The following is a 144,179-nucleotide window of genomic DNA, read 5'->3' on the forward strand; positions in this document are numbered from 1 at the left end:
CAGGCGCCACGGGCGCCTAGCAGGCCCGAAGCTCAGCGTTTCCGCCCTACAGGGGGCACAAACGCTGCGGCCGACCCCTCGCCCCGCCTCTCCCCGCGGCCTCGAGCGCCCGCGCCTCGCAGGCTCTGCCCCACGGCTTGCTCTACGCCAACTGCGTAAGCGGGCGGGCGGAGGGAGCGCACGGCGCCGCCGCGCTTCGCTGGGCTCCGCCAGCAGCGCACAGACTAACGGCGCTCCGAGAATAGCCCGAGGGTGGTGGTGGTGGTGGTGGGGGAGTTGTAACCGCCTCGCTCAGCCCTTTGAATCCGGCGGCCATCTTTGGCTCGGGCAAGCCCCGCGGCGGCGTCAGTAGTGCTTCCCCGTTGCTGAGTGTGCCCGGTTCCAAAATGGCCGCGGCGCGGCCTCTCCTCCTGTGACACGACACGACACGACGCGGGGCGGGAGGGGAGGGAACAAGGCGCCCGAGCGCGCGCGGGGCGCGGCGGGGGGAGGGGCAGAGACGTGGGGCGAAGCAGCGGGCGCCCCGCGAGCGCCGCGCAGCGCGCAGGGGCCGAGCCGGAAGCTGCCGCTGCGCGCTAGGGAGGCGAGGCGAGACGGGCAGGGCCGCGGGAGCGTGTGTGGCGCGGGGAAGAGGAGGAGGCGGCGGCGGCGGAGCGGCGCGGAGCCGTTAAATCCGTCCGGCAGGGCGGGCGCGCGCGCGTGGGAGGCCGGCGGCCGCTGGGCGGAATCGGCGCAGAGGGCGTTGGAGAGGCGGCGGCGGGAGGGAGGCGCCGAGGGGGCAGCGCGGGCCGGGCCGGGCCGGCGCGGCTGAGGCAGGGAGGGCAGCGAGACGGAGCGGAGCGTCGGCGGCCGCCAGAGCAGCACCGGCGCCATGGGTGAGTCTCCAGCCCGGGGCCGAGGAGCGGGGGCTGTGACAGTTGGCGAGGGAGGGGGGTGGCGGATCCGGCGCTTCCAGCCGCGGCGCGGGGTCTCCATGATGGGCGGCGCGGAGCCCCCTCGGCGACAGCGGCCGCGACCCGGCTGCCGGGCGGAGCCGCCGCCCCGCCGTGGGGCCCCCCCATCCCCACCGCCCGCACTGCCGCCGCCGCCCCCCGCCTTCCTCCTCCTCCTCGGAGCGGGCTCCTCTCTCTCTGCCCCCCCCCCCCCCACTTCCTGCCTCACCGAAATTGTATAATGTATTAATTTAGCCGGGGAGAGAGAAAGCGAAAATGCCAGAGATATTTCTTCTCCCTCTTTTTCTCCCCTTCCCAGCACCCGCCATCCCTCCTCCCCTTTTCTCATTTTGCGCCCAAATTTGGGAGGGAGGAATTTGCTGCAGGAATTAAAGCAGCCTTAAAATATGCAGGAGAGGGGCGGGTGGGATTGAAATCACAGCCCTGGGAGGAGGAGGAGGAGGAAAGGCGGTGTGTGTGTGTGTACGGCGGGGGGGGGGTGTGCTGCGTGTGGGGATGGATGCGCGTTTGGCAGCGTGAGATGCCTGATGAAACGGCGGCGGGTTTTCCCGCCGCGCTGCGAGCCACGAAGCCCATTATTATTATTATTATTAATTTTTATTATTAATTTTTTGCGGCAGCGTTGCGGCGCAGCCGGTGGGTTTGTGCGCTGCGCGGGCGGCGGGCGGAGAGCGGCGCCAGGGCCGCGCCCGCGCACCGCCCCCCCCCCCCCCCCCTCCGCTCCGCGCCGCGCCGCCACGCTCGGAAAGAAAGAAAGGAAAGGCTCAGAAGTGCATGTGTCCTCGTCCTTCTCCCCCCGGAAATCTTTCTGAAATGCTTTTATGACCAGTTTCTATACAACTCCCTCATTTAACAAATCTATTCCCGCCACCCCCCCCCAAAAAAAAAAAAAGAAAAGAGATAGGAAGGCTGTTTAATGTTTGGGGCTAGCGGTTGAGGAAAGGTATGCCCATATGAGGACGATTTTAGCCGGCAACTTTAGGAAAAGCGGCTAAAAGTTATCTTGCTACGAGGCTGAGATCGCACTAAGCCTGTTACATACGAATGTGATTTCTGTAAAATGCATCATTCAAGAATCTTCTGCGTTCCACTTCCTGCCCATGAACAAGAAGCAAGCAGTAGGCTGTCAGAAGTATCCATTCTGTGAACATTTCTTTCTTGGCTGTTAAAATCTCCCTCTGATGCTGATTTTGGGTTAAGAAGAAATGCTTCCATATGTAGAAATGCTTAAGATCTGTATTGATACAGAAACCAAAAATATGTCAGCGTCTATGTGTGCGTGCAGGCTGAGCTCCCCTGAAAGTTAGATGGGCCACTTCTGTATATCTAAACTAAAAGGTAGACCATATCTTCTGTGCAACTTTTTTGTAGTGGTGACTCTTCAGTACTAAGTGCTAACTTGTTTGCTGATTGCGGCTTTCACTGCGATATCAAACTAATATTATTGTAAAATATTTCTTCTCTATAGATGCTGTCTGCATATATCTTAAAGTTCTTACCTGCTCAAGCATTAGGGAAGCAGGGGGAAAAGCGTGGTTTTGTGTAGTGTTAAACATCTTTAACTTGATACCCACTTAGTTTATAATGTTTTGTGTTGTTTGTCTCTATGAGATTACTTGCATCTTTGACTTTTGAGCATAAGAGCATTATTTCCTTCTGGCTTTAGATGCCTTTTTTTTTTCCTGACACATGAACAGCAAAACCCAATAAATGTAAATTCTACTTAGGAAAGCAGGTTTCAAGAAGACTTTGTTTTAAATGTCATTTACTGCCTCCTTACTGAAATCTGAACTGAAATGGAAGAACATCACCTGTTCCTGGTTTGCTACTGTGGAAGAAAGGGTTGCAACTTAGTCCTTTCGAAATGAAGCAAATGTACCCAGAGGCATGCATATCAGTCTGTGCTCTGATAACGCCTCAAAGCATTTCCTTCAGTTTACCCACAAGGACAAGGAACCTGTCTCAGTTAAAATTGTGCTTTAGATATATACTCAATATGACAAGTAAGCCTATTTGTATGTCTGTGTGTGCATTTATATGTATAAAATCTTAACCAGAAATAAAGGATCAGATTTGTGATCTTCATGAGCTGAAATTCAGTAGGGTTTGCTTTTTTATACACGAGATGTATGTTGACTATGCACAGACGAACAGTTTATTTTTCTGTAACTGACTGGCAACCTGGTAATACTTTGTTTAATCTGCTCTGTTTTTTTTAATATCTTAAAGTAATGGTTTTGAATCTGTAGCCATTGCGTTTTATAGCTAAGTCAGCGAAGGAAATTTTCCCTTGGAGAAGTGTGTAGGAGAGTGTTCTACTCAGAACTATATTCTAACATATATTTTTAGCTTTAATTTATTGCCAGACTATTCACTTAACCTGTCTAGACCAGAGATGTGTATGTATGAGCGATGTTCTGTTTTCTGTGACTTGGTTCTCTAGCTCCTGAAATAAGCTGCATTAATTGCAAATGTGTTCTCTGTAATTAGAACGGCATTTAGTCACCATTTAAGTAGTTTAGTTAAGTCTTGTTTAAATTAGTAATTGAAATTCTGGGTAGCGTTCAACTGTAGGCGAACATAAACTATTCTTAAAGAGGGTTTGAGAATCATGGAGCTAATGTTTACAGAACAGATGTATTATAGAGGTGGGGATGGTGACATAAGTGAAGTAAAGATATTTCTCAATTGCAAGGGCTAGAAACTTGATTCATAGAAACTAAAACTTCCTGCTCACCTTGTGAGAGAATTTCACATGTATCAGTGGGGAGTCGAGCTGGATTAGTTCAGAGTTATCTTGACATTATGATTAGTGTAAGCTATCAAATAGCCTTTTATAGGTAAAATCTTTTTATTATTATTTTCCTTTAAAAGGAAGCAACTCATTAGTTACTTCTGTAACTTGTAGTTTTACTTTGTGCTTTAGCTTAATGCAGCTGCCCCTGTGTTTGCTGCATGTGTTTGCGTGGTTGTGAGGCTACTGTAAGTTATGACACTTTGAGTTACGTTACAATAGAAAAGTAATGAGTAAGCTTTTAAGCATGTTAGCAAACAACATGTATCCTCTTTTCTCTTGACAGTTTGAGCTAGAGGTATGTGAAACGTGTATCTGACTAAACCTTGTTCTGATGTATGTCCTACACTTCCTTTCTGAAAAAGCTACTTAATCTTACTTCTGCTTTTTGTACATCACCCCTTTTCCACGCTTCTTCCAAAAATCCACAGAACTCAGGCTGATTTCAGTATCCAGATCCCAGGCCAGATGCTGTTGCACAGATCAGTACATTGCATTGCAGCCATTTTTAAAAGCCATCTAAGGAGAAGTTGTTCTTCACTGGCTCTAATGCTATATCGTACTTCAAATCGCTCTTTATATCGCTGTTGTTATGGCAGATGACCAGCATTTAAAGCGATGATGGTTCAGAATGGGTTTGCTGTTAGTTTTGGAAACAATATTACAGAACAGTAAGATTGTGGATGTTAGAGGATATATTTTATCTTCAGATGCTAATAATTTTAAGCAACCAAAACATAATTTGAGTTGTTTCTCAGTAGCGTAGAAGATAAAAAAAACAAAACAAAACAAAACACTTTTTTTGTCAACATTGAGAATCACATTTCAAGATTTAGATATTTTAATTGACTTTCTGTTTTACACTAAAAAATGTTTTTTATCTGAATAACAAAGATGAATAGGTAATGAAGTACTAGGACTTATAAGCAGGGGGAGGAAAGATCAATGCATTAGGGAGATTTCTGCCTTCCCCGAACCCCCACAGCTTTAGGAGGATTGATATTAAAATGCAGCACCTGGCTTTAGTGTCAGCATTTTTGAAGTTTGTAAATGGAAAGATGGCATCACAATCGCAAGAGATGAGACCTGGAAGAGGGAGGAGAAAAAAAAAAAAAAGAATGGATTCTGACTGCAGGCTCTTCTGTCATTTGATTGCGTCCCCCCCCCCCCCCCCCAAAAAAAAAAAAAAAAAAAACAACAGGGGGTGATAGCCATCTAAAAGCATGTTCCTGAGAGAGAGAAAATGTCACATACTAAGCTGTTTTCAGTGTTTTTGGTTAAAGCATAACAAGAACAGTGACCTGAAAAGAGAAATGCAAACTAGGTATAACGCATGCTCTTTAACGTTGTTGATTAGCAGGGTGTTGAGCTACAAAGTAGTAGTTTATCAAATTCCAATCAAGATAGTCTTACTGTATGTAGAAATCAGTCTGTCATACAGTAATATAATTGCAACAGAGCTTTCAGAAAGGCAAGCGAAGTTACTGATGGCAGAATTTCTGTGGTGACATTTGAAGAAGCGTTGTAGGTCGCTGCAGTTGGCAGTGAGAAAAATGTAAGCTGGCATGAACGTTGGTACTGGTTCCAGTGGTTTTCACTGGATTATGGGCAAGCAGTTTATTAGAAGATGAATGTATTAAATATTATCTCTTTTTATATTTCCTGCATTAAAATAATATGTATATAATTTTAGTTAAACTGAAAAAAAAAAGATCTAGTGAGATGGTCAGAATTATCAAGAATACTTAAGGTAATGTTAATATAGAGTTTAAACCTTTTCCAGAGTTGGCCGATTACAACATACTGGGTTGGTTCTTCTATGTGGAATAATTATCTTTTGAGGTTTAAAGGAAGCTTTAGCATGCCCACTAATACTTTCAAATAAAATCCTCTACCTTTTATTTTGTCCCCCTTTCTTCAGCACCTTTACGTGATTTCACAGCTTACACTAGTACAGCTGTGGACTGTAGGTGAAAAATACTGTCCTGGTTGAATGTTCTTCTCTTTATGTTACCTCTAGTGCTCATGTACCTGGAATGAATTGGATGAATTTGCTCATCCAGTGAGTTGGGGTAGGGTATTTTCAGCTGGATCTGTGAGCTAATCTGGCTTGTTCCCTGGCTGTACAGTCACCAGAACCAATGTGAGGGAAATCCAAGCTTACCCCCATGGCACAGTTTCTTTCTTGTTCATGGAGCTCAGCTGGCAGGAATTGCCTGTTTGGGTTTTCAGGTTTTTTTCTTTTTTTTCCTCCCTATCATTTGCGCTCCCTGCACCTTTCTTATTGTGGGGTCACAGAAGTGTTGGCATAAAAAAGGAAATGAACTGTAGGCAACAAATGGAACATGGACAGGCTGTTTTGGCAGTAGACAGCTAAGTGGATCCTTAGTTTAGTGCCTGTTTTAGAGTGGTATAAGCTAGTGCTGCTGCTAAGAGAAGCGAGCTTAACTTTCTGTTCCCACCCGAACGCTTTCCCCTGTTTTTTCTCTGCTGAATCCTAGCATAGGCTGAAAGCTGTGGATGTGTGCCCCAGGCGGCAGAAATATGTGGTAGTTGATCTGATCGTATAACTTGTTTGTTTATTTCCACCCTACCAGAGGTTAAGACAAGGAAAGAGGAAAACCCTCTCCGGTTGGAGGAATTGATGCTCGTGGTTAGGAAGGTAGTACTCTTCCCTGAGTACTGAATGGGTGACATAGTTGAGAATAATCAAGTGGGAGCAAAGCTTACCAGCTTTTGTTTTGGGCCCTGTATCATTTGCTCCTCAAGCACTATGTGGTTGAGGTGACTCACTTCTTATTCTCTGTTGGTCTATCATTATCTAACAGATTTGTAGTAATACTAATATTAGTATTAGGGCTTTGAGTGATGTGCAGAACTAATGCCCTCAATGGCTGCAACCCTAATGGCATCAGAAATCTTGCTGTGAAGAGAGCCTTATAGTCAACACCAGATTTTAATTGTGATGAACTCAATTAATATATTTGCTGACTTCTTGTGGGGAAAAAAAGCAATTCTTTAAACAGTTTTGTTAAACAGTTAAACAGCTGTTGCTACAGAAATTATAATTCTCCTAGAAGCTTTCTGACAGCGAAGTTTGTGATTTGTTTTTTTTTTTTCCTCCTGGATGTACAGTCTTTTCAATGTTCACTGTAGCTTTTAAAAACAATAATGTAAAATCTTGAATATAATGCTCAAGATTTGAGTTCCAGATGCTGGCGGAAATGTAATTGAACGGTTTTAAGTGTGGGACATTAAAAATACCCAAAGCAGAACAAGGCCAAGAAACTCATCTTGATTTATGTACTACCCCCTGCCCCCCGAAAGCAAACAGCACTTCCTAATTAGAGTTACTAAAGGTATGCTACCAAACTAAGGAATTCAAGATTAAATTAGTTTCCTGTTTGGGGAGTTTGGCAGATGATGTGAAATCAAAGTCTGAGAAATCTCTTGATCTCAAGTAAAAGGGAGACAAGCTGTTGCCTTATTTAATGTTTTTAATTTTTTAGCCCTTAGTTGCGGGAGAGCTTCCAAAGGAGAATGGTCTGTGAACTGCTGCTGTGCTATTTACTGAAGTTCATGGACATCTACAGTTCAGCTGTGCCAAGTATTGACCTTTGGGGCAGCTATTTGGGATTCTGTGGGCATCTGCAACCTATGAGTTTTCAGAGCAGTGAGAGGAACCTGCAGTTTGTAAGTAACAGACAGAAGCAATGGGGAGCAAGACCTTAAAGGGACGAGGGCAAAAACTGGAGGAAGTGGTTGCTCAGTCCTCTTCCAGATGTTGTAAAATTGTATGTTGAGACCATATAGAAATCTCCTGTAATCATTTAAAGGAAAAATGTTTTGAACTTGCAATGTTTTAAGGCAGCACTGAAGACTAGATGGCCTGAAAGAGGAAAAGGGGGGGATGGTGAACCTCCATCCTATAAAAATTTGGCAAGGTAACCTGGGAATTTCAGCAGGGAGTTGTTTCTTACTAGTGTTTTTAATTTAGATAATTTTTGAGCTGGTTTGTGTTTGTTCCTTTGTAGGTGTTTTAAAGCCCTTTCATTGATGTCCTGTTAGACTTGTGTTCTGAATTCTTTTAACAGTTTAAATTTTCAGCAAGTGAATTCAAAATTATACTAAATAATTAATATTCAGTAATCTACACAAATCAAGTTATTTGAGTCTTTATATCTTAGTAATGAAAGGACACTGACATCTTGTTTGCCCACGTGTATGGCAGGAGTTGATTTTGGAGAAGACTTTGAAAGTGATTGAGGTCCAGCTTCTCCAAAGAAATGTTTAGGGACTGCCAACCTGGTTGTTGAATGAATTTCACTTGGCCCTAGCTTTGTGTCTCTGGCTTCTTGGCCAGCAGTATGCCTGCAAGTCGTCCAATATTCCCTTAGGTAATGATGACTCTCTCTTCCCCCCTCCTCCCCCCCCCCCCCAATAGTCTGTTCAATTCTTTGTCACTGTGGTAACAAGAGTGACCTGGTTTTCTTGTTCTTACTGTGTTCCTGGTTGTGAATCTTGGCCATCAAGTACTCCTGCATGGCAGCCAAAAGGGAGTTAACCCAAAATCATTTGGCATGGTTAATCATGAAGAGCACCTGATATACTGGTATACGTATTTGACCATATAATGCAGCCCAGCCTCCAGAGTGAGATCTGGCCTTAGATCTTGCCTTTTGAGCCTGCTTTTCACAGCCAGTTTTGTTCTTAATGCCAAAAATAAAAATACTTGGAAAGTGTGTGGAGGAGGAAGCAAGTTGAGAAATGTACAAATTTGGTACACTTTTGGTCACCAGCATGGTTCCTTTTAGAGCTGTGGCTTTAGTTCTCACAGTGTTCAGCTTTGCCATCTAAAGCAGCGAGACTGCTGGTGTTTTGTATGCGGTCAAATGGATTGTCTTCCTTCTTGAAAAAATGTGTGCAAGAATTGCCAAATTAAAAATGGATTCTTGCACACAAAATAAATGATGTAAAAGCTTAGGATTTCTAACTGCCAATCTATCTTACAGATGAATGATAATTATACCAATCATATATTGCAGTTGTCTGATATTAAACCTGGATGATAAATTTTATTATTGGTTTGGACCATTTTTTTGTATAAGATTGTTTCCCTTATGGTTATAATAGTATGAGATCTTGATGGCAACTACGTTTTACTTACTGTCTTTCCTACACGGTAATTATAACAGGAACTATCTTTCTGTGGTCTCTTCAGCTTAAAAATAAAGACAGTGTAAGAGTAGTGCAGATAACCAGCTCTGCTTCAGAACTTGGTAGCATCTAAGTTTAATACATTGAGAGTTTTTATTGACATCATTCTTGAAACTAGCAGCTGAGTCATGTTTTTCATCCTTCTGGTCTCTTTACTGTTTTTTATATTGTAAATATAGAACTCAGGCAGTGTGGAAGTAGTTATGGAAAAGTCTTTGCACCTGACTGTTGTAATATATGTAAAATCCTCTAAATATTACTGATTTAATAATATCCCTAAGTATTCATAATGGAGCTTGATGCCCCTGAAGAAGTACTGAAGCATAAACGTGATTTCAGAGTATCCTGAAATTTCGGTTTATAGGTGTGACTTCTGTTTTTTAGTGTCATTAAAGTATGCTCTTGTGGGGAGAAATGAATGCTCTTGAAAAATGTTTAACCTGCTTCCAGTGATTGAAAAGACAGTAGTTTAACTTTAAACTACAGACTTTTATTACTATGCCCTTTTCAAAAAAAATGGATTTTGTATGATTGGCTAGTAATATCTTCTTAATTGTAAGATGTTCTTGTGGTATATGTTCGGTTGCCAAAGAAGTTGCTTGTCTGAGATAAAAGGATCAGCACATTCACAAAAAAAAAAAAAAAAAAAAAAAAGAAATCAGGTTCTCACCTTTCCGAGGTGCTATTTTACCACAGTGCAAAAATATAATAAACCTGAAAGGAAAAGTGACAGGGACACATGTCTCTTGGAAAGTTTTAGCTCAGAGTGTCTTCCTTGGTGAAACCTGAAGTGCTGACAGTGGCTTCTGTAAGTCTGAGCTTAAGGTATTCAGTATAGAAACTAGTATAGGAAAATAAGAGAAAATACAGAAAAACAGATGGCTTCCATATGGGAACAAGTTGCATTCACCATACAGAAATATGAAGTAGACTTTTGTGTGAATGTGAAACCTGGTCTTCCAAGCTATTTTAAATGAGAATTTTTCATGTTAACAGAAACACTAGAGGTGAACTATTGTAACTTCTCCTGGTTTTGAGGGGACATACTTCAGAGAGTATTTTGCAGAGAATGGAGTACTTCTACATGAGTAATTGAGTTCTCATTAGCTTTTCTGCAGCTACATGTCCACGAATTTCTAATAGCTCTGATAGTAGTCCATTAGGATAAAGAATGCAGCAATGCTATTTCTTATATTGTTTCAACCTTATAGCTTCTTGATTAGGAGAATGGGGTATGCTACTAGTAAGTTTACTTCTGTGCATGTACAAGGCTTAGAACAGAGGTGAGCACCGAGTGCACATCTTGAAAATGCCCCCTTCTAAATACCTCAGTCCAGAGACTAGCAGTTGGATTGCAAGAATCTGTTACTCTTGAAAAAGTCATGCCTTTGTTGAGGCCACTGTAACACACCCTTGCTGTTGCTGCTACTCTACCCAGCGATCTGGAGTGGGGGAGGGAGGGAATTGATATTTAAAAAAAAAAAAAAAAGTCTAAGCCTATAAGCCAAACTTAGCACCGTCTTCTGAGTCTTTGTTACCTGATCAATTGGTATGCAAATTTTGAAGTAAATGTGGTATTACTTGGCATACCTGAGGAACTGAAAAATGTTCAGTGGTGACTTACATTAAAAGTAAATGGTGAAGGAACAGAACTGATACCTTATGGTACCATGATGTATACAAAATTGTATTCCTAAGAGCAACATTATTATGATTTGTTGCATCTTTCTCTATGTTTCTAGTGCCAAACAAGACTTTTGAAATGTTCCTCAGGTTGAGGTACTAGCTTTGTGGAGAATTTCTATTTTCTTAAAAAAGCGTTCCTCTATGAAATCAGAAGGATTTGAGGAGTTGAAAGAGGTGTGAGAAAGTTTCCACCAGTTTTTGGATTTTTTTCAATTTTTATTTGCATCTCCTCTTTGAGAAACTTGCACAAACTAAATAAACAAGGGAAATGTCAAAGAAGCTGAATACAGATTTCTTTTTTTGATGGAGTTTTTATGCAGAGGCATCATTCATAGATCTTTTTCAAAATATTTTTCCGTTGCATCTTTCATCTTCAACCCTTAGATCAGTGTTTGCATCAGAGTAACTATTCAGTGATAGGATAGCTGAGGAGGAGGAGAAGCGAAGAAGGATAAAATAGTAGTGGTGATAGATATGCCATATGATGTGTGATTGATGCTTGGTTTGCTGCTGCTGTTGCTGCTGGCTCCCCGGGTTTCCCTTTTGATGGTCCCTTTCTGTAGACTTCCCTGTCTTCCGTGTCCTTTTCTTGCTGTATTGTTTTTGACTCTGCTGTATGGAGCAGAAGATAACCAGTCGCTTTATTGTCAAATTTAATTTAGAATTGTCATTTTAGTTGTTCTTAATTCTAGGTTGCTCATCTGCAGTGTTTTGTGTGTCAATACTCTCTCTCAAAAAAAAAAAAAAAAGCACCATAGTCTGCTTCTAGGAAAAAGTAGAAAAATGCACATCAAGAGCAAGAAGCTTAAAATTGTATTGGCATCTGTGTACTATCTAAATCTGTTGTGCACTGGAGCATTGAAAAATCATTGGTACAAGCATTGATACAAGCATGGCCTACTAGTATCTGCCAACTAGTAGGCAAATGCCTGAGTTTCTCAGTTTCTTTATACTTTTAGATTCTTAAGTTAATGGTTCTCAAGGTAATGGTGATGATGAAGTATTACTAAAAACATGCGCAGAAAAAGCTTGCTTTTCTTCAAGGAACTAGTTCTGTCCAGGTAATCCTAGTGAAGGGTGAAGTATTGCTTGAAAACTGTCAGTATGGGTGGCTGGCCTGAATATTGTGTAGAATCATCAGGTGTAGCAGAACTTGATTTTGTACTGTACTGTACTGTAGTTTTACAGGCTGGTTTTGTGTGGTTTGGCAACGTTCTTTCTTTCACCAATCTATAATTAGTTTTGTTTTTCTGAATAGTTACATGGCTTCATTTTTCTGTAGTTGTCTGCTTTCTTTCAATTGTTTGGCAGTTCCAAGAATTGCAGCACGGTTTATATTCACTCTAGCTACCACAATGTGTTTATAGTTTGCTCATGCATGTGCTTACATATTGTACGTGGGCTCCTAAGGTTGACAGGGATTTTTTTGTTTGTTTGAACAGGCAAACTAAAGTTTACTGATGTGCCTGCTACATTCCCTTAGTTTTTCTTCGGACTTCTCTATTTTCCTTATGGACAGACTGCCCGAAAGCTCACCAGATGGATTATGCTGTCTGCTTTCTCTGATCTTTTGCAGTGTAGAATCCTTCTAGCAGAATCCTTTTGCTCTTAGAAATTACAGGTGTTTCAGCACTATCTGTTAATAAACTGTAGATGATAGTGTCTGGCACAGGAAAAAAGAGAGAGAGAGGGCCGAGAGCCTAGAGCTAACTCTGGACTGATACCTGCTCACAATACCTAGTGAGATTTTGATGAAGAGTAAGGCTGAATCTCTATTCATTGGATCAAAGTTATTGATTATTGACTTAATCGGCTTACTCCTAGACGCTGAAAGAGAACCTAATTTCTTAAGAGTGGTGACACATTGAAAGGATTTTGTTGGGGGGATCAATTTTGAGGATTGCTTTAATTTTTTCAAATGTAAGTAAGACGTTAAGTTCTCACTTGCAAGAAAAATTATCTTGCTACAAAAGAAGGCTTTTAATGAGCTTCTGCTGTCTGCAGTTGACGCCTGTTTGTGAGAATAAAGTGTTGATTTCCTTTCCAGCAGTGCTAGACCTCTGCTATGCAGATTTTAATGGAACTTATTGACTCAACAGATGTTTGCACTTTACTTTGAATAGTGAAAGGAAAAAGATGTTTGTAGATGTTTGACATGAGCTTAATTGTAAGAGCTAGAACTGATGGGTTTCCTTCTTGTACTGTTATTTCCATGCTTTACTTTTTTAATGTGAATGTTTGTAAAAATAAGATTGAGGAGCTATATTATGTTAGAAAGATCTCGGGGCTTGTAGCAGTGTTGTTACACTAGATAGGGCAATGTGAGGCTCCTATTTTAAGAACATAGTAACAAAAACTGTCAACCGCAAAACATGCGGTTGCTGTCCCCTTCTGGGATGTGATAGGACAAGAGGGAGATATGTATTAACTGTATGTTTTATGTGTTACCTTCATATTGAAAACTAGAAAAAAGGCAAACTTTGTCAACCATAAAAAGCTTGTAGGAATTTTGAAGATGTTGATAGGGCAAGTCCCAGGCCTTCCCACAGGTGTCAGAGCCTTCTAGGAACTGTTGTGGAGACATGAAACAACTAACACCTCTAAGAGGGGGAAAACGTTTTCTTAAGGAAATACAAATACTTTACTGTGTTTATAGAGTAGTCTTTCAGTAAAATTTCTAGTTTTACACAGAATGATCTTATTCATGACGTGATGGTAGGAAATTGAATAGAATGTGACTAAAGAGTGTGCAGAAGTTGGTTAAAAGTTCTAAAAAGAAGCTGTTAGGCGCTTTATTGAAAGCAGTATTACAGCAGATGCAAAATCTTTTGTTTTGGAAGCTCTGAGATCTTTTCAAAGTAAACTATGTATAAAGGAAACTTGCCCTATATCTAGATATCTTAAAAGAACAAATTGACTGTGTGGCAATGTAAGCTTTGGAAGAAGCCTCATGTTCAGAATGTGCTGCCTATTGCCAAATATGTGTAAGATAAGCTAAAATGATGAGCTTTTGTTTACAGTGTTGATGACAAGTACCATTGCTGTCATATGCCTAACAGAGTAACTGTGCTGTTTCTAAGACTATTTTATGTTGCTTATAGTGTGATCAGTTGTTAACAATCTTAGTTAATCTCTAATGCTTCTTGAGAATTTTTAAAATAATGGAACCTAGAATGAGACTAGGGAAAAATGTATTGCATTCCTTATTTTTAGGATAAATTTGAATAGGAAGCTCCAAAACCTCGATTTAAAGGAGAAACTTGGTTTGGAATGGACAGTGACTCACTCGGTGTCAGAGGGATTTTTTGTTGTGTCTTTTTTTCTCTCCAGTGGTCTTCGTGAATACTTACCACTAATTTGTCTAGGCCATAAATCCTTGAAAAGTTTCCATAACATCTTCTAACAAACTACCAGTTAGTACCAATGTCGGCTGTGAGCTGAGCTCTCAGGTTGCGTGCAGGAGAGCCATAAAATGGTTTTAGGGTTTGCTGCTGGGAGACTGTCTTGTAGTTGCATCTCCTGTTGTTAAGAGGATAGGGTCTGTTGGTTTCTCAGGTAGTGGACCTGATGTCAGAAACAGTCATCTTTGGCCCTGATGATTTAGATTTGATTCAAATTTATTGTTCCTGGGCACAGCGTAGATGAATGAGAGCTGTAAATTACAGTGACTGGACAGCAGCAAAGGTGGCGAGCAGACTTGATGGAACACTAGGAAATGAGGATTTCTGAGTGTCAGTATTCCTCCTAAAGATTTCTTAGAAAGCCATTGATAGTGCCTTCTTTCTTTTATTTCACTCATTTGCGTGGGTATAACAGCTTGCTGTTGGCTTTTATTCATCAGTTCAGATGATGGATCTGAAAGTACCAGCTCTGCTGCTGGTTTATGTGGGATTTGACATTTTGCTTGGGGGATACCTATATTAAAATAGCATTGAGTGCCCAAAGTGAATGCAACAGAAGTCAGCTAATGCCAAAATTGTAATTGCTTGTATGAATTCCAGTCATTTGTGCCAAGTTAGTGTAGTAGAGATGATGGACAACTGTGAGGACTTGTGGGAAAAAGGTTAGAAGACTGATACAAAATGATAGTTCAAAAGCAGCGTAGGTGAATGTAAAGTGATATGTACGTGATAGTAGAAGGGGCTGCTCTAATTCTGTACGCTAATAAGCTGTGAAATTCTCTTACAGCTCAGGAACAAGATCTTGGGTCTGTGGTACAGTTCCATGGAGACTCAGTAGTCACCGGAAAAACAAATTGTATTTTGGAAATTGCTAAGAAAGGAGCTGAGGACAAGAAATAACAATGTGACGCTACGATATAGATCATGACTTGTTTGCCTCTTGAATGCTGTATATAGTTCTTATTCTCACATCTCCAGAAGATTATAGAACTAGAAAAAGTTTACAGAGGAGCAAAAGGGTGGTCAGAGGCAGGAAATGGCTTCCTGGTGATGAAGTACGCTATCCTCTTAAGCCTCTTATCCAACACAGGTCGTACCATACACCAATTAAGAAAACAGGTGGTGATTTTGAAATGCGAAACTCCTCCTTTTAACAACCGTGTAGTTAATCAGAGGGAGCCCTTGCCAAAGGGTTTTTGTGGATACTGAGTTTACATGGTGCTAAGAAGAGAGTGTACAGGTGCATGGAAAAGGAATTAATCAAATGCTGTTTAAGTGCAAAAATATTCCCATCTTAGGAGATGCCTGAAAGGTAAATTTTTGGTGGCTGGTAGAGTACTACTGTCTGTTTACTCAATATTATACACTCCCTTAGACATATGCTTTTGTTTCCTGCTGAAGGCAGGAGCTCTGATCTGAGTATATGGCTGTTCTTACTGGATAATGGCTGTTCGATCACACTGGTTTCCTTAGGGGATCCAGGCCCTCCTCTCTACTAGGTGAACTGATGCAGAAGTTTTCTTTGCTTGACAGCACTATCTTGTTTCTGCAGTGTGCTAAATGACAGTAAATATCCTAATGCAAAAGGTACTTGATAACAAGACCTTTGGGCTTTCGTACTTCTGTGGTATCTGCAGTAAGAGTTTGTATCCCAGCCTGTCAGCTTGCTCCTGTTCTGCTGCATATACATCCAGCCTCCTTCCAACAGCTATACGGAGCATTTTGTGCCGCCTCTTTGCTTCAGCAGGGCAGGGAAGGGGGGGCTGGAACTGATCAGCAATGCTTTGCTTTTTCATCTCCTCAGAGGAATGCAGCAGTAAAGTACCAAATGTGCTGAATTGTTACGACTCTGGGTACTAATATGAAATAAGAAGGGTTGTGCAAAGAGAAAACTAATATCCTGCTAGTTAATAAAGGAGAAGAGGATCTCAGTGCCACTTTGAACTGTAGTCTTCCTTTTTGTATCAGTATAGTGAAATCCTTGTGTTGGACAATTTGTAGTGAGAAACAAGTTTAAAGGGTCTTTGTGATATAGTTTTGTGGTTAAAGTATGTAAGTGCCATGTTGGAAAGCTAGTTGTCATCCGCAGACTTAGGTGATGCTGAACAGACACTTACCTTGCGTCCCCTAATTTGTTCTTTACCTTCTGGCTGTTTAACTGATGATTAATAGTCAGTTTTGCAAATGAAATGAATTGACACTGTTCATTGAATGTATAAAGTGATATAGAAACGTAAAATCCTCTAGGAGACGTTTAGAGTGATGAGCTCTTTCATTTTTGTGCCTTTTCCACTGTAAAATAAGAATAGTATGCAATAGCATGGTGGAATGAACACCTCAGAAGAAAATAAATACCTTTAAACATATTGCAGGTTTGGGTGGTAAACAAATGGTAAACAAAAGCTTACTGAACAAGTAGAATGAAAAGAAATATTGGATAACTGTTTATATTGGTCACTAAATGGCATGAAGGTCATACTGTGTATCATCATGAAATGAAGCTGTCACGTACAAGACAGAATGAATCAATGTTGCATTAAACACTGTATACTAAGCATACCAGATTAAAAATATTGTGGGCAACTTTGTTGATCAATGTAAGTAACTTTTCCTGTCCTTCTCTTTCTCTCCTCACTTCCACTCCTTTCTTCCTGGATTGCTGTTGTACCTGCGTGGATTCATTGCTGCAATGGTTCATATTCATCATCTTTACTGGACTACTTTTGGATATGTTCTACCCATGTCTTCAACACTGGAAATGATGGAAATACGTTGTTTACAAAGTAGCTGTAAGTATTATTTCCATATAGTGGTACTACAATTATTGTGGGACTAAACGAAACATTAAGGTTTTATAACTGAACTGCAGCTGAGCTTAGGTAGCAGCCAGGTGAGAATCAGGCAGGGGTAAAAGTCAAGGAGAAGCTATTGTTAATTTTTAGAAACATGATATCTCACCTGGCACGATGATCCGTAGAGAAGTCAACACTTCAAAGAAAAGTAATAAGTAACTTTTAAAGGCTATTGTAGGTTTTTAAGACACTTAATTCCTAATTCACGTCAGTCTATTCAGAAGTAGGAAGTTTGTGAACAAATTCGACCTTTTAAAAATCAGTACATTGGAAGTTTCACTTTCAGTCAGTATTGACATACCAGAAATATGCATCTAGTAACTTACTTCATTTTTTTTTTTAAAAGACTGTTTCCTGTTGGTAGTGCATAAATTCTAACATGAACTACAGCGCTGATGCCAAGCAAGACACTTTATACATCTTTCTGATTAGTAACATTTGTATTTCATTAACTAAAATAAATCAAAGTATAGATGTAAAGAGGTTGTAGACCTGCTTAACAAAGGAAAAAGTTATTGTCTTGTCTTATGTAACATTTCATACTGAACATTTTTTAAAGTTCTTAGCAGTAAACTATCCTAAATGTGAAGTATATGTAAAGGGGAGAGGAAGAGAAAGAAAAATAGCTTAATCAAAACAACTATTACATTTAAAACCAATCTTTTAAGCAAAAGTGTTACCTAGAAATAATGAGGGGGGAGTGAGCTGTTTCTGGTAAACCTGACATACTTTAAAAGGCATCTAGGTATTAAATGATGCAATTGATTAACGGGTAAAACTCTAAGGAAGTTCTGAATATGATTAGCTATCTTATATCTGGTGAAATGAATAGCAGTTGCATAGCCTTAATACATAGGAAATACTTGCCCTGCTGAGGAGGTCTTTAAGATATTAAAGAGCGCTCACCCGCATGTCAGGTAGTCTCCCTGAAGCATCGGCTCCTGTTCGGGGTTTTAGAACGTGACTGATTGTATTTCTCATATGTAGTGGTAGTAATAGATTGGAAATGTGAAACAGACTTTTTGGACTTGCTAAATCTTTTCAAGCCTTTCAGATGAGACTGTCGCTGTACCTAAGCCTGAACTGAAACAAAAAGCATTTTTAAAATAAGAGAGTTTCTTGATGACACAAGGCATTCATACTTCTGGAAAAGGATTAACGTTTGTTCCATTGTGTATTTGAATTTGAAGCTATAAAGTATAACTTTAGCTGTCTATCACTAGATGTTCCTCTTTTACTGTCTATATGAGTTAATGAATTAAGTGATACTGTCTTTTTTTTTTTTAAACTTGAAGGACAATTAATGCAGAGTATTATTTTTAAATGAAAGGTGAATTTGCAGTAGGATTAAATCTTTCTTTTCAAAGCAGTCTTGATATATTTGGACTGTTCAAATTTGTTTAAATCCAGTGATGACACCAGTTTAACACTTACGGTGGTGTAGCTTTGCTTGAGAATAATGACTGACTTGCTAAATGGAGAAATCAGTTATGTGATGTAGAGCACAGGGTCAATTGACTGGGTTTGTAAAGAAGCTAACTGCTCATGTATTCAGCACTTTCAAAGGGCTAATGTTTTTATATCCTTGCAAGGATTGTTTGCTTCAAATTCTACGTTTTTAAGAAAAAAAGATTTCTTAAAAGTCTAGGAGTCATTACTGTAATAAGTTTATTCTGTTGATTCAGTATTTAGGGAAAAAAAATCTGATGTCACATATCAAATTTAAAGCAGTCATACTTTATCCCATACACAGAAATTCTGACACAATAGTGCTTGTAGCATAACTTGACAGGAACAAATTCCTTTCCCTTTTTATGAAAGGAGATGGATCCAGAAATGAGGATCACTAACTGAAAAAGCGTTGAGAGATTATTCCCTTTCAAATCTCTAAACTGGACTTCTCTTAAGTACTGCAAATGCCTTAAATTAGTAGCTCTCAACATTGCCAGCCCTGAAGACGAACCTCTTGTGTTTCAGAATAATCGGGAGTAGCCCAGGATGTTTTTCATCTGTTAACCAATCCTAGCTGAAAAACTCCTCCCCCCCCGCTCCCTAAATCCCTCTGTCCTCTTGAAGATAATTTTAGAGAGGGGAGTTCAAACTTTATGCTCCAGTTCTGTGGAAATGTGTAGCGCTCAGCTCTGAAATTGGGATGGTGTCGAAAAACATCCTCTCAACTTCGGAGGGACATAAAACCTACTGTTTTGTAAGCTGAAGTCATTGCTTCATGTACCTTGTGCTGATTTCAGTATACAAACACTTGTCTCAAAAGTGTTCTCAGCTTCTGTAAAAGATGGTACTAAACTGCCCTATCTCATAGGAAGGTCCTCAGACCTGCTGTGACATGAAATGCGTTTTTGGGATTTTACTAGGAAATAGTTAAAAAGTAGCATGACTGATCTCTGGAGGATTGCAAGAGATAGTACAGAGAGGAGGAGGCGTTTCAAGCACTGTCAATATTTTTGTTAATGTGGGGAGAAGGAGAAATGGAAGGTGGCAATTATGGCTAATATCCAAACTTCTCAGTTTTTTCCGCAGTAGGAAATTTTTGAATAGCTACTACAAAGTAACTGAAATTTTGTCTTTGTGAGGGTTTGTTGAAATGCATACTGCATTAGCAAAAGTCTAGGTATAGATTTACCATGAAGGGCTTAGTAAAGGCCTCTGATTGTGTGTCCCAGGAGGAAAAAGGTGTCAAAGTTAGTCCCCATAATATTGGGGTGGTACTGCTGTGACTCTCGGGAGTGCAGGAAGGCTACACTGATACTACTTCACTGAGTTTCAAATGGGAGTTGGAACAAAGTTCATTATGTTTTAATCTGTTTGCATTTGTACCCTGTTGCAGTTGTACAGATATAGTGTTGTGATTGTACTTGCTCAAAATACTGTTAGCAGAGCTAATCATCTGTGCGAGGCTTTTGTCTAGCCAGTCAAAAAATCTTTTTTTTTTCCTATTAATTGCTGCAGTCCATTGCATTGGCTTTGATGTAGGCAAGTTAGGGTGTTGGGGGTGGGGGGCAGATAGCACCTTTCTGTTAAATGTGAGAATGAAGTTAACAAATAGCTAAAACAAAAAGGAATACAAGCAGTAAAAAGTTCAAGCCTTTATTTTAATTTTTTTCCAAATGTTTTTTAACTTAGCAACAGAAGAACCTTGAAGGATATGTGGGGTTTGCAAATCTTCCAAATCAAGTATACAGGAAGTCTGTGAAGAGGGGATTTGAATTCACACTCATGGTAGTAGGTAAGTGACTTTGTTTATTTTGAGTAGTTATCATGGGAAGTATTTTGAAATAGTTTTTAGAATTTACAGTGACGATGTAAATATTCACTGTGCATGATCTTATTAGCAGAGAAAGACCCATATTTTCTAGACTGTTAAGTCCTGAGCATTTAAAAATAGCATGTCGTCTGTTATGCAAGTGGATAAGGAGAAGGAGGAGAATAACGATAACTGTAGCTCCTACAGCCTGAGGGGAAAAAGGTTGATGTAGATCTAGTCTTAAAAAGTAACTGCTAGTAGTACATAATAGAAGTAATTTCAACTCAGATTTTCATTAAAATAAAAAAAAAAAAACTGAATTACTTTTACTATTGTAAGCACAACATGGCAGTCCAGGATCCAAAAGTAAAGTTAGCCTTTCCTTGCACATCACCAGTCATCATGATCCTGCGTATTTCTGTGGCCACGAAACTGTGCTACAAAGGCAAAGCTTTAATTTAAACAAACCTTTCTAGTTTGTATGGTTGCAGAGAAAACCAAATGTAAACATTGAGTTTCATATGGACTTACAGAGAATTTGAAACTACAGCTAGTATGGATGAATAATGGTGCTCATAACAGTTCGTTTAGGCTTCCTTGATGACCTGAAATGAGTATTTCCACACTACGCATGCTTTGTAATCCCAATTTGTTCTCTCTCCTACTCGAGCATCAGATTTCCCTTTTTTGCTTCTCTTGAGTACTTTTGTGATATACATATGTGATGGTCAAACAGTTCAAGCATCTTAAACTCTGAGGATAGTGAGTTTAAAATAAAAAAATTACAAATTACTGGATCGGTATATACGTGGTTTGGATAGATTGATAATACTTTGATGTTTTATCATCAATAGAATTGATGTTCTGTGCAGTCATTATGTCCATGTAATAGGTTACACAATTGTACTGCTGGTTAAGTTAAAAAATCTATGCCAAAACGGTGAATATGTCAAAACGGTGAATATTCTTTATAGATCATTATCATTTTCCTTTGATTGCAAAGTGCGTTAGTATTTTAGTTTGAGGGTTTTTGGAAGTTCCTTTATATTAAAGCATTCAACTCTATAATTTATTATTTGTTACAAAACTCTATTTAGTCTTAAAAATAAAACTTCGATTTATCCACAGGGGGAAGAAAGGGGAGGAGGAAGAGAGGGAACTGTCTTTGATAACTGAAAACAATGAAAATAGATTAAGTATTGTACTGAAATGGGGTATAATTTGTACTTCTAAGTTTCATTCTCCTGACAAGCAAATCAGTTAAGGCACAAAGAGTAGATGTAGTGTATGCATTAGAACTGTAGAAAGTGTGTGAAGTTACCATAGTGTTCTTACTCATCTATAATACAGTCTGATGCAATTGCACTTAGAGGAACTGTAGAAAATAGTAGCACTTAAGAGAAGTTGGTGTAAAATTAGATGGAAAATAAGATGCTGATCAGAAAATTTTGGTGCTAGTCCTATTTTTCATATCTCTTTTTCTACTTACTACTAAGATTTCATTCATTTATTCTGTAAGCATATTTGTACCCTTGTCATGAAGAATACAGAGGGAATTGTCAGTAATATGTTCTATAGAAAACGTTTCTGAACTAAAAATGCTTCCACACTCCACCTATCTCCCCTGCTTCTTGAAGTGCAGAAGTATCAGGTATTTGTCTTTGACAGTGTGAACATGTCTAGGTATAAAAATCAATTACGGCAATTACAGGGCACATGCTCATGCAGGTCTCAGTGCATTTTTCACTTTTATTTTCTATTTTATTTTAGTTGAGTTAATAGAAAACAGTACACCTTTTCAGAGTGCTTGAAGGTGAGCGTTGAACATCTTGAGGAAAGACTAATTTTGTTCTGGGACTTCAAAGTTATACATCTGTCAATAGTCTGCCCTGAGACAACTATTTTAAATATGAAGATAAAATAGTGTGTATTACTGAACACTTGTTTTATGCTCTGCATTGAACTGTAATATGCAGTTAGATTTTTAGGATTGTACTTACCAGTTGCTGCATTCATGCTTTGTGGTAGTGTGCTCTGACTTGAGTTGAGGTCTTTTAGCAGATATTACAGTATGGTTCTGTAATTGTAAAAGGAGTTATCCATAATCTACCAATTAAGAATTACATGTATTAGATTGTAGTGCTAATTGGCATATGCTGGCTGAATAAAAATACTGTATGTATCATAAAATCATCTAAAATATTCTCCTCTTTCAACTACTGGAAATCATGTTTCCATGGCTTCCTTTTTACTGTAGACTGCACAATTACTGGTCTGCTGGCTGTGCTTTATTTATAGATACTTCAATGTCACTGTGTTATCCATTTGTTCTGAAATGAAAAATGAGAAGAAATGCTTGTGGTTGCCAAACAGATAAAAGGAAGAAAACAGATCATGTTTGGAATCCGATTTCTGTGTCTGACTGTTTTCAGATGTTTGAGGATGATGTTACAGCTAATGTATTACTTTTAAAATCGTTTTCCAGTTGTTCAGTTAGCCTAGAATTATCATTTAAACTGTACTGGATTTGCATAGTAAGATAACTGGCCTCTCTGTCTTAAAACGTGTAGTATACTAAGTCGCTGAATCAGTGTTTTGGGTGACTTGCCAGTGTAGTTGTACTGACTTGTAGAAACAATTTATTTTACAGTGTAACTATGTACGATATTTCACCTTTTGTCACTTAAGTAAGTACAGCATCCAACAAAATCTAAAATTCTCTTTTATCCAGTGAGAGTTTTTACAGGGAAATCACTTTTACAGAATCTTTATCTAAAATTTTCCTATGTGCATGAATACATGAATGTATTCTGTAAGATGCGTGTTCCTCAAGCTGCCAAGTTACTGTCATTGTCCTGCAGATGATGGGACTGTCCATAGCAGTATGTAGTGAAATCACTCCGCTTGCTGCGCTTCTATTGTGTAGAAGTTGGAGAGTGCTTTCAAAATTAGGTGTCCATAAAGCCTAGTAATTTTTGAATAGCCTAGAATATGGTTTCTGGGACCGCGTGCAGGAACTAGATGCTCTGTAGTGGATCTGATCTAAGTTGGTTGATGACACAGCTTTGGGAGTCAATGTATTTCAGCCATGCGGGCAAATTACTGTCCTGTAACTTGATCTTTGGGTTACAGACGACCCAGTAAGATTAGTTTATTCAAGGCTTATAACGGTAATGAAACTTTTTTGGGAAATAGTTACTAATTACCAGGTGTTCTGGTATTTACATTAATTCTAACTAAAGGGTGAAGTATTTGTAAAATATACATGTATATAAAAATATAAATGGTAGATGTAAAAATAGATCCTTTTCATATTTAATGTTTTATGAATCATTAAAAACTTAACCTCAACAGAAGCTGGGATTACGCTACAATATTTGGCCATAGTAAACATTTCAAACCACTCATTAGCTACCTATACTTGGTTTTTTTTCTAAATTGTATTGTTTCCTTTTGTAGTCTTTCTCAGCTTTTTTTAAGAAAATGAAGACTTAGAAGCTCTTTGTTTTCCTACTTGATCAGTTGTAATTTGGACACTGCTTTGCGTTTAAATTTTCATGGGACCGTGAATTCAACATTAGTCCTATTCTGAAAGTCTAATCAGTGATTAAAATTAAATTGTGTTGTTTTTGAAATTCCTTGATTTTTGTAGAATAAAAACTAGCAAGTGGCTCCTCTGAGGATAAGGTGTAAATCACAGTAGACTCGGCATTAAGTTGAGTTTGATTCTTGATACTTTAAAAAGAAGAGGTTTAAGTAGCATTCTAAAACAGCTAATTCTGCAGCTCAAATATTTAAAGTTCACCAGTGGGGGAAAAAGGTCAACTCTGTCTCTGCAAGCTATTTTCTTCACAATCTTATGTAGTCTCTGCAAATGTAAGATACTTGTTAAGGTAGTTGAGAATCCAATGTAAATATTTGGTTTGTTTAAAATCAAAATCACAGTGTCTGTATTCCTTTTTTGGAGGAAAGTGCCTGCCTAAGTCAAAAAACTTCCAAAAGTACTACTGTCATTATTAGTAGCTCATGGTTAGAGGAAAATCTAATTGTGAAATAGTGGTTATGTCTGTTTATTAATATGGTTACATTACTATAAGTAGTAGATGTGGTTTTCTCCTTTTTATTTTAGTGTAATGAGAGATGGAAAAAAACGCTACCGTTGCTTTTCACTGGGTTCTTTTTCTGAACCCTGAATCAGGAAATCCCTCTTTTGTTTTTGTCGTATTGAAATTAATATTGGTAGCATTTGATTTTAACAAAAGCCAAAGTAGATACAAAGTCGTAACTCATTCTTTTCCCCTGTAGCGTCTACCTGCTTAGGAGTAGTTATCTGGGGTAGCTTTGCATAGAGCTATATACTTAAGAAGTTCAAGCTTCACGAACCTTACAGGAAGCTGGACTGTTAATTTTTTTTAACATATTCTGACTTGAAATGCAACATCCTTACAGTCAAGTGACTTTCCAGAGGTCCTTTCTGTGTGGTTCTGATTTCTTGAACAACTTCTTGGTAGCTCACTTTGACTCTGAAAACTGTTTTGAAATATCTAGTGTAGTAAATTGTCTGTTTTGTTTTCTAAGTGTTGCTTTAGCCTTGTAGGTCACCTGTAGATTACAGCTTAAAGGAAAATGTCATACAGAACTGTGATACTGCGTTTCATTTGTAATTATATGCACACACTAAAACGTTTTGGTTTAAGCATGACTTTTTGGCCTGGACACAAAGGAAAGGGCTGTATCTTGCAAGACTCGGAGTGAAAGTTACTTTAAAGAGAAAGAACATCTGATTTTAAAATGGCTTTACTGGTCACAGAGGAACGTTTAGATTGGTTTAATGTTAGTACCTCCTGGTGATTGATCATGTTCTTATTAGCTTTACCCTCTTAATTTGTTCACTTTCTGGTGCACAACTGCATTTTAAACAAAAACAAAACCATTAAGCATATGAGGCAAGATAGGGTTATAATTATGTGTAAAATAACCTGTAGACAGGCAATACAATTAATGGATAGCATTTTGGGATGTTCCCAGTCCTTGCTGACCTGCTGTGGTTTGAAAAGTCAGTAGTTCCTATACTGCCCCTACCATCACAGTATCTGAGTATATGTTTGTCCTTTGGTTTGTCCTTTATATTTGGCTTATTAGGATTAGAGGAGAAACTACTGCTGAATATTCAGTGCCTAACTCAGCCCTTATCTTCAAGGCCTCTAGGCTCTGCTGCAGTGCAAATAAAGCTTAAATTAAAACATACTTTAAACCTTGTGGAGAAAAAATGAGTTCTGACCTTTACAGTCATTTCTTAGCTTCTCGAGACTGTGTTATTTCATTATTCAGATATTCAGCTTTTCCTTGTCTATGCAGTCAGGGGTATACATACACTGGCATTCATGTTTTAGAAACAAAAGCTTCCTAAGGAGAACAACTAGCAAAGCTTTTGTTTTCTTCACTCTGTCCTTTTTCCTTGCTCCCCTTTTACTTGTAACTTCACTTCCTCAAAGTACCTCCGTTCCTCTAATTTCCTCGTACTGTCTAAAAATGGTGTCATATTTTCCTCCATCACCTTGACTGTAGCTCATTTTGAGCTACTTGCATGATAGCTGACTGGCTGTCCAGTACTGCTGTGCCTCTTGGCCCATGCCAGGTCAGACCGCAGCCTTTCAGCTCCCAGGGTATCCTTTCTGTGAAGGAAAGTACTTGTTTGGGTTCACATATTGTATAGACTTTTTTTTAAATGGTGGCTGTAGAAACTTGCAGATATGACTCCCTTAGGAAACTAGATTTTAAAAAAAAAATTAAGATTTGAAGTTACAGGTATTCTGCTCACAGGATTATGTGGTGTCAGCAAAGTACAGAAATAAGAAAGGTTCTCTGAAGAACTTTGCAACCTAAAAAAAATTGTTACATTTCAGGCACTGGATCGCTACAGTGTTCTAGTGACAGTCTCCAAAGAATGTTAAAATTGATAGCTTAATAAGTATTAACTTCTGTATAGCTGATGAGACACAGAAGCAAAATATGTTGAATGCAGGAGAATTGGCAGAGATAACGAATGTGTGTGTATGTGTGTAAAAATCAACATGGAAGGACAATTTTACTTAGAATTAAAATGAAAATTGGTGAACTAGCTTAGGAGAAACAGATTAGAGAAAAATACTTACGTGGAACATAAGTATTGTAACATGGTATAAGTTACAGCTGGCATGAAGATGGCTAATGCCATTAAAATGTTAATTATACAGATAAATATTGCAAAACTCCACAGTGCTTAAAAAAGGACGGTGAAGATGACACCTACGCAATGCAGGGTATTAATAGCTCATTAGATACTTTTCTTGAAATTCTTGTAATCCAGGTATCCATTAGAAACCCAGTTTTAAATACGGATAGCTGTGAAGCAATTCATACCATTTGTAATAAGTCTGACGAGGAGACAATACATGAAATTGACGAGCAGTGTTTCTAACAGGCTCCTCACTTGCTTAAGGAAACAAAAGCCAGAAGGGTTATAAGAAGCTTTTTGCCAACTTATGAGTTCGCATGCACACAATTAGGTGGAAGTCTCTCCCTCAAAACCATTGCCAAGAAACAAACAAAAAACCCTGAAAAAATGGTAATTGTACTTTGACTGAAAGGCTGCCACATCAAGAAATAGTTCAGGTTAAGTACAACTGCTGAAGCTTTTAAAAATCGTTCCTTAACCCCTTCCTTAATTCTCAAAACAATATTTTTATGTGCTAATATTTTGTACTTGAAGTTGGTTGTTGGAACTCGAATTTCATGCAACTGTGTATTTTATTCCTGGAAGCAAAGTACCGAATGTGCTTACCTTTAAGTGAGGTATCAGGAAGAGATATCATACTGAAATTTGCCTTCATATAATCTGCTTATCAACTGCTCGGATGCCAGGCTTGTTAAAGAGAACAACAAAACAAACAAACAAAAAAAGGCTATTTAAAAGCTGCTCAGTGAGCCCTGCAAGTCCACGTACTGTTGTAAATTGCTGACAAGGAAAAACTGAGAATTAAAGAGCAGCCATTTCAATAGCAATGTAAATTGATTTTGATATTTTCTCTTTGATATCAGAGTCTCTAATCGTCCTTGGGTGTAAATTTGAGCTACCGTACAGTAAGCAAGCGAGATTCTTAAAAGCCACTTAACAAAAATAAGATGGAAAAAAATGCTTTTTCATCTTAAGTGATTAAGAATCTCTAAGCTGGAAGCAACTTGAGAGAGCATTTGAAGAGCTTTGGTTTCTAGATAAACTCAAATGGTAAATTAACCAGTGACACTGTTTCAATAGTAATGTCAATGTAAAAAAGTTTGTCTTCCTCAATCAGCTTTTGGGCTTTGTACGTTTTTCTTTCCCCAAAACTAGGAAGTGTCAAAGGAAAATACCATAAAGGGAACAAGAGGAGGAGATATGCTGTGAACCTCTATTTTGCTGCATTTAAAAAAAAAAAAAAGACTTTTTATTTAAAGCCCAGTTAACAAAGGAATCTATACTGTAAAATTTTACCTAGAAATATCTCAGTGGAAAAGTGTGCAATGCCTGCTAGTATTTCACAGTTTAGATTATTGACTTCTCAAATCTTGAAGAGATATTCAACTTTTCCACAGATAGGTCATCCGAGTTTGTTTTGCCTTTTCAAAATCCATTAATCCATATCCTTGCCTGAAAAGGAGTGATATGCTATTGGTCAGAAGTTACTCCATCAATAAAGATTATTCCAGAGGAGCACTGTGAACACTCTGGCTTCATTTTGAGTTCCACCGATTTCGTAGTTGGACTATATAAACATGCGCATGCACATAGTTACTGTCTTGGTAGTTCATATGTTACCTTACTTTTGTTAATTATGGTCATCAGAATTTGAATCTGGTCTTTGTTTCCAGTTACAAGTTTGTAGATAACAATTTAACTGAAATAAAGTTTTTTTTTTTGATAGTAGAGTAAGAATCACTGCATGAAGTTCCAGTCAGGTTATTGCAGATCCTGAGATATAATGGTGTTTAATATATAAACACCTCTTAAAGGAGGTACTTAACCAATGTTTGCTTCTTACGTTGGTTATCAGTTGGTGGACAGTTGTTTGATTCCATCCCCAAAAGTTAACGGGTTGTCCTTGGCTTTGGTGGTGCATCGATATGGTGTGTCCTAATGTTATACATCTTGTAAGTAATGATGTGCAAGGAAGTCATACAGTTAGTATCACTTTGGCTGTCTCTCGTTCCTTAGCCTGGACATTCAGGTGCTAGCTTACTGCTTGATTGCTTCTGAGGCTGCCTTTGTCTCAGCTCTGGAGGGAGGTTCAAAGTTGTATTGATTTATTCTTAACCAATGCTGTGCACTTCAGTAGCTTTGCTTCTCTCCCTACTGTGCAGGTGTTTCTTCTTTGGTTACATTTTGCTGAATTTCAGGATGTGACTTACCCATTTTTCAGCAATAAACATTGAGGAGTCAGAAGTTAGTTTTTGCATAGATGAAGGTATTGTATGAGTTGAAAGTAGTGTGTCTTACTGTTGGCTGAAAACGTTACTCCTGCTTGTTGTAACAGGAAATGCCAACAATTTCATGAATGAAGAGGTTAATCTTGTAACCGAAGTGATACTCTCGCACAGAGTGTTTGTGGGGCTTAGCTTCCCATCGTAGTAAAGCCACAGTGACCCACCAACTGTGACTTTTCTGATTCGGTGTACGTGTTTTCCCTCTATCTGACTTGGCAATAGCCGATATAGGTCCTTCACCATGCATCCGTTTGAAGCTGTTAGAGCTTGTTTGTTTCTTCCAGCGTGTGTCTGAATGTAGTGTGACTTCCATGCAACTGTTTCATTTATGTTTTTGGATGCTTTTCTGTTGAATTTTTGAGCATGGTTGCTGACAAGTTAGATGTTGTACCTTATCCTGCCATGTATTTTTTTTATTAAAGAGAACGAGCATGTTGTTTGAACCTTTTTGTTTAACTTTTGTTTCCTTTTATAATAATAAGCCCGTTAGAAATCTTTGTCCTCATCTGCATTCGACATTCTGCGATGTTAGAGTCTAATGTTTTTTCCAGTCATTTACCATAATATAATACTTAAGGCAGAGTACTTAGATTGATCTAAATTGATGGGGAGTGGAAGGAGATGCAGGAAGGCAGGCTGCTGAAGTTGACTGTTTCATCAAATTTGTTTTTCTGTTTGGATCATTGTCATCCCATACTTTGCATCCCAGCTTTTCACTATATGTAGCTGTGTTACAAATATCCAGAATACGAATATAAGAACTCTTAAACTCTGTCTTGAAATGCTGCTACCTTTCTGGCAAGATGTGCATATAAGCTGTATTAATATGTAATGATGTCATTCAACATAGTTCCTTCTTTCTAGTAAGCTAAGAGTGTGGTTTTTTTTTTTTTTTTTTAAGAGGGTCCTGACTTCACAAGCAATTTTGGTTTTGTATCATTGAAGTTTGACTTTCCTCTTTGAGGCTTTGAGCCAGAAATTGTGCTGACAACTTGTAACAAAACTGCAAGTGTGTCAAAGTTAATGCAGTGTGTATCGTTCAGATACTTCTGGTAATGAAACTTCTGCTGTGAAGACTGAACGAGTGCTTTTCATAGGCCTTCTCCAGAAGGGTGGGAATAGTCTGTGGTTTAAGTGAATTAAGCTCCTGGCCTTCCTCAGAATGAGAAGCAGCACAACTGAAGGATAGAAATAAACAAAACGAGGGCAGGGGCAGCGAGTCAGTTATAAAGAGAATCTGATTGTAGTATTTTACTTTTAGGGATGTGTGGAACAGTGCTACTTTCTGTATTTTGATTATTTGAAAAGAATCTGAAGCATTCCCACATGACCTCTCTAGTTATGAATGGCAATGCTTTTTCAAATTATAATTTTACAATCTAAAGTCATTGTGTGTTAAATTTTGAATTTATAGGCTGTTTTACTTTGCCCTGAATTTTGGGCATTCTTTCTATTACTAGTCTTATTCAGTTAAAAAGTAGTAAATCTGTGGTCTGAAGGCAGTTCTTGGAATGCCTGTGGAGCAATTTCCAGAAGAGGCTAACAAGTATTGTCTTAAAATGAAAAACTGTAAAACGAACCACTGCTGAGGAATTAATTATCACATGAGCAGTTGGTGACACTTGATAACCTGGAATGGCATGGAGTTAAGGGACAAATAAGTGAATGGGAAACAATTATACACAAGCATTGATAGTATTGCTGCCTTGATCTACGTTGCCTGTGTTTTCAAGATAGGAATAATATGCTTTGTATTTCAAACCTTGCTGGGGAATTGTGTGTGTTAGAAATAAGTGAAATAGATGTTTTGGAACTTTATCGAGAATAGATAAATAGAGTAAGACTTGTTTCGATCTTGAATATTGCTTGCCTGTGATATAACAAAATGTTACGTTTTTCTACTGTGATTGAAATGCCTGTTATCATCTAGTGTCCGTTTCTTTTCCAGTGTGTCTTAATAGTTCAGTAAGTTAAAGCATTTGGACTTGGACTCCCAGGTGTCATTGGGCTTGCATTCTCTTGGAGCAGTCTATGATTTCTGTCATAAATAAGATAATCTCAGGACTATTCTGAAGTTGCCTCACGAAAGATTTGAATGGTTGACCTGTGATACAGTATTCTGGTAAAGAGGCGGTTGAGCTCTCACCTATAAGTATCTCCTCAAAGTCTGTGGTATGAATCTGTAATCCATTTCATTTGCGTCTGTATTAAACTGTGATCCATTAATTTGCCTTCACATCTGTATGATCGTCTACTGAGGAGATGTTGTTAAGAGTTTGTCCTGCACTGGAGGGTTTTGTCCTTTTTACCTAATACTGTTAAACTGTGTAATAGTTGAGTCACAGTATGATCAAATATTTTTAGTGACTGAATGCAAAGAAACGAGTTGAGACTGGATAATCAGACCAGATTTTAGCTGTAAATATCCCAGGCTTGAATTTTCACAGCTACTTCAACCTCTATAATGTAGAAAGAGGTGGTCTTTTTATATCATATATGCTGGTTTGAACTGTGAAGAGCGCACATTCAAATTTTTGTATGACTGAATTTATTTGAATGCTTGTTGTATGATATAAATCAACCAAAACAGATAACTGAATAAAGTTGTCTTAGAGGATGTATTTTACAAACTTTCCAGATGCCTGGAGTGTTTGAAGTTCTACTCTTAAAAAAAATCAGCTCCTGCTTCAAGTGACAGTGAAAGCTTTGCTTTCCGGAGTAAGGCTTCTTCTATGCCAATTATAAGACCTTTTTATAAATCTATTTAATTGGAAGGAAAATGAGACCTACAAGTGCGAAACGTACTGTTCTGTGTAGTCAACTGACATACTCCTAGGCAGTACATGTAATTTCTCTCTCAGTTTTGTCACTCTTAAAGATTTCTATCTGTTTCCTTTTTTGCTAAATCAAACTTAACTCTTTAGTAGGAGTGATTTGTTTTTAGGTAACTGTCTAAAATGTTGTAATTGTATTTTCAAATGCCTGTTAAGTTGTTTTGAGGGACTGACGGAGACCAAGTAAGCCTATAGGCAGGATGCTGTATAGAAAATACAGAAAATCAAAGAGAGGATCAACATAATGCCACTAGTTGAGATCATGACATGGTGCTAATTTGGAGAAAGCAGGTATCTGGAAAGATGTGCGAAGAGGTCTCCTCTTTCGTGCCTACTTAAATTTCTTGACTGTGCCTTTAGAGAGCTGTTTTACAGAGGCTTCAGAATAGGCCTCCTTCTAGTGAATGTTAACGAGCCGTTTCTTGTTCAGAGATTGACTGATTGTGAAGTCAGTGCCTGTGATTTTTGAAATATAAATTCAAAAGTACCGAGGCCTGACTGTAGCTGACTTTCCCTTTGTCGTCTGCTTGTATCTTCTCACAAGCGCATGTCATTAAGATGTCAAAATAAAGATCTCTGGTAACTAAAATTGCAAAGTTTGAGAGAGAAATGGCATTTGAGGGAAGTATCACTGCTTGCTTGCATTTTAGCAGAATCATAGAATAGCTCAGATTGAATGGAATCTCTTAAAGTCGCCTGGTCCAACCCCTGTTCAAAGCATTTTCTTGCACTTTTTCTTAGGTACCTGCTTTTGGCCTCTGTCAGGAGGAGAACTCTAGGTTAGATAAAACCTTTATTCTGACCCGGTCCCTCCCTACTAGTGCTTTTCTGAAACACTGATTTTTTTTTTTTTTTTAAGCTATCATCAGGTGAAACTTCAAAATGGGATCTGGTTTATATGTTCTAAACATTTTAAAAGAATTCAATAAACCTTTTGAAGTTAAAGGTGTGTAAGTGAGCAATTGTCTTGTGTTCATCTAAAAGAGCAATTGTGTTTAGGGCTAGTGATTTTTTTCCTTGTAGTTGGGATCACACTTGATACTGAAGTTTTCTCAAAGGTCTTTCGTGTGTTACCTCTGCTTATGTAATATCTGTGGGAACTATATAGGTTTTAAGTGGTGGAAATAGGGAAAGAGCAAAATCTGGAGTTTGTGCACTATGTCAGTTCATTTTTCTGTAGGTTATTTTAATGCTATATGCCACTGTTTAGAAAGCCAAGGTTCAAATCCATTAATTGTCCTACCGATGTTCACTGGATGGTCGTATTTTAGTGCTTACATAAATATGGTATAGGGTGTATTTTGTCCAGTGCATGCACATGTTTTACTGAATGTGTTAATGTATACTGCCATCTGGTATGTGTTACATTCTTGAACTTCTGATGAAATGTAGTTTCTCCAGTCTAGTTAGAAGCATTTGTCAAATAATTTTAATGTCAGATTAGTTTATTATGTTTACTTTGTAGTCCAACCAGTTCCAGAGACAGACGGATATAACCTAGGTGTTCATCCTATGCATAAGATACTGCATAGGATTCTTTACCATTCAGCTTTTACAGTTTACCATTTAGGCTTTTTTTAATATTGTCTCAAAAAATAATGAACTGAAAAATGTTTTTATACCATTTGAACCAAAAATAGATTTCAGGAAAATAGTGGTGGTTGTTCATTGTTGGAAAGGACTCTGAAATCTGGAATCTAAAACCCTTTAGAGTTTTCTCTGGCTAAATTTGTCTCCTGACATGCTTTGAGGTAGCTAATGGGGTGATGTTAGGCCATTTTTTTGAAAGATTGATTTTATTTTATTTCCTGGTTGCAGTTCTTTGGTTCAGCTTCTCATTAAGCATTTTACTAGAATTATTATTATTATTTTTTTTACTAAAGATTAAAGAGGATTGTTTCAGATGGAAGCCAGAGTTCAATTAATTGCACCTAACGGCAATTCTTATTTCAATGGCACTAATTTGGGTATGTTAAATGAGGAGAACTTTGTCAACACGTGACTTTTTAAATGCACTATTAAAGATCTTATAGTTAATGAGTAAAATTGTGGATTATCTTGTTCCTTTAGCATTTTTGAACTGATATGTTATTGAATCTATTTTTATGCCATTGGAAAGCAGGGCAAGAAAGGTTTTCTTGTAAGTAATAAGTAAAATGAGCTGATGGTAGATACAGAGAAACCCTTCCCGGTATTCAAGTAATGTTGTTTGTCAACACTGTTTATTTAGCAGTGCCTTAAATGGTAGCTGCTGTCTGCTTAAAAAAAAATTAAAATCAGTTTCATGAATGTTGAGTAGGATTCATATTTAAAACAAATGGCTTATCACAATGAAATTAAAAATAAAAAGCCACACTTCGCTAAAGTCTTGGTAGTGGTGTTCTTTCCTTGACCGCTTGTTTGTAAGTGGTCTGGTCTGGGTATATCTTTCTACAGTTAGATTATGGTTAACTTGCTGACTTGAAAAATGAGCACTAAGATTAGACCTGTGACCTTTAAGTGATGCATCTTTACTGACTACAGTTTTTGCATTCCCTTGTAGTATATTATCTTCCACTCTTTAACGTTTTTGGGGTAGGCATTTCATAGTTGGTTCTATGTGCTGTTCATTCTTTGTGCTTCATGCAGTGCTTTCGCTGAAGAAATCGCTCATCTTCCCAGGGAAGTGACTGAAGACTTAAGTTGCGTTTCTCATCCACATCCTTGACTGTAAAACTTTAGTTCTCTAGAATCACCTTCATTATCCAATCGATAAGTATGGTGTCAGTTTTTTGTTGTTGTTCTTCTTTGTAGACATTTTCTTTCTTTCTTTTTTTTTAAAGAAAGAGAAAGCTACTTGCTAACTGTCCATTACTGACAGCTAGACCTTTGCAGGTATACTAGAAGAGAGCCTGTAGGTTCTAGGAAAAATGTTACATGTTCTGAAATGCTCTTTTTAGTTTTCTTCATATAGACATATGCACAACACCAACTATCAACCTATTTTTGATCACGTTTGAGACTAGCTGTTACCAAATGTTAAGAGCTTGAGAGCCTCTAGCACTTTAAACTCTACAGAAAAGATAGAAAATTAACTCTGACACAGTTAGAAATACTGTAGACTGTGGTGTCTTTTATAGGACTGGATGTACATGCTAAATTTAGATTGGCCACGATTGCTGTATATTTTCTCTTATGTGAATTTTGCAATGAAATTTCTAATTTTGAAAAAAAAAATTCATGTAAGATATTTTTGGTGTATTTGTTAGCATTTACAGCATTGTTCATGTGACCTAAGCGCTTCAATAAGGGTTCCCAATTTATTCTTTCTTATATTTATTATGAAGATACTTGAATGCACAGCTTCTCCTGCTTCCAGTGACCTGCAAGCTCAATTTTCTGTGTGAGATTTTTATTTTTGGCTTTTTGTATGAATCTGGGTATTGTCACGACTGAAGCTTTATGTTAGTCTTTGTTACTTATGGAACAAAAGGATTTCAAAAATTCAGCTGACTTTTCTTGATAAAATTTGAAGCTCTTAAATGAGATTGCTTAAAAAATAGCATAAATAAGCAATTGCGAAATGTTTTTATTGTCCAGTTAAGAAAACAGTACTATAACTAGAAGAACTATCTTAGTTTTTGTATATGTTTATGGAGGTTTTTTTTTCTTAGCTTATGCCTTAACTATGTTAATAATGCCCCTGAGAATGGAAGTGCGAGGGCCCTATCCTCATGTGCATTTCTGCCTGTTTTATTCAAGATGCTGTGTGATAGACTAGTATTGATTATATTTAGCATCATTTTTTGCCCTGTAAATTGTAGAGATCTTGTTTCTGTTGTCTCTTGCTTTTGTGTTGAGATACTTTGGACCCTTTCCGGAAGACTTGCTATTACTCATTGTTCAGAAACAACTTTAGCTCTTTCCACACATCCTAGCAAAGTGACTGCATATGTCAGAACATATGTATAGCTTTGAATTTATCTGCCTCTAGAAGCAGGCGTTCTGGGTGAAAGTAAGGACCTCGTATGCTTGGTGTTAAGGTGAGAACTTATTGAAAGGGAAGGTGACACCAGAGGACAAAGGTAACTTATTTGTTTTGCTACTTAGTTTTGAAATAATATGGTCAGTTTGGGTTTGTAAAGATAGTTAGTAATTGACTTCACATGGATAAGAAGGTTTAAAAAAAAGAATAGACTACTAGGACAGGTATCCCTGGCTTGTGCTGCCCTCTGAGTTAAAAATGCACAGTTTGATTGATTTAGCGCTGAGCACAGCTGAGGAAGTGGAAGCTTTTGGCTGGCTGATGATATGGTAAATAGGGACAGAAAGGAGCTGTGGCTCGTGAGAAAGAAACTCTTAGCTGGATCTGCTAACAAAGGACAATTTCTGTTCAGCCTCTTGCAGTCTGCCACATGAGGTGCTCAGACAGCACCCCGATTACTCCCAGGATTTATTTACTTTCAGATTTCCTGAATAGCAGAGTTTTTCGTGACCATTCTTTGAGTGGACGGAAGCCCTTGCAAATAAGGGGCAAGAGACGGTGGAATCATGCAGTTGAGTGAAGTGGGAGGTGACATACAATATTTCCTTAGAAGATCAGGATAAATCAATTGCTACTTAGATTTATTACAAGGCAGATCTGTTATGGGAGGATTGTTGTCTGACTGTCCTGAGTCTGTAAGAAGTACTGTGCCTGGGAGATTGTGCATAGACGTCTTTTTGAGGATAAGTTCAATTGCTGATGTTCTACTTGAGCTTTTGAAATTGGTCTGAATATTGTATTGTAGATGCCTTTTTGTAAGCCTATATTCTTGTCCTTAACTGTTTGATTAGAGGTTTTTCCTTTTCTGTCCTACATGTTAGCTCATAGGGTGTTTCCTCTTGAAGGCTTAAATGTTTTTTTGGTCCCACCCTTTCTTTAGTCAAAGTATTGCTATATAAATTCTGTAATCTTATGGGTAGCTCTTTTTTCTGACTGTTTTATGTGACTCATATCTAACAGAGACTGGCACCTTAAAGGATAAGTATAAAATTAGTACTTGCAGAGGCATGATGCTCCACGCACTCTAAATCATGCCGTGGATGAACTGAATATTGTCATTATGAAGATTTTTCTTTTTCTTTTTCTTTTTTTTTTTTTTTTTTTGCCTTGTGGCTTGTTGAAAATCCGGGACAGTTTTCTGACTTGAAAAAAAGGAGCTTGACATAAACAGACTACAGGTTTATCTGTTAAAATGATAAATCATAACAAATCGGCCATGTCCAGAACCACCAGCACATACCATTTTTCTTTTCAGAGCCCAATATTGCTGAGAAGGATACTGGGAGGTGATATTGAAGTGATTCCCAAGCTCTTTGCCTTGTTCAGCTACTTTGAGAGACTTAACGTCACTCTGGAGTTATGGAGGCCTTTAGTATATGAAAATGGAGTTCGTACTCTTTCATAAACAAAATGCGGATATGGCAATTATCGTTGTGTATTTTGGCCATTTTTTGTAAGTATCTTGCAAAGTAGCTCGCAAGGAAAGCTTTGAATACTAGGGACAGGGGGAGAGTTCCCAACAAAGTACAAGGCTCACTAAAATGCAGTGAAGTATTACCTTTTTTACTTGCATTTAACCTTTGTTGCATTATACTGCTTTTGAAAGGTTGTATGTGTTTGAGGGTGTGTAGTTTTTTGGGGGTTTTGGGTTGGTTGTTTTTTTTTTTTTTTTTTTTACTGTCTCTGTATTGTTTTGGCAGCATGTGATTTTATGCATTGTAACTGTCACTTAACTATTCAAGCTTGTTGAAACTACTCTGGCTTGCCTTTCAAAGCAGATTTCCTAATATCTCAGTTCTAAGCCTGCTAATTAGTAGTTAGCATTGGTCATAAATCAGAACTAAATACTATTTGTGTATGCTGTGAATAGTATGGATTAGTAGAGCTTTCTCACTTGCTACATGAATATTTTTCTTGGCACTTTTTGTTTAAGGATTTATGAAATGTATTTAACATTGATACTGCTCTGTTAAATTCACTGAAGTTCTAAAATAGAATTTGGTCTATGCTTTGGGCTGAATAGTGATTTTAGAAGCAAGTAGAAGAAAAAGATAAGGACAATTTTAAAGCTACATTAGTGACTCTTTTAATACTATTGATTTATTTATAATTTTACATAAAACTTACATAAAGCATACAAAAAGATTCATAAGAAGTCAACATATTTGAGAAGTCTTATAATATGACATCTCCTGATGCATAATAATGTGCAACAGATATGAGTATGTTTGCTACTTACTGGGCTGTCCTTCCTGTTCAGAATTGTGAGGACAGAGACTGCATTAAGTTTCCTCCCCTATGATCCAAAAGTGCTAAATGCATTTTCTTGGCAAGTATAAGCCTATGTCTTACAAAATAGTACTCAGAATAGTCTTGCCATTTTCTGCAGCTTGTTGCTGTCTGGTTTAATGGACTAATGTTAGAATTGTAAATAAAATGGATTCAGTGGATTATACTATCTTTAAGATTTAAGAGTAGGGGTGTGGTTACAGACTTGTATAGTTTTACATAGACTATTTCAGGTTTGTTTTCTTGGTCAGGGTTCATGAATAGAAGCTTAAGAGAACTAATTTCTTGTCCCTATTTGATAGTGGACTCAAATGGTTGCTCCTGGTAATACTTTTTTCAACTTAAAAGCACCAGCATCATTGGAATCGTTCATCTTTGACTCTGTATGGGGGAGCATCTCCACTCTTCTGTGTGAATCTTACTGCCTTCGCTGGCTGACCACCACCTGGTTTGAATGGGATGGCTCTCAACTCATGAGTGCTGCCTCAGTTAGCTGAGGGCAATAAGGACCGGGAAGCACTGCTCTGCTGTAGCTGGAACAACGCTGCTGCGCTTGAAGGGAGAAGGAGTAAACAGAACAACAGAGAAGCCCTGCGTAAGGAAAATGGAGTCCAGAAGCAATTAATACAAATGCATATGAAATATGATGTAAGAAAAAAATGTTATGATGTGTTCCTCTTTTGGTTGATTTAGTGCTTACTAATGCAGAAACTTACTACTTCACTCCTATCCCTGGGTGTGGGAAGAGAGACCCTTATGTTTAAAGGAGAAGGGAAATGTATGGTTCAATCCACAAGGGAAACAAAGACCTACCCATATGCTTGGGTCTCCTACCTAGGAAAAGTCTTCTAGATAATTAAGGCCAGCAGTGATCATGCAAAAGAGAGGATGGAGAGGTATTCTGTGTTCAAATTTTGAAATCAGTGCTTTTATATCTTAACTCAGGATTACAGATGTCTGTAAAGTATCAGTGCTGTTTTGCCCCATGCCTTTTGTCTGGCATGAGAAAACTTGTTCTTCCCCCTTGTGGGTGGAAGACTGTGATCATGCTGCCTGTTCTCAATCACCTTTTGAAACCTCTTGACCAATTTCAAACCGTGCCAAAGATTAGAAATCTCATGTAATTAGGCAGACACTGTTTTTATAGAACTTAGGTAGGGTTATTTGACTTTCTCTCACTGGAGACAAATAAGCTTTTATGTTTTACAATTGGTGCCGGTTGGCTGATTAGTTAGCGCAAGTATTACTGGCTAGCAAGTCACGCTTGTGGTTCTGGCCTGGTCAAATCACATGCTGTATGGTTACATCTACAGTGGGGTTTTAGCTCAGATCTTAACTTCATTTTTGAAGTGAATCTCCATATTGTTCCCATTTACTGTGCTTTCATTCACATCACGGAGCAGTCTTGCAGCATGTAGACCAGATTTCTTTCAGATAAAACTAAACCAGAAGATGCTGTCTGTGAATGCATCTAGTAGATTCCAACTGCCAATGGACGTTTAGTCCTTGTGGTCCGAAGCTTACACAGAAGACCATTTTTTGAGGAAGGGAAGAGAATGAGGCAAGAGAGATGAAAGAGGAACTGAGGTAATTGCCTGGGAGGAAGTGACAGACACTGATATTTAGAAAACCAAACGCAGTTTTGCTGGTTATGGAACAAACGATACAATAACAATATACAAGATTTCTAAGCATTTTTATAAGTACATACTTGCAGTAAAGGCTATTTTACAAACACAGACAAATTTCTGAGCATAGCCATTGTTCCAATAAAAGCATAAACTTGACCTTAGGTGTTTTCTAATCTTGTTTGCTTCCTTGTAGTACAGCTTTTTATTCAAATTTTGCAGTGTTTGGCTTTTCTTGCACATAAGCAGTTCTTTTTCTGTTAAGTGATGCTGCATTCTTTAAAAAGAGAATAGGAAGTAAATTTCTACTAGGAAATTGTAAAGTCTGTGTGTTTTGTGTAGAAACTCTGAAAATCCATAAAAGCACATTACAAATTTGACTGCAGGCTGTAAGCTATAACTTAACCATTTAAATTAAAGTCATATTAACATTATGGAATAGCACTAAAGTCTTATCCTTCATTTTCCAAAACAGGCATTTGCAAGGTAGAGATGAGGAGAATTAGAGGCATAAGGAAGCATTCTTAAAAAGCTATTCTGAATAATTTTTTATCTACTGAATTGTAGTTGGCTGTTTGAGCCTCTCTGTACTACTGGCATCAAGATGAGGGTTATTGGTTCACTGCTCTTTCAGAGAGTGTTGTCGGTTGATGCTCTTCTGGAGCATTTAGCTCTCTAGCACTGGTAAGTGCGCAGACCTGGCTTGATGCCACTTAATGTTGGGTGCTGAAGACGGAGCAGTAAAATGTGGTATGGTTGCAGGTGCGGGGGAGGAGTTGTTTGGGGTTTGGTGGGTTTTGGGCCCTTCCCCCTGCCCCAGTGCAATTAACTGAAGGAAAAAATACTCTATGGCCAGAGTAGGCTGTCTCCTGTCATTTCATGTAATTTTGCATAAGCTCCCTTAAACTGAACTAGCCAGAATAGTTCTGAGCACTTTTACTGATAGATTGCTTTGTCTGCTGATGCAAATGTGGCCACTGGTAAGAGCTTCAAACTTGCTGCTCTGAACCCTGTAAAAAAAACCCTTGGTCTTTAGCATAGAAGGATAACAAGCCTTCAGCAGATCCCCAAGGGCTAGGTTTGCTTTTCCTATTGAAGAAGTTGGCAAGTAATTGTCTTCTCTCTCATGGATTGTGGGTTTTTAATGGTTTTCTTCCCTGATGATTCCTATTCATGACATTTGAAGACAGTCAGTTAAGCATAAAGTAGTGTGCAGGAAGATACAGTATATCTGTAGTGGACTTGGAATCGCTCAGAATGCATGCTGAGCAAAGGCCATGAGAGAGATGCACAGTTGTAACTGATCTTTAAGCAAAGGTCCTAATAGAAAAATGAAAGGGGTGAAAAATCTCTTTAAAATTTGGTCAGCAGGAAAGTTGTGACCAAATTTTTTGTGCTGTTATACAAATGCTGTGAAACTGATGTGGCTTTGAACAAATTTGGCCTGATTTGAAATATCACGTTTAATGATAAAGAGTATCTTGCATCTGCTATTGGAGGCGCACTGCGGCTGAAAAGGTCCTTTGTATTTCTTCCTGTGCTGCAGCTATTACTGTTGTCTAACTACCTTAAAGATCTGAATGTAGCTCCTTATGGACTATTTATACTTCTGAACGTTTCTAGGTAAAACTTCAAATTAAAAAAAAAAATCTATCTTTACTTTGGGACTGGAAGAAGCCATCCAGGTCACTTCCCTCCCTTGTAGGCAGTTTCAGGGTAACTAGTGCCCTCCCTCCCTTTTTTAATTGTTGCAATGAAGTCTTCAAATTAGAAGAAACACAGAGTTTTTGGGGGCAGATTTTTTTCTTTATCTGCTCTTTACTGAAATATCTTCAGTAGAACTGGTAGGAGAACTTCAGGAATGACAGGTTAAAATTGATTATTTTTAAAGAGATGATTTAACTGAAATCTTTAATTGACTACTCTTTAAATGGGTTCCCTTTCAGAAGTATAGATGAGTAGGTTTTTGGAAACGTTTTGACCCAGAAATGTGTCAACTTTTAGACTTTCAGGCTTATATCAAGCAGTGGAAATGAAACAGTTTAGGATCATGATGGGAGGATGGAGAAATCTAAGAGACAAGAGACTATCTTCCACTCTTCAGGCAGGAGAGCGCTGCTTTTCCAATAACTAGAATGTTAGCTAACAGAGAAGGATCCCCCTGCCCCCAAACTTTCCTAAGTAGTCAAGCGAAAAAGAAGAGCGCTCTGGTAGGGACTGCAGTGCTGCCTAGCAGATTGAGAGGAAGTAGGCTATTGCGGAGTATAAGCCTGGTAGGAAAAGTTGCAAGATATTTCCAGTTATGGCCAAATCTGTTGCCATCTCAATACCTGAACTATCTCTGGAGCAATTTAGGCTCGTAACTTAAGTATTAGGATGAGTTTAAAAAAAAAAAAAGAAACTTTCATAGAAATTTTGACGGAAGGGTTATGTTTTAGAGAGTGATAGTGTTAACTTTGAGGTTCTTATTTTCCAGTATGGGTCGGTTTAGATCAAACTCTAAAAAATAGTTTAGCCTGAAGTACATAATGTAAAGAGGATGTATGTTGCAATTGCTTATGGTGAGTTTGTTTTTGGGAGGAATATTCTAGGGAGGGCAGGGGGCTTGTTGGTGTATTTTATAATGCAGCTCAGTGCAGCTGAGAGATACTTTTGCTGAAATCTGAATCTTGCCTAAAACCATTTTCCACAGCATTCTGATTGATTTTTCTGTGGGACTATTTAACTTCAATATACTGATGTGACTAGTACTGCTTTCCCTGTATGTCCTTGTTTTCCCTCTTACTGGTCTGTTTGTGTTTTCAGTGTTGAGACGTTCCATTCAGAAGCGGTATAGATTGGGGCTGTCCCACATATATCTGTTATTTTCAAATAAAGCTTTTTTGTTGTTGTATTCAAACTTCCTTGTACTTAAGAAGTTTTTCCAGTTGTCCCTTGTCCCAATCTTCCTCCCTATCCCCCACCCCAAACCCAGTTATTTTTTGTTGATTGTGGTGTATGCCTGCATGCTGATTTACCTTTTGATGAGTATTCGTGTTTGAGATATCTCAAAGTGCAACATGACTGCTGTCTCTGGTTTCTTGCTTTTCATTCTCTTTCTCTTATCTTACTTCATGGGGGCCTTCATTTTGGTGATCTTGACTTGGCTGTTATCTTGCCCTTAGTACTTTTGAGAACTGAGTTCTAGATAACAGTACAGACTTTCAGATACAAAAATTTGCCTTAATTTTTTTTTCATTGTGATAAATTAAAACAATAGCTCACTTTACTAAAATTGTAAAAGCTTTCATTTTACAAGGATGTTGTACTACAGTGTCTTGTTTTAGCCATAACATTTGAATATAGCTAGGAAGAATCCAGAATTGCATCTTTCTTTTCAGATTTATTAGAATTTATTAGAATTGCAGTTCCTTACCTCATCTGGTAAGGATGAGGTATTTTTCGTATTGATACTAGTCGATTTTTTTGGCATGGCTCTTCTTCTGCTAACCAATCTAATGTAGCAAACTGTCTTTTTCTAGTCCTCCCTTGATCATTTTAATGTTGATAGGTCTCTAGCGTTACTAGCATGAAGTCCACTGAAAAACAACTTGAGCTACTGTCTCAAAGATCACTGATTAATTTGAGAGATTTTGCACTGGAACGTGGCAAGGACAATTAGCATTGCCAACCTTAATGGATAAAACACTGTATAGAAAACCACTTTTTAATGTGGTATATGAGTTGGTGTTAGACTTGTTTATTCCAAGATTTCTGTTTTCTTTTTTTTTGTAGCTCTTCAGTAATACACATCTTCAAAAACTGTGAATTTTAAATAAATATTTTCATTTTGGTACTGCACACTTGTTGCCTTTTTTCCAAAGCAAGTTACTGTGACTTTCTGGACAATGAAACTTGAGTACTTTTCATTGCAAAAACTTTGAAGAGTTTTTTTTACTTAATGAAAAACAGAACAAAGAGAAGGGGAGAAAATTAAATTATGCATTCTGTATGTTTTACATATATTATATATGTAAAACATATATATTAGCATATAAATATTATTATGTTTAATATTAACATATTAAACCTTTTAATTGGTTTCTCTGTAGATCTTTTTTCACTGTTTCATTGTTTTTTATAGATACTGGGATTTCCTTTCACACTATTTCTTAAAACAGTGGGCAACCTTTTGAAGATGCTTGGATGAGAAAGCTCAGTTGACACAGAGGGTGTCAGTTGCATAAATAAGTACAGAAATGATTATCCATAAATGTAAAGTATTTAAAGAGGTGAATTGGCATGAGGGGCATTTGTGAAGTGTTGCTGTGGTTTAATTAGGGGGAAAAAACGTGATCTAACAATAGTAGCTGCTCCCTTAGGCTGTAGCTCAGACTTTAACCTGCTGCCTGTGCTGTTGCTGAAAGAACTAATGGTGTTAGGCACAAATTGGATTAGTGTATGAATCTAGCTGAAGAGTTTTCTGGGAGCAACAAGAAAGGTTAGTCTTCAGTCAGGTTGCAGCATGACAAAAGAAAAAACTTTTGTCGACCCAAAGGGTGGCACGGAGGCTGAGAGTTCTTTTTTTTTTTTTTTAGTGGCAATACTGACTGATGTGATTTAAGTTTTCAGTCAGTTGTTACAGACGCTTGTCAGAATGAAGTTCAGTTCTATTGGATTTACATGCTTGGTTTTGGATAAAAATCTTTTGCATGTGAGTTAGCAACTGTGTTATGGGGGTTGTAATGAAGAATCTATGCTTGTTTTCGAGAGACTTTCCTCCTTACAGGAGTTTAAGCCCTCTGTAATTGGAAGAGCAGCCTACCCTATGGGAAACTTTATATTAAAAATATTAAATGAAGCTATATGTGAGTCAATTCTGTAGGATGTCATTGAAAAATATTCCTAGGTAAACGTTTAAAAATTGTATTTTGGGGACTCGGTGGCTAGCTGCCTGAAATTTTTGAGAGCTCGAGGGAGGAAGGCAAACTAGCACTGTTCAGCTGAAGTCACGCATCAGATTAGTTGCTGCTAATGAATGCATAACACTTACATTTAGATAACATGCCTTTGAGGCTAACCTCATGAAGTTCAACAAAAGGAAGTGCAAAGACCTGCACCCATGCGGCAGTACAGGCTGTGGGCCAACCAGCTTGAGAGCAGCTTTTCGGAGAAGGACCTGAGGTCCTGGTGGACAACAAGGTGAACGTGAGCCAGCAATGCACTCTTGTGGCAAAGGTGACCAGCGATGTCCTGGGCTGCACTAGGAAGAGCGTTGCCAGCCGGTTGAGACATGACCCTTCCTTTCTGCTGAGCACTCATGAGGCCACGTCTGAAGTGTTGGGTCCAGATCTGGGCTCCCAGTACAGGAAAGACGTGGACCTGCTTGCTGCAGCAAGCCCAGCAAAGGGCCACAAAGCTGATGAAGCAATGGGAGCGCCTTTCCTGTGAGACAAGGCTAAGAGAGCTGGGAGCGTTCAGCCTGGAGAAGAGAAGACTTGGGGGAATCTTATCAATGTATATAAAATATCTGATATTGGAGGGTGTCAAAATAATGGGGCCAAACTCTTCTCAGTGGTGCCCAGTGACAGGGTGAGAGGCACTAGGCACAGACAGAAACACAGGAAGGTCGATCTCAACACAAGAAAACCCTTCTTCACTGAGAGGATGATTAACGCTGGACCAGGTTGCTCAGAGAGTTGGTGGAGTCTCCATCCTTGGGGTTGGTCAGAATCTGACTGGACGTGGTACTGGAAACTGTTGTAGGTGACCATACTTGCGTGAGGGGGGTTGGACCAGATGATCTCCAGAGGTCCCTTGCAGCCCCAGCTGTTCTGTGAAATAATACTTTCAGATGAAGCACTGATTGGTGCTGTTGCCTAGTCCAGTGTAGGATGAAGACAAGTCTTTGTTCCTCATTTTATAAGTAAACTATCAATTTTATAAATAACATGTCATTTGGCATAGGCACAGTCTTGGGTTTAAATCGGTTGTTTAGGATGTGCATTTCAAGCTGGAGACATTCGTTGGGTTTGGAAATCTTGTATAAATTTTCAAGTGACTTTCCAAGTCTTCATTAAATGAGGGACTTTCACATGTTTTAAATTGTAAATAACTGTGTTAATCAAATTGGTCTTTCTTTGGACTTGCCACACATCATTAAAGCTTGGTTTTTTTTTTCTTTTTTTAATTATTATTTTTATTTTGGAGGGGCCCGGGGGAAAGACTCAAAGGCAAGTTCTTGAAGATGGCGCATGGGGAGTGGGAAGCTCTTTGCTGTGGAAGAGCAAGATAAGACTTTAACTTTCAACTCAGATTTTACAGTTCAAATGAACTGAAAATCTATACTGCTGCAAAGCTGGTATCCTAGTGTTCTGGCTGCTGGAACATAGAAATTACTGGAATATTTTATGTACTCCTAGCCCTACAAAAGCAAACAGCTTCAAAATCCCCAGTGAAACCCAGGGCCTTAGAATAGTATAAACATTGAAATAGGAGATTCATCGAGATTTTTGTTACATTTTATATTACCAAAACTAATTTAAAGGGATACCGTTACACTGTAGTAGAGGAGAAATAGCAAGACCGTTACACTGTAGTAGAGGAGAAATAGCAAGATTTTTTCTTTTTTTAGGTCTTGGAAACATACATTGCTGACAAAAATGCGGAACTTTTCCAAAGTTGCTAATTTAGAGGAAACTGACTATTGGCAAGTATTTACTCACCACTTTTGTGTTGCATCAGTGCCAGGCATAGTAGAAACCGATAGCTGACCACTCAGCAGACATTGAGAGAGAAGAGAGGATGTCAAACTTTCACTAACTTATCAAGTCAGTATTTTTTTTATGTTGCATTTGATTAACTGATGTAAGAACTTACATGAGAACACACTTTAAAACATGTGTTTTATTTTCCATTTGTCTAAACTTGTTGTATTACATCCTCACCTATGGCAAAGTACAAGCCCATGGACTACTTTGATTCTGCTTTCTTGGCTCTGGGCTGCGTCCTCCCTCATTGTCAGGAGTTGCAGAAGGAGTCCTGGTCGACTAATATACCTTTAGCAGTTAGCAGATGTTAGAAATTACTGGAAGGCATTTGCAGTCCGTGCAATTAGTCAATAGCAATGTACAGATAAAAATTTCATATCTCCCTCATCTTTTTTTTTTTTAATTCCTATTATTAGGGAATTTGATTGTACTCATTAGTGTATGTCTTTCCAGAGAACAAGCCTAATGCTGCAGCTTTATCGTTAGACGCATAATTCTTCCAACCCAAGAAACAATGTTCTCAGGTGTATACTTTCTTAGCCTAAGAGAGCTATTCTACTTCAGTGTCTTCCACATTTCCTTCCTATTCCCTCACTCTGTTTTTTTTTTTTTCATTTTGAACCAATATTTTTCTTCTTTTGTGAAGGCTCTTTATTTTGCTGTCTTTAAAGTCTGTGAAAATCCAAGGTACATGGTGGTTATGGGGTTTATCCAGAGAAGATTGTTATCCTGGCACTCTGCATTTTCAGTTGAATCCCTCAGCCCAGTTATTTCCCAAATCAGTTGTGTGTGCGGGTTTTCCATGTAGGTCAGTTTTGACAATGTTTTGTTGTTTGCAGTACCTTTGCAACTGCATTGCAGTGTGACTGTGGCTTGCTCAGCCATAGGAATTAGTTTTCCTTCAGCTAGCATAGAAGACAAAGCCAGGGTAAGGTTTGGCAGGCCTGGACTGTAACCACTAATTGTGTGCCTGCAATTGCTTGTGAGCTTGGATACTGAAGCCCCGGTTGTAGCATCTTAGCTATTGCTGGTACTGGATTTGGGTGTGGACCAAAGGTGGTGGTGGGGGGGGGTTCTCTGCAGTCAATGTTGAAGAACTCAGTGAAAAGAAAGATGTGATTTCACTTCCTTGATTTTAGTAGACTAGAACTTTTCTGTGCTGAAAACTCACTTCCTTTGCCTCATGTTCAATTAAATATCGTACCCTAGTTAAACGGCTACTTTGCAGACATACTGTTTATCAGGATCAAAGCTTATATAGGTATTAGAGCAAAAGTGACTTTTTTTTTTTTTAAGTGAAATGCCACAGACTTTCTTACTTTATGAACTCTCAATGCTTGTTTTGTTGCAGAAAGGAGATCTAGTGTGTTACATTTACATTTTACGTTTAATCCATCCTTTCTTTGGAAGCCTGTAGATTAGATTTACCTCATCTGTCTGGTGTTGACTTTCCTTCCTTATCCCACCCTCAAAGCCTTAGTGCCATAGTTAGCTGCGTTGCTTCTTGCCTCGCCATGATGCGTTATGAATCCTGGCGCAAGTAGCGGGTTGGGAGCAGGGGACCGTTTTGTTTGGCAGCAGCCAAATCCTAACCTGTAAAACTGCTGTTTTAATCCATCTCTTACAGAGAGCTAGAATTGCTTCTGCTTTAGTTGAAAATAATACTGTTTTTAAAACACTGCTTTGAATCTGTCAGAATATTCTTCTGAAGTCCTTCCCTTCCCTTCTTTTAATAGGTTTTCTGAATTATTTAAATGGCATCTGTGACCAAAATTACATGCTAACCGTCTGTCTCTAGTTGATGCCCTTAAATTTTAGATTGTGCTCAAGGACAGTTGATGAAACTGTGTTATTGTCTTGAATGTCAACGTTTTGTTGTTGTTGATGTTGTTGCTGATAGGCAAAAGCAAGTTTAGCTCCAGGATACCTCCCTACTATTTTGTCCCACTAGGATCAGCTTTGAGGATCTAACAGATGTTACTTCCATAACTTGAACTTGGAGCAGAAATTATGAAATGGTGGAGCTTCAGCTTTTTTCCCTGTATAAACATCTCTAAAACACAGTTAAATATGTTGCAAGATGTCACACAACACCGTCCTGTTTGAGACTGTAGATGTGTGGGAGGAGCTATGGAACATGGTGCTGTTTCCCCTTCCTCATTCCAATATTTTTTACTGTATGTCCTTGTACGTTTATCAAAATGTTAGTTCATATCTTGCAGAGTGCTGGAGACAAGAACTAGCTGTTATGAAAGGTTCTAAAATGAGACATGAGCTTCTTGTAGTCTCTGTTTTGTGGTCATCATCTGTAGTGACATTGCAGAGCACCTCTTCCCCTTTGAGAGCACTGTTCCATCCCACCATTCTGTATGTTTCAGTATTCTGTGTATTTCTCTTGCGCTTTCTGATTTGCTGTTGGCCTTTATGTTAATCCAGGGTCTCATATGCAACTTTGATTATTCATGTAGCTTCGCTTCTGTGTAAAAAGTGTGTGCTGCAGTGGCATCAAAGTCATTGGGCATTTGCATAAAGCTGCAGGTGCTGAAATGCATGTGTACTATGAATTGTATGGGATGAAAGAAGATGAAATGCATTATTCTTATGCCTCCTGACAAGCTCCCCCACCCCGTAAATACCGATATGAAACTGATGAGGTTATATTTTAAGTAAAGACTGTCAAAATAATTAGAACCTGCAAAATGGGGAAAAAAACACCCCAAAACTAGGTCATCTGTTAGAACTAAAATACATATACAGGAAGTTTACACCAACATGTATTCAAGTTAGAGAGGAAAAACACCGTTTTTTTTTTTTACTGGATTTGATTTCTTCATAATAACTTTGCCATGATATGTCTGTTTATGAGGTCATCAGATGTACTAAAAGTCTCTGCCTTCTTGAGTCTGAAAAGAAATGTGGTGTTGGATATCTTCCTTACGATAACCAAATAAAGTATCTTGAGTTTATATTTTAGCTATTAATATTTTAAGTAGCTCTAAATACTGACTTCTGTTCTGCAGTGGAAGCTTTGAAAAAATAGTGCAGTTTGTAGGAAGTGTATTTACTGTTGGATGTCAGATTTTGATGGCTTGTCTCCAGTAAGCTACTAGCTACAGTAGGATCAGGTTTTTCTCTTGGCCACCACAGCTGTTAGCAATTAACACATCTTCTGACTCTAAAGTTCAAACCATTCTAAATTAATAGATATGGTGAATGAGACTGGTTCCTGTTCTTGGTGACAATACATGAAGCACACTTAGAGCAATTTAACTGAAGTCTTTGTTTACGATACTGTGATTGCCAAAAGTCTTTGCTTTGCAAGTAGGTGGTTCCTAGGCATTCTCTTAGTCCCACTTGGAAAAGCAACTTTAAATTCTTACGTACAAATAGCGTATGTGGTCATGTTCCCAACTATGTAATTGTCACAGGGCATGAACATTGAGTACTATTTCACTGGTAGAGAGCCGAGTAATTGTTGATGAAGAGTCTGCAAATAAACTTCTGGCGAGATTGACAGGAGTAAATTTTTTTTTTTTTTTTAATAAAGAGGTAGAAAATGCTAATAGCTTGCAGATAGCACACTGAGATAACTAACAACTTTTTGGCTATCTAGAGCGTGATATGTTTAAGGAACTCTCAGATGAGCTCATAAATCTAAGAACGTAAGTCATGTTTACAAGTTCAGTGGTTAGATTTTAGAAAACAAGATCCTAAAAATACTAAATTGGAAACGATGGAAAACTGGTCCTGGATTTTAAAGAGCAGCGTGGTAGCCAGAAAATGCCATGTGTTGCTTTATCAGGAAATGTAATATATGAATGAGAAGGTGGTGCTCTCCAACAGGAGTTATGTGTGAAAGTGGAAATCAGGTTGGACTGTTTATGCAGTTCTCTTGTAGAAATGTGAATAAATATAATGCAGAAATGGAGGAGATTGGGAACGTGGCACATTCCTAAAGTGACAAAACAATAAATGGTGAAAAAAATCATTAAGTTTTAAAGATAACTTGATTCCTGTTATCAGAGCAAGGACATGCTGACATGCTTCATGTTGAAACTTCTTTGTAATGGTGAGATCATAACCTGTTTGGATAGAAGTTGAACTGGGGGGAAAAAAAAACCTGAGCACTTCCAACTCAGGTGTGGATAGATTCTGTAACTAGTTATCCCAGAATAGGGTTTTATTCACTTACAGGGAGTGACTTGGAAATGAAAGTAAAAGTTTGTAGGTTGATTTATGTAGATGAGTTGAGAACCTGGTTTTAAAAAATTAAATAAAAACACCTTTGGAGCACTTCCACACGTCTCCCTCCATCTCCATGACCTGCAATTAATTACTCCTGTCAATTCTGTATGCTTAACTGTTTTAATGTTATGCTGGACACTATTTACTGGGGTTTGTAGACCACTCCAGTGGTTCCCAGTGATCTTTTCTAACCTAAAAATGTGTGCAAGTATATAAGTTTAATATGAATCTCTCCCCACCCTCCTCTCCTGGCAATGTTACATCTAGTCTCCTTTCCATTTAGGAAAAGGAAAGTACTTGATCAGTGTTTCCTTCACTGAAGGAGAAGAAATTTAGCTCTCCAGGGTTAAGTTTGTGATGTACAGTGTGCCATCTGTATAAAAATGTTATTTGTCAACAAATAGTTGTTAACTACAGTATGAGAAAGGCTTCAGTGTTTGTACAGCCATTTAGAAATTCATAGTCTTGAAAAGTTGGAGCTTTTGATTCCAATGCTAGTTGTTACAGTCTCACAAAAGGTCTTATCTTTCCTGAAACTAATAGGAGCATATTAATAAAAGCATGTGCTTATTTCTACGAACAGGTGTGCCTAACTGTGTATCTGGACATGACTACAGAGAAAAATAGCTTGAGAATGTTGAAATTTTGAACCATTAATTTGCTGTTAGACGTGAGACCCAAAGTAATGAAGAACTTTCTGTTTATTCGGGAGGACTTGAAGCATACATGAAACATAATGGGAGAGGACGTGGTAAAAGCAGTCAACACTAGTCAGGCACCACAAATAATAGTAAAGTTCTTGGATTCAATAATAAAGTTCTTGGATTCAGGATTACCCTGCAAAGAGAAACTACTGTATTTTTTTTTTTCCTGAAACAAATGCATTTTATGCTGAAACCAGAAAACTCAGGGTAGCTCTGAAAATCAGTCACTCTAAATTAGGCAACTAGAGCTAACTGTGCCTTATGATGCACATGTGTGTTTGCAAGCTACTACTGCTTAAGTGGTTTTGTCATCTTGCAGTCTTAGGCAGTCTTGTAAAATGATGAAGGTGCAAAATCTCATTGGAAATGGTTACTAAGACTGGGAGGATGCATTTTATTGTGGATCTAGCTTTTTGTCGTGTTAAGACAAAGTAAATTCAATTTGTTTTCTTTATATTCCTGTGTTTTGCTGTAGAATTCATAGCCCAGCCGCTCTTGTGAAGCTGCATTCCAAACTCTTTCAGGAAGGAGAATTTGGGTTCAGCAAGCTTCTACATTGGAAAAACAATATGTATCTATTTTTTAACATATTTCTTCTAAAATTAGAATATTTTAAATATTTTATGTGCAAAAAGGTGACTAGATTTGGTCAAATACGCTTACAGTTTGTCTTAATTCTGTTTCCACTGTAGTCAGCAGAGAAAACTCTCTTTTGATTACAGTGGAAGCAGAGTGACAACTACTTGTGCAATATTGAAAGGTTCAGTTATGTTTTCTTTTTCCTGTGGTTTCAATATAAATGTTTTATTTGATATTCTAGCTATAGCTAGAATATCATCGGAGGTGTCAACTATAATACCATCTAATGCACAACTACAGCCTGGATTGGCTAACTCTTCCATGTAATGCTTCAACTGGTAGCAGTTAACACTGTAACAGTTTAAAGTTGGTATGGGCACATGTATCTAGGAGGCTGAGCACCTTTGAGAACAAGGTTGTACGTGAATGAAGTTGGCATACTTGACTTTTCAGTGACATCAGCTCAAAACTGCCTTCTCATCCTTACTGCAGTAAGGCAGGGGGGGAAAAAGCAGATACGCCAGGGCTTTGCTGCTTCAGTAATTCAGGAGTAAATCTGTATGGAAGGCTACAGCTAGCTGCCATCACCATTTAGGCTGAGCTGCTGATTTTTCATCAGATGCTTTTGAAAGTTCAAAAATCTTGTTTCCATATGTTGAATTTCAGTGGCAACTTGGCAAGCAGTGTAATCTTTGGGAAGAGTGGTTGTTCTGTGTGTGTTCCGCTTTAAAGTTTGTAAAGTATCATGACCAGCATAAGCCCAGTAGGTGGGAGGAGGAGAAGGGCCAACTTTTTGTATATTGAATCGCTCCTAGAATCTAATACACAAATGTTTTGCTGCAGCCCATAAATCTTTCTTTATTAATGCAGTAGAAAACCTTTTGAGAAGTTACGATCAACTAAAAAGTAATCTTCACTGAAAGAATATGAGCTACAGCTCATACAGTACATTGCAAAGCTAGAGCCCTCCTATCGATGGGGTTTGGTAGAGTGGACTAAGTAACTCTTCAGTTTAACTTGAATGATATGATATGTGTATCTTGAGCATAGTTGTGAGCTGATGATTTAGCTTCAAAGTGACTGCAGCTATGAGTTTGGAAATCTGAGCTTTTTAGGAGCTTCTCTCTGTTGCAAATTTAATAGAGAAGCATTTGAACTGCAGCTGACCCTGCTCTGAAGACCTTACAAGTTCAGAGTAGAATACCTGCATCTTTTACAGTCTGCTACTTGCAGGCACTGTGTTTACCAAATAGTTCTGAAATGTGCAATGCATCTGGCCACAGAAAAAGGCAAAATCTGTCCTGGTCACAATGAAATGCTTATCAGCAAACCTGTCCCTTCTAGCTCACATATGGCTGTCATTTTCGGGTTGGTGTTCCCAGCAGTGCTAGCTTGAGGTTATAATTTAGAGTAAAAGTCTCCTTGTTCCTTGACTGATGTGGCCTGTCTCTCCACCGTAGCCAGTATGTGCTTGATGGGAGATTAGCTCATCTGTCAGGCGGGGTGGGGTTTGAAGTGCTACTAATCCTGTAGGCAGCCTACAAGAGCTCTAGTTGCAACATTTCATCAGCTGCTAATCCACTTACTGTACTGCTAATCAGATTGCACCGTTCAATACAGCGGAGACTTTGAGCTCCAAAATTGTAATTGAGATGGCTGATGCGCATGAACTAGCTCGTATATGAAATCAAGCCAACTATTACAGTGGAGATAAGGTCTTGTCCACTAAGATTCCTAACTAACAAGCGCTAATACGAGCATTTTGTTTCATAACTCTTATTTACTCGTGTTTCCCCAGTACGTTTATCTTGAGACAAATCTTGGAGCTTTTTTAGTTTAGCTTTTAAATTAACCAGTAGCTATCTGAGGGTGGGGGAAGTAGTATGTTTTTTTCCTAAAGGAGTAGGGGCAGTGCAGCTTGCTTTCTTCCCTTAGAAAAAGCTTGCCAACAGTAGTTTGCATCCAAATTCATTTGCTTATGAGCAAATTTCTCTCGCACTGTCTCTGTTTAGGTCTAAATAGCACAGCATATAAAACTTTAAGAACAGGAAGCATGATTATTATATACCTTTTTTTTTATGCCAATGTGAATTGTGATGTTGAAGTAGTTTCTTTACAATAGAAAAACAGCTAAAAGACTTGGCTTTTTAGATACTGCAATAAGTGGTTAATCTGAAATTCTTCTTGTTCCTGTCTTTGTAGAGCTATAAATGGGGAATACTTTTTGCTGTGGGATTCATAACTGTGTTGACTGGATTGTCATGGAAATAATCTCTCTAGGTCTTTTAGCAAGGCTACTGTATTGTTGCTCACGAACAAATTGCCAAAAAACAAACAAAAAATCCAGCCCCTTCCACTGCCCCAACAAAAAAATGATTTCCATGCAAATTACATAGTTTTGAAATTTCATTTTAGCTCTTGTGGCTTTGGTAATTGGACCAAAATAATCTTGATCTTTCTCCCCCCTGTCCTTTACAATGAGATCCTCAAATAATACTTGAAATAAAAGAGTGTGTCATGATGGAGAGTAGTACCAGGAAAGTAGCTAGTTTATAAAGTTTCATGTGAATAATATTGTCTTGGTGTATCTTGGCAGAAGGAAGAGAAACCCTAAATGCGTTCCATACTTAACAGCTTCCTAAATTCTGATCTGAAAAATAAATGTCTTTAGAATCCCTCAGTGACAGTTTTTTCTGTATAAAATATTCATGTTTTTCCTTGAAATTGAAAAATATTATAGATTCTGGAAACCTCAGAAGGCGGAGAAAGTTTTCAAGTGCTACATTTTAAGAGTATTTGAAGTATAGATTTAAAATATTTATGCTGTGTGTGATACTTCTGGTTTTACTGCAACTATTTTGTTTTCTTCTAGGTGAATCTGGACTGGGAAAATCAACATTAATCAACTCATTATTCTTAACAGAATTGTATTCCCCAGAGTATCCAGGTCCTTCACACAGAATTAAAAAGACTGTACAGGTATGTGGTGGGGGGGGACCTGCAGCTTTAGCAATATAACTTGTAATTTAGTGACCCGGGCAATACAGTTGCAACACAAGTACCTTTGTTTAACAAAGTTCAGTCATAATTTGAAACTCTTAAGAAATATTCAGTAAATGTTGATTGGTGTTGTGGAACTTGTAGCCTGTGGAAGTGTGGGATCCCTGCGGTAAGGTGCTTTGTTTGCTGCCTGTAGATGTCTAGAAGCATCACGTGGATGCCGTCCCGTTAGCAAATGGACTGTTTTAGTATCCGTTAAACGGTTAAGAATTTTTGTAGAAATACTTGAATGTGCATTAAAAGCTCTGACTGTTCAAGGCAAGTTTCCTTTTAAAGACGTTGACACAAGTGCAAAGACCTATTGTATAAAGGTGTATGACAGTCCTCTGCGACCTGGATCCATTTTTACCTATTATAAATTGTTATTCTGAAGTGTATCTGGGGCTAGGGTGAAACTGGCTGACTTTAAGTGCTAGACTTGCATAGGCAAAGAAAATGTTACCACAAATGCATGACAAACTGAAATATTAAAGTCAAAGGCTGAAAAAATTAACTTGCTCTCTTACTTTGTAGAATATTTTGCTACCAATCAATTTTATTTTCTCAAGAAAAGAAAATAAAATATTCCAAAATATAATATTTTGTAAATATTTATATTACAAAAAGGTTATTTAAAAAAATACTCAGAAATGGTTCAATACCCTCTTCTCAGTGTTGTGGATGGTATAGGAAATAGCTGTTTTTTAGTGGGGTATTTTTCTGCCTCAGCAGTTGAGCAACTGAATAAGATATTGTGAGCTCTGTTCATCTCTCTTGATGTGAGTCAGATGCTTTTCTTTAAGGTCCTGTGAAAGTAGCCTGTGGTAATCTGATTTTGCACTGATGTGAACCGGGGCTGCTCACAACTGCTGCCCTTGTCTGGCAGGTTTCCTCCATCTGTGAAACATGGTAGAGTCCCAGATCATCTCAACTGTTGGCAGTAATTGTGTAGTGTTAGAGTTGTTAGAAAGTGATTAAGCAGCGTTATGTTGGGTTAGTAAGTACTCAAGTTAGTAAGTTAGTCCAGACATTAAGCAGGAACTTTAAAACTTGATGCTTTTTTTTTTTATTATTATTATTATTCAATAGAATTGAACAACTGTTCTTCAGTGCTATGATCTACTGAGTTCAGTGTTTTGGAGAGGGGGGCCTGGTTTGTTTCTGTTTTTTTTATTTGTTTGCTTGGTGGTGTGGGGAGGGGTGGGTTATTTTTAATGCAATCTTAGCACCTTGGATAATTACAAAGAGCCAAGAAGTTAGTTATGCTGTTATTTAAGACTGTTAAAATAAATTGCTTGTCAGTTCAACATCAGTCTTGAGACTATTAATGCAAAATGCGTTTGTTGCAGAACATCACATTTTGTATTTTGAAGAAAACTTTTGGAAATCCTGAATTTGACAATATATTTAAATTTGTCTAAGGTTTGACCATGTGTGTTAGGCTAGTTTATCAGTTTGATACTAAACCACAGTGACTCCTGCAAAATGGGTTTAAAAATTTGTTAATGGAGGCTTAGACTTATTTGAATTAAGAGGGTTGCATTTATGTATCTTTTCCAAAGAGATATGAAGTGGGATGGAAAAGGCATATGCAAATAGTTAAGCTCTGGTCTAAGACACTTTCTAATGCAAGACAGGAAGCTCTGTGAACCTTGGAAAAACTCTGTAAAAGAGTAACTTGTTTTTTAGTGGAAGAGAGATTTACTGTGACTTCATTTTTGTTGATGAATCACTGGTAGTTGAAGCTGAACCAATGTGGGTTATGTTCACTTATCTAAACTCTGGTTTAAGTAACTTAAGGATGTGTTGGATTCCCTGTCACTGGAAGACTTTTAATTGGGAAAAATCTTAGGAAGAAATTGAATGCAAACTTTAAAAAAAAAAAAAAAAAAAAAAAAAAAGGTTACAGGACTCCTTTTAAAGATAATTCCATCCATCCCTGGCTACAGGTGGTTTGATGAGAGGGAAACTAAAATTGTGTATGTGGTGGTTTTGGAATCTGAATTAAGTTCTTTCATCTGGTAGGCAGCAAAATTAAATGATCTAATCATCCTGACCTTTTGAGCTCTTCAGAGAAGATGCTTGATTTTTATTAGTTTACTGGTTGAAGTAGGGGGGGACTGCACACTTTCCAGGAAGATTCATTCTGGAAACCTCAGAAGGCAGAGAAAGTTTTCAAGTGCTACATTTTAAGAGTATTTGAAGTATAGATTTGAAATATTTATGCTGTGTGTGATACTTCTGGTTTTAAAGCTGAAACAAAAATATGAACTTGGACAGGGACGTGACTGAAAAGCCTTTAAATTTTTCTCCCCTTCCCCTATGTGGACCAAAGCTTGGAGGGTCATGGAGAGTTAGCTGAAGTTATTTTCATTAGTGAGTTAGGGTCTTTTATGACTTAGCAAATAATGTGACTGGAATAAAGCACGTTTAGAGTCTACTTCTCCCTTAGGGAGCCTTGCTTACTTTATCTAGCAAGGCTTTTTCTTTTTTTGTTCAAATAAACTTGTAGCGCAACTTTATTTTGCTTTATTTTCAAAAACTACTTGTAAGGACCAAAAAAGTCAGTAAGCGTGGTGTTTTATATTAGAAACTAAAGCTGTCTTTCAGCCTCAATGTCTAAATGAGGATAAAACTGTTTCTTACCTCAACCTTGAGAACTGCATGTGCTAGCAACTGTGGCTGATGCACATGTGATTCCAGTCAAATATTAAATCAAAGAATTAATAGTGGGAAACACTGTTTGGATCCATGGGATTTGTACTCTCTGCTAGTGTAAACCTTTCCAAGTTGAAATTCAGGACGTTAAGGGTTTTCCACAGTTGTATGTCCTCAGCTACTATGTAGCTAAGTTGTTCGTTGTTTACATGGATTGGAACAGTCCTTGAGAGAAGAGGACAAATTTTTGGTGTGCTATCAGTGACCTATATTCCAGCAGACCTTTGGTAAAACTATAGCGATATTAAAAGATAGAATGGTGACCTGTCCCTTTGTTTTGTAGCACACAAACGAGTAAGACCACCACAGCATCCTAAAGTATTGGTGGTAAGAATTCCCTGTTCTTAATATAATGGGAACTATTTATTGATCAGTAATTGTGTAATAAAGATGGATAAATACATCCACCCCACTTGGATAAATACAAACTGTGATTTGGGGAATGCTTGAAAGCAACAGAAGTTGAATGTTGTTTTATGATCCTTTGTATTCATTTCATGGGAAAAATAGAAAAACAGTTGATAGTAAATAACTTGATGTCGGGTGAGTTCAAGAGAAGCTTCTTCAGAAATGATAGGGTATGAAATATGTTTTCTCTGATCATTATTTAACTATCTGAAATGGAGTAGGGTGAAGGATTGTTTAATCCATTAAAAGTGGTCAAGCTACAATGTGTGTAACTTCACAGAATTCTATGTAGTGCTGCAAAATAAGCCAATGTGACCCAGTTAACTGGAGTGCATGGGAAAATGTCCATTTGGAATAGGTTTTTTTTAATAAAGTTTTAAATTCCAAGACTTGAACTTATGTTTTCCATGTATCTCTTGGGAATACTTGTAAAAGCAGACGATAGGATGCAGTTGGAGACTTAAGTATGAATGACACTAGTTTACAGTGATTTTTCTGGATCTTTTCCAGAGATTGCTGCTTTCTGTGTCTTTGACCATGTATGGACACATTCATTTTAAGTCACAACAGAAAAATAACTTTACAGAGGCTTTGTGGCAGGTTCTGCATCTAGTGTCTCTTACCAGCTCTCTCTCTCTTGCAGTATATAGTGGATATGGTCTGACTATCCACAACCCAGGTACAGGGCATTGAATTTGACCCACTAATGTTTCCTATTCTATAGGTAATGAAAAACCCCACTCTGGTAGCAATATACCTACATGAATTTATGACAAGCATTTTTTTGTAAAAATAATAATAATAAAAAAATTAATTCTCACCTAGATGCACTGAGTAAGATATTGGCACTGTCTGCAGAGATACAGTTCCTGTAGCCCATTTGTCAGAAGCTGACTTCACAAATTTAATCACACTTACATGTTACAGGCATACAGAGTCGGGAAGAATGTTTGGCATGGCATTTCTAAGAATCTCCTGACCTTTCTTTGTCTTTGTTATAAATATACCTTCAAAATAAACTTTTATTAATTTATTCTTTTGTAAAAGCATTCCACAGTGAATGCCTAGTTACTTAATGGTTCTTGGAGGGAATTTTTGTGCTGGTGAATAAAGCTGATTCCTTGTAGCACTTGGCAAAAGTAGAAACATTAACGTTATCTGTAGTATTTTGAAGATGTTATGGCTTCTTACGCTGTAAGAGAACTTGGTAATAGGAGGGCTCTGTGTTCACTATATACAAGATAGCAAAAAGAATTCAAGGAATCAGAAGTTAATCTCCTTTAGGCTAGAGCTTGTGAGTAGTAAACTCTTGGCTGTGTTGACTGTGTGGCTGGGGATTACTGTCCTGAGTTCTGGCATCAACTATGTACAATAAATTTTTTCTGTAGAACTTTTGAGGAAGAAAATACATTCACCATGTAAAGACAACTTAAGTTTAAAAAATGTTTCATATATGTCCTCGTTCTCACTGCTTTGGGCTGAACATTTGTGGAAGGTTAGACATTGTACAGTTAGTGAAAGGATAATTTGGAGTTGTCTTAGCCTATTGGTTTTTTAAAAAGGGCTTTTTAACTTTGCAGTTAGGCCTGCTTGAGTAGGAGGTTGGACTAACTGACCTTGAAGTCCGTTCCAGCCTAGGTTCTTCTATGACTGTCATCCCAATAGCCCAATGTTGAGGACTCTTGTTTTATCAAGATGTCTTACTGATGCTTTCTCACCTTTTTGTTTGGCTGAGGAACCCGTTCATGAAAACTGCATGCTGTAGACAGCTATGGTATTGGTTAATTCATTTGCTGAGACTCACGAGCAAAATGGATTGATCTGACTTGGCATATAGGGACACTAGGGTCCCAACTGATGAGTCAGGAAAAATAGCAGATTGGCTCTGTGTCTTCAGAGGTCAAATATGGACCTTTCTCAGCAGTTATTTCTACTTTCTGTGTTTCTCTTTGTCCTCTTTTGAATTATAATCAGTGTTTTACTTGTGCAGAAGGTGATTAATTCGACTTTCTACAGTGTTCGTTTGTCTTGTAGATTTAAGTTGCATTATATAACCAGTGATTGCAATGTGCTCGCAACGTATTTTCAGGTGTGGTTGTGAGATGATCTGTTTCAGCTATATAATTAGGTATGCGCAAGCAGTTGGGCAGCATGGATGCAATCTCTGTGAAATCTCTAAGAGCCAGTCAAGAGAACATCCAGATAGGACTCACAGGCCAAGTTTCTACTCTCTCTGAAAGTTCATTACTGAATGCTCTTACAGATGTTCAGTCAAAGTTATATTTGAATGTCTTTTTCTCTCCCTAGTTGGGCGTCAGGAAGCTTAAGGTTGGCGATTTGACATGAAAGTCTGCATACTCATTCTTGTGTGGCTGCTTGCTGTCATGAATAAGTGGCTTGCCTGGTTCATGTTGGTATTCACACCCTCTTAATTCTTGGGCGGGTTTCTTGAATACATTTCTAGAAAACAGTGTCACTAGTAATTTAATAGAAATTGTCTTAGTAGTCTTAGTGTCAGAAAGACTGTGGTTAAATATGTGAGCAATTTGGAAGGACTCAAAATGCTGACTTAAATTTATCATTTCCTATGGTTGTGGATCATACTGACTGATAAGGTTGCAATTATAGTTGTGTGGTGTGTGTGGTTTTTTATTTGTTTTTGTTTTTTACACCGAGAGTGATATTTTCTTGGGCAGATATACCTGTCATTGGTGGCATTCATAATTATTGAAATATTGTTGCCTTATGTGGGGGAAAGAAGTCCACCTGCTGTTTATCCTAAATTTGTAGGATCTGTTTCATGATATGCGTAATGCAAACTGACTCTGAGCTGTAATGCAGATGAGCGGTCACAACCTGAGGCATGCCATTCCCACAGCTGTATCCTGCATCATACCTTGTGCTGGCATAGTTGCGTTGCGAGTAAGTTTTCCATCAGGGACCGGAGCTAACAGGAAACCAGTCTGTCCTGGTCACAGGAGATCTAGCCCTAGCACAAAAGGGAGGAGGAGTGAGTGGCAGGGAGAACTGCTTTGTTTGGGAGCAGATTGCAGTGAGATTATATTACCTTTCCACCTTAACGTGTTTATAACCGGAAGACATCACTTTCTAGGATTCCCTTTCCCAAGCATTATACTAACTGAGGAGAAATAAATATGTATGCTTAAAAAAAAACAAAAACAAACTAGAAACGTGATGCTTAAAGTGGTGATGTTGTTTAAAAACGATCATTTTCTTTATTGTGACCCAAAATAGTAATTTGGGCAAGTATAATGCCTGGCCTGTCAGAATATCTGGATATTTCAGAATGTTTGTTTTTTATATTAGCATCAATTTTGTTGATTAGGATTTTCCTGTTTCAACAAGAGTTAAAATATTATATACCTAGACAGGTTCTTTTATCACTGATTTTTATTTAAAGAGTGACCCATTTTTAGCGTAAAACATTTGATTAATATCAAAATAATTGAGTTTTCACGTGTGAAGGAAGCAGCCAGAACCCCTGTGAAGCAGAACTGTTAGCTCTCCTGTGGAAGATTTCTTGTCCATTGAATGCTTTTCCCAGTGTTAGAAATAAATGACTAAATTGCTAAACACTTTATCTTATTCATTTTACAGGTTGAGCAGTCGAAAGTTTTAATCAAAGAAGGTGGTGTGCAGTTACTACTTACAATAGTTGACACACCAGGGTTTGGCGATGCTGTGGATAATAGTAATTGGTAAGAAATGTTTATATATTTTTCTCAAAAAAATATATATATATTTTGATTTAACGCCTTGTGATGTTTTTTTAAATGCACACTTGGCTCTTCGGTATAAGACTTCATGCCTTTAAACTTGTGTTTTTCTGTTAGCCTAAAACTTTGAGTACTGTAGTTCTGATTGCTTTTTAATCAAATTATAATGGCAATTGGCTTCTCTCTAGCTACCTTTACAGTGAACAGAACATTTGGCTCTTTGTTATCAGTGCTCCCAATATACTGAGCCTACTTACGCGCTTCACAAGATTTGACCAGTAAAGCGTGTATTCCTCTCGTTACTGTTCTTAAGTGTTCTATTTAATGCTATTACAATGAAGGTAATTGTGTTTGAAAGGTTTTCTTCAGTGAACTCATAGATAGTAGCTCAGAGCTATGTAACTTGATTGTATGTTGAGGAGTTCATCACTTAAAATATGCCTACTTGAATATTAGTAATTTAAAGAAAAAGTCATAGGGAAATGGTGTACACTATTTCTTAGCGAAGTCAGACTTTTTTTTTACATAAGTGATGTAACATACAGGTTTTTGTTCATGTAACCTCTGCAGTTGGCAGCCTGTTATCGACTACATTGACAGTAAATTTGAGGACTACCTGAATGCAGAATCTCGAGTGAACAGACGTCAGATGCCAGATAATAGAGTGCAGTGTTGTTTATACTTCATTGCTCCATCAGGACACGGGTTAGTATTAGTGTGTTTAATGTTCCCTTTCTCTGCCTTTATCTCAGATGAACATCCAAACATTCTTAATTACATAAAGTTCCAGATAGGATTTTCTTAATGGCCTGCAGACTGTGTTTAATTTTGAAAACGAGCTTACTTTGGCTGTCAAACATCAGCAAGCCAGACTAGTAATAAGTTAGAATACCAGTGAACATGTTCACACGTAAATTACATAGCAAGAAAAATGGTCTTGGTGCTTGTGTATTTTTAAATGCTCCATTACTATTTGTATGGTGTATTTGTCTTTGTTCAAACATTTGTGTTTAAAATTGAAGTGTAGAAGTTGGTTCACAGTTCAAGCAATGGACTTTTTTCTTTTTGTTCTTCTCTCCCTTGCTCTAAGTTTAATGATAAATTGAAGATGGGAAGTTTCATGCATCTTCAGTATTAAAGCATACTTTGATTCACCTGGGGCTTAATCCTTTGTCCAGTGAGTTGAAAATTCCAATATAGATGTTCTGCGTTTTTTTCCAGCTATTATGCAATCTTCCACCCACGTCTCGGTTTTTAACTTGATCAGACTTCTATCTAGTGGTAGAGCGAGAGAACTGCATTTCCAGTATATGTTAGGTTGTATTATATCTGAAATTGACTGCTTAGTGTTTTATCATGATACTTTAATTAAATTTGTCAGAGGCGCTTTAGTATATACCTTGATAAGCAGGAAGAGAAGATAAGTAGCCTTATACAATCTATTCTGTTGTGTAGATCGAAAGCTGTAAAAACTACTTGAAATAATGAAGGAATTCTAAGGAACATTCCTCAGATAGTGGAAAATGTCAGTTATTGCGTTCAGTTTCTGTAGCTGGCATCGTAATGCTTCTAATAATCATTCTGAACTAGCCAGTGACGTCTAAAATTTGGAAAGAAATCAACTTTTTGAAGGAGATGGAGAAAACTTTTTCTTATGTGAACTTGTCTTAATTACTTGACAATTATGTCACAAGTAATAAATGGTGTGTTTGGTTGTTTTTGTTTGTTTTTTTTTTTGTCAGCCTACAGGTTTATAGGATAGTCAGTTTTAAATGCAAACATTTGAATCCTTGGCAGATTACTGTTTTATTAGTTGTGTCAAATCATAATAATGTTTAAGTAGAGGGTGAAGCATTCCTTTTTGCTCTCCAAACATTTTTTGAGTATAGCTTTTGGATTTTTCAAAAACATCTGTCTTTTTTTCTCCTTTTATCTGTTAAAACTTTTTAACTAGTGGGAGATGCAAATTGTTTAAAAGGAAAAATAAAAGTAATGCTTCAGATACAAATGTAGTGGCCAAAACCTGATTTGTGTGAGTTTAAGAGCTAGAAGAGTATGCTCTTTACAGTGGTGTTTCATGTTCTTTTTGGAAAAAAGCTGAGATAGGTTTGAGTAATGTCTTTCAATTAGTGGATTAAATGATTGGAATTGTCATCTAATTAAGGAAACAAACTGAGCGCTGAGAAAACTGGTGCTTCTGTTCTCATTCATTTCCTCGTTTGGATGTTGCCTCCTCTGAAAGAACATTACTCACTTCCGACCTGTTTTTTGTGGTGGTGCCTGTCTCCCAGCCTGTTTCCTGTGCAGACAGTGGCTGCCATAACCCCTTGAGTAGGTTACTCTTCCTTTTTAACAGGGCATGATTGTGTTTACTGTGAGCCTGCTTTTATTTGTCTATATGACTTAATATGTATGTGGAAAAACAGCTTGTTAAAATTTGTGAAGAATAAAAGTTGCGGGTTAAGTCCTTCCACCTGAAAGCATCCTACTTGTTTTTAGGTGGCATCCTCGCAAGATCCTCACAAAGCTCCGAACTAATGGCTTAGGTGTGTGGCTTTGGGGGGCGGGGGAAGGAGGACTGTGGCCTAGAAGAAGAAGGAAAAAGGAGGGGAGAGCCTCTAGGTGACTAAATGGGATGATATGAATTGCTGGTTCTTCCTACAATTCCAGGATCTTGCGTAAGAGCTTCCTGCTTCAGTCTCTCCCCTTCAAACTTAGGTGCTTGGCTCGAGCGCCTGGCTGCTGTAGTGCTGAACTGTGCTGCTCCGGCACTTGCCCCTCAAACTGATGCTTTTTGAAGTGAGGACAGAGAAAGCACGTTAAGATAAATGGATAGCCAAACCAACACTTTTAAACTAGATGTGCGTTAATGTTAGCAATTTAATGGAAACATTTTGTGAAGCTGAAAAATTCAGTGGCCAGCAGAATATTAAAGTGCAGCTAAATGCATTTTCCTTACCAGGAAAAAGAGGTTAGGCTTTTTGTGTATTTATAAATCTTTGAGAAGTTCCAATTCCTGTTAGGACTTCAGAATGCTGTGGTCATCGTTAGCACATCTGGATTTCATAGCACTGGAAAATTCAGTATTTGTTTGTGGAAACAAACAACTTTTTCACAGACACACATTACAAAGTGCCTTGGAATGTGTAATCTTTGTGATGTAAGAATCAAGCTTGTTACTTGTGTGAAGTAAATCCCACAAATTTAGTCTTGGAGCAGCTACTTGTGTAGTTGCCAGTCTTGTTTTATTAGTCTTTAAAAACCTTAGCATGAAGCTGAACGTGCTGAAATCGGCTGGATTTATCTTCCTGGAACATGGAAGCTTGCATTGCCCTTGCCAGCATATCCACCTCATGTCCTGAGATTCTCCGAAACTGGTCTACCTAAACCTATTTTCGATAGATTTCTCTTTAACAGTACGAGAGTTGAAGGGGATTTATTTGTTTTCTGATAGGGGCCTGAAAAATACAGTAGGAAAATGAGTGTCACTCTTTTAGTGATACTAATATTACTATGGAACTTGTTCCAAGAGGATTGTCTTGTCTTGAAAAATATTTTGTTCGGAAGCACTTCTACTTTGCAGCATCTCCTTAATGCTATTTGCAGTCACATGTTGTGTGTGTATATATTTAAGAGGAGAAGCTAACATTGAGTAATAAACGAATCTGTTTTTAATGTTCCATGTTAACATACCATTAACTTGCTTGGTTACTTGTCAATCTTAGTTTTGTTTTTTTTTATGGGAAATAATCTTAATTAAAATTTTTTAAGTGAATCCTTTAGGGCCAACAAAACATGCTATAATCCTGGAGCATTAATGTATCAAAATCTGTGGCTTTACTTTAGCAAGCAGAGGAAGCCAGCCGCTTGGCATACATTGGTGGTTGTGTACCCGGAAGGTGGGTTTTTTGTTTAAGTAATATGTTACCCACTTTCCTAATGGTCTTTTTGTTATGCACAGTAACTTAGAGATGAGATACTTCATTTATATGCAAGCCGCAGAGTTAACTGTCTTCAACAGTTTAATGTGTTAAAAAAAAAAAACCAAAAACTTGCAACGCCCTTTCAGAAAAGAGCATAGAAATGAAAAAACATGACTTTCAGAAAGTGAAACCCATATATGTGAACAGAGCATGGATCAAAATCATAAACGGTTACCAGCCAGATTTTAAATGAGAACATCTTCCAGTTGGTGACATAAGAACACTCCTATGAAGGTAGTAAACTTACCACTTGCTTAAAAGAGTATAATTTCAGCTAGCAGAAATATCTTGACCATTAGTAACTTTAACTTATTACGCTAATGTTATGTAACGCTAGAGGATTTCCTGTAGCAATTGCAGGTAGTCTTTTGAATTTCATTCAGCCATTTATTACTCACAAATCAGTGTCTTAAGACTAGCTGTCAAGACAAATCTTGACTCATTTGTATGTTCGTGATGAATAAATATAAATTGCAAGACTTTAATACTGTCTTTCAGACTTAAGCCTTTGGATATAGAGTTTATGAAACGCCTGCATGAAAAAGTGAATATCATTCCACTTATTGCCAAAGCAGACACACTTACACCTGAGGAATGCCAACAGTTTAAAAAACAGGTGAGCTGAAAGGTTAATATTTGCAACATGGGCTAGTTCAGTAAGTTGGTCTTTATGGAAATGGTGAGATTTAACTTCTCATATGCTAAATGTAAACCCTGAAGCAACAACTTGAGAGAGCAAAGCTAAGTAATTTATATCTCTAGATTTAGTTACATTTCTTGGTGAAATAATCTTGCTTCTCTTCCTCAGGGGAAAAGGTTTTAAGTGTAGTATGATTCTTGGCAAATCAGATATTTCATTGCTGAAGATAAAAATCAGTAAGGGAGAAGGGAACATTGAACATCTAGGTGAATTACAAAAGTGTTAAAAGTATTTAACGGTACTATTCATTGTATTAAGGCATTCACTTTCATGCTGGCATGCTACATTGAAGGTGCATCAGGCATTACATGAGTAACAGTATTCCTGCCATTTGGTATTGTGCTGTAAAACAACTCTAACAATGTATTTTAAAGATAGTGGGAGAATTGTAACATTGATGCAACTGGAATGGTTTATTCTCTGTATTTGTAGAATAAAGTTGATATTAATTTCTCCCAGCAGCCTATGTTTTATTTCAGCGACGTGATCAGGGTAAAACCTTTAGTCCTTTCCTATATTTTAAGGTGAGGAGAAGGAGGGCACACAGCAAGACAAGAATGGCATTCGCTTTATTGAACTGTGCCCAGTAGTAGTTTAAAAGCACACAGATTCTGAAAAGAAATTGGCATTAAGAGATGCTCTGTGCAAAGCTATTGGTTTAAGACTGAAAATGAAATGGTATTTTCTACCTTGGAGAAATCTAGGCAAGATGCTCTGGACCTGAAGTCCCCTTTGGTTGCATTCCATGTATTTTTTTGATGTAAAACTTAATGTGGAGGAAAAAGAGGGCAGGAGGCAGAATATTTATTAATAGGTACGCAGCTTTATCAACAAGTTGGCATTACATAGGGCAGACTTTCCCAAATCAAACTTTTAAAATAAATCATTGTATGAATTACAAACTTATTTTCTTTCCAAGTTTGCAAACCCATGAACCAAAAATAATCCCCAAGGCACTGCAGTGTAGCTGTCAGCTAAATTGTCCCATATTTTTTTCCATTCTAAAATTCTGGAAAACTAATCAGGCTTATTTTAAAAATAACCTTCAGACAAGTCAGAAATGAAAACAGTAACAGGCTTATTTTTGATGGCACTGTCAGTTATTCTTACATTTTCATTGGTGTTCGCAAATACTTTTCAACTAAAACTTGCAGCTAGAGTCAGTTCATCTGTCAGAAGTTCTACTGAAATAGGCAGGTGATCCTGCTTCAAGGGATTGATGCTCAGGTGAGCCAGAAACAGAAAAGAACAGGAGTGACAGCAGTAGCTATTGCAGGTATTCAAAGAGCTGAAGTATGCCTGCAGTTATGTATTCAAATCCTTTTTCTTTTAAAAGAAGAAAAGTAGTATTCCATTGCTAAACTAGTTTGGAGATCTAAGTTGTGTTGTATTAGTTTTTTACATGTGCAGATGGAATATGTCATGAGTATAAAACTCCCTATTTGCCTAGCTGTAGAAAAATGATTTGGTTTTGCTGCCTTATGTAGGTGGATAGTCCTTTAAGTGTAGATCAGCTTGAAGTATTGTGTTAGCTGTGAGGTGCCTGCCTCTGATCCTGTTGTGCTGGCTAAGGAGTGATGGTCATGTTAATAGTCCTTTGAAGTAGCCAGATGGTGTTAACCATGTGTGTACGTTTATGATACAACTTAGTCACCTTAAAATGCAGAGTTTACAAGTGGAACAGAAGAAGTATCAGGTTGCAGCAAAAATAAACTTGAGTTACTACAAAGTATGAATTCCTCAAACAATTGAATGATATGTTTTTGGTTTTAGATAATGAAAGAAATCCAAGAACACAAAATTAAAATATATGAATTTCCAGAAACAGATGATGAAGAAGAAAATAAGATCGTTAAAAAGATAAAGGTAAAGCATTTTCTTTTGAAAAACTGTTTCCTCCAGGATGATTTTCCTTGAACTTGGGGCACAGGAGAAGGGAAAAGTATTGTCTTTATTGAAGAGTCTACTAAAATTTTATGAAGATCAAATCAGATGTAAGGTTGTTCTAAACGTCACTGTTTCTCAGCTGAGGGAACGAATGACTGTCTTCTCAGACAGATTACTTCAGTATATTAACGGCTAAAATTCAGGATGAAAGCACTAATCACATACCCATTAATAAACTCTTAAATAATCACTTACTCTTGTTTTTTTTATTCCATCCCTATTTTACTTCTACCCACCTACCACATTTTGATTGTGAACTTTGAAGGAGGCTAGGGTTGCCTTTCAGACAAAGGTACATAGTGGCACAAGATACATACGTTAGAGCTTTTGGAAGTGCTCTCTGGCTAATTGATACACTGAAAGGAGAGGAATGACTACAGAAAATCAAATGGGCTATCAGGCTATTGAAAGACTTTTGTTTACTCTTATTTTTGGTTTATTCTTTTGCATGCTTTTCTTGAACCTTGCTTCTTCTCTGTAGTTTTAATAGCCTGTAAAAGCTTTTATGTTTTTGTTACTGTGAGAATCACCTAGGATAGATAAAATACAAATAGCACAAATAGAAGATATACTGAAACTATGGCTTGCTAGCCTGAAGGAGAGGAGCAGAATAAAAACAAGGACAAAAGTGCAAATATTGAACTTTGTAAGCTGTTCCTTTTCACCTGTTTAAAGACCTTCTTGGCGACTTTGTTACTTCAGCTGAAAACAAGAACTTATAGTAGTTCTTTGGCAAATCCCTGAAAACTTGGATACGAGATCCAGTCAAAATAATAATCCTTGTAGCCAATATGAATTGATAAATCATTACTGTGCAAGTTAATTAAATAGGAAAGGGTTTGCTTGTTGTATAGTTTACTAAGTAGCAAAAATGTCTATTTCTTAATCAGATTTACGGGATACATCAGTGTAGGGAATTTCAGTGGCGTGTTTGTGTGTGTGTGTATATATATATGTGTGTGTATATATATATATATTTATATGTATAATTAAGCTGGTTAAATGATCAGTAAATATGTATATGTTCTTGGACTTTGGGCAAGCTGCATTGCAGTGTTATAGCACCTAACTCTCCTAGCTCAAGTTCATACTTGGGCATGGTTTCATTATTCTTTAGCGGTAGAAATGTTTGATTTTTAAAGTAATACTTTACGTTGTAGGACCGTTTGCCTCTTGCTGTGGTAGGTAGCAATACGATCATTGAAGTCAATGGCAAGAGAGTTAGAGGAAGGCAGTACCCATGGGGTGTTGCAGAAGGTAAGGCTTTCTCATTATTTGTATCCATTTTAAATGTATTAGGGCATTAATCTCTATTTGAAATGTTTAAAATGCTTAATTTAAATGTACTTTGATCTGGAGTTTTATTACACAACATTTTTGTTACTCTGACAGCCTTCGAACAGCGTAAAGGTTTAGGCAACATGTAATTTTACATGCGGATTCCTGTTGAAACTTCACTGAGGAATTGTAAAACCTGTAGTAACTTACTGCAGTTGTTATGTAAAAAGATAAGACTAAAATTACAACTGTTGGCTGGTGTTCTTATTTTAATTTCCTTTGTATAAAAATTATTCATTTCCTAAATTCTTCTTTCCCAGGGTATTCACGTTAGGAATGTTGATTTGATCAGCTTGGCTAGCATAAATCAATTCAAAATTTCTGGAAGAATTTATTTTTTCCCAGAACATACTGATCTTAATTGCTGGGGTATAACAGCAGGAAGATACCTTGTATTGAATTGAGTATTTTGATCTTTCCCTTTTTGTGTTCTTTTAAAAACTTGTTTACTCCTGTTGAAGAGATTCTAAGGTAATTGGATATTCTTCTGGCAACCATTGTTTGTGGTTGCATGTTTATGTTTATGCTTTAACCCTCTTCATCTATTGCAAATGCCCTGTGAAGGATAAAGCTTGCACCATACCATGTATTGAAACAATCACTCTAAACTTGCATTGTTTTTTCAATTGCCCTTTTTCCCTTGTGGTGTATGTATATGGAATAAGGAGAAGATTTTCGCCTGCTTCTCCCTGACAAGGGCAACTATCTATAAGTTCAGTTCGTTGCAAAACAGAGTGTGTGCGTTGGGGAGGGGAGCACAGTATGGATAAATACTTTAAAGAGAAATGCTGTAGCCCTTTGAAGTGCATGTCTGGCAGGAAATGAGGTTTGGCACAAAGTGAAAACCAGCTGCACTAGAGGATCAAACTTTATTTTAAAGCTCTTACGTTAGCATTTTGAAACGTACAAAATGGTGCTGTTCTTTATTTTAGAACAAACCTTATAAATGTTTCACAGTTGTGTGATTGTATAGCTTTTATAAGAGAACTACTACAGCCTAACTAAAAGGGATCTCTTAAGTGCTTTGTGAGTTTGTCACCTAGGGGTAGAGAAATACAGAAGACTTGGAAATAATGCTTTTTTGGGGGTATGATTTCATACGCTCTGTGAGTGGAACTTACCCAGTTCCCATAAAACTGTGGAAGAAAATAACTGCAGGAGTGTAGATAACATCTATGCGTTCATGTTGTATGTGCTTCCCCTTTTTTTTTTTTTTTTTTTTGGTAGGGTTCATTGAGGTTACTTTTAATTCCTTCTCATTCTCCTTCTCCCACCCCCTCATCCCCATTGTCCATCTCCCTTTCAGGGGCGCTTTGGAATCTGCCTCTTGCCTTCCTTTTGTATGCTAGGAGCTTTGTGCTTTCCCTCATCTGTCTGCACACCAGAGGATTCAGTGTGGCATGTGTTTTCCTTTCGTGTTACTTCGTTATCTGTCGGTGAAATACCGTTTGCAGCACCAGCTTCTAAGACAATAATGAGATGACAGGCACAGCTGAAATAGGTGGAAATCTTATGGCAATTGCCACCTATCCCTTTTGATCTGTAGACAACTGCATCAAATTGAATATACAGCCTTCTTTTGTTTAGTTAATGAATATTAAATCCACGCTAAAATAAGGACTTTTTTGACTTTCATTGAGGTGATGGGAGAAAGGCTGGAACAAGCATGAGTCTGTCTTCTGAAGAACTTGAACAGAGCTAGATCTAGACTGAGGTCTTCAATTAGTGTCTGAACCTTAATTATACAACCGTGCTGGCAAGGCCTCCCAAGGAGTGCCTAGTTAAACTGGCAAAGCTGTGTTTCTGCTGCTGCAACTTAGTCTGCTATTCTAGCTCAGAGTACAGTTTGCCATTATGGCTTGTGGAAGCATAAGAACTTGGCTGGTAAGATTCACCAATACAGTTATATCGTTAATGCTCTTCTGCTGTAAATGCACATACTCTTTGAGTAAAGACGGATTGGAAAGAGCGTGTTGTTGGAATGAACCTAATAGACGGATGATGTCTAAAAGCCTTACCTTTTGTGTAAGATACATATTTTCATTCATGTCTCAACATGAATTGATCTCCTTTTGCAGTTGAAAATGGTGAACACTGTGACTTCACGATTCTGAGGAACATGTTGATAAGGTAAGTACCTTACAGGTAACGTTAGACTTGCTAGTACGACTCGCAGGTTGGAAGGTCTCGTACTGGAGGAAGTGGGACTTGACTAGTAAGTTCATATTAATCCCCATATTTTTTAATTGTAAACAACATCTTACTCCATATGATAAAATCTTGTTTAAGCGTATATCTAGCAAGTCATGGTGATGATGGTGATTTTGTAATAGTTCTCTGATCTTTGTTTACTTCTCCTTGAAAATTGTGAAAACCGTAGGAACCCGAGTTGACTGTTTGTATTGTATGCACTTACTTGTAGGGCATGTTCTAATTTTCCATGCCAGCAGTTCGTTCAAGTGAGACTGCCTGTGCTTCCCTTTGTTAGGTGCTGAGAGGTTGTTCTTTCTGTATTCCTGGCAGGTTAGAAAGTTACATCTGCTGCAAAAGTTTGACTTTTAAGGTTTGATTTTCTTCAAGCTGATAGTGAAAGATTACTGGAGAAGGCTAATGTTTGTATGTTAATCTTGAACTTTACATTTACTTTTGGCAGACTTGAAACACAGACCCTAGGAAGTGTTGGCTTATGTTTGTTGTTCCTTGCCTGACAAACTTCAGCACATCTGATACAGTTTAATATGCAGCTTTTATATCTGTTCTCCAAATAGTTACAAGTTTATCCATAAAACTCAGAATTTTTCTGAATGTTGATCCTCTACATTAATGTTAGGAATACTGCAAACTTGAAATAGTTCAGCGCAAAATAGCCAGATATTTCTGTTGTCTCTTGACGTTGACTTGTCCATTTAAATGGACAAGTGACAGCTTTGTGGGCAATGAAACATTAATGGAGAGATAGAATGAAGTCAGTCTGCAAAATGAACCTGGGCTAACTTTTTCAGGTAGTATTTCATACTCATGCATGCGCTAAGCTTATAAATTGCACTTATTGACAGAACTCACATGCAGGACCTGAAGGATGTCACTAACAACGTACATTATGAGAACTACAGAAGCAGAAAACTGGCAGCTGTTACGTACAATGGTGTTGACAACAACAAAAATAAAGGGCAGCTAACAAAGTAAGTTCTCGTTAAGGTTGTATTGCTCTCTAACTTTTTTTTTTGGTTGTTTGTTTGGCTGGGGAAGTTTGTTTTGGTGCGTTGGATGTTTTTGGGGGGTTTTTTTGTTTGTTTTCTTGTTCCCTCCACCCCCACTCCCTTCTCCCACGCCCTTGGTCCATTGCCTGAGTCCTGTTCTGAATATTGTGTGTGGCTTACTTATGATTTGTTTGACCTTTTTTTTTTTTTTTTTTGCTTTACTAAGGTTTGCACTAGCTTAACTGAATAGGTTAAGTAATTGGTTTTCGTTAGATTTAATTCTGAAGAGAACCTGTAAGTTTACTGTTTCCTTTTATAAGTTTTGTTTCAAGGGTATTTTTTGAGAAGTTTATCTGTGTTAGCTTTTCTGTTTTGGCATATATGTTTCTCCTGATGTTATTGTCTCCTTTGGTATGAATTCTCAATACTCAGTAGTGTGGGGGGCATTTTTGAGAGGGAGGATAGATTTGTTTAGAAACTTGAAACTTGAGAAATAAAAATCCGGATATGCTATTGTAATCTTTGAAAGGCTGCCCTGACAACTTCTAAGGCTGCTTTTCATGTCAGGGAAATTATTGTAAAATATGATCATCTTTCCCTCTGTCTTTTGTGACTGGAAAGTTGCAATGCAGGGTTATTTTAAGCTTGATATGATGTTTTGGTTACCTTTGACAACGAGTTGTCTGCCAACTTGATGAAATTGGAAAATTTAAAAGTAGGCTCCACTGTATCTCCACTGTACAATGATGTTTGAAAATACTATATCTAAGTGTACTCATACTGAATCTAAATACAGTTTTCTCAACCAAAACATATGATGGTTTTTGGAGAGTTATTGATGTGCCAAATTACAGCTGTTTTTCCAGAAGTGTCTCTGAAATTAGACAGAAATAACTACTATTCACATTTGAGAGTTACAAAGCTATTTTCTTCCACGAAGCAAGTGTCTGTTCTGCAATGTCTTATTGCTTTGAAAGTGCCTGTGACAGAATGACTTAAGTGAGCATGATTTAGTCTCAGCTAGCATGAGACTATGTGAGGCTTCCCTGCTCAGCACTGACAAAAAATATAATAGTGTAAGTCAGTTCAATCAACTCTTCGAACAGGCACTCAGATTTAGGTTAAGTTTGAAGCGAGGTCAAGTCCTAGAGAGAGCAGTCCTCAAATGTGTGCATCTCTAACGCAGTGGTTTCTTCTTCTCACTGGCACGTTTCTTGCCACCACGTTGTCCTTCCCCTACATGTCAAGATTCATGAATGCATAGAGCAAGTATGTTAGAAGCATTTCTTAAGCTACCCTTACCCTCATAACAGTATGATGCTCTTGGTTGAGAGGGTAGGAGTTTTAAGAACTAAAATCACTACATGAGGTAGAAATTGTCGGGGGGGGCGGGGAGGAAAGAGGGGTATGTAAGATGCACGTTTGAGAACAAAATGGGTTGGAAAGGGAGAGCAGGTGGGCAGATGAGAGAAGAAAACGTACTTAAGCAAAAAGGCTTGAGTCTGCTTTCCCTTTGCCAAGGTAATAGGGTAGGAAATGCTGCATTTCCTCCGGGGATTCATCTAACTTGCTGTCGTTGTCCTCATAAAAATGAAACTATTTTCATTGCTGCTTTGGATATCAGAGGAAGTTATGTTGTTTTTGTTTTGTGGTGTTTAATAACAATTTTTTTCTCCCTTTCCAAGTCCTACTATGTTTTGCTTAGATTTGGAAAAATTTTATTTTTGGTGATAACATTTTCATAATTTTGTGTGTGTTGTGCCTGCTTAGATTTGTGTTGATCTGTATCTACAAACTTAGTCTGTTACCTAATCTGAGGACTGTATGCTGTTAAAAAGAATAATGCAGTGATTTTTTTTTTTTATTTACATATTGCAAACAGGAGCTCTTTCCTTGTAAATACCTGTTATCAGAAGGTTCCAAAACTGAGCGTGTCCTCCCTGCAGCCATCAGTTGCTGCTGCTGTCGTTGCTGAGATTTACTTTTTCAGCAAAACTTATGCTCTGAGTGTCTAGGATTACTCCGCTTTTAGAAGCGTGCTTGCTTGTTTTACCTCCTGCCGTCTCAGGTCACTCTGCTGTCCCACCTGAATATTTGAAATTAAAAGTATTAAAAGTTTAAAAGCAATTTTTGGAACAATTTTCTCTATCTGAAATTTGTCATTCAGAACATTGTAGTAGTGAGTCTCGGAGCTGAACAAATAGTATGACTGGAACTCTTAGCTGTCAGTTTTCTTCAAGAGAAGAAATGAACTATCACAGTTTGTAATTCAGCCTTTTGAAAGATAGGGAGGTCTGTTGCAAACTTGTAAAGAATATTTTGAGCCTTTCTTTAGAGTTTGTTCCTTTTAACTTTGTGACTTAAAATAATCAATATTGAGTTAGTATATTGGTTATGAAGCAGCCGATGCTATTCTCATGTTACCTTATCTATATGTTGAGTTGCAGCATGTTATTAAACTTTAATATGCTTTCTTTTTACTTTATTGTGTTCTTTTAGTTTTGAATTTAGCATAGTTGAAGCAGCGCAGAGAAAATTTTCCTAATCATGTGTTTCTTTCTGGAAATTAGTTGGAAGGCAGATGAGAATAAATATGAACACTTTTATCTGTGCATCCCCTTAGGAATTTTATGCTTGCCTGCTTACTGCTGGTCTCTCACAATGCTGCAGTATTTGAGCTGACCTCTGGAATTCACATTCTTTAGTGGGAGGCAGGTCTTGGATGTTCGTGAGAGGACAGAGACGTGCTCTGATGCTCTCTGGTAGCATTACAAGCCTATTGGTAAACAGATGCAACCTCTGGCTCTGGGAACTCCTTAGCTGCTGGGGTTTTATAAGCTGGGAGGCTATACCAAGAGGCGATAGATGTGCTGTGGTTCTGGTACTTTTCCAAAAGTGTATCGTGGTGGCTGCTGTTGGAGACTGGATTGACCTTTTGTACCTTTGAAACGGCTATATTTTTATGATCTTAGCAGATCTTTATTTCTCATGCAGCTGTTAACTTTTTCCTTTGAACAAAAAACAAGGATGAAAACAGATAGAAACACATGCCACAAGTTTTAATAATACTGTGCAGATGAACTGAAGCAATTCCTTCTGTTCACCAGTTAATTTCGTGTGATTTCTCCCTTGCTTTGAAACTGTAATCAACTATTCAACAGATAACAAGTTAGCCTATAAGAAATACAAAACGTATTTTTCATGGTTATGTAGCCTTTTTGTATTTCAGGTTTAATGTCAGAGTTCTTCAGATTTTCAACATCATCCCATTTATTTAAAAAATAATAATCAAAGGATAACCAGCCTTCAAGTATATGGATCATTTGTCTCTTCACACTGTGGAATGAGTGTAATTGTACATGAGCACTGGGCGGCATATACTGAAAACAGCATTTGCTCTGAAATTTAAAATTCTTAGAGAAATACAGTTTGCATTTTGCTATTTGAAATTGATTTTTTAGTGAGTTTTAAAATAAAGCTTAAAAAAAGGCGAATCTTGAACATGGCAAAGATGAGCCCTGGCTCTCTGATATGTTCAATAAACTGTTACACAGGCTAACGAAATACCGAGCGTGTAGGTCCTTTTCACTACTAAGCTTTGACTGTTTCTCACTCCTCTTGACTGTATTCTTAGTATTTCAATAGCTTTATCACAAAGCCGAGATTCTCCACTTCCTTTTCACCAGAGAAGAAACTCATGTGAAATGGTTTTAAGGGTATTAAGCCCTTCAAGCTGTATTGTGAGGCTTAATATCGGAGTCTTGTTATCGGACTTTTTTCCTCTTAGGTTATTAGTGAAAAGCTAATACAGCATATGCTCAGATTAAAGTATCATGCTCTGGGGTAAACAACGATTGCCATAAAGCCTTCTTCAGAGCTGAGCACAGCCTCCTGTGAGACCTCTGCTGGCCAGTGAAATAAAGTGCTCTTTTTGTGGCACGGGAACGCTCTTAACTTTGGAATATAATGTCCTTTATTAGGTGACAATTGTTACTAATTTTTTAAATGAGCAGATAAGCCTCGAGATGGCTTTGGTTTCAGAAAACTTGTTTCTGAAGAAAAGTTTAGAGCAAGTGGTTGTTCATGTCACTAAAATATCTAAAATCACTTTAAAAGCAGGCATATTTTAAGAACGCTGTAGGTAAACTGTTCCTGGAAATATATTTGCACATCAAATCTGCATTAATATTTACATGGTGTAGTGATTTACTAACTGGATTTGAAATAAATATAACCAGCTTTAACTAACAGTCTTTCATTCTACTGTGAAAATTTTGCTTTTGGGAGCATATAATTAGCTTTAGGAATCTATTTATAATAATGAATTTGCTTTCTTAATTATTGCTTTTCGGTTTTGTGGTTTTATTTAAGCATGCTAAGCTAAGCCTCTGTATTTTTTGTTTTTTAGATTTGACACAGTTGAAGGCATGTAAGTGGTCATTTAAATTTTTCCAAAAACTTAAGACAAAAATTCTTTAAACACAGAAAGGCTTTTACTGTTTAATGTTTCAAATTTAACAGTTTCCTGTTATCCAGCTCTTGGCATTGTTTTTTTCCCCCCAGTGTTTTTTTTTCCTAAAGCTGTGCTGACATAAACTTTAAAAAGCTGCAAATATTTTCAGTGACAAATATCTTTGTAAAAACCCTCCCTCTTCAAAAACTTTTTGGTCAAACCTCAAGACAAATTTGGTCAAATTTCAACAATGAGAAGACCGTTTCAGTACATAAATTATGAAATCTCCCTGGTTTGGATCTGCAGCCTCTCAGTAGTTCCATGGTATTTATACAGATGCTTAAAAAGAATTAGTGGAATTATACTTATCTGTAAATTTGAAACTCTTCACTGAATTGGAAAACTAGTTATTTTAATCTTTTCTGGCCATGGTTTTATGCTATTGACTTGCAGAGGTTCCACTTTGTGCATATCTAGAACAATTTAACTTTTGCAAATCTTAGGGGGCTGTTTTAACATACATCTTATTAAATGTTTTACAGTCTTGTTTAGTGTTTTTTCTTGAGTTTTTGTTTTGTTCAAGTCCCCTGTATTATTTTATCCTGGAGTAAAGGGTGTAATGTGTTCTTACCAATGTCGAATACTTAAGACCTGTCTAACAATAACAGTTGTGGCTTGTGTTGTAAAGCACTGAGCTGTAAATGTTCATTTGTCAGCTTATTAGACTTTCTAGGCAAACTGATTTTTACCATTTTCTCAAAGATGACTTGCATGACAATAGCTACTAGATCATCCATAGAAGGACGGTTCTGTTCCCCTTTGAAGTCTGTAGAAATTGTAGCAATGGTTCATTAGTATTGAGATCTATTCCCTAGGTTAAATTTTGAAGAGCAGACACGTTTGAGAACTTTACACCTCCAAAAGGTACTTTGGTAATGAAAAACAGGTTTTGACAGATGATTTGCTTACACAAATACTGCTATTCAAATCCTCTCTCTTTTTGTTACGTGAATTGGTTGTGTGTATTATGGTACTTGACCTATGCTCAACCAATTCTTTTCCTGGACAAAAGTTGCTAGCGGTTGACCTTTTGAATACTTAAAGTAAACATTAGACTAATGAGCGGTTCCATAACTAATACTGAAGCATTTTACTAGCCAATCCAAGCTTTGCAACTATTAGTTCAGGTTCAGTTAAAATTTTTTTGTAGAAATGCCATCCTCTTCCCCCACCACCCCCAATTGTCACCTTTAAAGCACATTTAAAAATACTAATACTTGAAAAATTGTTCACGTGGCCTTGAGTTCATGCAACTTTGTTTACTTTCACTGTTTGGTTAACTCTTGTAAATGGACAAGCAAGAGGATAAAACAAGCTATTAATAGTCAAAAGAGTTCTTAACTATGTTTGACGTATGAACTCTGTTTCCTCAAGAATGAGTTGCAATTTCTGAATCGAAGTGGGCATTTTTGACTATTAATGACGTTTTAATCTTCTCTGAACGCTAGTCAGTTCATTCTCCTTCTAGAATGCTTCTTCTGCATAAATTTAATCAGAACAGTTTGCTTATTTTCTGAAGAATAAATAAGTATTTTTTGATCGGACTTGGACGTGCCACCTCTAATTTTAGTTAGATCTGGTTGAGTTTTGGATACGTTACAGTAGATATACTCTGCTTGTTGATTTTTAGGGTTTTCTGTATATTCAATTCTTTTTTCAGTCTTACCAATAAGGTAGTTGAATCTTAGTCATTTCTAAAAAAAACATATTCGCACTGAAACAAGAGGACAGTAATTCCTTTTTGAGTGCTCTTTGAACAGCAGAAAAGTGTTACAGTAGACTGCGCAGAAATCATCACTAGATTAAAATCATCCTAATTTGCTGGATATTTAATGTGAAACTTGTTATTTAAAACCAATATCACTTTTAATGTGGCTAGCAGGCTTACAGAATTTTCCAAATTCAGTAGGATTTAGCAAATCAGTTAAAATGTATGGAAAAATTAAAAATCATAGAGATTTTTTTAAAAAAATTATTAATACTTTTCTAAAGCTCAATCTTCCAACTAATGCTTTCATGAATGACTGACATTCAGCTGCCCAATTTTTTTTCCAAAATTATCTGTTCAGAAGAATGACCACGGTATTCAACAGACTCGTAATGTTATTTTATACTTAGCATCACCTTGAACCATGAAGATGTAGAGAGAAAGTGGGACTTTTGCCTGCAACACTGTGATTAATCTTTTCTAGATAAAGATTCTGTCTGTTAGCTTTTTTCTTATATATTGGAACGGGAATGAGAATGATGCCTGAAGATCACTTGGAAGATACTGATTTTTTTTTTGTTATATATTTTTTTAATTACTTGTAACTTTGATTTCCTCTCTTCCCATGACCAGGTTCTGCTAAAGATAGGAAGTCAAGAGTTTCTATTATAACCTTAAATATAATATAAATCAAACGGGGGGAGGGGAGGGAAGGCTATTATATGAATGCTTATACTAAGCTGTTATCGAAGTAGCAGTACGTACAGCTATATTATTCATTTTAATGCTTAAGTGCTTTTATCCTGTTTTCTACAGAAGTCCTAATGCAACAACAACGAAAAATCCTTATTAGCTAATTCTTTGTTCTGGATTTATGGCAGGAGCCCATTGGCACAGATGGAGGAGGAAAGGAGAGAGCATGTAGCCAAAATGAAAAAAATGGAAATGGAAATGGAACAGGTGTTTGAGATGAAAGTCAAAGAAAAAGTTCAGAAACTGAAGGACTCTGAAGCTGAGGTGATCGAAATGTCTCAGATGTCAATATGGTTGATACTGAACAAGTGTAGAGATGGTTCTTTTGGCAAGATTTTGCAACATGACATCCGTCTAGAAATTGGTTCCATAGTCAGATCTTACATTTAAAGAAAAGTCACAGTTATCCTTTGCCAAATCACTGTCTTTGAAATGGTATAAACACAAACTTAACATGTAATTTGTATGTTCACATGCATGCTTTTGGTGGTGGTTTTTTTGTTTTTTCCATCAATCACAGTAAGTTAAAATACTCCTTAACTTTCTTAGTCATCATCTTTTTCACCTGCTTCCTTGGAGTATTTCCTTCCTTTTTTTATTCTACGTGCTTTAAAAATTTCTTGAAACTTTAGTGCTTTACCTAAGCAAATTTAATAATAATAACGTGCTTACTGAAGAACCAGTTCAAATATTTCTTACACAATGGCTATAAGAAACCATCTAAATAAGAATTACTAGACTAAAGGAGAAGCAGGATCGTGTTCCTGGCAGTGTTTTTATATAAATATTATGGATAATTAATTTCTCTCATTTCCTGGTGTTAAATTGAGCTCACAGTGAAACTTTTTTTTATGGGCTTAGAGCAACCCTTGAAGTCTTCTTTTTAACAGACTAGTATAAAATTATATTTAAATAGGAATATGAATTTAAAGCTTTAAAAAGGCAACTTCTCTCAGGAAGCTTCATGGAGAAGTTCAACACTGTCAAAATTCCTAACAACAGCTTGGCCCCAAATCTGAGGGAAGCACGACTTGGAAAGGCAGTAAACATGCTTGCCGGTGTAGGCATTATGAGGAGGCAAGGAGCAGGTAATAAAGGAGAACCGATGTCCTGGATCAGAGGAAAAAATAAATCTACCTAATTTTCTCTTTCACAGTAGTCAATAATAGATAGATATGGAAAAGGATATAAATGCTAGGGTCTACCAGTCAGTAATTTTGGGTAATATTTAAACTAGAGGTTGTATCTGGATCATAGTGTTTAATTAGTCACGAATGGATTTATCCTTTCTGGATTTCTGTCTCATGTCTTTTTGAACCCATGTATACTTCTGGCCTCCACCACGTCCTGTGGCAGTAAGTCTGTAGTTAAACGATTATATGCAAACAAACAAAGAAAAGCCTTCCTTCTTGTTTTATATGTGCTATCTCATGATTATTTCATTGAGTGCGTTCCTCTACTTCAATTTTTAATTGTTTGCAATTCGTTCTCTGTTTTTTGTTCCATTTTGATTTTTTTCTTCACTATTCATGACTTCAAAAGCTTCTCTTTTATTTCTCCAGCTGTGGAAGAGTAGAGAGCAGTGCTGAGTATAAAGCAGTTAAAAAATCTGTAAAGGGAAGTATATTTTGAAGGGATTTCATAAGACAAGAGGGAGGAAGAAAAGGAAGAGAAGAGAGAGAGAGAAGAGGAAGAGAATTTTCTAACTCGGATTTTTAAAACCCTGTTACACAGCACAAATGAAATTACTTTTCCTGACAGTGTCTCCATTCCCATATCCAGCATGTTCATTGTCTTTCATTGTGTCCCATCAACAAAAGCTCGCAAGAGAGACTCCTTATACTGACAGTTTAGGCAATTCATTTCCATAATATTCTTTTAATAAGTGAATAAATTAATCCATTTAATAATAATACTTTCCCCAACAGATCTGTGATATGGTTAATAGAACAGGCTGAAATCTGTTTTTTTCCGTTTTTTCCAAAATCTGTGTTTTGTCAAAGACAAAGACAGTTTATGCATTACTGATACTCACACTTTTTACAATTTGCTTAAAACTTGCATCAAATTTCAAAGTATTCTTGAATTTCCTTTTGTTTGCCACATGTAGTTGCTTACAGCAACAAGCTTACAGTTGCTACAGCTTACAGCTCCTGTTTGTCACCTAGGCTGCATTTTGGTAGGTTTTTATTAACTCTAAAGTGGGATTTTGAGATTAATAAGCTTTTTGTTTCTGTTAAATAAAGATATCTGTAACCTTAGAACTTTTGATCTAACTAGCTTTCTCGTACTGGTGAAGCTGCTGAGGAGATGCTTGTTGTTACAACTGCTGAAGTTGCCGTGTTTTGGGCACTTACTAACTCTGTTCTTAACTTCTTATAGCTGCAGCGACGCCACGAGCAAATGAAAAAGAATTTGGAGGCACAGCACAAAGAGTTGGAGGAAAAGCGTCGCCAGTTTGAGGATGAGAAAGCCAACTGGGAAGCTCAACAACGTATTTTGGAACAACAGAATTCTTCCAGGTAAATTGAATTTCTGCTGCAATTATTGGTAATGTTCTGTAGCTTTCTGTTAAAGGGAAATTCCTGTGATAATAGGATTCGGTAGTGTCTGGCCATTGAAGAGGTCTCATTTAAAATTAAGAAAAATCTTGAACTGCATGAAGCAGCAGATGAGCATAAATCAGAAATCCTGGGCATGTTACCAGCTTCTTAAGCAAGCTGTAATCTGGAGAACTCTATATCCATACATAACTAGATCTATCTAGAAAAATTTGATTTTGAATTGAATTTGAAAGCTAGATAGCATCGGATTCTGAAGGATAAATGTTAAAAGTTTCCAAAATGAAAGCCTTTCCAAAGGAAAGAAGTTTCCCAGTCCTTGAAAAGGTACATGCCAGTAAAAGCATTGATTGACTTTGCATAGTAGTACTGCATACATAATAAGTTTTTTATACATTGTATTGCATCCAGTAAGGCTTTCTAAATGCATATTTAGAAGATGTACATAAGTGATTTTTTCTTTTAATCGGAACATGTATTCATTTATTATTTAACAGAACTTTTTTTTATATCATTTTAGAACCTTGGAAAAGAATAAGAAGAAAGGGAAGATATTTTAAATGCATCATTTTGACCACCAGTTATGTATTAGTTGCCAATATGCCAGCCTGGACATCAGTGTGTGTTGGATCCGTTTGACCAATTTTGCACCAGTTGTATCCATTGCAATGGATTTAACAGCATGACAAATTTTTGTTAATTTTGATGGAGAATGAGATGCCTTGAATTGTCTAGGGTGTTGTGTACTTGGAAAAATAACAGCTCTGAGTACCTTTTTTCCTTTTTTTTTTTTTTTTAAAACAGATGTCATTTTAATGCAAAAGAAAACATTTTACTATTGTACAATCATGTTCTGGTGGTTTGACGGTTTACAGGATATTCAAGAATGCAAGGACTCTAGACGGTTTTAGTAAGGATAAATTGCCATAATATGATGCAAACGATGCTTCTCTATTATTATAATACAAGAATTCCATTCAGTGCAGCATATACAAAAATGTAATTTAGTCTAACACAGTTGACCCTATTTTTGACACTTCCATTGTTTAAAAGTACACATGGAAAAACAAAACTTGTAGGCTTACAGTGCACCTAAGCTTTTTATAACAACCCTTTTATGTTTTGGATTCTTTAAATATATGCTATTCTCATTTAGTAACTTCTTTAGCCAGAAGGATCTCATTACTGCTTCATTTTTGTAATAACGTTTAATTTAGATATTTTTCCATATATTGGCCCTTCTAAATAGAATATAGCTTCTTTCATATGGTAGGAATCAGTGAGTAAAACTTTCCTTTAACTCCCTTTTTACATTTTATGGTAAGTAGCAGGAAAATGCATTTATAGGTCATTTCTAGGCAAAATTGTGGAGTTAACTACCAACCTGTTTCTACCTGTGTGCAGTCTCTTTTATTTTACTAGAAATGGGAATATGGCCTCAAGAAAAACACCACCGTTTCGCATTTAGCTGTATTCATATACTGCATTTCTGTATTTTTGTTTGTATTGTAAAAAGTCACATAATAAACAATGTTGTGATGTAACATGCTGCTGTGTGAGAAATCTTAAAGGAGTTATGTAGCCAAGTACTTTGGGAAATATTTGAAGTTTTGTGTCTCTTCCATCTGGACCTTATTAACCTGCTGCTTTGCTTTGTCTAGGAATTAGTTTAAGGGAATGAAAATGTCTTTATTGAATTGTTAGAAAAACTACCGTGAGTAGCTGAAAGCAGGCATCGAGTGTGCTCTGAATTGCCGAAACAAGACCCTGTCTTGCCCAGAAGAGGGCACCAACTCTCCACGTGCTGTGTTATCTCCGAATAGCTCCAGGGGGATCAGGCCCCTCTTTCGCAGGGCATTTTTTTTATGCCTTTGGAAAATTTTATGTTTATCTAGAGAGGCTGCTGTGAAACACGTTTACTCTCTCTTTCGGTACTGCTGTTAAGCTCACTGTAAAGGGGTGTGGGAGGGGTTGTTTCTTGGCGGGGGAGAGTGGTTTCTTATTTGTGAATTGCGTCAGTTATAATAAACAGAGTAGTCAGGAACCTGAGACTGAAAGAACAGTCTGTAACTTGGTAAAAATCTGATGGGGACTTTTTAGATCTTTGTGAAACGATGAAGAATGACTTGGTTTTTGCAGTCACTTCTGTTACCCTTGCTATCATTATGTTTCTGTTCGTTTAATATTTTAAATGAGTTATGCTTATCAGAAATGTCACTTATTCAGGTAGCTTCCCCTTGAGGAAGGTTTCAGTAGTCTATATAATAAACCCTAAGCTCATTTAAAATGCAGTGTATGTTTCTTCTCGGAGAAGATGCTGATCATCAACAAATGGTCATAGCTTTCCCCTTTCAAGTAAAAGGAATTCCAGAAATCTCTGCTCTTATAATACATCACAGAATGTGTGCCTAGTGGGCCCACTCTTCCAGCACAGGTTTTTATTTAATTCAAGAAATGGAGTAGTCTAAAGAACAAACAAAAGTTTTGCGCTGGAATAGAAGTTCCAGACTCTGAATTGTTTTTAGGGCTGGTCAAAACTCAGGATATCCTTTCTATGGAAAATGCCAGCGCTTTAGTATTTCCATTTGCTCTGAAATAGGAATTTTGTTTTTCAGGAAACTGTTTCAACCAACCTTGTCCCCTTTCTGCCCATATCTGTTTTTTCTTCCACCCCTCTACATCTGGGGAAATAAAAGACTAGGATATGTTGTGATTAGGTCTTTTGCAACATAGCTTTTGTGTTTGAATGAAAATTTTGAGCATATAGAAATGAAGAGCTCTTAGTTCCTTTCTGAAATTGAACGTTCCCTTTAAGAAGACTTTTGTCACGTTTTAACTCACTACTTAAATGCTTTGGCTTAACTCCAAAAGTAAGTTTGGGCTATCCCAAAAGAGTATATTTTTTGCCAAAAAAATCAGACTTTTTTTTTACAGAAGCAATCTCCAATCATAAAGGAGGTGAGTAGGAGGCTGGAACCCATGCAGCTTGACATAGTAGCTGTGTACCCTTCAGAAATTTTCCCATGTTCACGAATGCATATGAGGTTTCTTCATGTAGTCAATAGAAAGCCAATAACCTTAAGAGGTACTAAGAAATAGTCCAAGGGTGGGTTTTTTTTTCCTTTGGCTGAATACATTCGAATTTAAATAAGTTTTATTTTCATAAATTCAAAGTAATTTAACTTGCTAATAGCCACTTCAGTTTACATGTACTCATGTCGCAACTCAAAGCCGCAAAGCTTTTGCAGTTTGATATATACCAGTTGGTCAGAAACCTGTTGCACCCAGATATCACTGGATAATTTTAGACTTGTCTCATCTCCCTCACTGGTATGCTCTTAAACTTTGTGCACTGTACTAAGGCACAAAATAAGAGGTATTAAAGAGCAACTTGGTACATCAGCTACATTTTTTAATAACAATAACTGTTACAGAGAAATAAAGTCTTCAGGCAGTCATGACACTGGAGATTTTGCTGCTCAGTTTTTTTTTGTTGTTTGTTTTTTTTTTGAAATGAAAATCCAAATTTTCATTTCTACCAAATGCTTTTCAGCTTTAGTGAGTATGTTCTGTTAAAACAGGGTGTCAGGAAGGGAAAATAATTGCAAATCCTGGCACTGCAAACAGTCCTGCAGAATGTGTACCTACGCTAGCCCATACATTTATGGGGGGTGTATTTTATTTACATGTGTGTTTGTTTATATATATATATATATACAAACACATATACACACACACACACACACACATATATATATATACACACACACATATATAAAAGAATAAAAACTGCTAATTTGAGACTTCCTTTTAATGCAAAATATATTCCGATATTTGGATTGCTTTCTGACTGCTCAAGGTTCTGCATCGTAAGTATCTGGAAGTTAATGTTCCTGTTTCCAACATGAAATATTGGTGTCAAGTTTTGATAGAGCGATTCTGTGGTTCTTTTACCTTTCACATCCCAGTCAGTTGTCACTGACCAGCTGATTCCCTTTTTGACTTCTCAGAAGACCAGATATTGGACCTCTCAAGTGATCCCCTATCACCCGAGTGCTACTCATGGTTATGCTGCTCAAGCAATACCAAAAACAGGCTTCAATTTGACATCCCAGGCAGTGAGGCCATGTATACTTCACTTCATAGTTTCCAGAGTAAGCATTAGGAGAGATCTTTATTTGTGTGAGAAAATGATTGTTTCTGTGTTGAATCAAGAAGCACCTCAGCCTGTTGATTTAAGTGCAAACAAATTGAAACCTTTAAAAGCATTGATGTTTTAATATAAATAAAATCAATATAGAAATCAGGAATTGGACTGGATTAACTGCTTATGCTTAGGAAATGAACAGAACCAGTAGCTGAACCTATATTGAGGGTTCATCTTCGTAGTTCATGTAGTATTGGCCTGCTTCATTTGTTTTCAAGGGCAGGCTGTGTTATGTGCCCAAATGAGGATAATCTCTTCCCTGAGGGTAGTTAGTGAGGTTGCTTCTATAGGCATTGTTAGGTTTTTTGCAAGCTTAGCCTTAATGCGTTCAAGCATCTCTTAATGCACTTTACTCTTCTCCATTGCCAACATCTCCATTTTAACCTTTTATGCTGTTGAAGTTCAGCACAGATGATAACTCCTTCTCCAGAATTTGTGCATGCTTCATCACATGTCCTGTTCTCTTGAATATCTTGTTTCTACCAGGTGGCTGGTAGATTTGGTGGTCAGTTTAGCCAGCCACTGACACCATGATCTGCTGCTCATACTAACATCTTTAGGAAGTGAGTGCTTTTGAAATTTTGCCTTGTACTGTTGTGCTGTAGTTTTTCCCACCTCCTGCCTTCCTATTGCCACATAGTTATTTCTCCAAGGAAATACTCAGCTGATGCTCTTGGCAGCTTCCTCTGATGCTTCTAACTAGTCACAAGTGTTCCTCTCTAAGAAACGTGGACCGTATCGCAGTGAAAATGGCAGTGGTTCCCATCCTTTTATTTTATCCATATAGGTTATTGGCGCTCTTTAGCTGAGGAGGCTGCAGGGTGCTGCTCCAGCAGGGCTGTCCTGCTTTTTTAAATTCAAGTGCTAATCTTCTCTCTGTCCTGCACCATACTTTCTCCCAATGGGCTTTTAAAAGAAGATGGCTGAAGGTACAGATTTTTGAGCAATATCATGAGAACATACTTTGCTGGCGACCACAGGACAACAAGTAGAAAGGTTAATCGGCATTCCCTTTGTGACGGAGAATGCGACTCTAGTTCTGTTACCTTCATGTAAAGTATCATCCCCGTGCTGTCATCCGGAGAGGTCTCTGAGGCAGCCAAGACACTTGTTTTGCTCCAGCCAGAGCAATTTTTTTAATGAAGGCAATTATCTTTCAGCCTGTGCTGGGATAGCTAGACCACATATGCCAAGACAAAATGTGAGGTTTTGCCTTAAGAGAATATTGTTTCTATGGCTTCTCTCATTCCACCCCCCAGTCTGTTAGCAATAGTCTTCATGGATGCTAGTGAAATGGAAAAAACAGCTGAGTAGCAATGGCAAAGGCAGACTTTTATAGTTTATCGAGTTCGGTAATAAGCTATATCAAGAGGAAGCTGATTTCTGCTCTTGAGCTTTTCATTAAAAATACCTTGGAAATTGTTTACTCTCTTCTCTTGGAAGCTGTTGGATCACTTCTTCCCAGGCTGACTCATCCCTACAGCTCTTACTAAATTTTCACGTCAGGTAAGCAGCGGGTAGGAGAAACTGTAACGAACCTCGCCCAGTGCCATTGCTGCAGCTTCAGGTTTTATAGAACCCTCTTGGTGATACTTTGTTTTTCAAGATACAAGCTTTTCTCGGCAGGGCAAGATGGGGGGGTTTTCACAGCGAGTACTGCATTTGAAAGTGAGAGCTGCCTTTCTTCAGTCGCCCTCTTGCCCCACTGTAGCACAGAGCTGCTTCACGACAGTTTCGACCACTACACGCACCATGCCTTGCTTCTGCCTGAAGTTGTCCTCCAGGCTTGATCAAAAATTAGCCAAGAAGATTAAAATGCTAGCATATCAGAATTAGATCAATATCACTGATCCTTTGCTGAGAGGATGGCTACACTTCTTAAATGACAAGTCTGAAAATTGCACTAGCAGTGTTCAGGCCTTCCCTTTGCCACTAAAGGCCTCTGAGAACCCCCCCTAAATTGTAATTTTCTTCAGCTTTCCACCTGGAAAAGAGAACCGGGAATTTCTATCTCTATGCAGAATCACATTAAGGATATAGAGCAAAGATATCATAATAAATGGGCTACTGCAGAGTATTCCTTATTGCCACTGTGAAATTAAATAGACAATACTGAATGTGTGTATTATGTATATATATATACACAAATATAAAGTGTTTTTCTTACATTTTGGTTTCTGCAGAGGGGGTCTGCACTGGTTACCGCTAGGCCGTGTGAAAACGTCGGGGCTGGCTGGAGGCCCCTGTGAAGTTCTGCTGCACCTGCGCCTGGCTGCAGAGGGGTTCACTGAGGTGCTCTCTGGTTGTTTCACTGAAAAAAAGCCTTGGGTGGGGAAAGGTTTGGGTTTTTTTTTTTTCCTTCCTTCTTTTTTGACTTGCCTGCTTCAAGAGAGCGTACGATACAGTAAACCCTAAACTTACTTTAGGTTAGGAGCTCAAAAGCACACCTGGAGAATGAAAGTTGGCTTGGTATGTATTAAATCTTTCTCACAAGGGATGAAAGCAGGAGCATGACTATTAGGCAGCAAAACTGATGGAGCAGCCATCAGGTATGGCCACTGTCAGCGGTGGAGGGTCCCGTCCCCCATTGCGGTGGGAGCCAATTCAGCTGCTGGCTCCTTTCCTTTGCCGCTGCCTGCTGCTGCTTCAGAAACCTAAGCAAGACACAAAGCGAGTGGTTGTGTAACCTCATCCTGCCCTGAGACCTAAGAAAAAGTAACCAGAAGGTAGGCGCTGCACTGGCTGCCCACGGCCGAGCGCACCCAGGCCTCTCCCCCGTCCCCTCCCTGGCAGCACAGTGGCATCTGCCTCCCCCCAAAAGGAAAGGAAATTTAGACTCTTTCCAAGATCTTTCCCCAGAGAGATTTCACCAGGGAATTCGACACGGTACGTTTTATTAGTTCTGCCTGCAGAGCCACCCGGGGAGATTTCGCTTTGACCGAACGGGCTCCGGGGGAGGAGTGATACTGAGCAGGTACCCGGGCTCTTCTGCTGGTGACGCTGCCTTTGCAGGTGACGCTTGCTTGCTGCAGTAGCCCCCCTGAATTGCAGTCCTGGTTACAGGGGCAATCCTCCGCAGAGAGGCAGTGTTTCGTGGACTGATGTATTTGCTAGCAACGCGATGGAAGAGAAGTCGCTAATAGGCACTAAGTTACAAGCGCAGAAAATCAGATGTTAGTCACTGAGGTGTGAAGTACTTCCCTTCCCCCTCCTTGTCTCATCCCACCCCCCAAAACCAGGCTTATCGGTCTGCAAAATAGTTCAAAAAACAACAGAAATGACCCAAACCCTCAAAGCCTGATGGGACTAACGTCTGCCTGTTTTAAAACAGCAGGTGGCAACATCCTCTACCTTGTGAAGTTCTGCTTGCGTTAGTCTTTTCCTCGAGCAGAAGAAACTTCAGGCTCCATTTGCAACCCCTGTGCTTCTCAGGAGCGCCTCATCACTGACTCCGAAGGAAACTCTTTAGAAGTGCAGTGGGGAAATATTTTGGGCTACAGCTACAGCTCCTGGTTAGAAAGGTGTTTTGTTCAGGTGGGCACATGGATTTCACAGACCACAACCTTAAATGCATCAGTGGCGTGAGGACAGGTAGCGAGAGGTCTCTGCATCTACTGACAGCAGTTTTCTCCATATGGCAGCTTTCATAGGTTTGAGGAAAGAAAAGCAGGAAAAAGCTGTAATTTAGATACAAGGATGTGTTTGTGTCCCTTAATGGTTTCCCAAGAAAGCCATTTGGAGAAATATCTGCATTTTCCACCCCTTTTCCCCAGCCTCCTGCTCTCTTACCAGCCCGCTCTTCCTCCGCACCGCTGTGCCGGGCTCTCCAGGCCTGGCTGTCGCCTTCTCCGGTGCACTCGGAGACATGCCGAGCGTGGGCAGCCATCCAGATCAGGGCCAGCTGTGGCAGGAGCCCCCAAAAAACCATTCCTTCCCCATCTCCTTCCCTCCCAAGCATGTTTCACGGTTTGACCTCTTCCCAAAATTCAATGTGAAAATGAGGCAAATTCGGGGATGAGGGCTTCCCTAATAATGAAGCAGTGGGGTTTTCTGTCTGGTAGCCGGGGACAGATGTTTCTTCTCCGTGGCCAGCAACCCAGCGTGCAGCAAGCTGGGGAGCATGATGTTCCCACGCGGGGAATGCCACCTGCAGAAGCTCCTTGTATTTAGCTCCTTATTACTGCAAAGCACGAGAGGATAAGGAGGCAAAGCACCTCGGTCGTTGCACGTGCTGGGTGAATGGTGTTGTGCACTAATGCATTGGTGTTCAGGGCTATTTCCCCTGGGGCTCAGTTCTCCGTGTGCTTTTCCAGTGGTTGGGCACCGGGACAGCTCAAACGAGACTGACTCTGCCCTACTGGGAGGCAATTCCTAATGCTGAGGTGGGGTGTAACAGAAGTGTAGTGGCCTGGGTTTGGGATGGATGAGATTACAGGCTAGACATTCATCTGGAATGAATTTTAAAAATATGACACTGTGCCTGGCTTGTATTGTCTCTGCTAGCATATCAGTAGTTTCTTGTTTCAGTGGTGTACCTATTACTGTTCTTCTTACTAGCTCCCACGCTAAAATTCAGCTTCCTTCTGAAGTGCGGGCCTTAGGTGAATCACAAGCAATTCACTTAAAATAGGAATTTAACCACTTAATTGAAATGTCCTGTCACTATGTTGACATCAGAGTGGTTAGACCAGTGATACAGTGACTTTGCCAGGGATGGCTGTGTCAGGCTTATCTTTCATCACCATCCTTGGGACCATCAACTCATAATTAAGCCCGAGCTAATAATTCAGGCATGATTTAACTCCTACATCTGGAAAAGCTGCTGCATACCAGCAGAGCAGTCTCATTGTCTATTTACACATGCTTTATCCACCACAGATATGAGTGGCAGAAATCTTTTCTGGACATTACTCAGCCTTGCATTGTTGTGACTGGGAAGAACATTTGGCCTACACCCAAAAAGAGGAAGCGAGTTATTAATTTTTATATGGGAGCTGTTTGAGGATGCCCGGACTTACGGCACTCCTGGCAAAGAAGGATACGGGCAAAGGGTTCAACATCCAGATAGAGTGGTTTAATAGTGTTTAATCAAAGAGAATAAGAATTAAATTCTTCCCTGTGCTACCTTCATGAAACATCTGTTGTTTTTCTGGAGCATATTCAGTTTCTACTGTCCAGCTCTTCCATGACTCCAGCTAGAAACAGCAGCATGTTTGTGGGTATGAAGGACAAGGAATCTGATGATATCCAAAAATGTGGTGATTTAAGGAAAAAAGATCAATGAAAAAAACCACATCTCTATCTGAATTTAGTGTAATTTGGTGCAGCATTTTTAGATTTCACATCTGTTGGTACCTGCTTATGGTGAAAAAGATAAATTGCTGAGCAGAATGGTGCAAAACCTATAGAGTGAGGCTGAACTCTTAAATAGATGGGAAGTAGTGCTCTTGAAAAATAGTCTGTAAAAGTCTTCTCTTTGGGGCTTTGACAGATTCTCTTGAGGTAATGTCACATCTTGTTTTAACAGAGAGGAACTAACAAAGCAAGTGAGCCTATTAGGGAAAAATGAAGTCAGGATACAAGATTTTGGTACAGTAGATCTTCTCTGTAGCTGTGCAAAGAATAAATGCTAGCCCAGAAATTCCTGGAAATTACAGAAGAGACTCACCAAGCACTGATTTAAAAGTCACCAATACACTTCCCTCCAAAAAGGTGAGGAGTTAACAGATACCTGAAAGCCTACAGATTTCATTTGATATAGGTGAGGAGGCCAGTTTAATAAGTTGAAAAGTGATTATAAGTAGTAGAGTTCAGCACAGGCATCAGAAATAAAAATGCTTCTACTTTTTATTTAATCTTGTACTCTTTTATGGTCATAGTTTTGGGATATGATTCGTGTTACTCTTTGATTGGTTTTCCATTTGCCTCAAACTCTTCCTTTTAAAACCCGCTCTTAACATTAACATTGTTTTTCCTGAATAGCAGGTTTACATGTCTTCCTGTCTTTTGATCTGCAAGGACAATCCCCAGCCATGGAAAGCTATGGAAATATGATTGCATGGAGAAAGCATGCAAACAAATTGTTCTATTTACTTAGACATCTCATTTTCCACAACAAGAAAAGACACATGCTTAACACCTGCTCCTTCCTACTTGACGATTTCAGTTCCTCTTTCACATGCTCTTCCTGCACCAGAATACATAATCAATAGTCCTAGCAATACCGCAGTTCAGTCTGGACTGATGCGGTAGTCCCATTTTGTAAGAGTCCAGAAGAGCTATATTTGTTGTTTTTTCACTAAGAAGGAAGAATTGACTGGGGATGTGGGAATCAATAGCAGCCTTGGCTGGAGTGACCATGAAACAGTGGAGTCCAAGATCCTGAGGGGAGCGAGGAGGGAGAGTGTGAGAGTAACAGAACAGGAGAGCAGACTTCAGCTTATTCAGGAAACTGGTAGGTGGGACCCCGCAAGAGGCAGCTCAGAAAGGCAAAGGAGAGCTGTCTCAGGAAAGCTGGCAAGTCTTTAAGGACAAACTCTTCTAAGCACAAGAATTGTCCACCTCAGTACTCACCCCAGAAAACAAATAGAGGTATTAGGAAACTGCCTTGGCTAAGCAGGGAACTCATGACCAGTCCAAAAAAAAAAAGGCAGTATGCAGAAGGTGGAAGCAAGGATGGGCCACAAAGGAGAAATTTAGAAGTATTGCTCAAGCATGTAAGGATGGCTTCAGGAAAGCCAGTGCTCAGATGGAGTCGAGACTTGAAAGGGATGTCAAGGGCAACAAGAAGAGTTTCTGCCACTACGGTAGTAACGAAAGGCTCAACAAGGTAAACGTGCTGCTGAGTGTGGCAGATGATTTAGTGACAGTGGGCACAGACAAGGCTGAGGTACTCTATGCCTTCTTTTCTCTCTTCACCAGCAAGGTCTCCCAGCCCTCTGTGCTTAGTAAAAGGGCTCAAGGAGGAGGAAAAAGAGCAGCAGTGGGTGAGGATCAAGTCTGGGAGAAAACCAGACCCATGCAAGTCTGCATGGCCAGATGGACTGATCCAGTGGTGCTGAGAAAGCTGGCTGATGTCTGTGCAAGACACTCTCTATCACCTTTGAAAGGACACAGAGGTCAGGGAGGTCTCAGTGACTGGAGAAAGGCACATGACACACCCATCTTCAAAAAAAGCCAAAAGGACAACCCTGGAAACTACAAGCTGGTCCGCCTCAGTTTAGCCCCTGGGAAAACCATAGAGAAAGTCCTCTTATAACATGTTTCTGGGCACATGAGGGAAGAGAAGGTGACTGGGAATAATCATCATGGATTTACCAAGAGTAAGCCATCCCTGACCAACCTGATTGACTTTTGTGACAGTGAAGGTGTCTATGGATGAGGGGACAGCAGTAGATGCCATTTGCCTCAAATTTAGCAGGGCTTATTGATTCTAGTTTCCCACAATACCCTTGTATCTAAGTTACAGCCTGGATGGACGGACAAGCTACATGGGTAGAAATTTGGTTGAAGGGCCGAGCTCAGGAAGGCACTGGTTAATGGGTCATACTCTACCTGGAAGCTGGTGACAAGCTGGGTGTTGTGGGGATCTCTCCTGGGACCTGCCCTGTTTGACACCTTTATCGATGAGCTGGGGGAGGCGATGGAGTGCACACCCATCAGGTTTGCACATGACATGAAATTGGGATGACCCGTTGTTACGCTCAAGGTCAGAGCTGCCAACTGGAGGGACCTGCGCAGGCTGGAAGAATGGGCCAACAAGAGCCTAACGTAATTCAGCGAGGACAGATGCAAAGCCCTGCGCCTGGGAAGGATTAACCCCTTACAGTAGTGCTGGGGAGAGACTGGCTACAGAGCACCTCTGCAGAAAAGGCCCTGGGGGTCCTGGCAGGCGGTGAGCCGAGCACGAGCCAGCAGCGTGCCTCGGCAGCGCTGCAGGGCAGCAGCACCTGGGGCCATATGACCAGCATAGCCGGTAGGTCACAGGAAGGAATTATCCTCCCCCTACCCGGCACTTGTTAGACCACGTGCAGATACTGCATCCAGCTGTGGGCCTCTCGGCATGTAAAGGACATGAACAAATGGGAGCGAGCTCAGAGGAGGCCCCCACGGTGGTGGGGCTGGAGCCCTCGGCCTGTGAGGAGCAGCTATGGGACGCAGGCTTGTTCAGCCTGGGTGCGCAGCAACTTTCGGGGGAGCTTGACAGCAGGCATTAATTAGTGATACTAGGCATTAATTGAAATATGAGAGGTTCAGGCTGGGTGTCGGGAAAAGCCTGTTTCCCATGAGGACAGTCAGGCAGTGGAGCAGGGGAGCTGTGCAGGCTCCGTCCTTGGAGGTTTTCCAGACCCTTTTGGACAAAACCCTGAGCAGCCTGGTGTGAGCTCGTAGCTGAGCCCGCTTTGAGCAGGAGGTTGGACTCATGACTTCCCAAGGTCCTTTCACCCTGAATGATTCTGTGATCCTACAAACTGCTCCAGCGGCAGTGGAGAAAACAAACCCAGAACGAAATTTGTTGTCTGAAAACTGCCTCGCTTGGGCTAGGGCTTTGTCTGCCATTTCCTCTGGAAAAGTGCTCCCGGGATATGGCGCACCAGGGACATGCAAAAAAGCATGATTATTTTGTGGCTACCTATTTTGAAAGAAACATGGACACCTTACAGCATTCACATTTCACTTGGTACCTTTCTGGGGGCAGGAGGCTGAGGGATGGGGAAGGATGAAGTCCTGCTCTCCCTCTCCAGCCGTGTGGACGTGGTATCCTTGTGAGCAGGCATGGCAGACAGCACTCCACTGCCAGGTGTCACCCACAAAAGCTCCCCGTCTCCCCCCAGCAGATGTCTCATGGCTCTCCATGGGGACTGCGTGGGTGGGTGGCGAGAGTGCCTCAGACTGAAGAGACCATTGGAAAATGTCCAAAATATCCTGCTGCTGCTGGGCACTTAAAAATAAAGCAAAAACAAAAAAAAAAAAAAGAAGAAAAGAAAATTTAGCAGTAAGCTAAAGGTACCTCTTTGCCTTTAGCAAAGGTATCTTGGGCGTCAAAACTTGGAATTTTTAATGCTGCGGAAAGTGCTGATCTGAATATACACTTAAGCATCTCCAAAATAACAAGTTGCTCTATATGTCTCCATATATGTGTGCTTATGTAGTGATACTGTGTGTTGTACATGGGTTGCAAAAAGCCGGAGCTGGGTTCATGCTGGGAGTGAGGCAGATGCTGTTTCAGAGCAGAAAGGTTGTGTTGGGAGCGTGTTTCATTAGCCGATGCTCCTGCTGGTCAGGGCATCATCCCTTTTGCCGTACCAGGTGCTCCGAGGTCCCGGGGTAAGTGTCTGAAGAAAGTTTGCTTTCATTCTTTGCTATAATTTCTCCCAAGCTGTGGCAATGCCTTATTGATTCAGCTACGTGGGAAGGGCAATGTGCTGTGGGAGAGGCCTGGGAAATGGCTGGAGGAACACTGAAAGGCACCAGCACCCCATCCGTGCCGGGGAGGGCGGCCGGGAGCACTCAGGCAGGTGGGACGTGGCAGGACCAGGTGTCCAGCACCTCGTCTGTCCCTAGCTCAGGGGACCGCTGCGCATCTATAGCAGTCGGAGCTAGCGGTGCATTTGTACTTCCACTTTTATCCCATACACTGCCTTGCGTGTTTAAAAACGGTGGTTAAAAACCAAAGCTTGCTTGGCATAATGGTCTCCGATGACAGCGATAAATGTGAGTACGAAGCGAGGAATTGCAGCGCAGGCTCCTTAAGCTGGAAGGGATCGCGGCGCAGATGTCCAGATCCATCAACATCCACAAGTAGCATCTCAGGGCATTTACGTAAAAGCATCTGAGCAGCCTTTGCACGTAATCCCCCCCAAAAGACAGCGACATTGCCAGATGTTACAGCTCCACTGACCTAATTCAGGATGGCAGGGTCCAAAATTTGCCACGAGCGGTGCCCCTGCACCCAGCTGTGCTCCAGGGGACGGGCCCGCGGCTCGGCTTTTGGCGTGCTGAGCCATTTGCTGCACGCTGTTAAGGGACGGTGTGCTAGGTTTTCATTGAGGGTTGCTTTCGGAGATGGGGGATTTTTGTCGGGGGTATTAAATTCCTGCTTGTTCAAGCTGAGTTTTTCTAGTGGCTCTCACTGATGTCTTAAAAATAGAGAGATCCTTATAAATTTATCCAGAAGGCTGAGGAGGTCTTTGTTCTCCAATAAAATATGTTCCCTCCGGAGAGTGAGGGACAACGTGAATTAAGGCATGAAGCACCATCCTTCCTACCCTGACCTCGTCTGGCTTTAGCTGTGTCTACAGACGAGTCAGGAGGGCGTATCCTTTCTCTCCAGTGACCATCGCTCTGTAAAAGCAGAGTTTAAGTTCATTGAAACCACAGGGGATTTCACGCACCTTGGATTTATTTTTACGCTTCTTAAGAAAGCCAGTGACGTATGTCCCCCCCGTCTTCCCGTGTATTCCCTGGCACGTCCATCAGAACTAACTGGTGGCCAGCCAAGCTGGACTACGCCACACTGCTCTTTAAATAGATATGCAGATGGAAGTTCGTATCGGGGCGACTTAACGACCGCAAGAACTTTATGAATAAGCGACGAGCGTGGGCCGCCGGCCTCCCTGGCAGCCCGGGTCGCCGAGGCCAGCATCGCACTGGGGCTCGGCTCAAGCTCTGAGCGCTGCGAAGGACGGTGTCGGGAGGAACCGGACACGGGCGCAAAAGGGGCAGAAGTGCCAGTGGCTTTCGGACGGCTCTAGGGGCTTAGAAGTTGCCTCTGGCTCTGACCTGAGCCAAAGCATGAAAATCAAGTCTCTGTCATGGGTAAAGTTGACTATCTATTAAATGGAAAGTCAAAGGTTCTGCTTGTTCTTATAAGACTGCAACTTATTTAATTTGTTCTTATTCTTGCAACTTCCCTGAAAGTCCCTGCAGCTTGGAGAAGTGCCTGGAAGGGGATCAGTCCCACAGCAGCAACCCAAGGGGCGGTTTTCTCTTTCCCAGGGAATCGGGGCAGCGGTGTGCAGCTGGGGGCTGGTTTGGGGGGCTGGCCTAGGGCCAGGCACTGCCTGGGGTTGGTTCCCCTGGTCTCTTACTGGTTTGTAGCAAGCTCTGCATCTGGCTGGGTCCTCGAGAGAGCCGTCAACCTGGCCCTGTGTGCAGGCACGTGTAGGAAAGGGCCCCAGAAGAAAGAACAGTGGATAGCCTTTATGTACTGTTTATCTGAAAAAAATCATTATTTTGCATTTTTTTTTCCTCCTCAATCTGCATTTGCTGCCCTTCCTAATCTTATCGCCTGCTTTTGTTTATAGAAACACTAGGCGATTTCAAGTACCCAGCTGTAGCTCTAACCCTAGAAAATAAATCACGCAGAGAAATGTCCTGGTTGGGTCAGTCGTGCGCTCCTGCGGTATTAGGGAGCTCGAAACCAGAAATCCTGGCCGCTGGCCTGGCTGCTGCTGCTGGCTCGCGACGACGTCCGCCAGCGATCTGCTGACGCTGCGGAGGCGCCAGCTAGCCTGTCTGAAACGCCAAGGGAGGAAGGTAAAAATACCCCTGTAGTCACATGCTTGTGAGATTCCTGGATGAAAGATGCTAAAAAGGGCACGATATTTTCGCATGGTTCAAGTTTCTGGGTGGCAGCGTCCAGAACTGCGCTTTGCCCCATCCTGGGAACTTCCTCTGGGCTGTGCAGCAAAACGCCCGCAACGGGGTTAGGGCTCGGAGGAAGGCAACGCAGAGCTGCGCTTGCCTCCTGGAAATTGCTCAAGGAGACATGCCTTTTTCCAGCTTTGTTCCTGCCTCAGTGCATCCTGCCTGCTGGGCCAGGAAATCCCCGTGGCCAAAGAGGGGTGTCCCGAAAGTGAGAGTCAGATCCCCTCCAAAACCACACGGTTGGCTTCAAAGGAGACCCATCTCGAGGGATTCACATTTAAATATTTCTTTAGACTCTCTGAGTGTGAGCTGTAATGCTGCTTGTCCTGAGGGCTTTGCTGACGGCTCATGAAGCTGGTGGAAAGGCTTTCTTCAGGGGTATCTCGTCTTTTCCAGGGAGGAGGGAGAGGAAGGGCTACATGCTCCCATACCAGGGTGGAGGAGGGCGACCTTCCCCTGGAGAGCAAAGCAGCACTAGCCCAGCCCTGGCCACCCCGAAAACGCATCCTACTTCACTGGACGCAGGTCCGGGGTGTAAAAAGCCACCAGCAGGTGTTGGGAGACTGATGGTAAGGCCCTGGGATTTGGGAAGCTGGTGGCAGACCTGCTCTGAAGGACCCTGCCGTTTTATACAAGGAGAGTTTTAATGGTCAGAAAAGGTCTGAACAGACTTGCCCCACGCATGTAACTGAAGGAGACGTCCGCAGAAAAAAACACAGTAGGGAAAAAGCAGGTTTTCCCGTGTGTGGAAGATGTGGGGAAGGTCTCTGCTCTCCCAGAGCTGCAGGGTGACAGCAGAGAGGCCCCAGCCGTTCGCTCTCCAAGGGCGCAGAAACATCAGAAAATCTCGTGTTTCTGATCTCCTTTCCCATCCCTGAAGGACAGAGCTACACACCAACCTCTTTGAGTCTCCCTCACTGAAAACAAACTTCCGAGGCAGGAAGAGTTTGGGCAACCCCCCTCTGGTGACGACCGCACTGTCATGCCTGCTTGCATGCAAACACTTAAGGGCAACAAGTCTTTTAAGTGCTCTTTTCATAGCCCTGGCTGCTGGCCTGCTTAAATGAAGACGGACCTGGAATAGGAGCTCTGCTCTGAGCTTCCCGCTCCAGTCCTGGGGCCTGAGCAAAAGGACAGAAAACCAGCGCGAAGTAAGAGACAGGTTTCCCATGCTGCTCCTTTGCTGATGAGCTGCAGCCTGTTTAAAAAGGGATAGACCAGGGGAGATGTCTCCATTTTGGGGTGGTATCTTGCAAAGCTGCAGCAGGAGCTGATCCAGCAGAGCACAGGTGCTCTGCGCCTTCCTGAAATGGCATGTCCACTTCAGGCTCTACCTCAGAAACGTCTGAGATGAGACTGTGACCTTTTCGTTCCCAGGAGGTCAATGGAGAGGCTGTATTTCTCCAGGGTAACATCTGGATATTCCTCTGAGCTCACCCAAGGCCAAAAATGACGGATGCTATACATGTTGCTGATAAATCCCACAGTAGATATTTGGAAAATCTCTTACACAGGAAAGCCAGGATGTGGGATTTCTTTCCCTTTGTGTAAACAGTCTTTCATAAACCATGAGCATCATCAATCTTCGTTTCTGTTGTAAGTAATTTTTAACAATGAAATCTGCCTACAACATGGCAAGTGAAGGAAAACCAGCCAGAAAGCATGCAGAAAAGTTTGCATAATCTGACTCTGATTAATTGCAGGAACTGGTGTAGCCAAAGAGGTCATCTCCAGAAAGCTCAAAGCAATGCTCATATTACATAAACTCACTCCTGGACATTTTGAGATATCGTGGAGCAAAGACGATAGATGGGTGTTGCGTGCCTCTCCACAGTGCACCGCTTCTCTCACAATAAAAAAGTAACCTGACATTACTCTACCACTCAGAAAGCACCAGGCTCATTTGATGTCTTTTTGACAGGTGACGGACTTTGATGTTTCTAATCACTGTGGAAGAAACAACAAAAATATTCCGCATTTAAGAAGTGGAGAAAAGCACAGGCAGGCCCCCTTTCAGCTGATGAAAATGAAGAGACTCAATGACATGCAATTAATTTTAACCTTATGTCCTCCCGGGGGACAGAGGGGGAAGGATTATCCCTCAGCAGTGGGCAAATTTGTTCTAAAAGCTTCCCACCAATGACAGCAGCTCACAGGGGCATTCGCAAATAAAAAGCAGCAGCCCATTGGGTTGTGTCCTCCTATTTCCAACACGTTGTCCTAGTCCCCTGCCACGAAGAGGGAAGGTTTGTGGGGGAAGGTACCTCGTATGATGGACTATCACCAGAGACAACACTGAGGTCACCCGTGACTGCAGGAAAGCTGGTGGCACAGGTCCCGCCCCCAGGGCTCGGAGCATCCCAGACCGCGTTTCAACGTGGGAACTTGTCAGAGACAGGCTGCTCCAGCCGTTTGCTTTGCTGTTGGCATTTCGGCTTGGAGCTGGGGCAAGTCAGAGGGGCTGGGCTGGTTCGTGTTAAGTAGGATGAGTCTTGTAAATAGAGCAGAAACGTCCGGGTGGCCTTGGCTTTGCTTAACCCTGGCTTCCTGCAAATTCTTTCAGCAGCTGCTCAGAGCCTGATAGTGGACAGTTTTCTGGCCAAGATGCAAATGTATCTGCTAAGTACTCAGCGCTTCTCATCCTGAACTAGAGGATGAGGTTTTCACGTGAACTGCCCTAGCTGAGGGCAGTGTACATTTCCTGCAGAGTTTCAGCCCAAAGACAACCTTTCGAAATGCAGCAGGCTTAACCGATGTATCTTCTTTTCAGGTGCATGTGAGATAATTGCAGATAGCAAGGCCCATGTGTAGGCAAACAGTCCTAGGCAATAACCTCAAAGCATTGGTTTGGGATCTGCCAAGGCGCCACGCTGTAGGAGAAGTCTCAGGAATCGACTCATCACACCTGACGAGTTTTGGAGTCAACAGGAGATTTTGATGCAAAAAAAGAAAGCTGGTGGGAAAAACTCCTGTGCAACTTATCTCTTTGCTCCCCTTCTAGATCACATTTTTCTGGTGCTCTGTAGTCTCTCTCTTTGGCAAAGTTTATAAGCTTGGTCTTTGCAGGAAGGTGGCCAGCACACATGGGAGGACTGTAAGCTCCTCCAGCACGAGATGGCTGCACTCACTCAGCCGGCCCCTCGCAAGGAGGAAAGCGTCAGCTCCCTGGCGTCAGCTCTCCACATTTTTCTCAAATAACCTCCATTTCTAGCTAGCCCTTGCTGGGTAAGTACCAAAACAAACAGGTTATGCCTTCCATCACTTTTGTTAAATCCCTGTGACTAAGGAGACCGTGGATTCCAGTGCTGCGTGTTGCAGTTTGACCCAAGTGACCAGGCAATTTGGATGAAGAAGACATGTTGGGGCGAGCAGTCCGTTTTATGCCATTATTATTGGCATAATAAAGATAAAGGCAGCAACAGGTTGCCTTGCCAAACTTCAGTGGCTTCCCCTTTGGCCTTCAGTGGGTGGTGGTATCTTTCATGAATGCAGTTACCGTCAAAAACCAGCAGTTACGCCTGTGTGTGTGTGTGTGTGTGTGTGTGTGTGTGTGTGTGTGTGTGTGTGTGTGTGTGTGCATCCACATGAATTTTGTATGGCTGCCTTTTTAGTCCCAACAAAGGACAAGAAACAACTTGTTGCAAGAAGTGTTGCAAGGCTGATTTATTAGCACTGAACTTCTTGTTAACCTTCTCAAAAAATAGATTGGCCTCTTTCCAAGCCGGGGAAGGTAGCGATGCTGAGGCCAAGACAACAACAGGATGAACTTTTTGTTCTTGGCAACCCAGGATTTTGAGTTACTACCTTAGGGAGGCATCAGCTTGTACAAAATGCACTGGAAATTCAGTCATCAGATAATCATCAGGCAAAGCAAGTAATATCTTGGGCTATCTGCCTTTGGGTTTAGTAATAGGTTTGCTTTCCACAACTGAAACTCACAAAGCGCATGTGAAGCTCCCTGTCTGCAGAATGGCTCCAGAGCAGGAGGCTCATAAAAATATGTATATTTTGTTTCTGTTTTGGGTGGATGGATGCAACCAGGTGGTGAGCTGGGACTATTACCTTCTGCGGGATACTCAGCTCCCTGGCATGGTGCTGCTCTTCTACCTGCCCCACCTCGTCGTGAGCGAAGCTGGGAGCTCTCCTGGGTTATGGCTGGTGTCACGCAGCGCAAAAAGTCTCTTCTCTCAGCCAGGGCTGTTGAAATACCGATAATAAGGGGGGGAGAGAGACAGCACGCCAGCTGCATCCATGCATCACACATCGTGTAGCTACCTGGAGAGCAATACCGAAGTCCTAATAGGGCTTTTTTCCCATATCTCCTTCCGTCGGTCAGCTGAGAGAGGAACCCCTGGCAAGAGTTGCTGAGGGTCACACATGCACCTACAGCTAGCGCTGCTTTGGGTTTGGGGTAGGAGCATTATAGAGAGAATTTGTCCAAAAAACTAAGCGCTATTTGAGTTGCTGCTGAATCCAGTGGGATTTGAGTATCTCAGTCCCTTTGGGCCTTGGAAATCTCTGCCTGACTCCAAAACCAGATCCCAGCCCTGCTCAGATGCAGAGCGAGCATCTCTAAGCAAGGGAGAGGAGAAACTCCATCCTGCCAGATGCCTGTGCGTGAGCTGAGGCCCCATTTTCACTCTGCACTTCAACACAAGATGTTTTCTAGCAGCACTAACCTGCATTATCTTAACTAACATGCAAGAACAAAAGAATCCAGGAAACTTTTAAAATATATATATATGCCATGTAATGTCAGCTTGCTGATTTCTGGGAATAATTACTGCCAAAAACCATCCCAAGGAGCCCCTCTCCAATGCACAGGCATGAGCCAGGAGATGTAAAATCACAGGAAGGAATAATAAATTAGGAAACGGCACCCTTCCAATTTAATTTTAGCAGTAACCAGTGGTGTTTACGGGAATTTCTCTTCTTCCTACTTTTTCCTGTTGATTTCCTTCTGGGTGATGTTATGGCTTTGGTCAGTGTGACCTGCGGGCAGATGAAAAGCAATGAATAAGCCTTTTTCCTTGTTGCGGCAAGGCTTGGGATGAGGAGATCTGAAGTGGTTAGTGATGTGGGAAGCGTAGGTCTTCCGTGTGCCCACGCTTATCCTGAAGGGCTTAATTCTCAGTGTAGCTGATCATGGCTTTCTTCAAATCAGATCTCGCACAGGGTTCAAAAGAGCCATCCAAAATTGTAAATATATCCCGAAATCATCATCCACACCTGCGCACGAGAGCCCACGAAAGGAAGGCAGTGTCCCCCTCAAGCAGCACCCGTGCCAGGGTTGGATGCAGGAGTGTCTCATGTCTGGGCTCTCAGTCACCAGCAAGGGACACCTTTGTGAAGATGTTCCCTCTGCACACTAGTGGAAAAGCAGTCTTGATCTCTTAATGTGTTGGGCCTTGCTTTGAGGCTATCATGCTGTTCCAGTCAATGCAACTCCATTACCGTTTAATGGCACAGCATGCCTAATTAGCCCTCTTGCTCAGTGGTGGGAAAGGGCCAGACAGCGTTTTAAAACACTGCTGCCGTGTGTAACACAAATCTCGCTGGACGGTACCCATCAGGTTTTGCAGGGCTGGTACCAGCCCATAGGATTTATCCCTGTAATCTACCCTGGGCAGCAGAAGCTAGATGTTTTCTCCTATGGGATCTACCTGATTTTGCCAATGGGATGACACGGGCTCGTCTTACTTCCTGCTGGCCCTGGGCAAGGTGGCTGCATGGCCAGCCCTTCCCCGGGCCGTGCTCCGGGCACTGCAGGGGGACTGGCTGAGCAGCTGCAAGGAGAAACCCTGTCCCTTCCCTTGGCACAGCCACCTCCTCCCCAGTGTCATGGTGCCGTCCTAAAGGAGGGGGGGCCCAGCACCCTCCTCAGGTGCTAATTGTTGATTATGGTTGCACCTGTCAGCTGAGACCTGAGTGCTGGGGGTTAATCCTCAACACCTGCCTGTTGTGGGGATCAGATTATATAGGCATCTGCAGGCCCTGGTGGTTAGAGGTGCTATAAATGTGTTGTCAGTGTCTGAGAGCTTGTGGATGGGTTGTAAGTCACTCTGCAGCAAGCTGGGGATGGGTGGGGGGAGGAAAGATGGAAGTTTTTAGACCTATTGTGGTCATTTCTTAAAGATGAAAAAGCAAAAATTTGGATGTTAAAATTACTGCTTAAAATACTTCTCTGTTCAAGATTTGGGGTATAAGCTGTCATGTCTGAGCCTGTTATGCAGCCTGTTTTACCTCCTGGATGTGTCTAGGAGTCATTATTCCTGGAATGGAAGCCAAGGCATAAATGTTTTATATCCTTAAAACTACAGAATGAGCTGGTGGTGAAAAAAGAAAATGAGATCTAAGCTCTTAGATGCCCCTCTGGGGGTGGGTTTGAGCTGCACACACCCCTGTGTTGGTAGGGGTGCCTGGTGTGCAGTTCTGCTCCCTTGGGATAGAGTGAAAGGGGTTGTGTTGGGGAAGTGATATGGCAAGGTGCTTTATGGCTCTCTGGAAAACTGTTTCAGTCAGGTGCAGAGAGTAACATTTTTCTGACTGTAAGAGGGGCAGAAAGTAATTGTTCAGAAAACTGCCTTTGGGGATGCATGGGAGGCTTTTCCATGTGCCAAACCACTCTTAGCAACATAGTTTGGCCTCAGAACTGTTTGAAGAGGGTTTGGCAGCACTGCTGGCTGAGAAGTGTGCAAGAAGTTGCGTTCCTGGATGCATGCTTCTGTGCAGATGAACTCTGAAAGCTACTAGTCCATCTGCTTAAATGATCTGGTTTAACTGGTTCATGTTGCCATGCAAGCTTTCTCTGAACAGTGGAGAACTTGTCCACTTGGTAGATGGATTTTTGCTTGCTTCTCTATTTTTCTTCTCTTATAAAACACTAAAAGAGCAGCTTCTAGCATAACAATGTGAATGGCAAAGGGTGGGTGACGAGTCTCTGTGCTTGACTTTTCATTGCCAAGAAAACCATTTTCTCTGAATGTTACCATATGCCTGCTGTGTGTAAGGAGCTGCTAACCTGCTGGGTGCAGAGGATCTTGCTTCTGCTGGGCCACTGGAAACAGTTTCTTATAGGTTGTCCTGTCTTTCTGCTATCATAGCCTTGGCTGTCCCTTTCATCCTTTTAAGAATAAAACAAAAAAAAGTGCACACACCCCAGGGGACAAGATGAGGAGTGTGCTTCTCTGCTGCTCTGAGCCCAGCAGGTGGCTTCAGTATCCTGGCTGAGCTCAGACAACTGCTCCTCTGCTTGCTTTCTTGTTTGTGTGGCTGTGAGCAGAGAGATATCGTTAATTTGAGCTGGTCAGCTCCTGAAAGCTGTAATTGAGAGCCAGTATCTGTGGTCAGGAGAGCTAGGCTTCATTCTCAGCTCTACCCTAAACCTTCTGGGCTGCCTCGAGCGGATCGCTGAACCCTGTGGGTAGGATCTCAGGGCTGAAGTTGTCCATGCAGGTTCTTTCATCTGTGCTCTGTCTCCTCTGGACACGTTGTACAGGGACCTGGACGTAGTCATGTCTTCATGCAACGAGTTATGTGACATTTGTATAATTCATAGTGTATTTCCGCAAGGTCCAGCCCTCTGACTGGCTTGGGCCTTTGGACATAAGCAATTGTGGTTTTACTAATGGCTGTGTCCCCTTGACTATTGAGATTTCATTCACTAAGTTTATGCACAGCTCCTAGAAGCCAATTTTGGGTGATGGTTTTAGGTTGCTTTTGTAACAGTAAGAACTAACAGCTGCTTCTGGTATTGTGCTGAGTGAAAAATGATCCTCTAGCAAAACCTTCAAGGGCAGAAAACAGAGCAGCACTTTTTATTCAAATATCACAATGGCAAAACATCATACTGCCCTGGTAAGCAATGTTCACATGCCTTCCCCCACTCAGTGGGGGGAAAAAAGGACATGATCCCTGGTGGCCATCTCTATGCATATGGCATCCCAAAATAAGTCTGAACAAAGACACTGCAACAGTTGGGCAGGAACGTATGCCTGAGCAATTTATCATGGGTAGGATATTAAGAGTTGCTTTGGTGGGAGATGCTGGCCAGGTTATTCCCTTTTCTAAAGGTGCTTTGGGATTATCATGTGATAAGTCACTACTGATATGAGGACAAGGAACTTCAAAAGCAACCTTACTGAAGTGAGTTTGTGCCTGACCGAGAGGGCAATGAAATGAGCTGCCCCAGACTCAGCTGTGGGAGGAGGTGACCAAACATTGCCTCACCTGCTGGCCTGGCCTGGCCCTGCAAGGCTGCTCTGCAGAGGTGTCTCTGCTGACCCCTCTGCACCCATAAGTGCACAGCTCTGGATGACCTTGCATCTTTGCACAGGAGCAAAACTAGCAGCAAAAAAACTTGTCTGGGCAAGAACCAGAGAGTCTTTCCTCATCTGCCCCATTCACAGACTTTTGGCATCTTTATGTCTTTCTCACAAGTGAGCTGTGCTGACTTGTTTTTGAGAAAACACTGGTGTTTTGTAATCTCTTTTGGCAAGTGAGATAAGCTCTTTGCACTTGTCTGAACTTTGCATTTGTTTAAGTAATTTGTAGCAGTGTCCCTTGGAGGGGTCATTTGTCCAAACCTGTCAGAGCAAAGAATAACAGCAGAGTAGACCATTGGCTTTTTTCTGTCATCTCCAGCCAGGTATTGGACAATCACAGATGACGCGAGATGAGCTTAGCTTCACACTGTTTGCTTAACAAGTCAACGAACCTAGTATCTCTTGCGGCTTCTTGGACAACCTTTAAAACCAAGGCCATTCTCACTTTGAGAGGGAGCATAACATGCTGCCTTAACTATGCCATTTAAAAAAAAGTTACCTCGCAGGACATCAGACCTGTTAGCTCTGAGAAGGAACAACAGTTATACCTCAGATATCTACCTTTGCAGTCAAAGCACTTGTGGACGTTAACTGATTGTGTGCAAAGCTCTCATTTTTTTTCTTTTGCTTTTTAATCGTGCTATCTGGTACCAAAATGCTGTTACTTTCTGCGCAAAACATAACAATGGCTTAGTGGCATATACAGGTGCTCTGCTGGAACTAGAGGGAGAAAATTAGTAATTTCCCCAGGAAAAAAAACATTATACTGAGGCAGAGAAGGCTGAAAGCATTGGCTGAAACTAATCCGTAAATCTTTGGAAGCTGGAAAACTAGGATATGTTCCAGAATTTCATGCCTTCATTGAAGCAGAGTAGGGGTCCCTTGTGCTTTTTGAAGAGGGCAAGGTCCTAGCCACTGTTACAGTGAAGCTGCTGGGCATATTACGCAGACCTACCTGTTCTTAGGTGCGTCATATCCATTGCTGCTTGGGGTGTGCTGGGACAGCACACGAACCTGAGGGTGCTGCTAGCTGTTGCCTTTTCCCTGTGGGCGAAGGGCTGGCTCACGCAGCCTTGGCGAACCCTCTGCGGCGGGAGCATTAATGGTCCTCCCCGGGCTGCCCACAGCTTGCAGCCCCAAGGAGAGCCTGGATGGTGACAAGACTGCATGGTGACCTGTCCCCAGTGGCTCTGCCACCAGTCAGTGTTTATTCATAATAAAACCACTTCACAGAAAGCCACCAGCACAGTCAGCTGCTTGCACGCTGGGTAGGTTTGTGTCAGTCGGAGCTTGGACTGGGAGCATCGTTCATGCCCAGGCCAAGGCTATTTCCTCTATATCTTGTTACCTACCTTGTTTCACCCAAAACCTGCAAAATCTGGAGGGAAATATCTTTTATCCTTTCTTCTAAGCTAGAAATAAAACCTCTGGCAAGCATATATGGATTCTTGCAATGGGGGGGCATAGTGACAAACTTGGGGGGGGGGGTGGAAAGCATCTTCATCCACAAGATGGAAATAGCATTAGCTAGCAGAATAGTGCCCGTTATTTATAGATACATAAATAATTGCTAATGCTGCCAAGTGTTACTATTCCCTGCTCTGTTAATGAAGTCCTGGTAGAGGTTGGGCAGCTTTAAGGCCAATGAGATGTCCAGTTTAGCCCTGAAAAGAGCTGCCTTGGCTTTACAGCCTCTCTGGGGGCATGCAGACAGGGTTCCTGTTAGCTTGCGGATTGTAACAAGTGGAGCCTGGACTGCAATGACTTCTGCTGCTGCAGGAGGGGCTCAGAGGTGGGAGATGGCTGTAGGTTTCTTGATTTTTTTTTTTTTTTTTTTTACTGCAGATGAGGGGTGGGCAGGACACACAGATGTCTTTGGGCCCTGCAGCTGCATGGGTCTGCTGTTGAGCAGCCTCTGTGCAGCCTGAGCCGCTGCAGGGGCCCGTATGCTTGAACTTGCTCAAGAGGCTCTGCAGTTGCATGGTGAAAAGTGGCCTGTGCTTACCATTGCCAGGCTGCTCACCTGATTTGCATACCAAGGGGATGTTGGGCTTCCCAAAAATATCTTCGTGCATCTCGCTGCAGCCACCACAGGGAAATGAAACTTCTCAGACACCTACACTTTTGCATGAGTACGTACGTGTGCATCTCCTACCAGCCACGACAGCAAGGGCTGCCCTGGCTGTGTGAAATGTGAACTTAGGCCTCTTATTTTCTGTCCCAGCCCAAATTTCTGCTTTCCATCACATCAAGTGATACTGCTCTGCTGTCCTGCTTGGAGCCACAAAACCCAGGGCTTGCAGTTTGGCTTCTTTGCAGCTCCTGAAGCAGCACAGGGGGATGCATGTGGTGCCAGGAGGTATCCAGCTGTTTGGAGCTGTGTGCCTGCTGCAATGTTACACCCTGTGTATTTTTAAGTTTCCCACGCAAAGAGCTTGCTCTCTGCTGCAGGAAAGTTGATACATGACTTTGTTGCGAATGTGTCAAAATACAGTGTAAGTTGCGTGCAGCCCTTTGCCTTCTGAAAGCCGATGCAAAATGTCTGGGCTGGGTGAAGAGGAAACTGGGATATGTTAGGGGAGGGTGGCGTGAGAGCCTCGGGTCATGGCAGGGAGCGTGCAGAGCACCCTGCAGTGAGGTTAGGGCCTTCTTTGTAATTCAGCATTGCAAAAATCACACAAAATTATGGCTTAGTAGACACTTTAACCGGACTGTGTCTTTCTGAGATCCTGATGCAACAAGGAAACAAACATTTATATCCTTAAAACACCCACAAAAAGTCCCAGATTTTCTTTCCTTGACAGAATTGGAAACCCCCAAATTTGACGTGCAGCCCCAGCCTGGCATGTGGCCCAAAGGCACGTTTGTGAGCCCCCAGCTGAGCCCTGCAACCCGGAGCATCCCTCTGTGCAATGGGCAGTCAGCCCAGCAGCCTTAGATGTGCCTCCTGACCCACGGCTTCCCAGCAGCTGCCCGCGGGAGTCCTTGGCCTTGCCCAAAACATCCCTGCTGCATGCAGGTGCTTTGCTTGTGCACCCAGGAAGCTGGAGTTTCTGTTCCCTCAGTGCTGGTGACTCACGATCCTGCTTTGAGGTCTGTGGCTCCGTTGGCAGGAACGGGCTGGTTACTCTTCTCGCTTGAGCCTCCGATACTGAAGCCCTCTCTTCCCTCGCTCCTCCTTCCACATCCTGAGACCCATAAAGCCCTTTGCCTATATCGTCCTGCCTTGGCTTTGCTTTGAAAAAGATCATTTTCCCTCCTCTTGCTCCCGCTTGCTGACTCTTTTTTGCAAAAGCCTCATGCCCTGGGATGTGCTCTTCGAGGAAACCCTGCTAAGAAAGGAGGGAAGAAGCCAAGTCTGTCTGCCTCCAGCCCCACACAGGGGGGGAGCACATGCACCCTTCCCAGGTCCTGCCCAGGAGGACACACGGGGCAATGCGCTGGTGGGGTGTACGAGGAGCTGGAGGCTGTTTTTCTCCTGTGGGATTTACCAGCACTACCACCTGGCCTGCTTTGCTGAGGGCAAATTCCTCCTTGTGCCTAACCCACCTGCCTCCCTTGTCATGTTTTTGCAGTGAGGTGGGTGAAAGGCTGCTGAGCTTTGTCCCACCTGATCATTCAGATTTTTATGTCTGTAATCTTATGGCAAAAGAACAGACTGATCTGTTTTGGGAAGAGAAATTGGCCATTCCTCAACAAACTGTTTCATCCCCTTCCCTCCATGAGCTGAGTGGACCACTGGCGGCTCTGGTGTGCACTGCCCTCCTTGGTGCTGTGTGCAGCTATCTGCTCTTTTGGGGGAGAAGGAAAGCAAGCTGGTTCCCAATAGGGTGCTTCAGTGTCTCCGGCCTCCTAGAGAGGAAAACTCACATGAGGGGAAAAACAAATGCCTTGATGATAGCAAGGGCCAGCCCGTGTCATGTCAGCCAGGGCAAAATCCTTCGGGTGTCGGGGCACATCCCCCCCCCCACCACCACCACTGGCTAAGGCAGGGCTGGCTGAGAACATGCTTCCCACCTTGTACGCGTTTGTGCATGAAACCTGCTCTTGCAGAGAGCTCCTCTTCTTGCCGCAGCCCAAGAAGCTTCTTGCCCTCAGTCTGAAACAGAGTCAGTGGTCAGCTGCGGATGAGGAATGAGCTGTTGAGGAGATAAACGTGCTCTCTGGTGATGGGCCAGAGTGTTACTTAGCATTTGTACAGAGAAAGTTCAGCCTGTCAGGAGACTGCATGTGACTGGCATAACCAAAGGCTTGATTATTTTGGTGCAGTGTTACCATTACTCCCCCTCCCCCAAGAGCAGAGCCGCAGTCTGTGCGCAGCAGCGGTCGGGAGGTATGGTAGCACTGGGACAGCCAGAACCAAAAAGCCAGGTCGCGGGCTCTGCCTGCAGGAGGGTTTTCATTGAGCACGTTCGGCAGAGCTTGAACAGCTCGTGCTTCCCAAAGAACCACACGGAAAGCAGCGTGGTGCCACGCTTGGAAACACGGGATGGGGAGCAAGGGCACTTCCAAGCTGAATAAGTCTGTAAGGGTGAAGCCAGATGCCAATGTTATTGAAAGGTTTAGTAAGTTTGTGTTACAGGAGTCCTTGTTTTGAAAAACCATGCTACCCTGTCTGAGCAGTAAGTTAGGAAGCCAGGAGCCCAAGAACGCACCCATCCTTTGCAAGGAGGCCACCTCTGTTATCACTGTTGCTAATCTTATCCTCAGTAGTTAATAACAACGTGTGGCTCTGCAGCAATGGAGTTCAGAGGGGTTTGCAGTGGGGAACCACATTTCACAGCTGGGGAAGCCAAAGCGCCCAAGCAGGCTAGTGAATGAGGGTCACCAAACTCGCACACCTCTGTGCCGTGCTCTGCCTGACAGGTCCTGCTGCCAGCTGCTGCTCTAAAGCAAAAGCAGCTGTCATCTCTCATATTGGGTTGGTGTGTTGATGCTCCTTAGTTAACAGAGTTGTCCGAGTTCATTTGCTGGCATTGAAATGTATTCTTTACATAGCTATCCTCTCTGCAGTGTAAAATGATCACTGCTGCTGTTTTTAGATGTGTTTTCCTGACCACCTTCTATTTGCCTGTGCATCTTCTGCTCACCTGATCTCGCTGAATGGCTGGGAATGAGGATGATATAAGCAAAGGGAAAATGCACAAGTTTTCCAGCTGGAGGTGCCTTGACAGGATCTTGCTTTTTCAGAAGGTTAAACACCTGCTGAAACTTGGAGCTTTTTGCAGTATTTAAGTTGGACACTGCAAAAGTGGCATCACCTTAAATCATTGCACTCTTTTGGAAGCGAGGGCCAGGTTATGGTGGCTAGCACCAGGCATGGTCACCCAGTGCAAGCCTGCCTCCAGAGCCTCTGCTGGCTCCCTGCTTTTTTCGTACTCTTCTCTATCAGCTACTGCATGGGCAAGGGGAGACATCGCACTTGCGTGAGAGGGATAAGACCCTTTCCAAAGCCCTTGAGGTCCTACTTATGGGGTAAAATAACTCTAGGACTAAGATTGTTACCTCTTTCTGAGCAGAACAGCTAAACCCAGCTGGGCCTTCTCTCCCTCTTTTTTTTTTTTTCCTTGTGAGAGGTTTTAAATTATCTCAGAAGCAAACAGCGTATGATATGTCATATCAGGGCAATGGGGCCCTGAAGCACTGTGGTGTACAAATCCTGACACCTTATCTGTGAGTGAACCTATCTGTGTGTTGATCCCACACCCAGTGATTCACCATACGTGAACGTTTCCCGAGCACGTTCCTCTCATGCCTGTTCTGAAATGTGTGTGCTGGTGCTGAGCACCAGGCTGCAGCTGGCAGCACTGAGCTCTGTTTGGGGTGGGGGGATGTCCTCCTGTGCCAGCTTCAGGCACGGGCATCCCCAAGTGCCTCTGTGGAGAGACGCTCCTCCTGAAAGTAATGCCTGCTATAAATCATGCTCTAGCTGATCTCTTCTCTCCCTCTTTATACAACATAATCTCTAATAACAATGACTACAGATTTGGTCTCCTTGGCTAAATTCAGCTTCTACATCCTCAGGAGATGCTCTTCAGTTATTTGTTCTCAGCAAAGCACTGGTGGGAAGCACAAGCAGCAGGGGCTGTAGTGCAGAGCAGTTTGGTTCCTTCCCATACTGGGTGGTAGAGATGCTGCTGCACAGATAAACGTGTGGCAATGAAGTCCTAACCAAATGGAGCCTAGAGGTTAGCTGTGTGGCAGTGAATAACACTTAAAATTGTTTGTAGAGCCTAATAAAGCTTTATTTTAAACAGCAGTGATAGCTGCAGGGAAGGTGTTGGGCTCTCTTCCTTGTAATTCTGTCGCTATCTCACGTCTGAGGGGGAAGCTATTTCTTTACTCACCCTGTATGATCATGTAGGCTGAGACCTCAAACTTAACTCTGAGCAAGTGGGAAACATAGATAAAATACTGAGAGGTTTCTCAGCATAAAGCCCATCTGGGGTCAGCTCAGAGACAGACTTTTTCCCCCTGCTCTGACATTTAGGGCTTTTTTGCACTCCCTGTGGGCAGAGCACCAGTGCGTTTGAATTTCATTCTTGCATTGTCTTTTCAGGGCTGTGCACAAAGTCTGTTTTGTTCCTTTAAGACAAAAGGGACAAAGACATTGAAGTTCTTTAGCTAGAGGCCATATACAGTGTCTATCAAAGTCAGCTTTTTCTCATGCTTGTATTTCTGTCACCGGTCCTGAGCTAGTTCATGAGGCAAAGAGTTTAATGTAGACTTTAGTCCTGGAGGATTCAGCTGTTTAACTTTCCGTCATGGGGAGAGAATAACACCTCATCCTCTGTGTGGAGCTCCCTATACATGAGGTTTAAAGGTAGGAGGGTAGCTATTGCTGCCATCGGCACCACGGATCCCCTGGGGAGCAGCGATGTTTCTAATGCTTTCAGGTAAAAGGAAAAGTAGTTTGCTGCCAGTGTCCTTGGAGGAAGCAAGTTTCTGAATTCAAGGAAAAAAGTTCGGAAAGCACAAAGCATTGGCTTGACTCTGGTCCCAGTAAAGCCAGGTGTAAAACTCCAGCAGATCTCCCTGGAAATAGGACTAGGCCAGTGCTGAGCAGCTTGTGAAAAAAATCACAGTTCGTAAAAGCAAGAGACTATCTTCTCTGAACATGTCTGGTTGCACAGACTAATCTTGGACAGAAAGTAATTCAAGTCTTTCCTGTTTTACAAAGATAAGCATTTGAGATATCACCTGTGGTCTCCTCATGGCAAGCTGTTCTGATATGAGAAGCGATAGGGCCATAAAAGACATTTAGCTGCCCCTTATCTGCGATAGCGGGAAGCAGAAAAGCCCCGGTGCTGGGCTGCAAAGGGGAGCAGTGCCGATGCTCAAGTGGGCTCTGCCAGACCATCAAGTCCCACAAAGTCAGTGCTGGAGCAGGGTTCATCGGTTCATCAGGGTGACAGTTGACGGCTGTGGAGCTGCTGGGGCTGGGGAACTTGTCTGCAGGGTCCAGGATGGCTCCGGCCTGATAGGGTCTTGGAGATGCTCTGAAGGGAGCCTTCCACGTGGCAAAATAAACTGAACCCAACAACAAGAAGCCTAGAGCAGGAAGGACAAAAGGCAAGACTGCCTTTTTGAAGCTGAAAGGGAATCTGAGTTTCACTGGATTTTATTTAATCAGAAATGGTTATATTTCCCTGCTGGTAAAGCACCTCCGGGGCTCTTCCTCCCAGCCTTTATTTTCATTAAGCCTTTTAAAATGCATTCTTTATATATCTGCTTCCTCTATCAGAGAGGTATCTGTACAACATACAACAAACAAGTAAATGATACGGGGGAAAGGAAGAGGATGGAGAGCACAGATGACTTTTCAGCATGTACCACATGGATGACTGCTGGAAGGGACCAGCTCGCAGGTAGCGCTGGAAAGCTGGCAAAAGCCTTCCTCCACAGCATGCCATGCTGTAAGCCAGCAGGCGGGAAGTTTGGAGGATGGTAGGCATTTCAAAATGTCCCCATTGACATCTGGTGCAGGGAAGGAGTGGGAGGGGGAAAGGGAAGAAGGCAGTCTGACTTCTGAGTTGGATGCCAGCTTCCTCTTGGCTTTCACAGCCTTGCCAGCTCCTAAAGCTTTCAAAATTGTGAGGCAGCCCACTCTTTCCCCTAAAGCCAAGAGGCTGGTGTAAAAAACACCCTAATCTCCTGAGCGAAAAGCAATAATCAATGCTTGGTTATTTCTGTTTGCTTTCTAGGGAGAGGGCACGCTTTCAAGCTCTGCTCTGCAAACAGCAGGGCTAGGAAAGTGACAGTGACGAGTGAGAGCCGGTGGTGTTCCAGTGTGACCGTGAGGGCTAAGCCCTTGCTGCCATGGGGCTGCCCATTACTCGGGAAGGCAGTGCAGATTTCGGGCAATATGTGTCACTTGGGTGTCTGGACCCTCCAAATTACCTATGGGATTTCAGTGACCCCAAACCGAAAGTCTGATGTAGTCAAACTCCCAAGCTGGGCTCAGTGGACAAACATTGCCTCTCTTCTGTGCTCAAAGCAACACCTTGAGGTAAAGCCAGTCCTGACTGGGCTGTGATTTTGTGATTAAAATTTCTCTTTGCTCTAAACAAAAACTGCAGAGAAACGATGAGGATTTTCCAGACATGTGTGAGCCTAGCTGCTCTGTCGTTCTGGCTTTTTGCCTCCGTAATTTTTTCTCTAAGGGGTAAATAAAATACTTGGTAAAATGTTCCTGCCTGCCCTCTCGCCATCATCTTATGTTTCTAGCACCTGCCAGCTCAGCAAAATGCTGTCAGCAGAAGCCCAAGTATGCTTGCTGACCCGCTAGCCTGCTCAAAACATCCTAGCGATCCCAGCTGGCTTTCCTCAGCCTTCACCGGGGGCTTAGGGAAGGAGATATGTCCCTTTCTCTCAATGCCAGAGCATGTGCGTACATCTATACAGTGCCAAGGTCCCCTGTGTGGGCCTTAAAATAACTAGGAACAAAAAGTACATGTTGACCACTAGGAGAAGAGGGTTTCCTTGGTATTTCCAAGGACAGAGAACTCCATTTCTTCCGTCGTTACAACACTCTCCATTTGGAAGGGGGTCAACAGCCAAATTCATGCCCTTGGCAAAACTGTTAACAGTGTCTGTCGTTGCCCTTCGTCATTCCCTGCTAGCACTAGGCCTGCTGGCCAGGGGTGGCAGGTCAAGAGGTTCACAACTCTCTTGCAGTTTAGAACCCACCTGCACCTAAAGATCGGTGGATGTCATAGCCGTTTATCTATCATTTTTGTCACTCTAAAACTCTTTTAATGGCTATTGTGTGGCCAGTGGCTTTGCTGTGTTGTCATGGGTGACTGTCACTGAAGAGGCTCTAGCCATTCACTGGAATTTGTGAATGAATATGCACCTTTGGCTTCCTTCTGTTCACTGCCCATGGATAACCTAACCAATACCAAGCATTGCCTGAGATAGATGCACCATTCTGGATGGTGATGACCCTCCCCATGCATATGGGTGTGGTGTAATATTCATGCATATACATGAGTTTAATGTAGATGTTACAGACATCGCCTTTATATGCAGGATTAAGCTGCAGCAAAAGTATAAAAGGTCTCTTATGCAGATACTCATATGCCGATAGACCTGCATGCTGGAGGATAAGGCAGATTTTGAGAGAAGAGGTACCAAGAATATATTAATAAACAAACCTATTTTGCAGAGGGTTTGCAGCTGCCCACAAGAGAATCAGCAGTAGCTTTACATCTCCCACTGATCTCTGAGCTGAAATACTGAGAGCAAAAATTTAGTTCAAGGGACCGTGGTGTTTTGAGTTCTTGGCCGCATACTGAAAAACGAACGTTTGGTCATTCATTAACCTAAAAGAAGCAAACAACATAGAAGATTGTTCATTCAGGAGACAGTTTATGCCCACTGAGTTGAAACAAATGTCTTTATTTCATTTGGTGAAGCCATTTTCTAAGTAATTAGTTTCATCCCTAGCCCCTACAGTCATAATATGCTGGAAAATACTTTCCCACAGCCCAGGTATTTATCATTGGCAAATGGCTTTTCCATAGCCTTCCCAGCTGGCCTTCTAGGAATCTTGTTTTATGAATAGATGGCAGTTGAGTGAAATATGCTTCCCCAAACCATTTTTACAGTTTTAGCTTGATTGGACACCACTATTTGAGGCAATACGTTTGTTCATCTGACTTTTAAAAATCCCAGCAGACACACAAGCTTGTGGGATAATGAGTAACACAGTCTGAAGTTGCATCCAGTGGAAATACCTGTTGCTATTTGCATCAAACCTTTGGAGTATGGGAAAAGGCCTGTGTTTTGTTAATTAGTGTATAAGTAACCCATGCACTGAATGAGGTCTTGGATTGATGAAGCACTTGAGCATGTTCATTGACCCAAGTCTTTTTAACCAAAAAATGTAAGGTTGTATTTAATGTCAGAGTAGGGTCTTGCAAGAAACATTTACTTCTAATAAACTTGTTTTGGGATCTTTGGATGCCCAGAGTCCCAGCTGGTAAGCAAAGCTGCCTCCCTGGGCTCCTTAAAGTTAAGTATGTGTTCAAGTGCCTTGCTGGATCAGGACTTGAGCAAGTACAGAACTAAGCATATTTTTATTATTAAAGGCTTGATGCAGGAGCTCTTACAAGGAAGTTCCTTACACTGCATGTGGTATAAAGATCTTGAGTATAGCAAAAAAAAAAAAAAAAAAAAATTAGACACCAAGGCAATGTCACTTAAAGGAGGGTGGTCTTGTTTCAGCCAGTTTGTTGAATACTGGTAATATAATACTAGAGGCTGCTGGTAGGTTGCAAATATCTGTCTCCTAAAACGATTAAATGTGGGGAACTTTTGAAGGAAGGAAGTAGAAAAGAAAGGGTTGGATCCGGAACTAGCTGCATTTCACTGTGCAAATTGTGAATTACTTTATTCTGAGAAACCACCAATGTGTTAACTGTTGCCTAGCAGCTAAAGCAGACTGAGGTTGTGCCTGGGGTGTTTGCATGATTCCAACTTTTTTAAATGAAGAAAAATTAAGCAAATAAGCCCTTAATAGTTTCTTAAGTTCCTACAGACATGAACAGTTACCAAAGACTATTAGTCCCTCCACGACAGCTGTGGTGGGGAGTCAGCCAAGGAGCGAATCAGCTAGTTTTGCACAGGCAACCGGGTAGTGGTAACTACTGATAACTGACCTGGGGTGGTTTTAATGTGGTGACACAGGGAGCTCCCCTAGGCTCTGCACTGAGGGACCCTGTCCTGTAAAGCTTAGCTCTGCCCATAAACCATAAAATCCCCCAGATTTGCATCCAGTCATTGCACTCAGCTCTTGCTAAGCATGACCATCGAGTCTCTCTTCACTGCATTTCCTGATGCCTGAAAGACTGAAAGCGGATGGCGACTCCATGCAAGTAACGGAGATCTATTTTGGGCAAGCGGGTTAGATTTATGAGCGCGAGTGTGTTAATTCCCTGTGTGTCTGCCATGGCAAACAAACATCATGAACTGAAATTTCAGCGCATCCTGTTTACACTGCAGCCCAGACAGTGGGAAAAGTATTTTTAAACAAGAATGCAGATCACGTTGTAATCGCTCTGTGTTTAGGAAACAAACATTTTTGCCACAATGCAAAACAAACATTTGCTCAAGATTTAGGATTCCTGTCTCTTAAACTATCTGCAAGACAAACTCTGACTTCTTCCCTCCTTTTTCTGTGATTCTTGTTCACTGCAAGCCTGTGATACTTCCAATGAAGAAATGCTTGTAATAGAAACAATTTCAGATTTTTACATCTTACAGCATGGCAGGAATTTTATTGCTGAACATATATTGTTTTGAAATGTTAGGTGCATCTCTCTGAATTGACTTAAAGCAATGCCTATATTTTGACATTTTTATGTTGCAAGAGAAAAAAGCAATGACTAAAAATGACCCTGTTTGCTAAAAATACTGCAGACAGGAATAGAGAATTCCACTGTGCTATTTTGTAGGCTCACGTGTGCTTTTGATTGTATTGTAAGATTAGAGCTGCCAAACTACGAAGAAAGTTGCGGTTGAGTTTCCATTATAGGTCTGCTTTTGGCTTCTCTCCAGAAACCACAAAGAAAGCCTTCACAGATGCTGCAAAATCAGTAGGTAGGTAGCCTTTAGGATCAGGGTGTGTGTGTGTCGAGGGGGCGAGCTGCTTTGTTTTTTGTAGCTAAATTTTGAAGTGTGTTGAAGAAGCGCCTGAACTGGTGGGGAAGGTGGCTCTTTTTGCTTCCTGTGAGAGACAGTGCTCCCTACCCTGCACCAGAAGGCTTGCTCTTTCCAAATTTTCAAGGTCGTCTTCAAGTTCCTAGAGATACATAACTCTGAGCCCGGCTCCTCATCACAAATTAAATAATTTTATTAATTTAATATGGAGCTTGATTCATCAGGTCCACGACTGACTTTTCTCTGGGCCCGTAGCACCTCTATTCTTCCCCTTGCACTTCCTGCATGTCAGAAGCTGATCTGGCCAGTCCATATGGGGGGTCCTGAAATGGGGGTTATCAGGTGCCCAGGTTGCAGTGCTCCTGTGATTTTGGAAGCTGCGATCACACCAAGGGCTCACCCAAGGCAGGCTGCCACCCCTGCTCCCCCCTGCTGGAGGAGATGTCGGGGTGATGCCTTGGGCGATCCACCAGGTTTAGCTAGGACCAGCAGGTGCACTCTGGGAGTCGTAGCCAGCTGTGCGGAGAAGCGCACTCCAGCATGATCTGTCCAGGTGGCTTCTGGAGCAGGATCGTGTTGGGATCGACTGCTGCAGAGCTGCTCCTTGGGAGGGCTTGCAAAAGAACAGTTGTCATAGCAACAAGCCCTGGGTTTCATCTTTCCCAAATTACATCCTTAGCTATTTGTACAGAGTCGTGATTTATTTCTTTGGGGCGGGGGAAGCTCAGCTGAGAGTTGCACTTTGGCCTGACATTTCTGATGGCTCCTAATGCTGCTGAAGAGGACAAAGTGGCAGGAAGGCCAGAGACCCGTATGCAAAAGGCACATGTTTATCCAGGAAATTAATAAGCACCAGCAGCATGAGAGAACAGCTGAGGAAGAAGAGCAATAATCCAGCATGATACTCCTCAGTTTGAGAATTTATTATTTATTGTCCAGTGGAGCTAGACAGCATGTGATTTCTGGTCACCCCGGAGATGAAGAGCAGTGGTGACTCCAGCAGACAAGATGATGGAGCAACATTGGAGCGCGGGTGCAGTTAGAGGCTCTTTGCGGCAGTCGCTGGCCAGCGTTTCCAGCCCTCGTAGGTGGTGGTGTGGCAGCAGGCTGTTCCTCCGACTTCCTCCTCGTTTTGTGCGGTAGCTCCAGAGTAGGTGCCACAGGGCGCAGTAGGAGGATATTACGTATCGCTCACGAGCTTCAAAGTAAATAGGCTATGTTGAATGTGAGGAAATGTGCTTCCTCCTGATCAGTGGGATTATAAGTCCGTGGAAGCGTTAATGTATAAACCAGAAAAAGGACATCGTTGCCTTTCTGTGCGTTAGAAAATTGAAGGAGTAAAAGAGTCAAGATGGCTTCCAAACCTGGATTCCCTCGGGGCAGCGTATTGGGTTGACACCACCTCATCAGCCTTCCGGCTTTCTCTTCTTTACTTCGATTTTATCCTCTAACGTGCAGAATACGTTGTTTTCCAAGAGCTTTACCTATAAAAAGCAGCATGTACCTTGAACCCCAGCTCAGCTGGGAACAGCTTTGTTGCTGTGAGTTATCAAACTGAGTTTTCAGAGAGCGCACCAAGAAGGGAAGCAGGAATACCTACGGGGACTAACCCAGATAATTCGAACATCATTGTCTCTTTCATTACTAGCAATGAAGGAGGGCTGCTGCAGGCTGTTACGGTAATGAGCCACACGGGCAGGCAGGTGCCGTAGGCTTTCCCAGTGGGAAAAACTTAACAGAGAGGTGAAATCATGACCCTCATTTTCATCATTGCATCTCTTGGTCAGGATACATCTGCACCGCAAAGCAATGCACGAGGGATTTGAAACACCTTGCAGCTGGTGCTGACTGTAATAACACTAACAAATAGATGGTCTGCTGGTGAGATGATCATTTGTTCCAAAATAGTTCTTATTAATAGCACAGGGATGGCAGTGGCCATCTGGGACCGCAGCGATGCAAACCACTACGAGAATGTGCCCGGCCTTTGCTCTGGTCTGCAGCTGACACCGCACCGCGCTGCTGCTGTTTTCGTCCCCGCTCCAATGGGCGCTAAAATTGGGTCGAATGTTTCCTTTGCAAAATCTACTTCCAATCAAAACATCTATTTGTTGCTGTATGCATTTCATAACACGACTAAGAAAAGCAAGAGGGATAATATTAACCCTTGGGTAACATCACTGACTCCAGGAGACTCCAGGGGCCTGCTTTATTTCTTACATGGCATTTCAGGGCTGATTGAAAATCTCTCAGGCAGAAAAACCAAAAAAAAAAAAGAAAAAACCCATCAAACCTCCTCAACATAAACCTCCCCCCCAAAGGTCAGCTGACGTCACAGGTGTGATGAATGTGTCCGTCTGCCACCTCTCCCCTGGGTAAGTCAGGCGCAGCTCTGCTGAGAGCCGTGACATTTCCCTGCTAAAAGTCAAAAGCCGGCATTAAGTCTGCGAAATAGCGTGCAACTTTTTTTCCCCACCTCCCGTTTCCCTGCGCGTGGGGAGCGGCTGCCGTCCCTGCGCAAAGGCTGCCCGTCCGCCTAGCGCAGCCCGGGGCGCGCGGTTTGAGACGACGCCTCCGAGCGGCTGGCAGCGCGGGGGCACCAGCCGCTTCGGTCTAGCCGTCCTGCAGCGCTGAATTACTGGCTAAGCATAGGCTGCAGCCCGCTGCCCTGCCGAGGTAAGCTGGGCCCCGCGGTGAGCGGCGGGTGATGTCTACTAGGATGTCTTACCCTCGAGTACTCAGTGCTTCGCCCTAGCACGCCGCTGGCTCCGGCTGCAGGAGGCAGGCAAAGGCCTCCTAAAGCTGGCCAAGTTTTTAGTTTCAGAAGCAACGGCCGAAGCTCTGCTGCCCTCCTCCAGCCCCGCTTTCCTCGCCGTTCGGCTGTTTAAATACCCGCCAGGGCGCCGCAGCCCCTCCTGGGGAAAGCGAGCGCCCGGGGGGGGGGGGACCGCGCGCCCCCGTCGCTGCTGGCGCGCCAGAAAACGCAGAAGTGAGTCACGCGTAAATAAATCCAGAGCTGTTTTATTGCCTCCTTCTTCTGCGCTTTCGGTGGCTGTTTTGGGAGACGTTACGAAGAGGCAGAGTTAGTCAACGCTGCCTGCCAATAATAGATGTGATTTTTTTTTTTTTTGAGTTCACCCACACAGCTTGATCTTGAGGTTTATCAAAAATCAGAGAAGACACCTTAAAGTTATAATGACTGAAATAACCTACCTCTTCCTTACGGTGTTGGGTTGGGGGTTTCTTTGGCTTACCGTACTTTTGGCTTGGCTTAGAAGGTCCATGCTCGTCTGGTCAGCATTGCTGGCCTCTCTGGGAATATACGTTCAGTACTTACAGGGAAAGAATTAATAGCAGAATAGCAAGGAGAGCTACGTGGTCTGGGCTCTCCCACGTCCAGGCAGATGTATGTAGAGAACTATATATAGATGCACTACAGATGTGCACAGATAAATCGGTGTCTTAGGAGGCTGTAAATGATGTGAACCACACCCTGTATACGTACTTATCCTCTAATAACACACGATCTGTAAAATCAGTGCTTGTCAGTGCTTATATCACTACTTGTTTGCAAATCCGGCCCAGCGGCTCCGTTGCTCTCTGAATAGCCTGTTGCTTTGACCCTGCATGATGTTTGCAAAAATCAGGAGACAAAAGGTAACGCAGGTAAGTGAAGAAAGTTACACAGGAACAGAGATGAACGATGCCCTGGATGGCAGGTGCTGGAGGAAACTCAGTCCTCGCGACTGCACACCTTTAGACGTGCTGAAGGTGAGGTCTCAAACGGCATTAAACGTTTTGTGAAGGAAATACTGATTCGGGACGTTAGCTGGGCACTATTCAATGCAGAATATTTTTGTTTTCCACTGCAGTCTTTCCTTTGGCAGCACAGCAAGTCCTTGATCACCTGAAAGCCTCTGGGAGTTAGAAGTAAGTTCCTATCATCGGGGGAAAAAAGGCTCCGAGCTCACGGCTAGGCTGAACGCACGCTCTCCAGATGTGCTCTGGGTCTGCAGAGAAGGAGTTATTTTAGCAAAAAGGAAGACAAAGGGGCCCAGCTGCACGGGGCGCGCGCCCTGCAGAGAAACCCTGGCGGCCGGAGAGGAGCCGCCTCGGCGGCGGGGCTGTGCGCCCCCGGGGGCACGCGCCCCGCAAAAGCAGAGCTCAGCTGGCGATCAAAGGAGAGCAAATCCCTCCGGATTCGGGTCCTTTTCACAGGACCTCACCCCGGAAAGCTCGCCAGGCTCGTGCGCCCATATTCGCAGGCATTTACACGTGTTGCAGGTAGGAGGCAGGAACTTGGCCAGCGGCTCAAGGGAGCAGACCAAAAAGGTGGCCTCCGCCTCTGAGAGGTTATTTGGCCGGAAACGGGGGTATAAAGGAGCTGGTATGCGCAATGCCGCCGCCACGGAGAGGCATGAGTAAGACGCTATCCGAAGCGGGGGCGTTTCTCCAAGCGGGCCGTTGCCGCTGCGGGATCTCCGACGCCGGGGGACGCAAGCGGCTCGCTGCGGCTCTGCCAGCGCCTGCCGCCAGCACGACTCTTTGCAGACGTTAATTTCCCGTCTGGGAGGGCAGTTTGCGCTGCGAGGCAGAAACGCGTTGAAACCCCTGCTCAGCGCCTGGATGTTTCGAAATGCTACGGGTCCGAGCAGAATTGATTTTTTGCGCTTTCTGGGCTATGGAAACGAGGGGGCTTGGAGACTTAATTTTACCTAAGTGCTCTGGCAGGGGTCAGTGCCTGAAGGAGGCACCGGCGCAAGGCTCGCCGGCGCGGGGAGAAGCGCCTGCTGATGCCCCGGGCTGCCCTTGGGTCTGGCTGCGGTGTAGCAATGCGCTCAGCACCACCTGCCCGGGGCTGCAAACACCTCTGCGGCATTTCTTGGAGGTAAAGGTGTCTGTAGGGGACGGTGGCATCCGACGGTGTGGCTTCAGGAAAAAATAGGTGCAGAAGAGGGTTTCTCAGGTGGTAGGTGTTTATAACTGGTTTTAAAATCCCGTCACTCGAAATGAGTCATAGCATTCCCGTGCTCCAGGCAGGGCAGGTTTGTCCGTTTTTTTTTTTTTTCCGCCTGCCACCGTTTTTTCTCGGCCTAACGTGGCGTGGCCGTAGGGTCTTCGCGTCTCCTTCCCCTCAACGGCAGGCGACGACAGACTGCGCGTACTGGCAGGGCGGTAGTGTTATCTTTTTCTTTACCCATAAGGACCCTGCTGTAAGGGCTTTTTCCTTTTTTTTTTTGTTACAGATCTGGGCTCTGATCCCATACCCACTTCTGCAGAGCAGGATCTCAGCTCCTGGCTGACACCCAGGCACGCACCCACCTGAGGTCTTAATCTCTTTATCAGCTGACGGTAGCGGTAAGACATTGAAATTAGACTGGAAATCACGGGGTAGTCCTGACCCAGCGTCAGCCTGCTGCTGTCACTGAGGTGATATGGGAGCACTGCAATTACATACGAAAGCCCTGTGGTCTCTGTAAGTCAGCAGCTGAAGGCCGTCTTTTTTCATATATATGTATATATTTTTTAATGCTTGTCCAAAACAGTGCATCCTCCTTGTTTTTCTTTTTGGCTATAGGTCAGCGTTTCCTCTCTGGCTCAGGAAAGGCTGCTCAGATGTCAAAAGCCGGGATGCAGCCAGGTAATCAGGTCACCTAGGCAAAACGCAATCAAATGGACTTTTCAGTCCGTGTCTCTCAGGCCCAGAGAGCTGCTGGAGCCGCAGCGGCTTGGCAGCTCTTCTCCTAATGATACTCCAAGGGCTGATCTACATGCAGTTTTTGCCTCTATTTAACCATTTACGTTTTGCTGCGTGTGTTGAACGCGTCAGGTCTCCGCTATCTTGTCACCTCTTCAGAGAAATGAAACAAAAGCCGAGCGGGACGGCTTTCACGCGGGTTTCTGTGAAGGTTTTATGCCTCTGCTGTACGCTGCGAGGAGCCGGACCCTGCTGATGCCTCCCTGAACCGCAGCGCAGCCCTGTCGCACAAACGCCTGACTCAGAAGTTGCCTCTGCGTAGGGAACGCAGCACAAGGCTCGTTTCAGACTCCCCCGCACCCCGACTGCTTCTACAATACAGCGGTATTCATCAGGAAAATTAGCTTTTCCAACTAATGTCTGATCCAGACCCAGAACTAAAAGATGAGAGAAGCTGGTTTTCCATTGGGCACTTCTTAATATTTAATACAAATACTGTACGAGCAACTATTCCGTTGCATCATAAAATGCCATAAAAAGGACACAGATCTCCCGCAGTCTTTGTTCATTTACATCTCACAAGTATTTTGTCAAATGCAACGTTTGCTTTCTATTTCTAAAATATGCTAGCAGTAAACTGAAAATATGTTAGGACACGCATATTTGGCAAGCTTTTGGCAAGGTTTTTTATCAGTCTTGTTGCTGGCTTCAATAGTTACGGATGAATAGAATTTTTTACTCAGCGTCTTGTCTTGTCTCTTAAAAATGGCTTCTTTCAAAATCAAAACACCCGAGACAACTTGTAAAAACAGTTGAGGCATTTTAAGATTTTCTGGCAACGTTTTTCATGTAGCGTAAAATCGGATGTTTTGGTAAGTTGCTTACCCATGTTAGGTTAAAACATCTCCAGCATTTCTGGTCAAATGGGCAGGTGCCGAGCCAGAGCAGCGAGGAATAGATTCCTCAACGTCGTCCTCCTCTGAGGCACTGCAATAGCATAGATGTTTGGTGCCCAGCTGCTCTATTCCTTGCAGCTTGAGCGCTAGCCAGACAGATACTTCCCCAAATTAATTCTTACAGCACCCAATGGTGAAAAGAGAAAACTAGGAGCATGTTGTCACAGGACAACTTCTTAAGGCTTAAGGATCTCTTCCTTGCAAAAAAGTGGCTGCTGGGATTCTTAAGTCACGTAACTCCTACCGAGAGAAATAATTTTCCTGGGAAACTGAGAAGCTTTTCAGCTCTCAGTAGTTGCCAATATGCTTTTTCCGCTGACCCAGCTCTCTCTGAAAATGCAGTGCAAACAGCAATCTGTAGGAAGCCACTGAGCTAGGACTAGCGGTGGGCTCCCCATGTGCCCAGGCCACGGTTAATGCAAATAGACCAGTAGTTTCCAAAGTGCTTGAGCAAACAAGCCACAACGTTTTGTCTTCTCATCCTTCTTCCATGCCGCCAGCCCTGTCACCCAGCTGTTGGTTTACCACACCATGACGAGAATGAAATCCCACAGGCCAACCCAGGGCTTTGTCACCACGGCCAGGCATTGCACTGGGCCACCTTGCTATTTATTGCGGTTCCCCCCCACCCCGTGGCTTAAAGCACATCAGAAGCCTTATGGTCTCGTTACCCTCTTGGTTTTGATTCTTATTCAGGCTTTGAGTTAAGAATCTTTCCTAAAAGATGTTGTTTTAAATGAATTAAGCTGTCATTGCTCATCCTAATTGACTGATAGTAGCAAAAGTTAACGTGCTAATTATGTCTCTCACACCTTCTTCTTATTTTTATCTCCTGCTGTTGTACGCAGCAGAGAAGCCATCAGCTGAAAGTCCCTCAACGTGCTGGATTTCTCTGTTGCTAAACCCTTTTCTGAATAGCTAGGAGATTAATAGAAGCAGATATTATTAGCTGTAAACCCAAGTCTCCAGGGCAGCCCTGCTTAGAGTAATGATTGAATGCTCCATATTCAGTGCTTTGTAATTTCTGACTAAGGCCGCTCTACCCCTTGCTGATCCTTTTTTTTTTTTTTTGTACTGGGCTGTAAATCAGGTCAGATTTGACCCATGACGCATATGCTAGGGAAGGCAACATGGGTGTTTGGGCGCTTGTACCCTCCGGATGCGAGCAGGGGTATTTCTCTAGCTTTGGGAGCACAGCATGGCTGCTCTCAAGGCTCGTGCTGCCAGCTGAAGTAGCCCCTCGACATTTAGTTAATCATGGGCATCACAATACCTGCCGGAAGAGAGTTTGTACTCATGAACCTGTTGCAGCAGCCCCAAGGACTATTTTGCTGAATGCCGTGCACAGCCTGCATTGCTATGAAAACCTGCGATTCAAGTTGAACATGTTTCTCCTTTACCTGTTTCCCATCACTGAGAGGATATATTTTTAAAGGTCACGCACGCTGGGAAATACGAGCATCTTGCGTGTTCCAGCTCCGTGCTGCTACCAGAGAGCTATAATTTATCTCACACTAATGCAGGGAGAGGGAGCTGGGCCAGGGGGAGGGCTGCACGCTTTCCCGCTAACAACCAATTTGGAAAGAGGACGCAGGAGGAAGGTGAGAAAAATAGCTTAGCAGCATTGCAAAACGTAACTGCTCTTTAGAGGCATTTGCTGGTCAACCCTCATTTGCTAATGAATATTTTCAGTGCCTCCCTGATGCAGTATTTAAGTCTCACACAGCACTCTGCATTCATATGCCATACGTTGCTTTACCATTTATCTTCATAGATCTACACATAGAGGCAGTAAAAGCTGACATGCCTTTGCTAAGGTCGCTGAGCAGATGTGGGAATCGGGACCAGAAGGTGGTTTCTTTGGTATTTTCTCCTCTAAAGCTGGGCTACCATGGGCACCTTGGAAAATATAACCTTGGGCCAAATGTTGTGGGGCTTTCTGACCTTGCCTGACCCTTAGGCCAGGCAGGACATGGAGGTCTCCCATGGTATACAGGGGCTGTTGGCATGGGAAGCATCCAGCATGCACCAAAATACTTTAACGAACAGATTCTTTGCGAAAAAGCTTGGAAATTCTGGCCAGGAAACAGCAATAGTTTGTCACATAATAAGCTTGATCCTTGAACTTGCTCTTCAGATGTTTGGAAAAGCCCATTTTGAGGAGGTCGCACACAAGTTTCTGGCAAGATCTGTTTGCTCTCCAGGTTCAGGAACAAGGAGAACTATGTCGGCCAAGGGCAGGCGATCTCCGACAACTCCTGTATTATGGCCGAGGGCAAGGTTTCATGTTTGCTAGTGTGATAGTAGAGCTATTACAGGGTTTAATTAAAAGCAAAACCAGCAAACAGGCATTCTTTTTACAAAATCCTTAAGAATTAAAAAATGTCCTAACCCAAAAGCGCAGCAGGGAAAGTTAAAAGTCAATATTCAAGGAGTTAATAAACATTGAACATGCAGAAAATGAGAAAGGCCATTGGCTTTTCTTTCAAGTGAAGGGCTTGAAGAGTATGAGGGATCATGCATCTCCCAAGAAGACCTGAAAGGTTACTACTGTCCCCCGTCGCTCCTGTGCAGTGATGGACCAGACCTCTGCGTAAGTGCGAGTCTTTGCTCCTGAGCCCCGGAGGGAGGGAGAGGCTCCACAGCACACGGTTGCTCTTAATGCACTACGGCCAGCTGAATCATGAAATACAACTTGCTTTTTGCAACTAGAAAATTATGGTTAAAATATACACAGCCAGCCTGCTGGAATCAAGTTTCTAGTGTGCATGGCTGCTGCTACTTCAGCTCCACAGGAGTTTTACCAGTTTACATAAGGAAAGAATTGGGCTTGAAATGCATATTTATTACGTCCTTTTGTCCCAAGCCCTTCATTAGCCAAGCCTTTTCATCTACTCATATTCATAAGCTTTCTTCCTAGACATTAGTTAGTACCTTTCTTAGGTTTTGTCTTCCTAGGGAAGCTATGCACATACCTAAATATATACTCACATAGGCTTTCTCTGGTACGTAATAGAGACTGCCTTTTTCCAATTTGTGCCAGTTTGGAAGAGGTTTAAGATAAACCATAACCAGACTGGTCTAAAACACATGGAATAAGTATGCTTCCACAGACAGTTATACTAGTATAACTTTTATCCATTTGGCAAAACTTTCCCAAAAGATGAGCCTGAGCCTTTGGGGTGCTTTTTAAAATTAATTTATTTTTTGAGGCTGCTAGACCTACCATTGCTCCTCACTTGATTTTTTTTAATTCAAAGCAGACACATGAATGTTTCAGGCCACCAGTGAAACTATGATGAAAAAAGAACGTGAAGAAACCTTGTTATCAGATTCATCTTTCCTGGCAGAGACTGAGTGATCAAGGACAGAGGCTGGAAGGGTTGACTGTGTTTTTGACCAGCTAACCTCAATGGCTTCAGACTAGACTTTTGGCACAAATTATGGGAGAAAACTTGAGCACAGGGAAGCTAGCAGATACTTTTCAGGTCCTTGACAGGAAAAAGGCATTCAGAGGTCTCATTAAGCGCAGGGATATTTTTGTGTAGTTTCTTTCAGCTAGAGAGGGATCTGTAAAATCTAGTTTGTGGATGTGTGAGGCACTACTCAGGAGATTAAAAGCAAAAAACAACACGGAGAAGCTTCCTTACCCTGTAGCTCTTGTAACTATGACAAACCGCAAAGAAGAGCAGGGACAGAACTGAAAACCCATCCAGGACTGCGGAGGTGACCCCTGCCGTGTTTGATCCCTAGCACTGATATCAAATGACTGGAATTATTTTTCACCTTTCTTATCCAGCTGTCTTAGGACAACGGGACAAATATCTGCCTTTGGAGGTTACTTTTTGTGACTTCATAGAAAAAGGACTGCAAAGACAGCCATGGCATAAAGCTTTCCGCCGTTTGGCATTTCTCTCTGAATGTCATCATGGGACACGTAGGATACTGCACAGGGAGAAATGTGTGACTGGAAGTCTTCACCAACCTCTGTCTCTGTGATGCTTTTGTTTTCTTTATGTTGCACCATAAGGTCAAGGTCTACAGGCTGAATGTCGATCTTAAAATCAGTTGTAATTCCACGGTTTATAGAAGAGGTTCCCTTTGAAACTGTATAAGCCGCAAAGAGCTTTAAAAAGGGGAGATTCTACTAGATCTGGCAAAATAAGCAAAGATTTATAATCCAGTGATTTCTTTAATTTCCCTTTGCTCCCGTGTTAAACATTTTTCCTACCAGCCACTGCCACTGGACTATGAGCACCAAATAAATGGGGTAGGAGCAGTTCAGAGAAAAACAACCAGTAGTGGTTTAAATATTCCTTCACCTTACACACACTGACTTTAAAAAGTGGTGACTTTCCATCATAGGCCTCCCGAGTCTTTGAGTCTGTTTTAGAAACTAATGTAAAGCTCAAAGAAGAATGCGGGTCTGGAAGATATAAAGAACACGGTGGAAAAACAGGAGCGTGGTAGAAGCTATATGGAGAACGTATGCTTTCTATATTTGGAAGTCAGAGTATGTGCACTTTCAGCAGCTGTGAACAATAATATTTCTGAAGGAAAAAACTACCTAATAGGTTCCAGCCTGCCTGTGACTGCACCATGCTTTGGAAGAGCAGGGGTTCACCCACAGCTCCTAAATTTCATTTGCAACCCGTAGGTCAGCTGGAAATTCCTGGGAACCGACAATGTACTGCCACTTGCTGTTAATAGCATCTTCAAGGCACCCTGCAGAAGGAGGTTCTCTGTTTGCCCCACGAACAGCAACGTTTCCCGCATTGGCAGCTTTTACGCTTCCATGCTGGGTTCATTCTCAAATCCTGCAATTAATGAATTTTAGGATAACTTTACTCTTTTTGTTTTTCGTTTTTCTTTTTGTGAAAGGAAGATAGCAGTTCCCACTGACCTGACTGTACTTTAAATGCTCTGGAGACAAAACACTAACAAGAAAAGAAGCAATGCGTATTTTTGGGGAGTGCAAATCTGACAGGTTGAGGTGGCCAGGTCCTTGCTCATCTTTTGACACCTGCCACACCTGAGATCACTGCAAGCAGGATGCCAAACAGCATGAGGAGCCCAAAACCTCTGACAAGCCAAACTCTGGTTATGAAGAAATGGCTCTGGGAAAAAAAAAAATCCCACCTGGCAGACTACCAGCTGCAAAAAAGTTAACACCGCATTTTATAGCTCCCCATTAAAAAATCTTTTAAAACATGATACCTTGTATTTGAACCAGGTCTGTATGATAAAATAAATCTGTCCAGCTTGCCCAAAGGGCAGAAGCAAACACACAAGTTAATTGCAGCGACACCCTTATCTCTCGCCTTCATGCTCTCCTTCCCTCCCACGCGCCCCAGGAGCGGAGGGCAGCGTCGGTCTGGACTGGCTGCCAGCCACGCGTAATGCACAGGTTTATTTTATTTAGTGTGGAGTGAGAATTTCTGGTGCTGAGGATATTGAACTGAGCTGCGTGCCCATGCTCAGACTTAGCTCGCTCTCTGGGTTTGGAGGGGGGACAGCAGCCCGTAGCTGTGCTCAATTGCCCGTTGGTACCTAAGGCAGCACTGGTGGCCTAAGGGCTATGGCTCAGGCTATGGGCCGGTGCAGGAAAATAGGTTTGCCTGTCAGAGCAAGGTGGGTCGCTCACCCAAAAAAGTGCGGATGCAGACGGCATCGAGCTCGCAGGGTACCGCGCTGCCTGCCACACCGACGCCACTGGCCCCTCTCGTTCCTGCTGCTGCCCTCCAGTCTCCTAAACGCACGCGTTGTCCTCTCACTGAAATGTGGCCACGGCGCAGGAATAATCGTGCATTAGAAAAGCTAGACTTTAAATATACCAGAGCGCAAATGTATGGCTTAAAATGAAAAGGTGTGTTTTTGTCTAGGAAAAGGATAAGCCTTGGGGAAATCAACTGGGTGAAAAGGGAGGTATTGAGGACAATCAGTGCTGAGAGGAGATGTGGAGAATTTTCTGCTTGGCTAATGAAACTATACACAGTGCTACTCACCCAGGTAGACCTATATTTCAAAGAAGCATTATAGACCAGACAGGTCTCTGATTTAACCTCACTCCAATTTCTTTCATCAGCTGCACAAGGCTCTAATGAAATATAGTTGAGAGGAAAAAGACCTCTGGCACCATGGCAGAACTGAAGCAAAATGACTTAAATTTTTTATGGCCTACGTTTCTAAAAATATAAATGACTAATAGAAATCATAAAATATTCACAGTCAGTAATCCACGTTTACAGATAATGCTGAATTACCTCCAAAGAAATTCTTAAATGGGAATTTAATGGACCTCTTTAAACCGAACGAGCAGTTTTATTCTCTTCAGCTTCAGTCCTCGGAGAAGAAGCTTCAGGGAACTGCTAAAACGCTTTGCCTTCTGCTAAGCCTAGCGGAAAGCCAGGCCACTTCAACGGGGTCCCAAGCAGCATGCGACGACGTAAGAGCCTTCAAGCACTTGAAGTGAAATGAGCCGGCCGCCTTGGTTTCGGGCTCTGCGGAGAAGCGAGCACCGCGCGGGGCTGGCAGGGCTGGTGCCGTCAGCGCGGCCGCGCTCAACCTTAAAAATTCCCTTCAATACAAATTTCCAAATTCACCTACCCCGAGCTGAGTCTTCCCACACTGTCCCAGAGATGGTAACAATAACATGATTTTTTTTTTTTTCCCCCCAGCTGTGCTTTTGGGCTTGGATACGCCCCCCAACCCTGGGACTGAGCCTAGAGGGGCTGAGCGTTACCCGACGCGGAGCCGAGCAGGCTTCGCCCAGGATCTGCGGGACGCCCCTCACTACTGCGCGTCACTTAGCTGGTGCCGTACGCACCTGGGGACTTCATGCAGGAGTGAAAAATCGCACGTGCCATTACAGTGCTGGGGATGAGACTGTCTTTATACCGCTGTCTCGCTCGAGGCTCAGTCGTGGCTTCAGGAGACGGAAACAGCGAGGAGGTCCCTTTTTGTCTCTCTGCAGACGGCCTGGGCTTTGGGTTCATGTCAGACAGGAGGAGCCGTGCTCCCGCTTAGTCCCCGCTGAAAAGAAACGTTTTGGGAAGAAAAGGGAGCCACGTTCATTCGGTGATGCTCGCCAGCCGCAGCGCCAGGCGTTTAGGTTTGCTCCCGAGAGACCTGAGCAGCACAGTGCAGGGGCAGGGAGGAAATGGAGGAATTACGATTCAGACACCTCTGAATCGTGCGGATCGCAATGCCTCCTGCGGCTAGGACGGGAGTGGTGCATCTTAGTGTTACCCCTAAGCGACAGCTGCCTCTGGCTGTAAATGGTGGTAGATGTATAGAGCTATGGAGATCTATGAAATAGGAACTTTCCCCTAAAAAAGAACCTGATTATCTAGCATAGATTGCCGGGGCCAGTCCAGGAAAACTTTGCAAAATTAAAGGAATTGTAGAAGAACCATAAAAATGAGGGTTGCAGTAGGATTTAACTTAGCAAGAGGAAGAGGCTTTCAGAGCCCTCCTGCCTCTAAGTTTGATTGAAGAAGAATCATGTTCACAAAGTCCAGATCATCTTTAATGTCCCTAAATTATGTTAGATACGGAGATGGCATTTGCCAAAAACATTAGAACGTAAAAAATCAGAAACCTGTTGCGCTCCCTCTCCCTTGGCAAGCCAGAAAGTAAAATGCAGGGATGTCAGTGAGAGACAGGAATGTTCAGTGGCGAAACCCCAAATCTGCTCAATCATCTATGCTCCACTGAGAGTTTCTTTCCCTAGCAAAGGGAAGAGAGGGTCAAGAGGGTTCATTTTCAACCTCAGATTTCTTTCAAAAGAGCATTAGAAGTAAAGTGATGTGTATTCTGGGGGCTTAGGTGCGTTTGAACTGATCTCAATCAAATTCATTCAGTTCTTACTGGCCTACAGCCTGTAGGTTACATCCATTTCCCAAAATGTACAACAGATATTAGCAAAAGGACTTTGGCTACGTTTTCCTCGGTACTTTACTGTTGCTTCTAATATGGGAAAATGCACTTTTAACATTGCCACATCAATAAAATGTTTAATTGTAAAGTAGACCATAACACACCAGCTGTTCAAGGAATGAAGAGTTTAACAAAGTTCTTATCAATTTACCATAAATCATGATAAAAATTGAGGGAGATAGCTCAATTACACTATATCCTCATAGGATAATTTTATTTCTCACTTAAATTATCATCACATAATACTGTGTTTCTGCAAAGGGAGTGGCCTGGAAAGTGGTTGACACTCTTTCAAAGTCAAATAAAGTTCAGCATCTTGCACTTCCCCAAAACTGATAAAATATTCGAAGTTCGTCATAAGCAACCTCTGACTGAAATAACAGCTCTTAAGATAAGCAAGCAAGTTCTGCCAGTCCCATTTTATAGACAGGGAAACTGAAGCAGACAGCTGAATTAGCTTGGCCTGGAGCAAAGAGGAGAGCCACAAGGAAGCTGCCCTTAGAGCAAATTAACCCTTTCCTAAGAGCTTTGAGGAAAGGGAGAGTAGACAGCTAAGCCCAGGACGGAGCAAAAAGATCACTCCAAACATATGTCGGGCTAGAGGGGGGCTATCCTGAAAGGATGAAGCTACCGGTAGTAAAAATGTCAGAAATTTTTCTTTTCAAATGCAGGCCTCTGTCCCAGACATAGGCAGGAGCTGGTGAGTAGCAGAGCCCTGAAACCACCATGCCCTCAGCCGAGCTCTCAGCTCTGGATGAAGCTAGCTGGGACTTGATTTTATTCCTTTTCCTTCTTCCAGACCTCGAATCCAGCACTTTAATTTTGGCCATTTACTTCTACTCATTCATATGTCTAAAACCTAAGGTTTAATACAAGTGTCCCTCAGCATCAATGACCAAAACTGTTTTTGCGCGCTTCATATATAAAAGAAAATTTTGCCTCGGAGCTCTTGCATGTAGGACAGCCTATTTTAATTTTTGCTTCTTTGGACAGCTGCAGTGATGCTGAATTTCGTTCTGCCCTCTGAACAAAATGAAGAAAACAGTATATCACATGGAAATCTGTGCTGGTTAGTGCAGCCAGTGCAACATAACAAACATTGTTTTAAAGCAGCCTGACATATTTGCATTTTTGAGCTCATAATATTCTCCTTCAGTATCCTTGGAGCCCAAATAATGAGAAGCTGTTTTACCAGAAGGCTTAAAGGTATCTAGAATTTGAACATTTTGAATTATTTAATATTGCTTTAACCTTTTATGTAAATATATCGAAGAATAAAGATGATCCACATTAACGCAGTGACAGCCAAATACCGATACCATAGAAAGCAAGCATGTACTTTCATCACTAGGGACAGAAGCACATTTATAATAATAAGCAGGGAAATATATGGATAGGGTCCCAAGGAGAGAAATGTGTGTGGCTAGCTTCCCTGAAGCAAGTTTCATTTAAGATCAAAAAGCACTGATCTGGACATCAAAAGCCTTAGATTTTATTTCCAGTTCTGTCAGCTGTGTGGCTTTACGCAAGTTGTTTGATCTAGCCATAACTCAGTTTTTCACCTGCAAAACTTACTTACCTTATAGACTTTTGCATCCTCCAGCGGGAATGAAAAACTACCCGAAAGTTAAATGTGACTTCCGAGCAAGTAAGCAGCTGCGACTGTCATGAACCAGGACATCTTGGGGAAGCAGGCTGGCCCGCAACTGCAAGTGTCGACGGTAGGATAGTCTCAGGGACGTTGACCAAAAAAAAGAACAGAAGAAAGGAGCGAGCTTCATCTGCTGTAGCCTCCCCGAATGCCAGTACTGAAAGTGATATTTAGGAATATAGCGCTCTGCAAGCTGCTGGAAATACTTTCTGAAGAGGTTTAAAAACCGGCTTGGCTTTCAACATGTTGTATTTCATGCTTTCTACAGTGGCTCGTCAATCTAGAATGAGCACATTCTCTAGCTAGAGGGCAAATAATGATACAGGGATAAAACTACCTTTCCCTTTCCTTCTGCGAGCCAATATAAGTTTTTCATGAGGCACAGATTATTATGGTTTTATCCGAATGTTTCTCTTTCCCCTCTTGGCTTCTAATTTCGTAATCATTTTCACATTGTTTGCCTCGAACCCTGAGAACCATTTCTGACCGTGTTCTTTCTTCCTTGCTTACTTCTTTTACTCTGCACAAAGAAACGTATGAATCTGAGCTGAACTGTCCAGTGCATAGTTATCTGAGGGGATTTGAAATTAGGTCAGACAAGTTCACCCATCCCTACAGGATAATCCTACTGCTGTACAACATTGCTGGATATCCTGCAAATGCTACAGGCTACTGTTGGAAAGGATGCGTGTTTGTAGATCTGGGAAAAGAATCGGGGATGTATTAAATGGGTGCAGCCCAAGCACAGGAAAATCAGCAGCAATAGCAGTGGTAGCTGTTGCAGGGGGTCATGTTAGTCACTCTTGCGGAAGGACACCATTTTGGACTCCTCTGCTTTCCTTGCAGTAAAGCTGGAAATGACATCACTGTAGCAAACTGGTCAACCAGGTCTTAGTGGCTGTCACACCCCTGCAGGCCAAGGTCATTCAGAAAGTCATCAGTGACAGCTGGGAACAAGCAGCTTCTCTTGTTTCAAAGGCACAGGCTCTGCCATTGCAGTGAGTGACTCTTCTTCTCGTGAGTCCTTGGGGCTTGTCACCAAGCGTGACAAGAAATCTGCAAACTAAGTCGACTTTCACGGTTTCAGAACATGAAGAATATTTTCCTTTAGCACTGCCAAGACTCAGTGCAACGCGCTGAGCAGTGCCGATTCCACCCAGTCAAGGACAGCAGCAAGGATTCACCTCGTCTTCTTCTTTTGCAAGATAATCCATACTCATTTCTAGCACTAGATATTAACTCCTTCTGGAAACTTGGTGTTAAAGGACGCTTGCATTATGTCAGCAAGGTCTAGTGCTTCCCTTAAGAAAGTATGTAACCCTGAGGAGAGCTTCACTGCGCCAGAAGCGATGCAGCAGTCAGATGTATATGCTGGCTGAGAGAGCTGGATGCCGATGTGCTGCAGGCTGTGCAGAGTTCAGGCTGAGGCTGTCTCAGACGGTCCTGGTAGTTTCTAAACACTCTCTTAAAAAGGCATTTCCATCATCTTTTGGATGTTGCTCTTGGTGGACCAGCCCACTTAAGCCAGGCTCAGCAGGATTCGTCATCCCTCGTGCCTGGCACGCTCAGTCACTCTTCCCACCTCACTCACATCCTCTCTGTAGGGCTGGCAACATTGTTCACAAGGCCAGGTGACGTTATCAGTCCATAACATTGATGTGAGTTTAAAAAACCTCAAAAACCTAAAAAAAACTCAGAAAAACCTCAGGAGAGAGCAAAAGTAATGCAAAAATTTGGCACTGCAACTGATTACAGTAAGCTAAGACTTACTTACTCATTCTGTGACTACTGGAGAGGTCTTTTTTCATTTTTTCCTCATCTTTTCTTTCTTCTTCCTCTGCCTCTTTGGATTTGGAGAGTTTATGGGAATGAAGGCAAGTTGCTGTGCGGCAGATCAGAAAGCCTTGCCCAGTCACCAAAATGCATGTTATTCCAGTTCCCGATACATTAGTGAGATCAGATAGAAAGCTTCATCTTCTTGCATCTTCTTGTCTGAAAACATCCCCATTCTCTGAGAAAGGCCACACTGACAAACAAGACAAAAGCATAGAAGTTTTGAGTAGCTTGAGCAAAGTTTGCAGTTCCTTACATGCAGTTAGCCTTGATGAAGATTTTTTCTCCATTTTGGAGCAAATCCACCGAGCCTGATGTTCTGTCCACTCCTGCTGCGGCAGCGTGTCGTTCCTTGTAGGTTAAATCTCAGTACCTCACCATTGCTGTGGGCTGTACCATACACAGAAAGGTTACCGAAGTTAAGTTACAAATGATAACTTGTTTTCAGCAGCACGGGCTTGAGTATTGATCATGACCCTTGAGTGCAGAGCAAGGAATGTAGCTGCCACTTGACTGAAAAAGTGAGATTTGGGCATGGCAAGTCTGCGCTGTTCTCACAACAAGGCATATGTGGGAGTATAAGCTCCAGTAGGAGGCAGCTGGGGGAAGGTACAACTCTGCCATGTGTAAGGATCCTCCTTCAGCTCTGAAATGAAGCTCTGAGTCAAACAGTGGCAGGGATTGATCATTTTAGCTTTAAAATTAAGCTAAAATATAGTTCTCACGCAGTTTGGTCCAACATATCCTGGCTGAGGAAATTGCATCTTAAACTCCATTTAAGCTGGGACTTGTTTTTTTTTTTTTTTTAAGTGGGGCTTTATTTAGACCCCCTGCTTCCTTCCTGCCTGGACTATTACCTGAGCGAGTCTAGTACTGGAATGAAGTCACTTTTCTTCAACCAAAACCTGCTCTTGAATCTGTCAGTGGAATAAACCCACCTTACCAAATCAGCTAGGTGACACTGAAAGACACCTCTGGTGATCTTCCAATTTGCCAGCAAAGTTGAAGTGAGAGGAAGCAGGAAGAAATTCTCTCCTCTGACACTTCTCTACCAAGGCAACACTGTGGGAGACAGAAAAATACTGGTTTGCAGATAAGAATCATGTTGTCATAACTGAGCTGAAGCCTTGGAATTATTGGAGTCTTTGCCTAGGATACATGAGCAGGATCTATCTCCTCTACCCGTTTTAAAAGACATCTAACCAGCTTGGAGATGGGACTGGCAGTAAGAGGGTGCCTCATTTCAGCAGGCCTTAGATCTCAGAGATGTTGCCATGCTGTGGGACGAGCTTCCTTTGGGAAGTGACATTTCTCTTCAGCAAAATGAAATAAGGAAGGGCTTGAAGGATGTGAACCCAGCAAACTTTTATGTCTCATTTGCCTTCTCCAGGGATAGTTGGATAGTTTCAGGAGACATATAGCCTTGGTATTTTAGTGCAGAGTGACTATCAGGTGCTCGACAGAGATGCAGAATACTCTGTTGCCTTCATTTTGAGACAAGACTCCCTGTCAAAAATGACAGTTTTCCTACTTAGCGATTCAAAAAATATCAGAGACTTGCATTTTGGAACGGATTCTCTCTGGCAAAACTCCGGGGTGAGACTGCTGTGATGGGTAGCCAAGGAATTACACTGTTACCATGGATTTACCAGAGATCCTGCACAGTAAGAATGCAAACTCTCCAGCCATCAGCCGGAGAGATTCTCCAGTTCGATAAGACATTCAGGGGGTGACGGTTGGCACATGCATGCTCACAAAAGTCCTGTCCTGCCGCGGCCACCGGCAGGACACTATCTAAAATCAGCGCCACTGTGCCAGCTCCAGCCTATTTCGGCAACGGTGCCCATGAAGGCAAAACCACAGCTTCAGTCCAAGGACTTCCAATTTACCAAGGTGCATGTCTCTCAGTGAGCTCTCTCGATGAAGTTCATAGGAATACCTGCTGCTATTTACTGAGACCATCTTCACAGCCTAATGTGCCTAATGATGCATGCTAGGAGGAAGTCTGAACTATCACAGTAAATTCAAATGCTAACAGGAGATCTGCACTTTCCCACTCGGAGGTGCCACTCTGCTTGTACCTCTAGCCACAGCAAGTCCACGAAGATGGCAGGCTACTTTTGCCTTAATAGCCCAGATTATCTACTCGTCTTGCCCAGTGAATACAGATTTTGTAAGAAACCTCGAGCAGAAGAAAAGTCATCTCTTTCAGAAACTACAAACTTACATGAAAAGATATTTTGTGCCATTCAACCTCTGATAGGAATACTTGTACACACAGGATCTAAACTGCTGCCTCCTACTTCCATTCCTACAGTAAAGATCATCAAAAGCTGGTATATATTTCAAGGCATTTGCTTTGATGCAGTCTTCAGTATTCACAGATTTGCATATTAAAATACCCTCATTTTCAGCAATAGGTCAGCAAAATCCATGTTTGCAGATTTTATTAACTTGAATCAAATAAGATAAATCTACTTCAGCTTTCGCAAGGCACCTACCATGCAAAATATCAGCTGATCTGGGTAAAAAAACAAACAATATGAAAAAGAAGGCGAGAGTAAGTATTTTTAACTCAGATTGAATGCACAGCAAGCACCTCCCTCAAAGAAGTATATCATGACGAGGAGGTGGAGTGATGCAGAAGCAGGGATGAATAGGCTTGGAGAAAGGAGCAAATAGAAGAGAAAGAGAAAAGAAAATCCTTAAGCTATCATTGCTGCTGCAATCTTCTTATCTTGAACTGAGCAAAAGAAACAATTGAATTACAGTGAAATAATTAGTGGGATAATGAGGGCAGACAGGCAGTTCCAATACTCCCAGAGTTTTCTTCCTTCCCTTTCCTGAAAATACTTAAAATAATTGGTAAACAAAGTGGGTTTATTTATAAGTATAGACAGACCATATAACCCAAAATAATACAGCTAAGCATGGAGAACAAAACAGTTATTTGGCTGGGATTTGCAGTCATTGAAAGTAAAAACTTCCCTTAAGTAAATGATGTTTTATGCTATCAGAGTTGACTTCATGGCTTGCTGTTAAATACCCAAACTACTTTAAAACATGCTTGGAGATAGTAAATATATAGTTTTGACTCCTAATGAGGTGGTAAGTGGCTGTCAAAAGAGAACACCTCAGTAATGTATTTCCTTTCCAGGGGCTAGCTGTCATGTCAGAAGGGAAAGGGCAGCTACCAGTCGTGACATTTCAGTGATTCCCATTAAGGCTGGGAGAATTATTATTGCCTTGTTTACCACAGGGCAATGAGCTCTGCTGGTGTCAGCAACACAGTGGGATTATTTCCTATTCCTATTATAGTAGCCTCTGCTATTCCTAGTCAGGGCTAAACGCAGTAGGAATGATGACAAAGAAGTAGTCTGTGCTCAAAAAAGCTTGCCAAGCAATCTTAGCAAGATGAGGAACTCCCACTGAAAACCAGCGCTGTGCCAGCTCATTAAGTACAATGGGAAAACATCTCCTAATGACATGAGAGGCAAGCTACTTGCTGGCTTTTTAAGCACCAGGTTTTCTAATCAATGTGGTCCTTAAGGCTCAGCTGTTGGCTGCTTTTGAGCAGAACCTCCGGGCGCAAAGCTGGGAAGAGTTTCCAAGGGCTTTTTAGTGCAGAGGAGGCTAAAGTCATTAGGAGGTAAATACTTTACTTTGCTTTGGGTGTCTTGTGTCCATATAGGCGCTACTGTGCTGAGACACAATCCAGTGCCCTGAGCAGCAGAGCTTGTAACCTTGTATGACTACAGAGCTCTAGCTTAGTCTCTCTGCCACAGCTGCCCATTTGGTAAAATGAGGCTGAGTAGCGCTGTTTTATTTACATCATGGGGGCAACCCAAGCAGTCAGTCTATCTGTAAGGAGGGAAGTGCTAAGAAAAAGTTACTGTTAGTAGAGCATGCTGTTAACAATGAATTGCAGACTACTTCTTGTTCTTCTCTGGATATTGCTTGGCTCAGTACAGATGGCTGCCTAGGTCCTTCCCCCTAGGTTATTGTGCATGTTCTCCTTTGGTGGTAGGATAAAGGGATGACTATATCACATCCTTCTCTGATATCCCTCATGGTCTAAAGGTGTGTGGCTGTGTATGGCCAGGTAGGCAGGTAGAATGGGATTCTGGGAAACTGTCACCATGTAACACCACTACAGTTCTTGCCTTTTACTCTATGTCAATTTTACAGTGAGGTGACTTTGAGATTGATATCAGCCTAAGAGAAAGAAGAACATAGACTCATGAATTCTCTAGGTTCGGTAGACTTTTTCCATGCCTTATTTCTTAGTAAAACCCTGTCTTTCATCTCTCTAAACAAAGTCTCTATCTGTGGTTCTCTGAAGATAACATCGTAATAAAGGCTTGTCATACCTGTTGTTCAATTATATCAGCCTGTTTAAAAAAAAAAAGCTCTAAGGGAATAAAAATAGCTTTTAAGTATGAATTACAACTCTCTGCATTATGACTAATTTTAAGGCCTTGGTGAGAAAGCTTAAATGCTATCACAATTTAGACTATATGACACCTTAGCTAACAGATACGAAACTAGGAGTCAGGGCTATCTTAGCTCTTCATCTGTATGTGTTTCTGCAATAGACTTTGCCCATGAATTCCTCCTGTCTTGCCGACCCTGCAGCCTAACTTAGGAGGAGACGTAACGTTTTTCCTGATCAGTCATCATGGCTCTTATTCCATATGTCCCCTGGTTCTTCACTGCCTGTTGCAGCTGCAGCATAGCACTGACCATCTCTCCCAGAGGACAGCGCCAATAACTCTTGCGTGCGTTGCTTAGCATAAAGCGCAATGGTGAAAGTCCCAGCTCCTGTAACTCAGTAGGTCACGTTCCCATCATATAGACTCTTAAAAGCCAGGCAGACAGAAATTTCCAGCAAGGACTTCTTTGGGCATGGGGGGTGGGGGGAGAAGTATACATGTAGGACCACTAAGTCAGCAAAGCTCATGGGACTATGCACATACTGTAAGAAAAACAGCTTCTTGAAAGCTTTACCACGTCAAAAGTGATGTCTGATCCAAGACTGAGTCTTCCAATTTATTCAGCTGCACTTCATGATCTTGAATGATTTCATAGATAGGGACACATGGAGGCTTGGAGGACGCCTATGTCTGATGCAAAAACTAACCACTACCATTGAACTAGATAAAGTTTTGCTTGTTTGGACTGTTCCCTATCATGCTCTGCAGTATGGTTGTGTGTGAACGGCATATTATGTGAACATAGCTGAAGATGTTGGCATTTGCTTGGTGGCTTGGCTACTTAGTCATGGGGTTATAGGATGCCAACTTCTAGAGATGCATTCCTTTTTTCAGTTGCTTCTGTGTTACTCCGTTGTACTTTGCCATTTATCGCACAGCAGGAGACCATTATCCAGTGCCTGTGATCCATTCTGTTATATGTCACCTCATCTAAAATTAAATTCAAAAATAAAGTAAATATTATCCTATCTGTTAAGAAGTAAGTACCGAGAGGGGCTTTAGCTGAAGAGTTAGATGTTACTCTGACATAATGAAGGATAAAAAGGATAACAGGAAATCTTCCCATAGCTAAGCTTTTTATCTAAGAAGCCTTATAGTATAGACTTTTATCTTGTTAATATATTAATCTAAGAGCCAGGTGGCCAAGACTTCATAGTTCAGAAATAAAACATCATGAGACATGATTCAAATGCAACACATGTCCACACCAAAAGCCATTACAATACAGTAATGAATCAAAGTAATGAACATGTCTATACAGAAACTCCAATTTATGGATATTGCCTTGTAAAATTGGGGAGCTGGCAGGAGAGGGTTGGGAAGGAGGAAAATAATTTGCTTTTATGGATGCAGAATAAATGTAGAGTCTGGATGATGTTTCTCAAAACAAATGGGTCTCCACATATTCTCCTGTTGTCTGGCTTGACTTGACATTACGGTCTGCGTGTAGCATGGGCGATGGAGTAGTTCCAGGGGTAAGGGGAAAGCCTGGGACATTTCAGACTCCATGACTTCAGGCATTTCATTTTATCTTCTAGTTCTTCAGTTGTAAAAAGGGGTTAATGGCACTTCCATCTGCAACAAAGATACCGTGAGGAAAAATGCCTGTGGTGTTTCTGAGCTGCTTCAACAGTGATACAATATATAAAGACTAAGGGAAAAAAACCCACAAGAAATGAGTTGAAATCCCACATTGTTTGCTTTTGTTTCTCAGACCAGCTCCTTTTGATAGAGCAAGTAACCCTGAGTATGACCTGGCGTCATCAGAAGTTTTGTAGCAAAGAATACCTTCACTGGTATTTTCCCAAAGGGTTTGCTCCCTGTATGCTCTATCTGGAAGTACAGGAGCTGTAGCAGGTGCAAATCTTGCTGCTAGGAGAAAGAAGAGGAGATGGCATTGTGTGCTTGATGCTGTAGTAACCTCTCTGGCTACTTGTAGAACAATTATCAGCCCCTGCTTCGTTGCGCTCAGCTCCGTGGCCGCTGTCCTGCTTGCTGTATTCTGCGGGAAGTCCTTATTGGTGCTTTCTGCAGAGCAAGAGGATTCATCATGGCTGTACAGTCCTCAGCCTTACTCAGCCTTACTCAGCCTTTGAGAAAAATATATATTCTCAAATCTTCCAGGCACTTTGGTTTCCTTAATATCCATTGCTGTCAAATAATTCCTTAAGTGAAGAGGCTGAAAACCTGAAACCTCTCCAGCAGAGAGATGCTGAAGCGTCTCTGTACCGTGCCAGTACAGCTCTTTCAAGGCCTGGGAACCCATTACAGAGGCTGTAGGCTGGGCACAGAAGTAGAGAAAAAGCCCTGAGTGTCCAGTGTCTTCTCCTTCATAACTGCAAAAGGCAAGTGAAAGGCATCATTAAAAATGAATTTTTGAATTGTTTTGCTCTTATGAATTTTTGAATGTTCTATGTGCAGTTTCATTTTGCTATGAAATCCCAAGTTCTCAGCAATATGATGCCCCTGGAGTAGCATCCCCCAGGCAGCACAAAGGTACAGGCTTTTACTGGCCCTTCTAGCGAGTGCATTGATTTCTGGTGTCTTGCAGGCTGTGCTCTGTACAGCCTGTACTGCGTAAGGATCCCCACTCACATTTGACAGGATAATAAAGAATTTCCACATGAGAAGACTTGCAAAAGACTCCAGCTGGCCTTTTTTACATAGGAGATAATCAGGACTGGAGTTTTTCTATATAGACATTGGTAGGAGAAATCACACGATTAAAAAACTACGGCGTAGGACTTCATCCATTAGTGGGGACTGTAAAGGTATATGGGTAGACAGAGACAGCTTCTTCATTCTCTCAGCTGGAAGCACTGATCATCTGTCTAGTCTCTTCCCAGTTCGACAGACAACTGGTTTCCTGAAGATGAAAGTTTTGAGCTGAACAGACACAGCTGCTCTCTAGAGTCCCTCCTAGTTGTGCAGACCCAGCACTAAT

At 41.2% G+C, this 144,179-nt stretch overlaps 1 protein-coding gene and 1 long non-coding RNA gene across 3 annotated transcripts; both read left to right on the plus strand.

Annotated features, from left to right (window-relative positions):
• The first annotated feature begins 20,049 nt into the window (after positions 1 to 20,049).
• Positions 20,050 to 83,868, plus strand: SEPTIN7 (septin 7). 2 transcript variants are annotated; one of them, XM_068935888.1, is made up of 13 exons: positions 20,050 to 20,147; positions 54,592 to 54,698; positions 61,503 to 61,603; positions 62,192 to 62,326; positions 66,103 to 66,220; positions 68,078 to 68,170; positions 69,412 to 69,508; positions 71,668 to 71,719; positions 72,646 to 72,771; positions 77,198 to 77,218; positions 79,892 to 80,027; positions 82,146 to 82,285; positions 82,845 to 83,868. In XM_068935888.1, exons 1-13 carry the CDS (start codon positions 20,138 to 20,140, stop codon positions 82,882 to 82,884), a joined length of 1,176 nt encoding a protein of 391 aa, XP_068791989.1. In that variant the 5' UTR covers positions 20,050 to 20,137; the 3' UTR covers positions 82,885 to 83,868. The 2 variants fall into 2 exon arrangements, with proteins under 2 accessions (XP_068791989.1, XP_009677978.1); XM_009679683.2 differs by lacking the exon at positions 77,198 to 77,218.
• Positions 83,869 to 122,317: 38,449 nt separating this feature from the next.
• On the plus strand, positions 122,318 to 124,898 carry LOC138066360 (uncharacterized). The gene is made up of 4 exons (XR_011139758.1): positions 122,318 to 122,437; positions 122,539 to 124,142; positions 124,245 to 124,307; positions 124,497 to 124,898. It is a non-coding gene; the product is annotated as an uncharacterized lncRNA (long non-coding RNA).
• The last annotated feature ends 19,281 nt before the right edge of the window (positions 124,899 to 144,179 follow it).

Source organism: Struthio camelus, chromosome 2 (genome assembly GCF_040807025.1).
Source record: "Struthio camelus isolate bStrCam1 chromosome 2, bStrCam1.hap1, whole genome shotgun sequence".
In the NCBI taxonomy this organism is placed as follows: domain Eukaryota; kingdom Metazoa; phylum Chordata; class Aves; order Struthioniformes; family Struthionidae; genus Struthio; species Struthio camelus.

Coding starts and splice junctions, on each gene's coding strand:
- SEPTIN7 (XM_068935888.1), top strand. Junction 68,171..69,411: donor AGATCGTTAAAAAGATAAAG/GTAAAGCATTTT, acceptor TTTACGTTGTAG/GACCGTTTGCCTCTTGCTGT. Junction 69,509..71,667: donor CCCATGGGGTGTTGCAGAAG/GTAAGGCTTTCT, acceptor CTCCTTTTGCAG/TTGAAAATGGTGAACACTGT.